Source organism: Cydia pomonella, chromosome 7, assembly GCF_033807575.1.
Source record: "Cydia pomonella isolate Wapato2018A chromosome 7, ilCydPomo1, whole genome shotgun sequence".
NCBI classification, from domain to species: Eukaryota; Metazoa; Arthropoda; class Insecta; order Lepidoptera; family Tortricidae; genus Cydia; species Cydia pomonella.
The window spans coordinates 24,324,612-24,462,311 of record NC_084709.1 but is presented as its reverse complement, the minus strand read 5'-3'; the positions used below and the strand labels follow the sequence as shown (position 1 = coordinate 24,462,311).

General features: G+C 37.3%; 3 protein-coding genes across 3 annotated transcripts; all 3 read right to left on the bottom strand.

Moving 5' to 3' along the window:
- Positions 1 to 17,004: 17,004 nt before the first annotated feature.
- LOC133519534 (pickpocket protein 28-like) lies at positions 17,005 to 59,821 on the bottom strand. Its single transcript, XM_061853540.1, has 11 exons — positions 59,741 to 59,821; positions 58,527 to 58,630; positions 39,458 to 39,556; positions 36,211 to 36,292; positions 35,745 to 35,808; positions 34,847 to 34,977; positions 33,243 to 33,351; positions 33,130 to 33,188; positions 19,309 to 19,580; positions 18,311 to 18,417; positions 17,005 to 17,722 (listed from the first exon to the last, which is right to left on the bottom strand). The coding sequence occupies exons 1-11, from the start codon at positions 59,819 to 59,821 to the stop codon at positions 17,559 to 17,561; spliced, it is 1,272 nt and encodes a 423-aa protein (XP_061709524.1). The 3' UTR covers positions 17,005 to 17,558.
- A 5,732-nt stretch (positions 59,822 to 65,553) lies between these two features.
- On the bottom strand, positions 65,554 to 96,219 carry LOC133519533 (uncharacterized). Its single transcript, XM_061853539.1, has 7 exons — positions 94,924 to 96,219; positions 82,984 to 83,145; positions 80,851 to 80,944; positions 69,361 to 69,432; positions 67,643 to 67,751; positions 66,936 to 67,036; positions 65,554 to 65,839 (listed from the first exon to the last, which is right to left on the bottom strand). Exons 1-7 carry the CDS (start codon positions 95,002 to 95,004, stop codon positions 65,640 to 65,642), a joined length of 819 nt encoding a protein of 272 aa, XP_061709523.1. The 5' UTR covers positions 95,005 to 96,219; the 3' UTR covers positions 65,554 to 65,639.
- A 16,274-nt stretch (positions 96,220 to 112,493) lies between these two features.
- Positions 112,494 to 114,366, bottom strand: LOC133520202 (piggyBac transposable element-derived protein 3-like). The gene has a single exon (XM_061854573.1). The coding sequence runs from the start codon at positions 114,352 to 114,354 to the stop codon at positions 112,828 to 112,830; it is 1,527 nt and encodes a 508-aa protein (XP_061710557.1). The 5' UTR covers positions 114,355 to 114,366; the 3' UTR covers positions 112,494 to 112,827.
- Between the last annotated feature and the right edge of the window lie 23,334 nt (positions 114,367 to 137,700).

Here is a 137,700-nt window from a genome sequence, read left to right as displayed (position 1 = left end):
TTCTGTGGGGAGAAAGCACCGATGTACATCAACTGTTCGTTATGCAGAAAAAATGCATTCGTATCCTAACCAATACGTGCGTGCCAAACAGCTGTCGCTCATATTTCAAACAACTGAAAATACTAACACTACCCTCCATTTATATAATGGAGGCGGCACTATTTGTAAAAAGTCACCTTCAGTTGTTTGAGATAAAAAAACTGTTAAGACCAATTCGCAAACGTGTCGGTCCCCAACTATTATTGCCACCCTCCAAACTAGCTATGGTAAGAAACGGCCCTTACTGTCGATGTGTGCGCATTATGAATAAAGTGCTTGGTTTCCTAAATCTAGAAATTAGTGATAGGTTATTTAAGAAACGGTTAAAGGAAATATTAATAGAAAAATGTTATTATTCAATGGATGAATTTTTTGATGATAATAGTCTGGAGTGTGAAAATGATTGTTTATGAATTTTATGATATTATTGATTAATTATTGTTATTTTTTTTATTTTCGTATGACTGATGATTAACAATGATTTTGTAAATATGCTTCTGCGTGAATTATTTATATTTTAATACTTATAAACTTGCTTTGACATTTAATTATTTATTTCTAGAAATTAATGTAAATTATAATTTTAAGTCCTAAATTGTACACCCTAGCAGGGTATCATGTACCTACTTGACTATATTTAAGACCAAAATGTACAAATGAACATGATTCAATGGAATAAATGATATGATATGATATGATATGAGTACTTTCTCAGGATTGTGAGAGACAGGACGGCTAAAGAATGCAATGCGCTCCCGCCATCTGTATTCCCTGATAAATATGACATCGGTCTCTTTAAAGCAAGAGTGAGTAGGCTACTACTTAACCGGTGAACTCAAACTTAGGCCCTGTCTTCACTTTCCATCAGGTGTGACTAGCGCCAATCGCCGATCAGTTTATAATAAAAAAAAAGTGTCAGGGTTTTTAACAACCTCATCTATAACTACCAGAAGCTAGCTAGTTTGGAGTTCGGCAGAATAACAACAACAATCGACAATCTCACAAATGTACTAGTTGAGTTTTTTAGTACAGTAGTACAACGAGAGAAACTGAGCTCAATAATGTAACGGAATGGTTACATCATCTCAGTTTCTATTGTAGTATGATTTGTTATCTCCCTTACTCCCGTGGCGTTGCAAGCGCAAAACGGTCTCGCTCATATTAACCGAGACCGTTCGGTCGTCTTCGTACGCCCTCGGCGTTAGTTCGGTCGGATTTAATGGTCCTGTGTTCGAATCCCTGTAAGGGCATGTATTAGTGTGATGAGCACAGATATTAGTTGCTGAGTTATGGATATTTTCTATGTATTTAAGTATTATATATTATATATTCTTGGCTTACCGACTTGGTCACTTTGTGTAAGAAGTTGTTAGTAAGTTATTATTTATTATCACTCGGATCGCTTTGCTGTCAGTGTCACTCCTCGCTGCCATTCCGGTTCCCGTCTAGTGTACTAAAATGTACTAAGAGTAGAATCATTAGGGATAGGGAATAGCTCGGTCTAGTACAGCGGATAGAAATTGTATCTTTTTCATTTTAGTACATGTACTACTCAAACCTAGAGGGTTTGCTGTAGTTACAGTATATAATGACGGGTATAGGCTAAACGTTTTGGTATAATGGGCACTTTTTTACTATATTGCCTCTTCTTGGCAAAAGCATAAAATTTAAAGAATAAAAATAAACTTGGAGACGTAAAAGAGACCTATAAATATTAGAGAGTTATTTTTCTAGAGAAATCGCCGTCCAGGAAATGTCCGGATATTTACGGCTTTTTGTTAGGATATTTTATATTCTATTATGGCAACCCTAAGTAAGTAGGTCACCATCAGTCATAACATGTTTATAAATTTAAAACTAATATGTATGAACGCTTTTACTTAACAAATATTAGCATCAGCCTGCGAGAGCGTTTGCTCCTAAGCTGCTTTATACTCCCGCACTAACATCAATTTCGCTCCTAATATGTTGCGATAAAAAAAACATTATTCATCTTATTATGTATGTATGTTAACATAAAACAGACAAAACAAAAAAAAATATGTACAAAGGCGAACTTATCCCTAATTAAAATGATTTTTAAAAGAAGAAAAAGTAGAAGAAGGAAATGATAATTACATTTTTATATAATTATATAACTATACAAGGTACGTAGTGAAAAGTAAATATTATTAAAGGCTCTCTATTGTTTCTCATACACGTTTAAGTCATAATGTATTGTTTGTCCGCATTTTCGTTAGTCATAATTTGGTTTTTCTCAGAAAGGCGCTTTTCAAGATTGCCATAAAACAAACATAACCTACCCAATCTATAGGGTAATCTTACGAAAATCCTGAAAGTTAACGGTTTCAGAATTATGACATTTATGACTAAATTTTTTATTTTTTATTTTATTTAAATACACAATAAGAAATACACAGAATAATTCTTTTTACATATTTTTTCGCCAAACTGCTTGACAGTTTGTTGGCGAACGGTAGCACTCAACATTCTTCCTTAATCTACTGTGTAAGGTACTAACAGCGACACACTTACCCGACCAGTCCTTGGGCCTTATCTAATCGCAACAAGGTTCAAAACTAATGATAATCTGTTAATCATTACATTATGACTTTCAATAATTATGTCAAATAAAGGGATCCGATTATTAACAAACATGTTATGGTTATTTTAATAACATTTCCAGATCTAGAGTAGAGCCCAACTGGGGAAGTACCTCCACCTTACAGAAAACCGCAGCCAAATAACACTAGACCCTACTCATAGTGTTATGTTCCTGCCGGTGAGTAAGGTTGCCAGAGCTCAATGAGGGGAGGGGGGGGGGGGGGGGTTGGCTCCTCTGGAGTTGCAGGTGTACATAGGCTACGGAGACTGCTTACCATCAGGCGAGCCGTATGCTTGTTTGCCACCGACGTAGTATAAAAAACACAACTTCCGTGAGATCAAGACATAGTTAAATATATGAAACGGGTCGCTCACTATTTTAAGTCAAAAATTGCTCAACATGTTTCACTCCATCCTGAAAAGGATCATAGGGAGCACGCGTTGGCAGACTGACGTAGACTGCGGGCTGCAGCTCTCAGCGGGCGACGGCAGCGGCGACAGGGAAGGCGAGACAATACCCTCATTTTCAGCTTAATTGTCAAATTTCAAATTAAAAAAAAAATATTCTGCAAGTAGGCCTCAAGGGCTCTTTTACAAGCCAATACAACATTTATAGTAACAGCATATAGTGACATGAAAAATACATAACAACATTTATAAATACAACAGCCATTTGTCAAATGATTTGGTTGCCCAACAACACTCAGATTTAGAGTCAGATATTTAAAAAAAATATATTTATAGGTACCTGATTGTTTTTTGTGTGGTTGGTTTAGCCACTCTGCACGTGAACGGATATTTTGGTGAAAATATTTGGGTCCGTTTCTTCATGCTTCTAACAGGAGCAAGCGATCATATAGGTGCCTGGTCTGTTCAAAAGCTCCCTATCCTTGGGCGAACGCAACACCCGCTCTAGTTTCTCTAAGGAAAATCCTATATGTTATACCCGTTTCGATGATACCTACAATCGGATTGCCGCGTTTTAATCGATGCTTTTGAATCTTACTTATATTTCCCATCACTAAATTACACTCGTGACGTCAAAGTATCTTCGCAAAATGTGACACGATCGATTCCCTCACAAATCGATGAGCTGTTTTCTTCTATCTCGATATAGTTCTGGATATAAGGATTTACATGCAAAGAGCGGCTAAAATGCTATATGTAACTTTTATAAAACCTTTTTCATGTGCAAATAAATTATATCTTCACGATTATATTTAGCTAAAATTTATATTTACTAATGTATAAGAAAACGCTCTAAAATGTCATCTTTACTCGAATATTGTGGCAATTTTCCATTATTGGAGGTACGTGACAAACACGTATACTGCTCTTGCTATAATCAAGATATACCAACGAAGGTAAGCAATATTAAAAGACATTTCGAGACAACCAAACATGTCGGAAACGTAGAAAAAAAAGGGCAAAGTGAATTTAATATGAACCTTACAAATTTTATGATAGCAGCAAACATACGACGTTGGGTCGGCAACGCGCATGTAACTCCTCTGGAGTTGCAGATGTACATAGGCTACGGAGACTGCTTACCATCAGGCGAGCCGTATGCTTGTTTGCCACCGACGTAGTATAAAAAACACAACTTCCGTGAGATTAAGACATAGTTAAATATATGAAACGGGTCGCTCACTATTTTAAGTCAAAAATTGCTCAACATGTTTCACTCCATCCTGAAAAGGATCACAGGGAGCACGCGTTGGCAGACTGACGTAGACTGCGGGCTGCAGCTCTCAGCGGGCGACGGCAGCGGCGACAGGGGAGGCGAGACAATACCCTCATTTTCAGCTTAATTGTCAAATTTCAAATTAAAAAAAAAATATTCTGCAAGTAGGCCTCAAGGGCTCTTTTACAAGCCAATACAACATTTATAGTGACATGAAAAATACATAACAACATTTATAAATACAATTTAACAGCCTAATATTTTAAATATTAATAAATATAGCAATGGGTTTAATTAGTATTTTAAAGAAAGGGTAATTAAATAATTAACTATAATCTAATGTGAGCTATTAAATGCTATTATTAGATAGCTGCTTAATTGCTTTTAATAGAATATTGATTTTTGTAATTATCAGTCATTATTAATTACCGAGTAAAATGTAATAATTTTTGTAATTATCAGTTATTAATGTTAAGCATACTATCGATAATCTGTGAAAGTTGCGACACTCATCACTACAAGCAGGTAGTAAAAGGGGCGTGGCCGGCCGAATGATTTATGACCCCATCGGAACGTTCGTTTGGCCGCTACTTTAGTAACCGTAGAGGAACCACACAAGAAATCGCAAATAATTTTTTCATTTTTTTATTTTGAATCTTATTTCAATTGCCATATGAATTGTAATTCAATAACCGGTTAAAGTGACCGGACCATTTTTATGCAAGTTGTAGCACGTGCGGTTTTACTTGCGGTGCGGTAATACAACATTTATAGTAACAGCATATAGTGACATGAAAAATACATAACAACATTTATAAATACAACAGCCATTTGTCAAATGATTTGGTTGCCCAACAACACTCAGATTTAGAGTCAGATATTTAAAAAAAATATATTTATAGGTACCTGATTGTTTTTTGTGTGGTTGGTTTAGCCACTCTGCACGTGAACGGATATTTTGGTGAAAATATTTGGGTCCGTCTCTTCGTGCTTCTAACAGGAGCAAGCGATCATATAGATGCCTGGTCTGTTCAAAAGCTCCCTATCCTTGGGCGAACGCAACACCCGCTCTAGTTTCTCTAAGGAAAATCCTATATGTTATACCCGTTTCGATGATACCTACAATCGGATTGCCGCGTTTTAATCGATGCTTTTGAATCTTACTTATATTTCCCATCACTAAATTACACTCGTGACGTCAAAGTATCTTCGCAAAATGTGACACGATCGATACCCTCACAAATCGATGAGCTGTTTCCTTCTATCTCGATATAGTTCTGGATATAAGGATTTGCATGCAAAGAACGGCATATAAAACTGTATGTAACTTTTATAAAACCTTTTTCATATGCAAATAAATTATTACGAATTATAAGATCAGAATATGCCTGTAAATCCTACGAGAAAAATAAACAGTAAAATAGAATTCCAGAAACCTCTTCTCACAGGAATTAAGAACATATTTTATACAGCCTTTACTTTATCAGCCTAGCTTAGGATTTTTTCAGGTACAAAAAAAAGGACCAAAAGATTTCTAACAAAAAATAAGTCCATTGATTGCTCGCGTCGTGATTTATGTTGGGAATTATTTTATGTATTCCCTTGTCTGGCAAAATAAAGCGACGGAATGTATATATATATATATATATATAAGATGATTTCACTTTTGTTGGTATGAATTGGAACAAAGAATAACTTCATGTGTTGCTCTGTAAACAAAGATTTATTTTTAATACTACAAGGTTTTATTTGAATCTACATTGTACTCGTATGTAATTATTATTAGCAATACCGACCTGTAAACAAAGAAACGACATTTAAAGTTTATTCTTGCTTTAGGCACTCTTTTATCAATAAAATATAACGGCGATTATTCAAAGCGGCACTGCAATCTACATAACCTAGCTTCCCAATTTTGACGTATGATATGACACTGACAAGTCAAAGCAAAGTATGGCCACATTTAAAAAAGTAAACGATATCGTTTATTTTTTTACATATATATATATCTCATCGTTTGATATTTAACACAGTATATTATCAGTGAAAGTTTTAGTCCTGTGTCGAAAGATGGCAGTAAATGTAGTCGACTACAAAATTTATTGAAACAATACGCCTCCAGACTCAATTTTCGTTGTAGATTCAACAGGTTGTCCCATTAGTTAAGTGTTTCTACTTGTATTTCCTTGGCCTAAGATAACCCGAAAAATACTTGGGAAGTTAGGAGCCCTCATTTTGAAAATTCATTACGAAACTTCGGAGTTTCGTTAACATAACAATAAGCTAAAAGTTTGTGGCAGCCATTGTGCTCAATCCTATCAATCATCAGTTATTGACATCCGTCAATATAATACTTGTGGTTATCGAAGAAACTTAAGAGCGGAGTATACCACATACTCGTAAACAAAAAGGGAAAATGTAAAGGTTGTTTGTAAGGGGAAATCTAAAGTTTGTCTGGAAGAGATCGCTTTTTAGCGATAAGACCGCCTATTGATACCTGGTTCTATTTTCCTTTAAAATTTATTTATAGTTTTACATATGCAAAATGTATAATAGTTGGTGCAATAAAGAATATTTACTTACTTACTTAAAATGTTTTTCCATTACTCCATTCAATTAAATGATTTTTAGTAAGTTGACACAATGAAAACTAGGTTTATACTTTATAGGCTTTTCTTTTTTCCCAAAACTTGCAAAAGAATAAAAAATAAAATAATATTTAAAAAAACGAGACCTATAAAAGCCTCGACTATATTATGCTGAGATGACGATCGACATCAAAATCAAAGTGTTTTGTCAAGATTTAGTGGAAATGGAATTTCATAGAAAAAGTACCTTTATTTTGTTAGCATCGCTAAGCTATTCTTCCCTCTTAAGGCCCCGTAAGTTCGTGTTCTGTCACTCTCACTGAGCGTAATAAGATAATGAGAAGAGATGGATGTGCGTGCTCGGGAGCGCGGATATCTTGTTATTGTTCTTTTTAGGGTTCCGTAGCCAAATGGCAAAAAACGGAACCCTTATAGATTCGTCATGTCCGTCTGTCTGTCCGATTCTGTCACAGCCACTTTTTTCCGAAACTATAAAAGCTATAATGTTCAAACTTGGTAAGTAGATGTATTCTATGAACCGCATTATGATGTTTACACAAAAATAGAAAAAAAACAATAAATTTTGGGGGTTCCCCATACTTAGAACTGAAACTCAAAAAATCTTTTTTCATCAAATCCATACGTGTGGGGTATCTATGGATAGGTCTTTAAAAATGATATTGAGGTTTCTAATATCATTTTTTTCTAAACTGAATAGTTTGCGCGAGAGACACTTCCAAAGTGGTAAAAAGTGTGCCCCCCCCCCCCGTAACTTCTAAAATAACAGAATGAAAAATCTAAAAAAATATATGATATACATTCCCATGCAAACTTCCACCGAAAATTGGTTTGAACGAGATCTAGTAAGTAGTTTTTTTTTAATACGTCATAAATGGTACGGAACCCTTCATGGGCGAGTCCGACTCGCACTTGGCCGCTTTCTCGTACCTACGTTTAAATCAATAAAAAAGTAACCAATAAGTTCCGCCAAACATGATATTGCAAATTTTTAGAAGCAGTTTTCGTGGTTATAGCTTTTGTGCAAAATTTATTACAAATTTTTAAATAGCAGTTTAGATCTACTATGTTCGTGATTTTTTTCTATCGAGTCAAAACTCAGGATTCTAATCGATTGAGTCCCTTATGAAAGGCCTCAGGATCGCAAATAAAATGTATGGCAGCCGTTTTGTGATCCAAAACAGAGCTACGCCTTTTTAGGGTTCCGTACCCAAAGGGTCAAACGGAACCCTATTACTGAGACTCCGCTGTCCGTCCGTCCGTCCGTCTGTCACCAGGCTGTAGTTGTGATAGTTAGCCAGTTGAAATTTCTACAGATATGTATTTATGTTGCCGCTATAACAACAAATACTAAAAACAGAATCAAATAAATATTTCTTTCCAATCTCGAGGTTCTCATCCAATCAGCGAAGTTAAACAACGTCGGGCGGGGTCAGTACTTGGGTGGGTGACCGTTTTTATAGATAATGGTACGAAACGCTTCCTGTGCGAGTTCGACTCGCAATTGGCCGGTTTTTTAGTACTCCGTTTTCTGAACCTACTGCAACTTAAGCGGCTTCATTTTAGACTACGACTCGTGCAGTCTAACAAAAATATATCTAAGGACGCGCCTAAAATACCTAATAATGGTGTTATAAAGTAAGGCGCTTCAGTGGTCTCACGAATTCGAGCTAATCGTGCAGTCTAACGGAACTAGATGCGACCAGTCGCGCGCGTGATGCAAACTCATCAACCAATCGCGTTGTGATGTTAGACTGCACGATTGCCTCGAATTCGTGTGCGTGACACCGCTGTTCTGACCCCATTCTTATTGCCTGTAAAGGGGCCCTCTGATTAACAGTCCGCTGGAGGGTATCGCCCTGTCAGTTGCTCTGAACTGTCAACTTTTTGTTCTAACTGACAGTCCGATACCGTCCAGCGGACTGTTCATCAGTGGGCCCCTTAAGAAGGCTTGTCCTAATACATACATACATTATGTCAATGGTATAATTTGATTTGTTCCCAAAGTTCTATAGAGAGTATTAATTATCTATCTCGCTATATCGTAATTCCGCAAGGGATTTGTAATAGGTAAGCACGTACTGCTCGCCCTTAGAGTTGGTCAAAGTTACTTAGATTTTCTTAGATTGCATTTATTTGGGCCGGTGTCGCCGTGACGGAGTAGCCAGGGTAACGCTGCCTGTAGACGTCAGTTCGAATTCGGCCTCGGCCATTGGAGGGCTTGAAGTGAAACTTCTTATGCGACTTCCAATAAGGTTGCGTTAAACGTTTAACGCTATAATCGGTAACATAAAGTAGTAAGAGTTTGTGATGAGGAAATTCGTCGATTAGCTCAGCCGGTTCCATGGTATAATGGTCAGCACTCTGGACTCTGAATCCAGCGATCTGAGTTCAAATCTCGGTCGAACCTGACTTTTTGTATTTTTTCATTTTTATATTTTCTATTATGCGCGTGGTATTCTTGCTATGCAGCGAAGTAAACAGTGTGAGCGTCGTGAAATTTGCTGAAATACGTACTTGTTGTTCTATTTTAATTTATAATATTGAATCTCTTAACGATATGGATATTTTTGTTCATAGTTTGTCCGTGTTCAAGAACAAAGTTCGGCAAATTTTGTTTTCTAGAAATTGACCAATTTGGTTCCAGTCATATTTTTCATAGTTTTGTTTGTTTTTGTTGCTTTACTGGCAAACTTAGAAGAAATAATACTTATCATGAGGGTTCTTAATAAAAATAATACTGTAAAAATTTCCTGGAAAGGCCGCTTTTCCATGAAAACACGGCTACGCTCTTTTAAGATTCCAATTTTAGAACCTTTCGCTTGCTCGTGTACCTATGAATATTAGTATGAGAAATTAAACAACAAATTTGCCTCCTTGAAAAACAAGAGTACCTATTTTTTATTGCAAGTGTGCAATGTGTATTATAGTACGAGTGAGCAAGCGATTCTTTTATGCGCCGTATTAGGCAAATAAAAGACTCGGGACAAGTACAGACTTAGTGCATTTCATTAATTTCAGTGATTGTACACTTTTATTTGTGTTTGTCATTCATTCACCGTTACTCCTTTTTTATGGTAGAGGATGCAAACGAGCAGATGGATTACCTGATGGTAAGCGATTACCGCCGCCCATGGACACCTGCAACACCAGAGGGGTTGTAAGTGCGTTGCCGGCCTTTAAGATGGGAGTACGCTCTTTTCTTGAAGGTTTGAAGGTCGTATCGGTCCGGAAAGACCGCAGGCGACAGTTCATTCCACAGTTTAGCAGTGCGAGGCAGAAAGTTCCTGGAAAAACGCACAGTTGAGGACTGCCAACCATCTAAGTGGTGAGGATGGAAATGTTGTCGCGTAGGGCGATGGCGAAAAGAAGCGGCAGGGATTAATCCGAACAATTCCTCGGAGCACTCCCCGTTGTACATGCGATAGAAAATGCAGAGCGAGGCCACATCTCTACGCAGCGCCAAGGAGTCAAGCCGATCCGAAATACACTGGCAGCCGACAATTCGAGTCGCTCTTCGTTGGATGCGGTCCAGAGGGAGAAGCTGGTACTGGGGTGCCCCTGCCCATAGATGAGAACAGTGTTCCATGTTTTACTCATTTCCTCAAAGGTTAACTGGAAGAGATCCCATACAGGGATAAGTTCGCCTTTGTTGTATTTAATTTACTCTGCAACTGTGTTTTTCGTGTTTTTATTTCTATGTACAATAAAGTATATACATACATACACACATAATGACATTTGCACACGTACAATAAACGACATTTGTAAAGAAGACTAGCCCTGATTGACTAGCATATCATTATTTCTCGGAATATCAATAGTATATATCCATGCCGCGCCGTGATCGGCAACGGCGACCCTAGCTAATTACGAGCGTGAGTTCTATGGCTTGCAAAGCCGAACTTACTATTAAAAACTCTATCGCAGGTGGGGAAGTAAAGTTAGCCAAATATATTATAGGTATAATTATAGGAGGGTTTCGGCCGGGACTTACGTATCTGACGTTTCGCGTTAGGGTCAATGAGACGAGCATTTTCAAAGTTCTTTACGCTCGTTTTGACACGACAATGCTGTTCATGGCCGCAGAGAAGCATACTCCTCCCATTTGTCAGGTGGTATACCGCAGGAAGAAAGGCGGCGCTTAAGCACGTCCTTGTAACGTATGTGCTGCCCACCTTGCTTCCGTAACCTAACATAACAGAACAGAAGTAACACCGTAACAGAAGTGTCTTCTTTCAAGTATCTTGGGAGCCAGAACAGAAAGGATAACAGACTAGCCTCTGAGATCCCTTCAAGGATTGCCGAGCTGCGTTCACTTTCGGTCGGCACATCGTGTCTGGGGATCGCATGATCTAAAGCTGCATATGAAGTTGTCGGTGTACAAAGCCATGGTTCTTCCGATTCTTTTATATGCTTCAGAAACATGGTGTTTGTACAAAGGCGATATTCGCTCGCTAGGCACGTTTTACTTGCGCTGTTTACATTCCATTTTGCGTATAAGATGGCAAGATCCCGTCCCTAACACTGAAGTTCTTCGTCGTTGCAAGATGCCAGTCATGGAGGCGCTCTTGATGAAGGGTCAGCTACGGTGGTGTGGGCATGTTTGGCGTATGAGTGATTGCAGACTACCGAAAGCCGTTTTCTATATCAATAGTAGATTGTTTATCAAAGGATGAAAGGCACTCATTTTAGTTGAGGGAGTTTGGCGCTCGCGCAGCGAGAGCGCCGATATTCCGACACTGAAATGGTGTCTTTCACCACAGACTACATATATGTTTCCCTCCAGTTAAATACACTATTGCATGCATTTAGGATAGGTACGTAGATAGCAAAATAAGTTTGTGTTTTAAAAAACATGACTAAGTATTAACTTTTATAGTGTTTCTTGAGGGCACTTTCAATTAACAATTTAGGTAAAAGTATCATTATTTATGAAATGAGGAGTTAAATTTCAGAATGAAAATTGTACAACAAATCCATTTAAAATCAAATTTTAATTGCTTATATTTCGTAAATTAAAAAAAAAAACGTACGAGGAAAGTAGAATGCCCCAGAGCAGAAACGTATCACTTTCTGCACACTTCAATATAAAGATAGTTTATTATTCGAGTAGGCATATTACAATGCGCTTATGAACGTCAAATAAAGCTAAACCGTCTCTAACCCTACACTTGTGACCCGAGAAGATTTTAAATCCCCATCAATTGGAGGAGGGTACCTCAATATGGACTAGCAAGACTGCGGGGCAAATCTTTTCAAAAAACAACAATGACCTACTTTCATAGCATGAGAAAAGATGTTATATATCCGGTTTATGAACGAATGACTGCAGGTAAATAAAATAATTGTAACACAAGATGAGCATTGGCTTACGGTTCATCGAATAGCCAGATTGAGGTGGCAGTGGGCGGGCCACGTTTCGCGAAGAACTAATCGATCTCGTACCATAATTAATTAATGGCAACGTCGAAATGTCAAAGGCAGAATATAAGCAATATCAACATTTTTCTACAATTTAAAGCTTCATTAATTAAATAAAGTGTGCAAAGTCTGAGAAAAAATGTGCGTCGTAATTGACAGCTGATTAAAGGCCACCCCACACTACAGTCTTTTGAGCGTCGGCGTCTAGTCAGCGCTATGGAAAATGGCGTCGCTGCGCAGTTGCACCAACGTTGCGTTGAGAAGCAGCCATAGTATAGAGTTGACGAAACGCCGACGCTTGGGAGACGCTAAAGTTCGTTTTTTAACATTAGAAAAGAGGTAAACAATCTTGACATGTCTTTTTTATTGAAAAACACTTTTTTTAAAGTCAGTAACTATTATTAATGAAAGCAAAATAATGATCGTATATGATTTATAATTGTTACAAATTTGCTGTCATTTATATTTTCGGTGGAAGTTTGCATGGTAATGTACATTACATGTTTTTTTTTAGTTTTATCATTCTGTTATTTTAGAAGTTACGGGGGGGGGGGGGGACACATTTTACCACTTTGGAATTGTCTCTCGCGCAAACTATTCAGTTTAGAAAAAATGATATTATAAACCTCAATATCATTTTTGAAGACCTATCCATAGATACCCCAGTCTCGTACCTTACTTGGGCAACTCAGGACGCTTCGTTGCCTAAACACGCTACTCGACTGAAAAGCTCTCTATCATATTACGATTGCATACAATACTATTAAATATAAGCGTCGTTCTAGAACTGTGGAATAAAAAGCGCTATATATTGTGGTCACTGAGTTGACAAACAGAGTTACAACGTACAGGCAGGGATCGGAAACCGGTATTTTTTGTATGGGAACGAAACCGGTATTTTTTGTATGGGAACGAAACCGGTATTTTTTCGTTCTTTGTTAATTATTTCATTTCTAATTGGACAATCTAATAATACAAAGTCGTTATCTAAAAACACAACCGAGTCTTATATTTGGAGTATAAAATAAACCGAAATATATGTTTATTTCAAAGTTTTTCCAAAAAACCGGTTCCGATCCCTGCGTACAGGGCTTGCCTTTAAAGGTGACGTCAAATTGGAAGCCCGATTTTTAGGGTTCCATAGTCAACTAGGAACCCTTATAGTTTCGCCATGTCCATCTGTCCGTCCGTAGCTTTGCTTCGTGATCGTTAGTGTTAGAAAGGTGCAATTTGGCATGGATGCATATTTTAAGCATGGCGACTGAACTGTAAAGTAAAAATGAAAAAGGTTGAATCTTAGCGGTACCAAGACTCTCGGCGAGAGGTTGTGTGTACGAGTGTGCATAGCCGGCGTAAGGTATATCAAAATTAATCCAAATCGGTTCAGCGGTTTAAGCGTGAAGAGGGAACAGACAAACACACATACAGAGTTACTTTTGGATTTTTTAATATTAGCAAGGATAGTTCGCTCTCAATTTAATATTCTGAGGCCCCGATACGAACTTCAAGATACGTGAAAAATTTCTTAAAGATACGATATGGGTTGGATATGATGGTATCAAAAGTGGCGTTTTTGTTTGAGTGTAGTATCTTCAATAAAAAAACTTGACTTTTTTTATACTGCGTCGAAGGTAAACAAGCATACGGCCCGCCTGATGGTAAGAAGTCTCCGTAGCCTATGGACGCCGGAAACTCCATGAGTTACATGCGCGTTGCTGACCCTAACACTCCACATCCTCGTTGAGCTCTGTAAGGTGGAGGTAATTCCCCAGTTGGGCTCTGCTGCTCTAGATCTGGAATGACATCCGCTGTGCTGTGCTCTACCACACAAAGCGAGATGATATGGTGACTTTTTGTATATTCCGTACATTTCTCACTTCATAACTCAAATTTTAAATTGTGTATCATGAAGTGAAGTTCAGTATCTCTCAAAAATTAAACTTAATTTACATTCAGTACACAAAAAGATTAACATTACGGCGAGAGGTACAGCAAAGTAGGCACTTGTTAAACATTAAACCCGCGCTCACTTTGCTAATAAACATTTAATAATGCAAATGGATCTTTTGAATTTCACCCTTTCATGCTACCTTTTCTCTGTATCTAAATACGAGTATCATTATGATATCCCTTCGTGTGCCGAAATCCCGCAGCGGGAGGAAAATAAAATGGCCACGTCTGCCGGCCTCCATTTTTTAAAATTTGCCGCGTCTGTCATGGGCTGGGCGGGTCTACACGCCATCGTTCAATTAAACACGGAATTATGAACTTTCTATAAGCCTAAAAGTTAGTAGTATTTGGTCAAACATGGATTTCGTCCAACAGCATTTTGTCCAACGAGTATTACATCAACACGTATTTCGTCCAACAGCAGTTCGAGCAACGTGTATTAATTACCGACCGACCTGTCAAGAAAGGGACCCGTCTGAAAATCAGCACTATATATCTAGCAAAAAAGCTGAGACTGCTGTGGTGTTATTCCACAAAATCACATAGGTAAAGAGTTGTAGTATTTTTTTTGTTTTTTTTTGTATATTTTTTTTTGTGAAATGAAATATATTTTGTTTTATCTCACGTTCTATGTTATTTTATTTTTTGTCTGTAGTAGTTGTGGCAATAAACATTTTTTGTCTTTATCTTTTAACACGTATTTTGTCCAACATGAATTTAGTCCAAGACACTTAGCTACCACACGTAAGCACTAAATTTAGGAGTCAAATGTACAGCAAATTGAACTCAAGAGGCATTAGCAACTTATATTGTGACATCAAAATGATATCTACATTATGTCACGGCCCGATTCGGACTTTAAGACACGTCAAATATTAGGTCTAGATACGATTTGGATCGGATATGTCAGTGTTAAAAGTGACGTTTTTGTTTGAAGAAATGTCACATTTAGCACTAACATATCCGATCCATCTCATATCTAGTATCTAGAGTATCTAGACCTTATATTTGACATTTTATTATTATAAAATTCGAATCAGGCTGAAACTCGCCCGTGCGTCTCGCTCCCGCCAATGCATGTATGCACAAGTACGGGCGAAATGCACGCGCTACTGACGTCATTTAGATATATTATCATTTTGATGTCGAAATGTAAGTTTTGAATTGGCCTTTCAGTTTGACCCGAGTTAACTGCAAACGACTTTTTAACGCTTTTCTTGCCCTTGCAGGCCAATTCGAGTTTTAGTTATTATATATCATTCCAATATGATACTGATGTGATACTGATCTGTTAGTGTTAAAAGTAACGTTTTAGAAGGTTGTCATAATGCGCAATTCAGCAGGTCCTCTAAAGAACGATCTCATATTAATTTTAATGCATAAGATTTGAGGACCGGTCTGGCCTAGTGAGCAGTGACCCTGAATATGAACCGATGGTCCTGGGTTCGAATCCCGGTAAGGTCATTTATTTGTGTGATGAGCACAGATATTTGTTCCTGAGTCATGCATGTTTTCTATGTATTTAAGTATTTGTAAATTATATACCTATAGCGTTGTCCGAGTACCTACAACACAAGGCTTACCGTGGGACTAAGTCAAATTGTGTAACAATGACCCTATAATATTTATTTATTTCAATTGGAATAAAATCAGACCCATATGTTTAGGAGGGATTTAAATTTTCTCGGATCACAGGTTGTAGCTGGCGCTAATTTATTTGATGATCATTAGCCCATCATGAGGATCATAAACTATCTTTATCTTTATCACATTATATTGTTGCAATTGGCCTGTCGGACGGGGTATCGCAAACCTCCTGTTTTTCTGCATTTATTTTTCATTGGTCGTAAAAATTGCATTCTACTTTAATGCTTCCTTTACTGCCTTGCAGTAAATAAACAGCTCATTTACAAGCATCATCCTGCAAGTGTCTAACAAGTTATTCCAAAGCCTTAAGATCCATTTTCGTTTGACATTAACGTATAGTTAATTTGTTTAAAGGGCGCGAATTGAAAGCAAAGTTAAATGCGCGTGTTTTATGGTCTAGTTAGATACTATAATTGATTTATGGCGTGTAAAGTGGTAGGTGTTTGCCTCGGGGACGATAACCCATTCGGATGAGTTTGTGAACCGAAAATTAAAGGCAGGGACAATCTGTAAACATGGGCCCATTTCTCGAACGATATTAGTCTAATATTATTAGTGTGTTGCCCTGGGGCTCATTTCTAAAACGGAATTAGACTAATAGTATTAGTCCACGAACTGTCAATTCGTTTAGCGTGAGCCAATTCATGCCTGATGTTTTCATGTTATTTTAATGTAATGTATCTATTTAGTTATTATAGTGGAGTCTTAATAATACGGTCCCGTTTTTGGGTACCAAACCTTAACAAGTTTTCAAAATGTATCCCCTTAATCACTTCAGAATGCGTTGAAAGTTTGAATCAATGCAAAGCCGCTACTGAGATTATAAAATTAGTATTGTAATAAATATTTTTCACTTACTAAAGATGTAAAATGTTCAAGATAAGATTCCACGCGGACGAAGTCGCGGGCAACAGCTAGTGTAAAATAAATAGCAAGATTGGTTTAACGCATCATGTTTATTTTTACTGAACTAAGGCATTTCGACCAGAAATGTGAGAGGATGTGTAGCGAGGGATGTGTTTGTTAAAAAAAATAGAATCACTTCATTTGTATTCCTCGCTCAGCGTGCAGAGATTCTATAGGTTCTAAAAATATCCCTCGCTACGCATCTTCGCACATCTTTGGTGGAAATGGAAACGCAGCCTACGCAACTACAAAAAAGTGGCTGTGACGTAATCGGACAGACAGACGGACATTACGAATCTATAGGGACCGTGCGCGTTGGAGGGTCTGCCATCTTGTGGCCTGAATCGGAACCATAAACATGTACATTTACATGTCACGTGCTTTCTTGTGCATAGTAGGTTCTGCCATCTTGTGGGCTACATCGAAACAATAAACATCACATTTACGCCTCGCGCCAAAAATCTGACGGCTCCTGTGCTGCCTCCTACAGTTCATGCACTCTCCCTATAAGGGTTCCGTTTTTTGCCATTTGGCTACGGAACCCTAAAAACACATATTTACATTTCAACTATATTTTTTTCTTTCTTTGTAGCGGTAATTTTGATAAAACGGGAAAACCTAATGAAAAGTATCCAATTATTAAAAGAAAGGACACAGCAGAAAGCAAAACTTGCATTGCCATAGTGAGTTTAAACACTTTATGTGCTGCGTTTGGGGAAAACTTTGGTCATGTTGCGTAGCTTTCCCCTTTCTCTGATAAGAGATATTCTTTCATAGATGTTAATAACTAATATATAAACGAATTCTGCTGCAGTAACTAATGATACTCCAAAACTCAAGCCGAGTACGCCTCCATAAGTAGCTGAAAAAATAAATGTTTTTTTTAACACCAATACATTATATATATTATTAGCCAAAACGAGACCATATGCTCGCACTGTCAAACTTAATATTAAGTTAGGGCGTGTATATAAGATCTGATAACTTTTTGATAGTGCGAGCATATGGTCTCGTTTTGGCTAACATAAATAAATAAATATTATAGGACATTATTACACAAATTGACTAAGTCCCACAGTAAGCTCAATACAGCTTGTGTTATAGGTATTTAGACAACGACATATACATTTTTTATAAATACTTAAATACATATGGGGATAAATCATGACTCAGGAAATCCATGCTCATCACACAAATAATGCCTGACACATGATTTGAACCCGGGACCATCGGCTTCTGCAGGGTTACCCACTAGGCCAGACTTTTCATGAAAATATTTTTGGTATCGGGATACCAGCCCGCCGCTCGACAAACAAAGCCACCGAGGTTCATCATCATCATCATCATATCAGCCTTTTATCGCCCACTGCTGAGCATAGGCCTCTCTTCTAGTACGCCACTTGCCCCGGTCCCGAGCTAATCGCATCCAGAAGTGACCCGAGGTTCTTACCGATGAAGTAGTTGACGTCCATCAGCAACGACAGCTTGTAGCAGCTGCACGAGGACTTGCCAAAATATACTTTGATTGCCGCGAGGTGGGCTACGTTCACAGCTTTCCTGTAATTATCGTTTGTTTTTTTAACAAATTCACTACCAGGAATACGCTATGCTCTGTATCTTTAGACATTTAAATAAAAGCAAATAAAATCACCCTAAAATGGCTCCTTAAGCCATTTGAGGGTAGATGAAAACATTACATGATCAAATAACGTAGGTAAAAGTAAGGTCGTTAAGTGACAGATCCAGGCTGTTTTGTATTTGGTTGGTTAACCAATAAATGTTATAACTACCCGGAAATGGACAAATTGTATACTTTTATTTAATGACGTACGCCTAGTACGTATAATGACGTACACCTAGTACGTATAATGACGTACGCCTAGTACGTATAATGACGTACGCCGCCGCATTACTACCGCGATGTACCCATTCATTCCTTAATCAAAGAAATCGACAGATACATGTCTCTACAGTAACGCAGCTGCACGTGACATCCGACGTGACTTATGACTAAGGTTCAGAATATGGAAGGTGGAGGTAAAGAAGGAATCTCAATATATGAATATGAATATACCAAAAAGTGTCATCAAAAAACTTTAAATAGGTGGCGCTACAATACCTAGAATACTTGAAAAAAAAATCAAATCATAGACAGCGCACTTGACTCCGTCAATAACGCCAAGGTTCTTAGCTACTCTAGCGCTACTCTGGAAAGATTTGGAACTATTATTTATAGCTGACAACTGGACACTTTTGCATCAGTTCTGCCTATGGAGATTGCATTCCTTACCTCTGCCTTCCATAGTTGAGAAGACGCGCTGTTCGAAACAGACAGACAGCTGGTTTTATTTAAAATTTAGTGCATAAATTCACATAAAAGTTCGAATCTGGCCGTGGGTCGGTTTTAGTAGGATTATAATATAAGAAAAAGAAAAAAATAATACTCACGTGTCGAGTTTAGGGTAGTCCGAAGCATGGAACGGAACGGTATTTTTACTTATAGAGTAGCGCTTATCGCGGCACTCAACATAGCAAGGCGGGTCGCAGGGTAGTCTTTTACCATGTACTGTAAATACATACCAATTAAGAGGACAGTTGTATGATCGCTTCTCCATACAAATGTAGTCCCTATTTTCCTCCCTGGATATTGTCATGGAAAATATTTTTATAAAATGAGATATTTGTTTACTATAGCAATCTGTCAGATTTATATAATATATATTGTCATTTCTTTATTAATTTCATTTTTCTTTTCTCTTTGTAATTCGATATGTTTTCTGAAAGAGCTACGTATTTGTATGATTTGATAGGACATATATGTATATATATATATATTTATCAAATTCTATAAAAAAAGTAGCTACTGTATGTAATTGCATGATTTGTACAGTAATCTAAATTGTATTTTTTTTTCTTATTTAATGCATGTTAATTATAAGATATAATGTTTTGAAAAAATGTGTCCCGCCGAGTTCCTTGCCGGTCCATATTGGGACACCCTCCTCCAATTGAGGGGGGATTTAAATCTTCTCGGGTCAGAGGTGTAGGGTTAGGGTCTCCCCAAACCAGTCGACGCGGAGTCGGCTATCGCCGAGTGTTTTACACCACACTATTCGCATTTAGCCGATCGACCGTCTCCGCGGCTGGACACCTGCGTTTAGCAGTCTCATCCTCCTTGCGGCCGTAGAGACGCCCGATCGCCTGCGACTTGCTATCGCAACAGTTGTAAAGCGACGGTCGGCTCTCCCGTGCTCCGTCCTGCCGTCGAGACGTCAAACAGCACACGTACAGCCGTTGAGTCCGACGAACAGATGTAGGACAGCGGGTGATCGGCAATCGTAAATCTCATTTTTGGAGACTGGTTGTTAGTAACAACCTGAGTTTGAAATTGAACAGACCTGTAAGATTATTTTCCTTGGTAATTGTTACATATTATATAATAACCTGTGATGATGGATATTTTACGTAGACGGGCATGGAAAAAAAGGCTTACCAGCATTTTTACCGTCATCGGCTCTGTTCGGCCGTCGTCAGCTATGTTCGGCCGTCGAAGACGCTGAACGGCTTCCGCCAGCTCTGACCGGTCCATATCGTAGGTACTCAGCCGTGATCGGAGCCGTTCAACTCTTTCCGGCACCGTACGGCGGTATAAGGAGATTTATGAATGCGAACGTGTGCGGCAGGCTGCAAACAGCGTCGTACGAATGCGAACAGCTTTACGGCAAAACGCCGTTTTCCCGTCGAAAGACGTCGTTTCGCGTGGGCCGAGCCGATTTACGACTTATTCGCTCTTATTGCGTTGACATAAAGCTTTTTCCGTACGCGATTTGCCGAAACGGCGTCGACTAGTTTGGGGAGACCCTTAGAGCCGGTGTAGCTTTATTTGACATTTATAAGCGCATTGTAATATGCCTACTTGAATAATAAACTATCTTGAACTTTATGCCCTTTCGTTTGACTTTTATCCATTTTTAGGGTTCCGTAGCCAAATGGCAAAAAACGGAACCCTTATAGATTCGTCATGTCCGTCTGTCCGATTCTGTCACAGCCACTTTTTTCCGAAACTATAAGAGCTGTACTGTTCAAACTTAGTAAGTGGATGTATTCTACGAACCGCATTAAGATTTTCACACAAAAATAGAAAAAAAAAACAATAAATTTTGGGGGTTCCCCATACTTAGAACTGAAACTCAAAAAATCTTTTTTCATCAAACCCGTACGTGTGGGGTATCTATCCCAAGTGGCATTCGGGGTTCTATATGAGATGTCTAGTCGTTCACATGTACTCCACAAGCTGTGTAAGTCAGCTGTATAAGAGCTGTATAGCTTGCTATAATGCTCTTATAGAACCAGTTTGGGCACAAATTAGACAGCCTTAAGTTCACTATGGCTGTACATTAGCAGTATAATAGCATTATAATAGCAGTTTAAGTAGTAACATCGGACTTAAGGCTGACTAATGGCACTATATGGGACGCAGTGTGAACCATACAACGTACATGAGTGTAATAAAGAGTAACAAGTGGCTAAATACACAGCTATCACAGTTATAAAATCCGACAAAAGTACTCCAGTGCTACCTAAAATTCACGTGGGTCCATTATATATTTCTTTATTTTATTTATTCCTCATTAGTTTGGTTTTTTGTGTGCCATCAGAAACACCGGCGGATATCCTTTGGATAAATTTTATGATAACACGCGGTAAGTACCTGTTTTAAATTCTTAATAATGTTAAATGCTATGGGAATGCAAGTTTATCGTGAAATGTATACATATTTACAGCTAAAATATTCACGCGCCTCTGTAAAAACGCGATATTCATTTTAAAATATTTAAAACTGGCTGAGAGGAAATCAACAATTTTCAGTTTTTGACATTATATTGGCATTATAATTATACTACGGTAATTAATTATAGCATGAAACCAAAACTCAATCGCTCTATCTGCGTATTTTGTGATAAATCTGCATGATAATTTTGGAGATTTATTTGGTAAATATTTTAGGTTACGCAGAACAAAATGGTGGAAATGAAATACGGCTATATGAACTGATATAACTCCAATTTAATGCGGTGAGCGTATAATAGGTTCACATGTGTTCTGTTAGAATGCTGTTACCTATATAAAGTCCCACATTTGTACCACTACAGAGCCTAGCTGTATAACAGTCTCAAACAAGTAAACATAACAGCTTTTGGCTTTATAAATGACCATGTGTGTTCTATTAAAATGCTAGCTCTACAACATCGTACAAGTAGGCTGTTAAACAGCGGTTGCCGTATCTCTACCCTCCTATAATGCTCTTAGTCAGACGGCTGACTAAAGGATAGTTGTTAGAGTATTATAACACCAACAGTCGTATAAAAGTATAACTCTACCCTCCTATAAGTCCCTTAGACAGGTATAGGTGTTATTAATCGCAATAATGCAGCTTATACATCACGAGTGAACTGTAATAATGCTTCAAGTACACCTGGGAACTAAATGTGTACTCTTAAATGGAGTAAAATGCTACTTGGGATGGATAGGTCTTCAAAAATGAAATTGAGGTTTCTAATATAATTTTTTTCTAAAATGAATAGTTTGCGCGAGAGACACTTCCAAAGTGGTAAAATGTGTGGGGGTACCCGTAACTTCTAAAATAACAGAATGAAAAATCTAAAAAAAAAAATATGATATACATTGCCATGTATTGTAAACTTCCACCAAAAATTGGTTTGAACGAGATCTAGTAAGTAGTTTTTTTTTTAATACGTCATGAAATGAAAAAAAATTTTTTTTTTCATCAAACCCATACGTGTGGGGTATATCTATGGATAGGTCTTCAAAAATGATATTGAGGTTTCTAATATCATTTTTTTCTAAACTGAATAGTTTGCGCGAGAGAACCTTCCAAAGTGAAAAAAAGTGTCCCCCCCCCCCTGTAACTTCTAAAATAACACAATGAAAAATCCACCGAAAATTGGTTTGAACGAGATCTAGTAAGTATTTTTATTATTCCGTTCCCTCTTCTTACCGGTAAGGTTACAAAACGAATTAATTAGTTTTCGTTTCATCAATTAACCGGCTTTTGAAAGATCGAAATAACATATCAACATCAACATTTATTCAGCAAATAGGCCACAAGGGCACTTTTATACGTCAACATGGAATTTACATACAAGCAAAAACAGCACATCAACAATTATAAAATACAATTTATTGAAAATATTAATCTTATACCTTTAAACCAGCAATTTTATTCTTGTATATATATATATATTTCAGGGATTTTGGAAACGGCTTTAACGATTTCGCTGAAATTTGGTATATGGGGGTTTTTGGGGGTAAACAATCGATCTAGATTAGTCTTATGTTTGGGAAAACGCGTGTTTTCGAGTTTTCATGCGTTTTACTTTCGACGCCGAATATGGTCGCTAATTTCGTGTTGCAGGCCACTCTGTCCGTCTGGTCCAGCGGGTTAAGACGCGGGCGGCAAGAAACAACCAGTGTTACGGGTTCGAATCCCGCCCGGTGCCTAACTTTTGTTTTTTTTTTTTATATATGTTCAAGCTTATATATAATATTTTAATTTTTATTGTTTTGGACAAGTTTAATTTAGTAAAAAAATGTAGTTAAGATTATCACCTATACACCACCATATTACAATAAATAGTTATAACCGAGCAAAGCTCGGTCGCACAGGTACTGCAAAATAAAGTATTATTGTTTAAAGAAAAAGTAAGTAAAACATTTATCGGTTTTAGAACGATATTAACAGATATTTCAATGCCAGTTCCGAGCCATTACTCAGGAGGTACTGCATGGGGGCTCACCCGCGATAAGCTTCTCCACCACATGCTTCACATGCGCTTAAGAACGCCTATTTACGCCTATTACTTTTTTTAAATACTTTGTAACTACCTGTGAGTTCCTGTAATTGGCTTTCTGTTTTAATCTTGTTGTCCTATTGTTAGTTTAAAGTTTTTGGTTCTCATTAACATAAACAAATACTGACTGATAAAATTAAGATATGATTTTCACGGTAAAACGTAAGTTTGGGGGGCCAATCTGAACGTACAATTCACATCAGAACGATATCTAAATGATGTATGATTTTCCCTACGTTGTCCCGGCATTTTTGCCACGGCTCATGGGAGCCTGGGATCCGCTTGGCAACTAATCCCTAGAATTGGCGTAGGCTCTAGTTTTTACGAAAGCGACTACCATCTGATCCTCCAACTCAGACGGTAAACTAGGCCTTATCGGGATTATTCCGGTTTCCTCACCATGTGTTCCTTCACCGAAAAGCGACTGGTAAATATCAAATGATATTTTCGTACCTAAGTTCCGAAAAAGTCATTGGTACGACCCGGGGTTTGAACCCGCGAATACCGGATTGAAATTTGCATGTTCTTACCGTTAGGCCACCAGCGTTTCTTGATATCTAAATTATTTCGGGCGAATGATTATCATTTTGATGTCAAATGTAAGCTTAAATTATAGTCTCTGAATTGGCCTCTGGGTTTTGTATGCAACCTCCATCTTAAACAAATTAGAATCATACCTGTCAAATTATACGTGCACGGTAAATCTTCTAACTCACAGAACCGCCTGGACACATCTGAAATAAGTAAAAAAATACATCATTAGAAAAATCCATATAAATATGACCAAAAAGCGCTTAATCGCTTTTTAATTGTACAATAGTAAAACTAATCCCAATAAGGCCTAGTTTACCCTTTGGGTTGGTCAGATGGCAGTCGCTTTCGTAAAAACTAGTGCCTACGCCAATTCTGGGGATTAGTTGTCAAGCGGACCCCAGGCTCCCATGATTGAGCAGTGGCAAAAATACCAGGACAACGCGAGGAAGAAGAGTAAAACTGAACTATTTTCAAACTGCATTTCTGTGAATTTTGCATTTCAAAACAAACAATATATTTGACTTAAAACAAGGTGATTTTTTTTTTTTTTAAATAAATAAATAAATATTATAGGACATTATTACACAAATTGACTAAGTCCCACAGTAAGCTCAATAAGGCTTGTGTTGAGGGTACTTAGACAACGATATATATAATATATAAATATTTATAAATACTTAAATACATAGAAAACACCCATGACTCAGGAACAAATATCCATGCTCATCACACGAATAAATGCCCTTACCAGGATTTGAACCCGGGACCATCGGCTTCGTAGGCAGGGTACTACCCACTCGGCCAAACAATTCCAGCTATAATCTTAAATGCATCGTAATTATCTATATGGGGGGCGTAGTTTAGCTCGCTCGTAAGGATTGAGGCGTTTTTTGAAACGACTTTCACTTCATTTCGCATGCAGAGCATCAGCGTGAGCGATCTTGAAGGTCGTATAAAAATAAGATCAAAACTGAATCAAGTTATTCAAGTGAATCGGTCTCCCGGAGCAGGCTGGAGGGAATTAAAGCCCCGAGTTTGCAATATTTTTACCCCCGCAGTTACTCACAATGTTTTTCATGACACTTGCGAATAAAAAAATAAATTTTAAGTAAAATAATTCTCAAATCAATGACATTTCAAACATTCGACACAAACAATAAAAATAAATTATAAAAGAAAGTATTTTAGAACTAAAAATAAGTTATACCTACTTGTTTCGTATGAATTAGTGACACAATTTAAAAATGAATGAAAAGTGAATTGTAAGTATTCTTATGAGAAAAATAAATTTCTTTAAACCGAAAAACATTGTGTGTAACTCCGGGGGTAAGAATATTACAAACTTGAGTCTTTAATGCAACCTTGTTTGCAAAATTTTGTATTTTATTAAACATTGGTGGAAAGTTTGCCAATAAAATGCTTTCATCAAATAGATGTAGGTACTCGGAACTGGAAATGTTAGCCATTTTTTAGTTAAAATAAGGTAAAAGCTGATCCCTGCTCAAAAAAAAAAATATATAGGTATATTTTTTTTAATACAACGTCGGTGGCAAACAAGCATACGGTCCGCCTGATGGTAAGCAGTCACCGCAGCCTATGGACGCCTGCAACTCCAGAGGTGTTACATGCGCGTTGCCGACCCTTTAAAAACCTGTACACTCCTTTTTTGAAGAACCCCATACTGTAGACCCTCGGGAAAACCTCGGAAGGGAGCTCATTCCACAGCCGGAGCGTCCGTGGGAGGAAGTTCCTGTTCAACCGCACAGTACGCGACCATTTAGGTATATATACATATTTACTTCTCTGTCTAGGTGCTAAGAGAGTGGTACTTATTTAAAATACGATTTAATGGTAACACAACTAACACGTTGTCTCGTCTGTTACAAAAATCTATATAATTATTAAATGTCTATCTTGTTTTGCTCTTCAGGGAATAAGGTTTCAATATAAAATCAAATTTTTCTTGTGCATAATGAGAAATATCCGAGTTCTAGGAACACTAAATCTAATAAACACGAATTCTTCACGCTCCGCAGTAAAATGTGAAGCATTTTATGAAACATAAATTCACAATACTGAGCTGTCCCAGAAGTAATGAGACAATTTTTTTTTCAATATTATGTTATATAAGGTAAACGTTAAAAGTTATAATTTTGGTTGAAAATTGTAAGATTTTTTAAATACAATAATGTAATATAATATTTTTTTACAATAGACATTTACAATCATAATCCGTTGTCGACGAAGCTAAATGTCAGTCGGGGCATTCCCCAAGATACTGGACGCAATTACCCGCTAAATAGGCTAAGGCCTTTGGATGAAAAATGTCCCTGCTCGGAGGTCGCCAGACACACCAAAAAATTTCTCGGAAATTTCCTATGCTGGAGTTATGTTTCATAAATAAATAATCATAATAAATATTCTGCCTTTGAACTATTCATAGGGCCCAATATATAGGAAGCTGAATTGGATATTTGTAACCGTAACAGGATTTGTGTTCCCTAGACGTCGGTAAGACGGGATTTAAGTTTAACCCTTATTTAGTTTTAAATTTAGTAATCACCATTCATAGACTGTTACTTATGAAAGAAATATAGATTGATATATTTCTTTTATAAACAACAAACGACAGTCTATGATGAATAAATATTATCTTATACCTTTAAACGAGCAATATATATATACATATATATATATATATATATATATATATATATATATATATATATATATATATATATATATATAGTTCTGTGATCTCGGAAACGGCTCTAACGATTTCGCTGAAATTTGGTATATGGGGTTTTTTGGGGGTATACAATCTATCTAGATTAGTCTTATGTTTGGGAAAACGCGTGTTTTCGAGTTTTCATGCGTTTTTAATTAGACGCAGAATATGGTCGCTAATTTCGTGTTGCCGGCCACTGTCCGTCTGGTCCAGCGGGTTAAGACGCGGACTGCTAAACGAGTGTTACGGGTTCGAATCTCGCCCGGCGACTTCGACGGCTTTTTTTTATATGTTCAAGTTTATATATAATTTTTTTTAATTTTTATTGTTTTTTAGAGAAGTTTAAATTAGTAAAAAATTTAGTTAAGATTATTACCTATACACCACCATATTACAATAAATAGTTATAACCGAGCATTTGCTCGGTCGCCCAGGTACTAAGGATATTATATTATGAAGCCGATGGTCCCGGTTTCTAATTCTGGTAAGCTCATTTATTTGTGTGATGGGCACGGAAATTTGTTCCTGAGTCATGAAAGTTTTTTTTTAATATTTATTTAAGTATTTACATATTATATATATCGTTGTCTGAGTACCTACAAGCCTTGGCCTTACTGTGGGACTTGGTCAATTTGTGTAATAATGTTCTCATAATATATATATTTAATTATTGTGATTATTGTATTTTATAATACATATTTATTTAATTATTGTATACGTCGCAGCCTGGTTAAGTCAGCCAGCTAATTAGTTGCCTAGACCGATTTTGAACATTTTACAACTTGGCGCAATAAAAGGTCTTTGAAAATGACTGGTTCACTCAGCCAAGTCATTTAAATGTAACCTAAAAAAATATATATGTATATATATAAAATGTCTAGTGGTCAGGACGTGAGCCGCGTAAGCTGAAGACGCGGGTTCGATTCCCGCCTCGACCACCGATGAACTTGGTAATTTTTTCTTTAGTGTATGATATCTATTTCAGTTTATAATCTAACATTTCAACGAAATGTACAGGGAATTAAATTGCGTGACTGTACGTACCTCTGTTGTCGATGCCTATAGAAATAGATCAAATGCGTCAGGTATATTCGTTCAATTAGCTGCAGATCTGTTCGTGGCAGCGTAATGGAGCCGTCCAGTTTACATAGCCAACTGAATATCGAATTCTGGATTATTCCTGAATAAACTGATGTTGGCGAAGGCTAATCGTACAATACATACTTTGATCCACCAATATGGTAAATACTGATGGATAACATTCTGTTCACATAATACAATTGCAACGAGCAATATTTATCACGTCAGTACTGTAACGTGTTTCGTAGAGTTCAGTCGTGTAATAGATATTGCACGTCTAGCCTTCGCCACAGAGAACTGTAGCGATTTTTATTTTCTAATATTTTCGGAATTGTTGATAATAGCCTGTGAAATATCTGCTGCTTAGAAAACGAACTAAACTAATTTATTTTGGAGCGTGGCGTGTATAACCTATCGTATGATGATGATGATGATGATACTCCTGACCGATTTCGGCCATAGAGACTGTGTGTTCTGGAGAAGACATTATGTTGTCTAATTATGTAGTTACTTTGAAACTTTTCAATATCTATGTATGTATGTATATAGACTCTGAATCACGCATGTGTAGGTCTCTAATTACAGATCAAAGCCTAATTCCAATATTCTAAATGGAAATCTGAGATATTGCAGGCTCATATCGACTGAACATGCTCAGGTTATTTATTTATTTTATTTTATCTTAAGTGCAAATAACAAAACATACTGTACAATAGGCGAACTTAATGCCGTAAGGCATTCTCTACCTGTCAACATTTAGGCAAAGCAGATAAGTTGTAGCCGGTGCAAAAACTTGAGGTATAGATGATACAATTAGGTACAGTACGAACACAATGCAATCAGAAGAAATACACAAACATAAACATACATATACATACTTATATAAATAATATTAATACAAATATGTACACTTACATATACATACATATATATGAAATCAGATGCACTTACAAAGCAGAAACACTAAGATTTTCCAGTACTGCCAGCAAAGTGCTCACTTAAGGATTTCTTAAAAGGTCCTGTCCCGTCAGTAGACCTGCTCGGAATACATCACCGAGGTCCCGGTATACGCAAAATCCTTGTGAATAGACTCAAGCAATGATATATCATGTTCAAAAAGCCATAGTTCCTGTAAAGCGACCACATCAGCTACTTCACTCAACTCTTTCACTCCATTAATAGACCTCTTAAGCGATTTACAGTTAAAGCTAATAAGTTTACTCAAGCGATTATTCATTATATAACTTTAGCTTGCTTAAGCTACATCCTCACCATTATCGTTCGGAAAACTACTCTGCCGGTGTCTTATCGAAATAAACCGCCTAAAATACCTTTTGGCCATAACTTTTCATCTAGGTACATAAGTATTTATCTTATTGCTGGATACAAACAATAATAATAATAAAATTCTTTATTGCACACTACATAAAAAACAGATACAGAAATCGATAAAATATACACATCGGTGGGTAACAACAGGCGGACTTATCGCTAAACAGCGATCTCTTCCAGACAACCTTCAGATAGTGAGATGGCGAACGAAGCGAAGTTAACGGGTGGTGCAATAATTTTAATTTTATATTTTTTGTTTTAATGTTAAGTTGACGATCTTTTAGTGAAAGCCTTTGTTTTATCCTTTTGTGTAAAATACTGTGTCTTTTTCTTTAAGAAATAAATAAATCTAATCTAATCTAATCTAATCTACACATATAAAGTTAAGATAGACTACATTTATTACTATATATAAAAAAAATATATACATATATAAACAATTTGTAAGAATGATAATCCTTTTGCCTCCGCATCTTCACTTTAACTAAATAAACCCGTTCACTCGTTTTTTGATAAACATAATCTCTGATATCCTTCTTCAAAACCTCTTTGTGTACATTATAGATGAATATCGAAACTTTTTCGTCTGCCGTTTTAAATCTAGTATTCGCACTAGACTCGGCGTTACCTTTGCATCCTATATTATACATTTAGTTTCCGACTAACAGCGAGTAAGGGATAATATATCAAGGGTCTGCCTGAAAACCAGCGTTGTAGTAAATACACTGCAACACTATGCTGAGGCAAGCTCCTTTTTAACACTCATTAATATTTCTCCCTTATATATACAACTCAATTTCTTAGTTTAAAAACTAAATTTAAGGCTTATTTGTATTAAATGTCACTGTCTGTTAACTCTGCCATTTCATGTGACGTTGAATAAAAAATTTCTATGTCTATGTCTATGTCTATATACTTTTTCTTTGTGCCAATTCCCATCCCTCATCGGCAGCCGGTTTTTTCTAGGGTTCCGTTTGCTAATAAATCCGCAAAAGTTGGTTTCATTATTTCTTTTACCGGTTATTCATTTGCTGATCAATCTGTTGACTTCTACCGCTTGTATATTTTCTTGTACATTTTCTGCACTTACTTACTTAACTATTACTTACTTATTATTACTTACTTACTTAACTTAAGTTATTAAGTCAAAATTGTTACTAACATCCACTAGATCATTGATTTGCAATAAATTATTTTTATTTTATTTTATTTAAGCTGGCAGGATTTTGATAGCACAAACTGACGTGAACGTGTTAAGTAAACCTCATAATTTCATAGAAGTTTGACGTTTAAAATAACATTTGCGCAGTCTATGGCGCCATTTATTTATTACCTAAGACGATTTAGGGAGGAGGGGGTCAAACATATCTTTTTTTCACACAAGGGTGTGAGAGGGAGTTTTCATAGTTCTTACGTAAGATCACAAAGATTTTGCGAAGCTATATTTATATACTTTTGACCGTGGGGACCGTATACATCTCCAAACTTAATGTATCAACCGTGGAGACTACACGTCTCTGTTCTGCTAGCTTAACAGTCTAGACGCGATTTATTTAGTATAAATTTCATCTTAACACTTGGAGAGACTTTGCACTTCCAAATCTTATTAGTATTAGTACTTTAACACTGGGGACCTTTAAATCTCCAGATTTAATGTATTTTTAACCGTAGACTATACATCTTTGTTGTTTTATAGTAATTACTTATTTTAAGATTATTATAATGTAATGCTTACCCAGGTATTGGCTGTTGTATTTATAAATGTTGTTATGTATTTTTCATGTCACTCTATGATGTTACTAGAAATGTTGTATTGACTTGTAAAAAAGCCCTCCTCGAGGCCTAAATTTCAATTTTGACGCATAGTCTAACAAGCTTCTTTTCATGCTAAGTACACATATGCACTTTGCCTTAAAATATTTTAAAATATTTTATATCAAACTATATAATTACAGCATGTAAAAGTAGAATTTCAAAGTGTTTGATATTTATATAATTTTTAATTTCTTATAATTACGAATAAGATGTCAAAGAGCCGAGCAAGATACGGAAACTGGTTCTGTCGGCTTTTTAAATAAAACATAGATATACATATACTTATATAGGTATACCAAAACTATTATTACCAATATTAATATTAGAATGTGGGCAAAACCTTGTTCAAAAATTACTTAAAAACGTCGAAATTTACAAATGAAACAAACTTCTTAATGAAATACAGTTCTTGCATACCATTTTCATGTAGTAAGTTTCAAATTACAAATAGGTAGTTATATTTGTCTTTGAAAATGTGAATAATATTATTGTTGAAAGTTTTACTGCAGTAAATGGGCAAAGTTAGCCTGACTTAGCTCCATCTAGAAACATTCTCAGTACCTCGAGTATATAACTTCACTGCACAAACTTGTTTTTTTATGTCTTATGAAGTTACGTATTTAATGGAAACAGATATTTAGCCTGTGTTCGTGAATAATTAGGTATAGTAGTATTTTTTTTATCGTTTGACTGATAATTCAAAAGAAAAATTGCTGCAAATTCTGGCCCAAGAAGTCAGTCGTTGAAAAAAAAAATAATAAAAAAAAACAAAATTTTATTCTGCAAGTAGGCCTCAAGGGCTCTTTTACAAGTCAATACAACATTTATAGTAACATCATATAGTGACATGAAAAATACATAACAACATTTATAAATACAACAGCCAATACCTGGGTAAACATTACATTATAATAAATTACTATACTATTAAAATAAATAATTACTACAATACAATAGAGATGTAAAACTTTGAATCGTTCAGTTTTAGCACTGCAGGGTTATGCCGTAGTGCAGTTGGGCCAAATTTTATTATGTTGCCGATTTATGTTGTCGGATTTCGATAAAATTGAATAAGTTTGAAGAGCTCACTCTGGGCAGAATAAACACAAAATCCCAAAAAATTTTTTTGTTATTTTCCGTTAAATTATGACATAAATTCCTATACGTTTAAGTAGGTAACTCAGGGGATTTTTTATATTATACAGAATAGGGAACTGTCTTTTTACCAAATTTTATCTAAATCTGGCAAAAAAACGACCAGAAGATAAATTAAAGAAAACATTCAGACGTACTCTTAATGTAAACAACAGTTTGGAGTGCTATACAATGATGTCAGATTTGATTATATTTATTTGCGTATTTATTTTTGCGGTTTCAGTGGGTAGTAAAGTAGCCACATTTGATGGTAGTTGGGTGATATTATTCTTTGTCCCGTTAGCCAGGCGACGATTATAGCATAGTTTGTTAGAAAAAATGTTTTAATGTTTTATAATAATGCAAAGTTGATTAACCCAACTATGAAATTGTCAATCAGTTTATATAAATTACGGAGTTACTCATCAACGTATTTCTGGCCTGAATTAGCTACGAATCGTTTGTATTCATCTGCCATTTTGACTTATGTATTTGTAAGAACGGAATAAAAAAAAGGACGGGATAGAGAGACTAAACCAGGCCCGTAAAGTTTAATGAGTAAGGGGGCCAGTCTACAAATCCAAAATGGATCTAGTGAGATATCAGTTCGCTAGAATAGGAATATAGTTAGCTGGTAACCTCGCGGGTACTCGTATGGCGCGGAGCCACATATGAAGTTTGGCCACGCACTCTGTGACGCAGGTCTCATCTAGCACAGCATCAGCTCATGTGTTGGAGATAGAAGAGGAACTTAAGTGGTAACCTCGCAGGTACTTGTAGGGCGTGCAGCCACATATGAAGTTTGGCCACGCACTCTGTGACGCAGGTCTCGTCTAGCACAGCATCAGCTCATGTGTTAGAGATAGAAGAGGAACTTAAGTGGTAACCTCGCGGGTACTTGTAGGGCGTGCAGCCACATTCGGCGATGAAGTTGGCCATCACGCACTCAGTGACGCAGGTCTCGTAGCTGTATCGGTCCGTATGTTCCAGCGCCACCTGGGTTCAATACAAAATAGTTGAAGCGCCGTGAGTTGAGGAAGGGCCTAGTTAAGATGACAATTGTTGGTCTAAAACTTAAATTGAAACTTAGGTTCCTTTTCTCGGGAGTTTTATTAACCGAATTTCACTTGCCAACCAACTTTTAGCAGAAGATTTACTTTAGCAACCAACATTAGGCAAACTTTCATTATGACAACGGTATACTTGGTAGAATTATTGTTAAGTAGATTATTATAATGACAGAACATTTGGAAATGAACTACAACCTTACTGCGCCAGAATCAACTTTTTTGCATCGAACGATGTTAGACTACAAAAATAAACTTTTTATGGTTCGTATTAGACTTAAAATCATTGTGCTACCTAAAACATTGCATTTAAAAAAGTATCTTTTTAAGTAGTTGTCCAAATATACAGTTGCTAAGTGTTAGGTTGGAAAATAATAGATTATGGTGAGTTGCTATTTGATCATAAGGTGAAATGAAATTATGTGAAAAATTGCTTGAGAAATGACTTTCGGCAAAATGGAATTAAAGCAATATTGTATTTACAATAACCATATACATAATGGATAATCCATAGAGGATTAATTATTATAACTAGCTTAAATCAAAAATAGGCCCTTGAGGCATTGTACCAAGGATGCTGGCGGCATTTCCTCGTTGTATCGCAATACTGATACGATGTGCGAGGAAGCCGCCAGCTCTTCGGTCACCAGTTACGTCAACCAGACGTTTCGCGATTTCTGCAAAAAACTTGTGCGCACTGGGACCCCATGGACCTAGAGTTACAACGCCAAATGGTACAAAATGGTACTCTCTACTGAGGCTCTTATATTTATTACGTTTCCTGAGTCCGTTGGAGGTGGGACGGTGTCTACGCAGGTAGCATCCCACACTACCATCCGTCCCAGGCTGCAAGGAACCAAGGACACCCCATCAGGTCTCTTGCCATCATCCCTGATAATGGCAGTCGGCTCAAGAAGAGCAGGCACATTGATGGTGGCAAGAGACCGACGGATTAAATATGTCATTAAGCGACGCATGTTAAAAACGACCTGCACTTTTTTGACAAAATAATATTTCGGCAAATTAATTTTCGGCAATCTGTCATCCCGATAATTTTTTCTTTTCGTTTGGCGTTTGTCTAGGCTAGCCCCCCAGGTGCTTCTCTTTGCTGAGCACTGAGCGGACCGTCCGTACTAGGGATCGCAGATTTTATTGTTAAGGATGACTCACTCTAGACCGGAAGGTGCGTCATTTTCTATGACGGCTGATCAGTCACCACATAGTGCTTCCCATAGAAAACGAAGCGCTAGAAGCTCCGGCCCAGCCCAGCCCAGTCTAGCGTGAGTAATCCTTTATTAAACTTTTATTATTAGACAGAAACACAATATGACAAGGCATTTTGGGATTGCCGTTTTGGAAATTTGGACAGATAAAGATGATGGCAGTATGAACTTCAAGTGCTGCTATGAAAGCAGTTAAGCTACCTCATCATGGAACCAGCAGGCGCGGTGCGCAGGCGATACGCGTCGTACACCAGCCTCGCTCTGGTACACTTTTGGCTCCACCTTTATGTCCACGGATGTGCCTGGAGCGGGAGGATTTGCTTTTAGGGTAGCTTATACTCAAACATTTATTCAGCAAATACACACAAGGGCACTTTTACATATCAAAGTGTTTTACAAAAAATAAAAATAAATTACGAAAAAATATAAAATTAAATATTAGATAATTACTTAATACTCAATATTTTATTGCAAATTCAAAAAGTAGTTATACAGGTGGTAAACTTAAAGATACTTAAGAGACAAACAGACAATAACTAAAAAAAAAACATAAATTATTTAGAAATCTGCTGAACGAACGGGTAACTAACTCTTATTACCTACATAACTTTGTATTCATAAATCAAGGCGTCGATGTACAACTATTGATGAAAATAATTATTATCGTAAAAGACGCTTTTATGCGGCAGAAGGAGAAGGATGTATGGATGTTTGCACCATGAGTTGCTTGTTGAAGCTCAGTGGTATAAATACATTTCTACCATTTCATTTAGTTAACACTGTACCGCAGGTGTTAGTGGGATATGACATTACCAAACTAAAATGTAGTCGGGCGGAACGTGTTTGTACGGAGAGTGATGGCAGGTAGGCCAAACTGAACGAAATGGTGACCGCTTTCAGACGAAAGGGAGTATCTGACGTCCGTTGTTGGCTCGTTGGGTGGACGGCATTAAAAAAATTGCGGGTCACTTCTGGATGAGATTAGCTCAGGACCGGGATAAGTGGTGTACCCGAAGAGAGGCATATGCTCAGCAGTGGGTGATAAAAGGCTGGTAGGATAATGATGATGTGTGGTGGCCGAGATATCCTTAATATTTACCTATAATCACAAACGTATCCCGTGCAGACGTTTCCGGGTAGTCATTTGGATCATTTACAATAATCTGAAAAAGGAGAAATAACCATTTGTTAATTCATTCACAATAAAATACCTTAAAAAATAATTTTCTTTTGATCTAGGAGTAGGGAAGCTTGATGATTTTTTTATCAAAAATTTGTTTGTTTCCTCGAATAGAACTAACAAAAGAGTTTAATTAAAATATTGCCTTCGGTTACCGAGATAGCCATAATTGAGTCGGAGACAGATGGAAACGATTATGAAAACACCTATTCCCATCTATGCCCGGCGGGACTAATGTAATTATATTGGAGTAAATTATTTCTTAAATTTGCAGATACGTCTGCGAGCGATATTCAAATTTTATATTAAAGGAGAAAATGGAAAAAAGTTACGCTTCCGGTAAGACTTTTTTTTTCTTAAAATGTTAGAAACGAAGGATACGTACCAGCGCACCGTAGTTGATGGCACGGGACCAGCTGGGATAATCGTCGGGTTCGACGTTGAACACGACGGTAAGACCCGATGACCTGGAACAATCAGGTATCGCTGCTGTCACATCTAGCTACGGCGGGTAGGTGTGACAGAGAGCACACTAAGTATTCGCGTGCTGCAGCGTTTGATTCAACTTCAACTATAGTATAGTTTCGACATGCTATTCACTATAGTGTTGTTGCCCGAGCGTTTCCGGTATACTTATTGGATGACAGCGCCATCTTTGAGGCAAGAACTGTAAAACGAAGCCTCGACAGAGAACCTGCTGGACGTGGCGAAATTTGAGAAATGCAACCTATATACATCTGGACATACGAAAGCATTTTTGCCCAAACTGAAACGCTTCGGTCAATCATATCTGATGGCTACATTGGCTACTATATAACATGCTGCATTAAAGTATGAATATATTACAATTTTTTATACATAGGTATGGAACGATTTCCATTCGGTGAAATATTGCGTTTATATATATATCAAAATCAAAAAATCAAAAATCAAAATAGTTTATTAATACAGTGAAACTTATAATAAAACAAGGTTAAGTAAACTTATTCTAGTTAAACACTGCTAAATGTTGTTTCAAATTATAGAATTCACTATCAGCTAAAAATAACAAATTGCATGCTACATTACAGTTAACTACAAAGTATACGACAATTGTTTCTCTTGTATTTTTAACAATAAAAAATAATATTAAAATTAAAAATTAGTGCTAATCAATTACAAGGAACCAAGGCAAGGAATTTGGAGGTACTATGAGTACGTATTTGAGGAAGAGTACGTGTATGTTATGTGTTTGTGTGTGTGTGTGTGTGTGTGTGTGTGTGAGTGAGTGTGTCTATTAGTATGTTAATATTTTTTCTGTTTCAACATAATTTAGAGTGCTTAACCATATTTTGACTTTATATTGAGCCTCTCTTACCGAGCAAGTTTTAATGTCGCAATTTTTGTGGACTATCTTGTATACTGCTAAATGATTGTGTATACCAAATCTTTTAGCAAAGTGTGACTTAAGTGCAGAAAAGCTATTAAAGAATATTTGTACACAACCTTGAAGAGACGGTTTACGGTATTGTGCTATTTTCAGCGTAAATTGGACTGCTATTATATTTGCTTAGCTGTAAAAACATGGCGGACCGTCAAATTTTCCGGAAACCTTTTATGCCTACATTTTTTTTCGATCAAATGAGGTCCTAATAGGGATTTTTCCTGTACTCGTTGATTTTCTTTTATTTCGCGAGAACAAGAGATTTCCGGGTCCGGTAGATACTGTTTTTGTATAGGAAACCAGTGCCGGGAATATAGTAGGTGCAGAATTACCACAAACGCAAACCGGTAGTAGTCTAGTTTTAGCCACTGTCAAATTTCTGTTGCGATAAGTAAGTAGTGTGTGGCATTCACAAATTGCGGGCATCTTTCTCTGTCACTCTAATGACACCTTAATTGGAATAAAAGAGAAAGATGCCCGCAGCTTACTTTTATTTTTATCTTTGTTATTATTTTTGATGACCGGTCTGGCCTCGTTGGTAGTGACCCTGCCTATGAAGCCGATGGTCCAGGGTTCAAATCCTGGTAAGGGCATTTATTCGTGTGATGTGCATGGATATTTGTTCCTGAGTCATGGCTGTTTTTCAAATATATCGACGAAGCTCTTGGACATTTTTGACTTCAAAAAAAATTATGTATTTGACTGACACTAATCTTGACACATATCACTGAATGTTATCATAAACATGCCCCGCCAACAGCTGACACTTACCCAATATACAGTTCATTGCTATTAAAAAAAGTCAAGATTGGTTATCGAAAGTTTTGATTAGCTAAAGTAAGATTCTATATGTCAAATCTGAGCGGCATTGCAATTATGGAGGGGAGAGGTAAGGAGAACAATCTCTTATGGGAGAACTGTTCTAAAGTGTCCAGCTAGCAGGTGTAAATATTAGTTCGAAATCTCTGGTGGCGCAAGGGTCCCGTAAGGGTGGCGTAAGGACATGACATGAACTTACACGTTATTTACGGAGTGTGCGCCGTCAGTCAAAAATTTGTTCACAATGTATTGTGGGGGTGGTGGTGTGGTGTGGGGGTGTGTGAAAAGTGTCCATCAAAAAGCCTTAAGTAGGTGGCTACTTAAGGCTTTTTGATGGACACTTTTCACACACATAGATTGTTCTTCTTGCCTCTACCCTCTATAATTGCAATATTTGATGTTGTTACATACATATCCAAACTTAATGTATTAACTCTGGAGATTATACGTCTCTGTTATATTGTATAATATACTTGACTTGTTGGATACATTCTCGTCCTAATTACGTATTCTGTAGCATAATTAGTTTATGAGACTGTTAGCAGTCTAGACGCGTTTATTTATTTAGTATAAGTAAAAATCATTTTGACACTTGAAAAGACTTTACACCTCCAAATCTTATTAGTATTGGTACTTTGACATTGGGGACCTTTAACATCTCCAGATTTAATGTATTTTTAACCATAGAGACTAATACACATCTCTGTTGTATTGTAGTAATTAATTATTTTAAGATTATTATAATGTAATGTTTACATGCATATATATATTGGTTGCATTGGCTGCTGTTTTTATAAATGTTGTTATGTATTTTTCATGTCACTAAATGATGTTACTATAAATATTGTATTGACTTGTAAAAGAGCCCTTGAGGCCTATTTACATTTTTTTAATTTAGTTAACATGAAGCGCTGGTGGCCTAGCGGTAAGAGCGTGCGACTTGCAATCCGGAGGTCGCGGGTTCAAACCCCGGCTCGTACGAGTACCAATGAGTTTTTCGGAACTTATGTACGAAATATCATTTGATATTTACCAGCTTTTCTTGCTTGCTTGCTTTTCGGTGAAGGAAAACGTCGTGAGGAAACCGGATTAATCCCAACAAGGCCTAGTTTACCCTCTGGATTGGAAGGTCAGATGGCAGTCGCTTTCGTAAACACTAGTGCCTACGCCAAATTTTGGGATTAGTTATCAAGCGGACCCCAGGCTCCTATGAGCCGTGACAAAATGCCAGGACATCGCGAGGAAGGAATTTTGTTAACATGGGCGTTGCACCGTTGAGTGGCTCGCGGACCTCGTGGTCAGATTCTCCGTCACCGTCGCAGTACTCTAGCGTGTTCGTGTGGCAGGAGAGAACTGTAAACAAACTACATGTGAAACAGGGGCCAGGTACCTGCCAGACTCTGACGTAGCAATGATGGTGCCCGAAACGTGGTCAGATTCTTCGTCGCCGTCGTAGTACTCCAGCGTGTCATCGTGCGGCAGGAGAGAACTGTGAACAGATTATAGATTGAACCTCCTTGGATTTCACGGGCCTATAAATCCCGGTCTTGATAGGCTTGCGTGGGGATAAAGATCCAACACGTAGAGAGCACCCTTGGAGAGCTTTAATGTCATGTAGAACGCCTGCTGGAACCCGTTTCACAGGCCCAACAATAGACACCCTTGAACAGGTCGCAGCAGGCATTGGGACTATTGTAGTAAAAGTGAACAGTATAACGGTCTATGGATTGAAGTTTGGGAGGACAATGAGACTGGGATATTGCAAAGAGGTCCGGACACCAGCCATAACAATGTTTTCACTAGTTATTGAGGCAGGCGGTGACTCGCCGCCACTAGATGGGCCCCTGAACATGCCGTCGTGAAGACGACCAGGAGCAACACCGGTGTGAGCGGCTCAGGGGTGTTGAGAGGTGTACGTCGCTTTCTACTCAGTGGCTGATAACAGCCACTGTGCCAACTGGCGTCTTATGCAAGTTTTCATTTCACCCCAGGAGCATTTAGCTCTAACGACTTCTCTATGGACGGCCAATGAAGGCAAGCCAGAGCTGAAAGTCCTGCGGGTCCCGTTGGAGTCCACTCCGACCGACGCTGACACGCCGGAGACGGAGACCCTGACCGACTCTCGGGAGTACTCGGGTCCGTGGGGTCGTTACTTCCCAACAGCTCGCCACAAGCTGCCCTACGGATAGATTGAACCTTATTGTTAAAGCCATCGATCAGTTGATCGATGGTCAGTTCAGGCACCGTGAGTTTAGGTCGCATCTCGCTGAGCACTGTGTGGACGGCAATGATCTCCGCAGGGATATTATCATTGTTATTGTATTGTCACTTTTAGTTAGTTTTTGTAAAGTAAATTAATTGATGAGTTCGATTAAAAATAAAATTACGCTTTAAAAAAAACTATTTTCATGTTTATAAATCTTTTGTGCAAAAATAACCTTGGAAGCTTGTACTTTGCATCTAGTAGATAAGTCTATTAACCTATGACTTTTAGGCAGTAAGCATCCCGATAAAAATAAAATAAAATAAAAATAAATATTTACAAAAAATAACGGTGCCTATGTATGTGTTTTTTTTCTATCGAGCGAAATTTGTTTAATCAGCAGTGGCAGCATGGTTCCATTTTTATCGCTTGTCACTATGCCCGTCACTTTCGCATTTACCTACTTGTTAGAACGTGACAGGTACGGTGACAAATGATAAAGAGCCGACCATATTAGCCCTGCAGGTTTCGAATCGATAAATTTACTAAAGAAAGGTCTCAAGATTGCTATTCATATTATTGTGGCACTCGTTATCTGATGTACAAAAAAGCTACGAATTTTCAAAAACTGAACTGTCTAAACCCACTGCACCTTAAGAATGCTGTCAGTAACTTAGGTACAAAAGGACTTTGACGTAGAAGGATTGCAGCGGTGGCAGCATGGTTCCATTTTTATCACCTGTCACTATGCCCGTCACTTTCGCGCTTACATACTTGTTAGAACGTGACAGGCACGGTGAATTGGTGAAAAATGATAACGAGCCGACCGTCTTAGCCCTACAGTGTAGCACGAGTACGTGTCCGACCGAACATTAGCCTTTGGTTTCGGTAGGTTTCGGCATAAAAATCAGCTTTCGAACTCGAAAAACTCGATTCGCAGATAATCGATTACTTCGTTTTCGATTCCCATTCCTAAAGCACGCTTACAGAAAATGGAATTAAACGTCACAAATCGGGCCCGCCTTGTCAAAGGCAAATTATGTCAAAGTGGAAACGCGTGTACCTATAATATAATTTAATGAAATGAAGGCGTGTCCTTGAGCGAAAAATGTGTCCCAGATTATACAGTATGCAAATCCAATACGGGTAATAAATCAAATTAGACATAGAATTTACCTGTGTTAACATGAATTCAGAAGTTCATTAAAGTTAAATTTAATTATAACCCCGTAATTAATATTTGAAAATTAACCGAGCAACAATGTACTGCAAATATTGCGAGACATAACATGACATAATGTCATCGTTGAAAGTTACTTTCACGTTACTTTAAAAAGCTCGTATGTCGTAACTTTTGTGTTGATTTATATTGTGGGCCGAGTTATTTTGAATTGTTAATATTTTAATTGTATTTCTAAGCAAAAGTTATTTCATTTCATTTTGTTTATTTATAAATATAACATATTTACACGTCAAACAGTTCAGTTAATAGATTTACATTATATACCTATCACTTTATCTTAAGATAATTACATTTAATTTAGAAGAAATACACTTAGGTTAAGTTATTTTTAAAATAAGCCCACCAAAAAAGTAGGAGGTTGTCAATAATAAATACCTATACACCTAAGTACATTTAGTTTTATTATTATTATAGGTAGTAGCGGTGGTGGCCGAGTGGATATGACGTCCGACTTTCAATCCGGAGGTCGTGGGTTCAAATCCTGGCTCGTACCAATGAGTTTTTCGGAACTTATGTACAAAATATCATTTGATATTTACCACTAGCTTTTCGGTGAAGGAAAACATCGTGAGGAAACCTGCATACATCTGCGAAGAAATTCAAAGGTGTATGTCAAGTCCCCAATCCGCATTGGGCTAGCGTGGGGACTATAGCCCGAGCCCACTCGCGCATGAGAGGAGGCCTGTGCCCAGCAGTGGGACGTATATAGGCTGAATTATTATTATTATTATTATAGGTATTTGATATGTTAGGGTCAACGGGTTGGTCACTTGCATAAACTCTGAGACAGTGTAACACGCCAGGTCCATTAACATCAGTCTTCAGTTTTTTACAGAATATTGCGTTGTTTTTAGTCTCTTTTATGTTTAGGGGGACATGGTTATATGCTCGTTCCTACAACACAGCGCTGCGCGGGCCTTCGCCAGCCGTCCGTTCGGGGCTATCAGCAACGGTTGCCTACATAAGATTATCTCAATATACTTCTTAGGTCCTTTTTTTAAAAGAGGGGAAATGCGTTATGCATACCACCCAGGCGCGGGGACAGGCCTGGGATGGTTATATGGGATACTTTTTAGGTCCTATGCCAACCACCGGTCAAAGGTTTGCCCGTATTGAATTTACACACTGTATACATTTTGCAAAGCCTTCACTATTAGAAACTAAAACAGCGTATGAAGGTTATGATTAATTATTTTCAAGAAAAACAAGACCAACGGGATGTGAGTTTTGATACGAAATAACTGATATCAGTACCCCTAGCGTAAATTTGATCGACATCATAACGTGACGAACGCGTTTGCGTTAAGTCTCATTTTGTATAGGATTTTGAATTTCCAAAACGTCCCGCTTGGCGCGCTCTTTCTAAATCCAATACAAAATGAGACTAAACGCAAACGCGTACGTCACGTTTCGAAATCGAATTTATTTACACTAGGGGTACAGATTTCATAGAATTCCTACACCGTAACAATTTCGATACTTGATATAAATATATAAAACAAAGTGACTATTTCGGAAAATACGACAGATTTTGTTTTTGTACTAAGTCAAAGTCAGTATATTCTTTATTCAAATAGGCCCAGCAACAAGCAAGTTGGAGTTGGTAAAGTGATACCTGCAAAGGGAGTAAGGTTAAAATACGGGTACGTTTGGTTGGGAGGTACAGTCAGCATCAAAAGTAGCGGATGAATCAACGTGCCAAAAGTATCTGATATTCCGGATAACTTTTCCTAATATAGATAAATATCTAAAATTCGCGCTCAAAAGTATTTCTTTTACAGTCTTAGTTGTTCCATATTAAAGACATCACTTTTTGTTAAGCTGTTACAGAATGGTAGATACTTATGAAACGTTATTTGATCCGCTACTTTTGATGCTGACTGTACGTGTAAACACTAATCAATATGTAAACAGGCCCTATGTAGACCAGTTACACTTACTCCACAGCCATTCCTTACTTTCATGGGCCCATTTCTCGAATGGTATTAGACTAATAATATTAGTCTACGAACTGTCAAGTCGTATGGGTTTCCATGGCAACATAGTAATACACTATACACTATAACTATACAGATGGTCCGACCAAGTTAAGAAGGTCATCTCAGGCAAACTCCATCAAGCGGCGAGGGCTACTGGAGATCGAGACCGATGGAGACAAATCACAGGAGCTGGAAAACCACTTGGTTCAACCCTATTGTGACCACTTGGTCACAATAGGGTTGTTTCCAATTTTTTGAAACTTTTGTATTACGTTAAATTCAACTTTTACCTATAAAACGGCTTTAAATATGTCAAATTAACAAAATATATTTTGACAGATGCTTTCGCGCCCAAAACGCTCTTTGAAAATTGTGTGACGTCACAGTTTACGGTTTGACACAACTATGTACATACAGAATAAAATTTGATACTCAAGCCGTAGCCATTTAGTTGGTTGGCAAGCTGGCTACGGCTTGAGTATTAAATTTTGTACTGAGAATAGACAACGGAGGGGCCTCGGTTGATCGCCTAAGAACTGTCAACAGTGTCAAACCGAGAGTTGTGACGTCATCAGAATCTTCAATGCGTTTCGACTTGGGTCACGTGACGTGTGTTAAAAGATATTTTAAATTCAATATTTACAAAAATGTGCTCATTAGAGGTCCACTAAAGGTAGTTTAACATGTTTTTATTATCCATAAGAATTTATCGAGATTCTGTCCTAATGTTTGAAGATGGAAACAACCCTATCCTCAGTAATGAGAGACCGACAAAGAAGAAGACCGTTCGAGAAATGGGCCCCTGTCAAGTCGTATGGGTTTCCATGGCAACGTACTAATAATATTAGACTAATATCGTTCCAGAAATGGGCCCGTAGCCAAAGTCTAGTATAGGTAAAAAACTTAAGTAAGTCACCTGTTGTATGTAGTTGTGACGTGTTCGAATAGACATTTGTTTTGTTTGTGTGTGTCTTTTAAACATGTATATATATATATATAGTCCTCCTCATCGTTTTCGATGACGGCGACCCCAAATAAACACATTATGGACGTTGTGTAGCGTGAGCCCTAATGTGGCTGGCCAGGCCGAACTTGCTCTTAAATACTCTATTGCACGCGTGACAATAAAGTTGGCCAGCTGCGTTGAACGTGTACACGTAGGAGGGCTTAGGTCTCTCTTTCCGTAACTGGCGTTTTATTTCTAGGCTAAATTTATTTAAACATGTATTGTCTATTCGAACACGTCACAACTACATACAACAGGTGACTTACTTAAGTTTTTTACCTATATACTTATTGAATATTTACTTACAGTTCCGATACGTCGTTCAATGCAGCGTAGTTAAAGGCGCAACAGTGGCCCTCCCCTGTTTTAATCAGAGTGAATATATCCATACACTTCTTCACCTTTCTATTAAATTCGCAGTACAGCAAGAGGTTTTCGCATTTTTGGAGAACCTTAAAATAAGTGAATTATTTAAAACAGTTGAAAGAACTTTGGTTTTGAGTTCAGTCAATATACAATAAAAATTAAAACAATATTGCAACAAGCTATTTCTTCATCTAATTTGAAATTCGAATTTCTTCAGCAGAGTAAAAAAGTAAACGAAGCATAATAAGTTACAGAGCAAAATGAATAAAGTTTGATGTTGGTTTTTCCAGTTGGGGTGACAAAATTAGATTGAAATGGAATGCACGATAACAATGATTGCTACATTTTAATAAAAAGATACGATACGGTCAAGGAATTTGATTTCAGTACCATTTTTTCCTTTGTGACAGCTGCCCAGCCTCTTTGCGCTGCTAAAACAAAGACGCTTACGTTGGCTGGGGCATGTGCATCGAATGCAACCTTCTCGTTTGCCGCGACGTGTTTTGCTTGGCGCCATTGCTGATGCCAAGAGAAGCGTCGGTCGGCCAATGCTACGACATAAGGATTGCGCCAAGCGAGACATGCACGCCTTTAACATCCCGGTTCACAAATGGGAAGAGCTTGCCGAGGACAGAGTCAAGTGGCGCAAACTGATATTCGACGGACGTAAAATTCACGACGACGCTTGGTTTAAGACACTCGCAAGTAAGCCGGCCAAGCGTCATCAGCCTGACACCTGTTCGGCAGAGGCAAACTACAACTGCCAGGCTTGCGGGCGTGTTTGCCGCTCCCGTATTGGCTTACACAGCCATGAAAAACGTTGTCGCCCTGCCTGACACTGCTTGTATAGTCTGTAATAGACTCGAAGGCCAATGATGATGATGATGATGAGTGACAATAGTACCTATGAGGTCCCTAGCGACTTTCTCATCGATTGATAAGTATTTAAAATAAGTTTTTGGCAAAAATTTAATTTTTGGTACAAACTTTTATCGCCGACTGTACTTTTCTTTACACAGACAACTAATCCTCATCGAGCCAATTCTAAAAACCCCAAACACAATTAGGTGGCGTTGTTTTATCACAGGGTTCCTATGTCCACCTCTTGTCTCCATCATCAGATCAGCTCAATGGTACCGTAATATTGCATTGTCACCCGACTTACATATAAATAAATAAAATAAATAAATAAATAAATATTATAGGACATTATTACACAAATTGACTAAGTCCCACAGTAAGCTCAATAAGGCTTGTGTTGAGGGTACTTAGACAACGATATATATAATATATAAGTATTTATTAATACTTAAATACATAGAAAACACCCATGACTCAGGAACAAATATCCATGCTCATCACACAAATAAATGCCCTTACCAGGATTTGAACCCGCCCAAGTAGCATTTAAGTGTCGGTAAAATCAATATACCAGCCAATTTAGAACTTAGGGTGGTTTAAGGGACTTATAAGAGTGTCAGAGAAAACTAACCTGAGCTCAAGCTGTATAAAATCATTATAAAGGAATCTGCGTACGCAAGGGGTGTTATATCAGAAAATAAAAAATCTACTATAAAACTTTAAGTGTTGTGTGACACTTCGACCTAATTCTATCGTTAAAGCTGTATACAGGCTGTATTGTAGTATCAATTGGCACTTGTTGCTGTAAAAAAGTATCTGTAAACTCCGTTATAAAACTTTAAGTGTTGTGTGACGCTACAAGCTTATTCTATCATTTAAGCTGTATAGAGGCTGTAGTGTAGGATCACCTGGCACTTGTTGCTGTATAAAAGTATTTGTCAACTCCGATTTAAAACTAATTCTTATGGCGTAATTTTACACTATTATAAGTATAATGGTGTTATAACTTCTGTCTGTAAGGTTATTATAGAACTAAAAGAATAAATGACAGCTGTAGTACAGTTTAACGGATTATAATACGGATCTCTAACGGGAATTATAACTTATGTACAGAAAGCCGAAATACAGTCAAATGTATAAAAATATTCTATTACAAAGCTGATTTAAATCCAAAAGCTGTAGAAGTGACTCCATTAATTACATAGTACAGCTACTAAGATTATGATGCTCTCCAACTATCCTATAGGCTGTTTAAATACTGTCGCCATTTTACTATGAATAAAAACATATTTGAAAATATAATTAAAGATAAACTTGCAAATATTTAACAAAAACTTGTCATATTATGATAACCAGCTAAAATAAATTGACTTTAACCTTAGAATTAACATTAAAAGAAAAAAAAACCTTAACCTTAAAAACAAAAACTAAACTTATGTACCACTTTTAGATATTTTTGTTATGTTTTTCTTGATTATTAAGCAGGGGCGTGAATATTTTGCCAGAAAAGATACACATGTTCACAATAAATAATAATCGGCACTTACCAATAGTAATATAACTGCTCTCAAGATCCTGTATCTTAACTGCACTTTATTACTTTCCACTTATATTTGTCATTTGTCGCCATTACAAATATAACGAATGAACAGAAGACATTTTTAGACTTGAATATTTTTTATTCTATTGTAATTCTTCTTAAAAACCTATTTAAAACTGATATTCTTAAATCATATTTATAAGAGATAATCTGTAGTGCTAAGGTTTCCATTTACACCGAATTACAGCTATTATACAGCTTATCTATTGCTTGTACAGCTACTGTACAGCTACTGTACAGCTCTAATAACGCGAAAAGCTGTATAATTGGGGCCCTTTTTTAACTTATAAGGGCTGTATAAGCGCTTATACAGCTGTAGTACAGCCTAAATGTACAGCTTATAGTATTCAAATAAACTGATATACAGCTCTTATACAGCTAGCAATGCTACTTGGGCGGGACCATCAGCTACATATATATGCAAATTTTCAGCTCAATCGGAAACCGGAAAGTGGATCAAATTTAACTTGCAAGATTTGTGTGTGAAACTAAATAAAAGCTTGTAAAATAGGTACTTTACTGAGAACCCAAAAGGCTGCTTTAAACGAATCCGTACTGCAAATTAGAACACACGTGGGGAATGTAAACCGGTTTTTATTTGTATGAAATTTCGGTTAATCGGTTATTGACCAGTTTTTTGATACAATTAAAAACCGGTTTAAATTCCCTAAATACCCGTAACCTATGGTAAACCACAGAATACAATATTACATAAAAAACGTGCTTTAACTGGCAAATTTCGATTTTATATGACAAAAATGACCAACCTATAGGTGATTTTAAACTTCATTTCAAAATGACAGGGTTCAATTTTTTAATTTCTGATAATAATAAAAGATAATAATAAGGGTTAAAAGAAAACCAAATAGTTTAGGTAAACAATAATAGACCGAGCGACAAAATATTTATGCATAATATAATTTATAAATTACCTACTTTGAACGTTTATGAAGTGTCATGCTAATCTTTCGAATGGGATTGAATGTTGACCTAAGGACCCGGTTTTAGGGGGCAAAACTGTATCAATGTTACTAATTAATTAGTATTATGAAAACAAGCAATTCCTAATAATATTACTTTGTTTTAGCAATAATATATCTGTATATTATTTTGTAACCAACGTACACCTGTTATTGGCCTAATATTATGTAAAAATCCTCTAAAAAAATCTACGGCTGTTGTTGTTTTTAATACCAATAAAATAACTAACTAACTAACTAACTGCTTTGGCTCAGCGATCCAAAAAGAATCTTGGCCTCCGAAACGAGAGAACGCCACCTGTCCCGATCCAGCGCGGTTTCCTGCCATGAATTCGCATTCAGCCGACGCAGGTCCGCCTCCACGATATCACACCAGCGGTATAAAGTAAAAAATAAACGTTATTAAGAGGAAATACCAGTTGAGCCCCTTCTCAGAATTCACAACTTTATGTAAATATCTCCGTCGCGCTGACGGAGGGGCCCCTAAAATTACTGAGAAAAAGGCATTAAGGACAACTGCAGCTTAGGCAAAAAATCCTGCGTAAAAATCTCAGAAATCAAGGTTCCGTGTTGACATTTTCCTCCTCCTGGGTTCCTAGGGGACTATGGGCTAATGATCTAGAGTTAGAGTTCGAATCTCGCCCGAGACAGTGAATATTTGGAAACATTCACTGTTTCGACAGAACCAATCTACCCATGTATAAGTTTTTAGGGTACATAATAGATAATAAATTAACACACAAAGATCACATACAGAAACTGTATAGCAAACTCTCTTCGTCTAATTTTGCGTTATGTAAACTCAAACCCCTAATAGACTCAGGAACTTTAAAGATGGTCTACTATGCGTATATTCAATCCCTACTAAAATATGAAATAACTATATGGGGCAATGCATCGGATATTCAGAAAGTACCAGTACCTACTATAGAAGCGTTTTGTGAGGGTAATGTGCAAATGTCTTTTTGGAAAACTAGCCATAATGACAGCAATCTCGTTATTTATCTATAATTCTTTGCTAGAAATTAACAAACAAGCAGACTTTCTTCAAAAATTATCTGATATACACAATTATAACAGGGCGTTTACTTTAAGATCAAGATGTTTAATAAACTGTCATTAGAAATAACTAACCTCTCAACAAATAGCTTTAATAATAAAACATCTAATTATTTTAGTTAACTGAATATTTAAACTGTGATATTGATATAAAAAACTTTGCATAATGTTAAGTAATTAAATTGAGTTAAATTGAAATGAGATTATTTAATAATTGAATTGCCAAATTATTGACGATCATAATATAATTTACATTGTAACTTATTGTTATGTTTATTTAATTAAATAAACTAAACTAATTTAACTTCTAAATCTAATAAAATAAGTTTTAAGGCCCAATTTCGGTGTACCTACTTTAGTTAAACATGTTTAGACAGGTACATATATTCAGAGTTCTCATTCGAAGTATACGTTTGCTTTAATTAATTTGAGTTGAAGGCACATGAAAGTCAGACTCGGAAAACAATTACCAGACTATTTTTGTTCTGACTAGAAACTGTTATAAGACTGAGTGTATTTTCCTTTAACGGACATACTGTTAGGAAGTATCAGAGATTACGGAAAATAGAATCCTGTCATTTTGAAACACACACACACACACACACACACACACGCACGCACGCACGCACGCACGCACGCACGCACGCACATACACGCACACACACACACACACACACACACACACACACACACACACACACACACACACACACACGTATTTTAATATAATACCTCGTTTTCTAGTATTCATGCAATGCTCACCTCTTCCATAATGGTGTCCATGGTGTAGTAATATCCCTTTAAGATGTTCATTATCTCCGTGGCGTTGTTCGCATAGGGCGTTATGTTGTGTTTCAGTTTCGGTAAGTCTTCGAGAAACTTATTAATCTCTTTTTTCGTTCGGTTGTGTCTCTTTCTAAAAATAAATAAATATTACGAATTTCAAATTGGCTTGGTAGTTCCACATAAGCTCAAAGGCTTAGGTCGTCAAGGGCTTGTGTCGTGGACTTGTGGATACTAGACGTGGTTAGAGAGAGTGGATCAGATACACTTAAGTAACGGAATTAAAAATTGCCTACTCCAGAGCACACAGTCGCTGTGGCCGAAATCGGTCTAGAGAGCATAATCATCACTAGACGAGGATATGCATAATGGGATCGTGCATGGTGGGGGTTTTCCTTACGTAAAACGATCCCAGCGCATAAAGTGGTAAAAATCAGAATTAATTGCGGATAGCGTCTTTAACATTTCGTAGAAGTTACTCCTGAAATATTCATTTAAATTGTAAGGGACCATTTTTATCTGTATGAAATGCTTAATATAACTAACGTATTTTAGTTGATAATTATTAATACTGTATCCGTGTAAAAGGCTTTGCAAATGCCACATACAATGTGATCTTTTTCTAGAAGTTAAGATTGGGTATAGTAAGTTATCCTTAAAAGGTAGACATTCAACATCACGGATTTTTTGTAGACCCATGAAAGAAAGACAATCCCACCACACATTGTGTTGTTATCGCTCAAACGGATTAGGCAGCGTTTTCGATTAAAGCTCCTAGCCAGCGTGATTTTTTCCGATTACATCGTTATATTTCAAACAATTTACACAAAACCTTGACAAGTTATATACTTAAATCTTCCTCAAGAATTACTCTATTGATAGATGAAAGTTGTATGAAAATCTGTTCAGTAGTTTTTAGTTTTGGAGTAGTTTTATAAGATTTAGTGCATTGACGTTTTCCCCTAGACTTGCGGACGCTAGGTTGCGTGAAAGTCGTGCACATAGCGAATATATAAGCACACACACACATATATACACATATGTTATATACAGAAAAATCCATTATTCAGGAAGAAAATGTATGTGATAAACACATAAATGAATGCCCTTACCAGGATTCAGAATTCGAACCTGGAACCTCCTGCTTCATCGGCAGACTAAGCTCGCAGGCCAATTCGAACGGCATTAGAATGATATTTTAACCATTTTATTTAATTATTACTTGTCCGTACATGTATTGGCGTGGGATAACTAATAAAATAACATGATTCAATTCAGTGTACGTCCAGTCAAGGTATTAAATATTGATACGGACAAAGTGACAAAAATATGTACACACTACCTTAATATATAGCGAAGTCTGGCAACGACGGGCTACACGTGTCGTGGGGCAATTTTTCCTCGTCTATCTGTAGCTGTATTTATGAATATTAAGATTGAAAGGATTTGAAACAAGATAAAATATAATATTGTTCAGTAGGCTTTCAATATTTACTGTCATAAGAAAGGCCAAGCACCTGGTCAAAGGTCCGTTAAAGTTGCAGTACCTCCTCACCATAGTGGTTATATCTCGTCTTCCTTTACTGTTCAAGCTATGCGTCTCTGGAATGCACTTCCCCTGACAATTAGACAAGCCCCAAGCAAGTTTGTTTTCAAACGTATGCTTCACAAGCACCTGCTGAGTGCAGCACAAGTAAGTTAGTCCTCCTCCGCGCATATGCATAGTTCTTATAATATTTATGTATATTAATATAATATGTTATATTTATGTATATCTAGTCTACAACAAGTCCGTCAACAAGTCCCTTAAGTCGATCCTTCGCGTTTTCTGGCCAAAAACCATTCGAAATGAAGACCTATGGAGTATATGCCGGCAAACTTGATGAAGAAATTGCGACACGGAAATGGAGATGGATAGGACATACTATTCGAAGAGGGGAAACGAATAATGCTACCATAGCTTTCGCGTGGAAACCGCCGGACGGAAGCCGTGGCTCCGGGCGTCCTGTACACTCTTGGCAACAACGGTCCGTCCTAAGAGAGTTACGAGCGGTCGGGTTGAGCTGGAGCGAGGCCAGAAGACGAGCTGAAGATAGGAAGGCGTGGCGCGAGCTTGTGAAGGCCTTTTGCACCTCTGGGGTGCTTTAGGACAACAACAACAACAGTCTATATATGTAGTCTAAATAATGTTATTAATGTCCAAAATTGTAAATAGTTTTTCAAAATTACTTTTATAGTTGTCATTTCTTCTGAATTATTTTTCTCACTGAACCCATCATTCGAGAATTTCTATTTTGCCCTATGGTTGACTGGTAGAGAATGACTTAAGGCATTAAGTCCGCCATTGGTACTTATTTTTATTGTGCAATAAAGTTTAAATAAAAAAAATAAAAAAGGCCTGGCTTTTCAAAAATTGCATATGCTGTATAATTTGGGACCGGTACCGCCGTGGCCGGGAGGCCCAGAGGTCAAGGGCGTTAGCCACATAAGCTGAACACCTCGGCCTCGCCCTTTCCGGCCTCGGCCACTTGAAGGAAGGCTTCGTCATTTTTTCCTTAGTATATGAAATCTATTTCAGCTTACAAGAAATAAGATATTTTATTTACCTACTTCAAGGCGATATGCCTGAACATTATGAATAGTACTGCTAATAATGCTAATAGTACAATGCTATAAAAGCCAGGAAATAGGGACTGTTAATTCTTATCCAGGCAGAATATAAACAGTTTTTTTAATAATAACCTAAAAGTTACATGAACAGCGAGCTACAAAAGTACGTACCCACTTTGTGAAAGGAAATCTCTCATGGTCACTTTACGGGAGTAAATACGCATTTTGTACGAAAACCTTACACGTGATTCTGTAGTCAAGACAAAGTTTCGGTGCGTTGGTGGAAAACCAACACAGTATAAACTTATTCAATTACTACTACCAAATATCGAACTTATTCCGTTTAGCCAAAGGCGATCCCCTTGGGAATGGCTAGTTAAAAAGTTTGGTACCTACCTGCTTGGATGGATTGAAATACTTGAAATATCGATTCGAACCGTATGAGCATAAATTAACAACGTATATATTGGCTACGTGCGAAGTGCATGGTGGGGGTAAGTAAAGTGATCGCAGCGCATGCTGTGGTAAAAATTGGCATAAACAAAGGTTAACGTTTTTAACGTTTCGTACAATTTATTTATGGCTCGAACAAGAACTTTACGATTACTCGTCAGATATTCATTTAAATTGGATGGTGTAAGTGGGTGACCAGATCTGATTTCTGGTTTTAATAACTAAATAATAAATATTATGACATTATGACACAAATTGACTAAGTCCCACAGTAAGCTCAATAAGGCTTGTGTTGAGGGTACTTAGACAACGATATATATAATATATAAATATTTATAAATACTTAAATACATAGAAAACACCCATGACTCAGGAACAAATATCCATGCTCATCACACGAATAAATGCCCTTACCAGGATTTGAACCCGGGACCATCGGCTTCATAGGCAGGGTCACTACCCACTAGGCCAGACCGGTCGCCAAAAGGTTTTACCGGACAACTGCATTGAAAATACGGGATTCGAGGTTAAAATATGGGACACACAGTTCTTATTAAAAATTAACATTCATTTTTTAGGATTCCGTAGCCAAATGGCAAAAAACGGAACCCTTATAGATTCGTCATGTCCGTCTATCTGTCCGATTATGTCACAGCCACTTTTTTCCGAAACTATAAGAGCTATACTGTTCAAACTTGGTAAGTAGATGTATTCTATGAACCGCATTAAGATTTTTACACAAAATCAGAAAAAAAAAACAATAAATTTTGGGGGTTCCGTTTTTTGCCATTTGGCTACGGGTTAAGTGGATGTATTCTATGAACCGCATTAAGATTTTCACACAAAAATAGAAAAAAAACAATAAATTTTGGGGGCTCCCCATACTTAGAACTGAAACTCAAAAAATCTTTTTTCATCAAACCCATACGTGTGGGGTATCTATAGATAGGTCTTTAAAAATGATATTGAGGTTTCTAATATCATTTTTTTCTAAACTGCATAGTTTGCGCGAGAGACACTTCCAAAGTGGAAAAATGTGTCCCCCCCCCCCCCCGCGTAACTTCTAAAATAACAGAATTAAAAATCTAAAAAAAATATATGATATACATTGCCATGCAAACTTCCACCGAAAATTGGTTTGAACGAGATCTAGTAAGTAGTTTTTTTTAATACGTCGTAAATTTAAAAAAAAATTTTTTTTCATCAAACCCATACGTGTGAGGTATCTATGGATAGGACTTCAAAAATGATATTTAGGTTTCTAATATAATTTTTTTCTAAACTGAATAGTTTGCGCGAGAGACCCTTCCAAAGTGAAAAAATGTGTCCCCCGCCTCCCCCTGTAACTTCTAAAAACCAGAATGAAAAATCTAAAAAAAATATATGACATACATTACCATGCAAACTTCCACCGAAAATTGGTTTGAACGAGATCTAGTAAGTAGTTTTTTTTTTATCCGACATATAATTTAAAAAAAAAAATTTTTTTCATCAAACCCGTACGTGTGGGGTATCTATAGGGATAGGTCTTCAAGAATGATATTTAGGTTTCTAATATCATTTATTTCTAAACTGAATAGTCTGCGCGAGAGACACTTCCAAAGTGAAAAAATGTGTCCCCCCTCCCCTGTAACTTCTAAAATATCAGAATGAAAAATCAAAAAAAAAAAATATGATATACATTACCATGCAAACTTCCACCGAAAATTGGTTTGAACGAGATCTAGTAAGTAGTTTTTTTTTAATACGTCATAAATGGTACGGAACCCTTCATGGGCGAGTTCGACTCGCACTTGGCCGCTTTTTTATTACTAAAATTTGCATGGTCAATTAAATAACCTAAACAGTTGCTAAATTTCTTAATGAAAAACTTTAAAAAACAATATTAAATATTATAAAACACTACATTTTTCCTATTATCTGGAAAAGAGAATGTGAAATAATCTAAATAGGTATTTTTATCACTAAATGCCGGTGAATCATAAAATTACGGGACATTATTACTGTCCCGTATTGGTTTCGCCAAAATACGGGACAGTGAAAAAATCGTGCCTGAAATACGAGACAACCCGTAAAATACGGTACATCTGGTCACCCTAGGTGTAAGAGACCATTGTAATCTGTATGAAATGCTTAGGGCCTGTTTCACAATGTCCAAGTAAAGTATTGGATAGCTAATTGACATAACATAAATTAACTGCCAGATAAAATTTCCTACAAAACTTAGCACTTTATCTACCAGTTAAGCTTATTTGAAGATTGCGAAACGTCAATGATGACTTTATTTGATGTACAATGAAACTTAACCTATAATACACCTTATTCTCGAACAATTTTTCACCAAAATGGATGCCGTTCAGCATATGCCGATGACTAAGATCCTTAGCCATGGCGCTGGTTTTCAGAGCAACCAGAGAGAAAAAATAACTAAACTAAGCTAGAATGTGGGAGAAGTTTATTGTCTTCCTACTTAATGTGATTGTAAATATTTTATAATGTTAATTTTATTGTAAGTTCTGAATTATGTATTCTTATTAATGTACCTTCTTATAATCATAAAATCGTTGACATTCATTAATTCGTCTTCTTCTTCTTCCTCGCGTTGTCCCGCCACGGCTCATGGGAGCCTGGGGTCCGCTTGACAACTAATCCCAAGATTTGGCGTAGGCCATAGTTTTTACGAAAGCGACTGCCATCTGCCCAACTGCTGCCAACCCAGAGGGTAAACTAGGCCTTTTTGGGATTAGTCCGGTTTCCTCACGATGTTTTCCTTCACCGAAAAGCGACTGGTAAATATCGAATGATATTTCGTACATAAGTTCCGGAAATCTCATTGGTACGAGCCGGGGTTTGAACCAGCGACCTCCGGATTGCAAGTCGCACGCTCTTACCGCTAAGCCACCAGCGCTTCAACATTCATTCATTCGTGTACCTAATGAAATAATTTATTAAACATAATTTTAATTTCAATTTATGTTCTTCCAATATGTTAAGATTGGGCAACAAAAAATACGTGTCTGTTATATTAGACTACCTACTCTAAATATAGATCACACAAAATAAAAGAAATCGGAGCAAGACAGTTGGGTAGCTTTCCTTGTAAACCGATCTTGTCCTATAATATTTATTTATTATATCAATCGAATAACATTGTTTAATTCTGTGAGTTTGTGTTGATTCATGAGCAATAATTTATTTTGTTTACCAACAGTTTCCTTATTCGAACCTGTTTTCTGTTATCCAAATTCCTACTTTTTTGTGAATGTATTTATTTTAAGAAAATGTGTATATTACTTATTTTGGCCTCTTTATAATTAAAAAAGAAGTGCTATTTTCGGCCGAATGATAGATGAAAGATCCTTTAAGACAGTGATTAGTCGTGGGTTTTTGTTTGATGAAATACTAAATGGAGGATACAATTTCAGATAAAATTGTTAGCCCTTCTGAGCTAAGAAATTTGTTATAATAATACAGTTTTTTTATGCTGGCGTAATTGGTTTTTGAATGCATCATAGAATGTTAATGATATGTGCGTAGATGCAAGAAATTGTTCTAACAAAGAACTAACAGTTTCCAGTGTAGTGTTAAATACAGTGTTCAATGTGGGATAAGTTTGGATTCCCAGGACATGGTTTTTGGACACGCTTGCAAGCGTCAGGTTCTGGACACGCTTGCAAGCGTCAGGTTCTGGACACGCTTGCAAGCGTCAGGTTCTGGACACGCTTGCAAGCGTCAGGATCTGGAAACTCGTGAAAGCGCCAGGATGGTAACACGTGCTCTCCGAACACGCGACGTCGGAGCTTAGATCATCACTCTAAATTTGGTCTCCGTGGACTTGTAGAATAGCTTATTATAGTAATACCAAGAATTATAGTATTATAATGAAAATGTTATAAAAAAATCTACTCGTCGACTTTAATGGTTCGAGTTTCGACCAATCACGTGTCGCCGTGGTCGAGAAAAAAGACATTAACGCGTTACTATTTAATGATATGAAGTGTGTTGATGATTTTTTTACTTTATTTAAATTTTCTGAGATTTAAATTAATTATTTAGGTTGTACAGTCAGCATCAATAGTAGCTGATGAAACAACGCACCAAAAGTATCTGATATTCCGGATAACTTTTCCAAATATAGATAAATCTTTAAAATTTACATTCAAAGTATATCTTTTACCGTCTTAATTGTTCTGCATATAGAACCACCATATTTTGTTAAGCTGTTTCAGAATGGTAGATACTTTTGAAACCTTGTTTGATCCGCTACTTTTGATGCTGACTGTACATATAGTAGAAAAAGTATTGGGCAGGTAAAAACGGAAATTCATTAAGGGGGAAAAAGGAGTGGGAATTGCAACTATTCAGCAGCCGTGACGTCACTGCAATCAGTGTTGCCACTCTCAAATATATAATTAATATGCTTCGAATAACGGTAAGAAGCTTAATGCTTTAGTTGACTCGTAGAAAATGTGTTCGTATACCGGTTGTTTCCCGTAACACGAGCAAATAATTAAACCATATATTGTACTCCTAAAACGATATAGCTTTTGATTAACAAGTTTCAAAAATTATGAAATATCTTTTTCATACAAATTCAATATTGTTTTCAATGTACGCTGACGATCAGTGTGTACGTTGCTTGTCACGCTACAAACGTAACAAAATTCGCAATACATTTGCGTCTTAGAGTTAACTTCAATGTGTAATAAAAATATAAGTTATTTTTAAAAGTTGCTGAACAAATGTTGGTGAGTTGGAGGAGTACAGCCTACAATTTAATTTATTGCTTCTGTTCCAGGAAACACGCGATATAATAGTGATATAATCAAGCTTGTACCTTATTTAGGCCCCTTCTATCGCGAATGTATAAAATTGGCTCTATAACGTGTAAATGCAGAACAAAAACTGCAGTTTAGCATCAGATCTTTCTCAAGGTGACGCATCGCTAAACAATAAAATAGCTTGCTTGCTTCCCAAAACCCGCGCTCATCCCGATTCTTTGCGCGTAGTGAATTTGCTTCGGGGCTAGCTTAGTCGCTGTATGTGTTTTTGATACACAAAAAACACAAATCTAGAATGGCTTATAGAAGTTGTAGATAATTTGTAGAGTGCAAAAGAGACGTTATCACGTATATGAATATTTCATGAGTGCGAAAGAGGAAGACTACAAATGGAACATCATGATCATTTGAGCTTCACAGTGGCCGTTAGCGCCCGCTTAAATGTACCAAAATGTAAGGTTGGCGGGCTGGCAAATACGAAAAGCTGAATTCGGGACGTTGAATACGAAGTTGTTTACGAAGTAGCCATACTCACAAAAGGTTAGCGATATTGGCGGTCTCTCTCACGGAGACCATGTTCATGTTGCAGATGCTGATACAGGGAAAAGGCACCTGGTTCACCTGGCAGGTCGAGTCTACCTAGAAAACGATCAAGGTCATTGTTACCAGTTCTCCTAGACTCTACTCCTCCTCACTCCTTTTTTTATTATTATTGAGTTGTTGCGGGCCTTTGAGTGCCACGTCGACCAAGACGTGATCTATTATGACAGCCCTTTAAAGTTCATTACTAATGCCCGTGGAATCCAGGAAGTTCCAGATTATTTGGGCCGTAATGTCCTATACCTCATAGGGTTGCAATGCATGCCGCCTAAGTAGGTACTTCTTTTAGACATTAGTGGTCCACAGGAACTGAAAATGTCCTCACTCCTTACCAAACCCTCCTTACTCAATACTATAAACCCTCCTAACTCCTTATCTAATTTTGCTAAAAATAAGGGTTAAGTTTGGGTTGGCGAAAATACGTACCCTAAATTCAAAACTAGTGCATATCGGTTTTTGCTCAATGTTTTTAAGCAGTAAAGTATTATTTTTCGAGCTGCTGAGGTAAAAGTATTCCATCATGTAAGTATCCAGGGACGAATATGAGGATAACGTTTATATGAAGAAGCGATCATCCACAATCCCCTACGTAAAAAGTTGCATTTATAATACCAATTGTTTTATAAGATTCTATCGTATCGTTGTCAGAAGTTGATTATATTATGATACCTTTTTATATTACGATAGTGGCAATGGCAAACTAGTATACGTCCCGCCTGATGTTAAGCAGTCCGTAGCCTATGGACGCCTGGATCTCCAGAGGTGTTACGCTTTGCCGACCCTTTAAAAAGCTTGTACACTCCTTTTTTGAAGAATCCTATATTCTAGATCCTCGGCAAAACCTCGGCAGGAAGCTGATTTCACAGCCGGAGCGTCCGCGGGAGGAAATTCCTCTTAAACCGCTCAGAGCGCGACAATTTAGGTTCTAGGGTATGAGGAAGAACACCCTGCCGACGGCAAACGGTGCGGTGATAGAAAGTGGCCGTTGGCATCATGTCAAACAATTCTTCAGAGGACAGCCCATTGTACAAGCGGTAGAACACACACAAGGAGGCAGTCTCTCGTCTCTCCTTAGATTTAAAGGATCAATACCGCTTCGAGATCGTCGACGACCTTCTACCCAATTATAGTATAACGTACAAATCTTACCTTAGTATATATTTGGTCACTACGTAACTTTTCTTGAATGATCACTATGAAAACTACAGTTCCAACAAGAGTTGTGGCCATCGCCATCCACCACAGTGCTCTGCTTCTTCCTGATTTCAGTTGGAATTGATTTGTACCATGAATTGTAGTGACATTTTCTAAAAATGTGCTTTTAGAATTTTCTTTAAAGACTTTTTGCGACTTTTCTTGTTCTGTACGCCATTTAAGACCCATGTTGCTTAGCCTGGTAAATTAAGTAAACAATAAATTATTTGTCCAAAATTTCAGTTTTGATACAAGCTTTGCACTGTTTTATCACAAAATTCCTATGTCCTCCTGTCTCCATCATCAGATCAGCTCGATATCAGAACATCGGAAAACGGAAAGTGGGTCAAACATAACTTGCAAAATTTGACCCGTACAGATATAGTTTCATACATTGCAAGTTAAATAAAAGCTTGTAATATAAAATTGAAAATTCTAAATAAGAGATTCAACAACGCTTGTCACGCTTAATCGTAGTGAAGTATCCAACAAATAAATCAATGTTTTTACTTCAGTAAAATAATTTAAAACTACATTGGTCACTTTTTAATGAATCTAGTCTCTATAATTCAAAAAGTTAATGATAGTTTGACTTTTAAAAAGTTTCAAAGAAATTAAAACTGCATTAAGTAAAAAACTTATGAATTTTGTTGAAACAAAAAGTAGAAAGCTTCCTTATAAATATTGGGTATTAGAAGGTTCTGTAGATTTGATAGTCCGAGATCTGTTGTCATTTGATTTATACAGAATATTTACTATTACATTCCTCTCATGCGCGAGAGGGCTTGAGCTATAAGTCCCCACGCTAGACCGCACGCGTGTGAGAGGAGGCCTGTGCCCAGCAGTGGGACGTATATAGGCTGAATTACTATTATTATTATCCCCTTTATTTACCTCATTTCTTAGGCTAGGCTTTTTACAAAATACGTATATAAAAATAAAATATAAAAACACTTACAAAACAATACAAAAGATATAAACACATTATAAAAAACCTAACCTAGGGTGCCGCCAGCAGCGGGGCAGGGCCAAGCTGCCGGTGGTCAGGGCCGCAGAGAGAAAACCGCCGGACTAACCGCGCCGTGTCCAAGATCACCGCCTTATTATTATTATTATTTACTTTATTTGTTTCTGTTTATTATCGTCGTGCAATCTTTTATATAAGGTTAAGATAAATGAGAAAGTATTTGTTTGCACCACCCGAACCGGCAGTCGAAAAGCCGCTCCTATATTTACATACGAAGTCACGTTCTCATTTTAAATTGGCATGAACATATACGTAACATTTTTATGGCTGGTACCAGTTTTATTCCTAAAAGATGTTAAAAAGTAAACGCCCGTATAATGGAACAGGCACCAGTAATGGGATGGTATATCCTGTAAAATAAGTATTTATCATCAGTTTCTAAACACTGGTAACGTTTTACCTTAAATTTTTATTTATGGCTCTTGCCATAGAGCTACTTAAATTTGATATTTCACTGATTTTCCTTTGTTTTACGATTAATGGTGCCATACATCCCATGAACTGGAGCAAAAAACATTTTTATTTGTTAATAATAGGTACCTATGGAAACCTATTGCAGTATCTTTCATTAAATACATAGGTACAAAATATTAAGGACAAATAGTTCATTCAAGTTTTAAAGAAGTAGAAATTTTGCAGATGTCGGTGAAATATCAAAAATACTCCTAACTTCTCTTAAATGTCCCATGATTGGTGCCGTTAACCTAACAGACCTAGCTCTTTTTTTTTCATTACAGTTTCGAGCAACGAAAACTAAAGCCAGACATAGATATATATTACGTAAATGTTTATGTCGAATTTCGTGTTATTTCAGAATGTAGTATTAAAATGACAGCGTCTAGGCGGCGGTTATGTTCGTATAACTCTTATAATAAACTGTTGCCCTGTAATAATAAATCGGCCAAGAGCATGTCGGGCCATGCTCAGAGTAGGGTTCCGTAGTTACTCTTCCGTTACAATAAGCTAAACTGGAGCTTAAAGTTTAGTAGATTATTAACCAAGGGATGAACTGTGGATGAACTGTACGTCTTTTTACTATGAAGGGGAAACTTTTTGCGATAGCTCAAAAACAGCTAAACTGATCATGTCCGCTATACTTTTCATTTGTTTAATGTCTTTCTTAAGCTCTACTTCCACGATTATATTCATGTTTTTTGACGTATGGTTCAAAAGTTAGGGGGGGGGGGACATTTTTTTTCTTTCGGAGCGATTATCTCCGAATTTATTCACTTTATCAAAAAATGTTTGTTGTAGACCCCTATTATTTTTGAAAGACCTTTCAAACGATATCCCACACTGTAGGGTTGAAGCAAAAAAAAAAATCACCCCCTCTTTACGCGTAGGGGCGGTACCCTAAAAAAAAATAGATTTTATTCTACGACTTTGTCGGCTTTATTGATTTATAATTATATCCATGCCAAATTTCAGCTTTCTAGCACTAACGACCACGGAGCAAAGCCTCGGACAGACAGACAGACGGACATGGCGAAACTATAAGGGTTCCTAGTTGACTACGGAACCCTAAAAAGGATTTGCGAAAATAATCCAGACATTTGAAAGCTTAGAAAAGAGGCTGTATTAGGGCTCTATAAATACGCCATTCATTTCTTCCCAAAGGTCGCTATACAAAACAGATTGCCAGTTAAGTGGAGGCATTCGATCCTTTCACAACCCATTGATTTAGTTCCAATCTAATCAAGGGTATGTGTAGTTAAGAAATCTTTGTTTTATTTCAGTAATAAGGTTAAGAGGATGACCGCTTTTCCATACAAATATAGTCCCCATTTTCCTCTCCGGACATTAACATTATATTATTACCTAACTTTTCAATATGTGGCGTAGAATAAATATTTTTTTTTTCTACACGTCGACTTTAATGCTTGAATTAAGATTTCGTATACAAAACTATAATTGAATGGGCTCCCAGCTCAACTATAAGATTCATTTCAATACGCTGTAGCATGTAGTCAACAATAAAAAAAATATACCAACACGTGCCGTCGCGGTCCCATAGAAAAGACTAACCGGGCGCGGGGTCCCATGGAGTCACGCGTTTATATATTTTATACTACATTTTTTGTCTACTGAGATACTTACCAATTTTCATTAATTATTTACATAATATTCTATTTATTGACAATAACAATATACATAATGGATATATACAGATGATTACTATAACTAGCTTATATCTAAAATAGGCCCTTGAGGCATTGTACCAAGGATGCTGGCGGCATTTCCTCGTTTATTATTATTTCATTTCATTTTATTATTTACATTTCATTGTAAAAAAAGTATTATTTTAGATGACTCGTAGAAAAAGTATTGTATGTAATAGTGATATAATCATGCTTTTCAATCTCGTACCTTACTTAGGCAGCTCAGCAAGCTTCGTTGCCTAAACACGGTACTTGACTTAATTTATATTATATCACTATTGTATCACGACACCAACTATTATAATATGATTGTATAAAATACTATTAAGATCAAGCAGGAACATCTGCGAACGATGCTGTTAAGCATAGAACTAAATTATAAGTGGATTTATTGTCTTGGGTGGGACTTGAAACCACGACCACTGGGCGATCGATTTTGGAAACTGCAAGAGGAGGAAATAATCTATGCCGCTATGCTTTGATTTTTTGGATATTTATTGTCATATTTGTCAACTACGCCATTTTTTGCATCCAATTCAATTGAGCCTTCTTTGCGATTTTCGAGGCGCTGTAAATTTCTTCAAAATACAATAATCCAAAAAAGCAAAACATAGTGGCACAGATATTGATGATATTGATCTTATTTGAAAAACTCATTGCTCTAGGATAAAAATCCAGGGAGGAAACAGTCGAGAGCGTTTGTATGAAAAATCGCAACTAAAAACTAGGAATTCCTCTTAACTGACAGTACACTAAACTGTATTAATACGAGATAAAAGGTACATGTAGTTTTTATTATATATATTTAGGCAAAAAATAAAACGAACAAGAAATTTTCTTTCATTTTATTTCAGCATTTATTGTAATTTTATTTTACAAATAATGTTAATGATATGGTTCTTCATAATTTTTGATATTATTTAAGTTTCGATTATCCTATGAACGAATTTCAACTTGGCTGGGCCTATATCTATACGGTGTGTAAATCCAATACGGGCGAATAATTATCAAAGAGCCTACCGCGAAGCACGTTCGACGTGTTGCCTCTCTGTCGCACTTGTAAATTTGTACGTAAGTGTGACAGGGAGGCAACACGTCGAACGTGGTCTGCGGTAGGCCCTTAGGTAAGTATAGAACTTATATTTTAAGTTACACTTAATTATAACCCCGTAATCAATATTTGAAAAAGCGCTGGTGGACTAGCGGTAAGAACGTGCGACTTGCAAGCCGGAGGTGGCGGGTTCAAACCCCGGCTTGTACCAATGAGTTTTTCGTAACTTATGTACGAAATATCATTTGATATTTACCAGTCGCTTTTCGGTGAAGGAAAACATCGTGAGGAAACCGGACTAATCCCAACAAGGCCTAGTTTACCCTTTGGGTTGGAAGGTCCGATGGCAGTTGCTTTCATAAAGACTAGTGCCTAGGCCAAATCTTGGGATTAGTTGTCAAGCGGTCCCCAGGCTCATGAGCCGTGGCAAAATCCCGTTACAACGCGAGGAAGAAGAAGAATCAATACTTAAAAATGAGCAGCAATGTACTGCAAACATTACGAAACAACATGACGTGACATTACGGGATGTGTGCTTTTTATCGTAACTCCCAAGAAGCGTTAACAGTTACTTTGAAAAGCTCAAATCTCGTAACTTGTGTTGCTTTACAATGCTGAATAATTTTGTATTTTTAGGTCCTATACTAACCACAGTTTGAATATGAGCCCGTTTTGAATTTACACACTGTATAATAGTATATATATATTTTACAGTACATATGGTGCTACTTTACCGCACTAGTGCGAAAATTAGCATATTACGTTACTGTGTCGAACATTTAAAGATTTTAAAGGGCCATATGTACTGTAAAACGTTGTACGATACATGTGCGAATAAGTAATTCGCAACTCGTGTCGATTTAAAACACTCCCTTCGGTCGTGTTTTAATTTATCGTCACTTGTTTCGAATTTCCTATTTTTCGCACTTGTATAGTAATGTACTATTTTAATACAGTTGCTCAAAAAGTGCTATTTTACGTAGCTGTTTAGCGTGCGGAAAGTTGGATTTCGCGAACTAGTGCTTTTTACTTTTCCACGTGTTCCAATTCATGACTACTTACTTATTCATGAGTGTTAATAATGTTAGTTTCCTTTAAAAATCGTAATCAACATAAAACCTACTGTTAATGTAAAAATGATAAATTTAAGCATATTTCATATATTATTACTTACCTCTTCATCATTATAACACGTTTATTTTTTAATATTGAATATTGAAAAACCGTTCTTAATAAGTTGTCTAAATGGAACGGAATAGCTGCCGAAACGCCTGTCAAAGCAGAGGCGTTTTTCTCACCGCAAGAATGTTTTAAGTTTCCAAAGGCAACATTCGATATTGTTTTCATACAATTTAAATATACAATACACAACTAATCGTAAATAACGATACTTAGGTAATAATAGTATAATATTTTATATTTACAATTGTTTCCGTCTTATAGAACATGCATAAAAAAGTACTTGTTGTTTTCCTTATTTTTCGCAACTGTATTAAAAAACGTCTATCGATACACGTGCGAAAATGAAAATGTCATTACTTCACGAGTACCGACATATCTTGCCACGAGCCGAAGGCGAGTAGGCGAGCGATAACGCAACGAAATTGGAGAAGGAAATTATTTCACAAACTTGTATCTCTTCTCACTTTTATCATTCTTGTTAGAAACGTTTTGTTCGATGACGAATATCTTTGTTTGTGGTTTCTTTTCTTTGAAAGTGTAGGTAGTGATGAGAAGGTCCATTAGAAACCATACAATTTCTATGACGCTAATGATTGAACCGCCCAGGCAGAGGCCGAATATGCCGCCGAGATTAGCTGGAAATAAAGAAAATATAAGTTATTGGTCTAATGTATTTCTTATTAAGTTTTTATTATTAGATGTCGGAAAAGTTGTTGTATTTTATCTTATGAAGTTATGAGTTCTCGTTTCACCGCATGTGTTCTCAAAAACAATAAATTCAATGTTGAATAAGTTTTTGGTAAAAATTTCATTTTTGGTACAAGCTTTTATTACTGACTGTAATTTTCTTTCCACAGGCAACTAATACTCATCGAGACAATTCTAAAAACCCCAAACACAATTAGGTTACGTTATTTTATCACAGAGTTCCTATGGCCACCTCCTGTCTCCATCATCAGATCATCTCGATGGTACCAAAATATTGCATTGTCACCCGACTTACATATGTATGCAAATTTTCAGCTTCATCGGAAACCGGAAAGTGGGTCAAATTTAACTTGCAAGATTTGATTACAAACAGACAACGGTCAGGTGAAAGTAAATAAAAGCTTGTAAAAAATATTATCCATTAGGTTAAATTTTTGGTCAAGTTAAGTTTGTGAGAAGGTAGGAAATGGATACAATTGGCAAAGAATGGTAATTTTACTAATGTTATTTATTAATTTTTCCATCGCTATTAATTAATACCTTGAATGGCATGGCGTTAGCCGGACCAGTAATATACGATCACGCGCCATATTGCGGAATTTCATTAAAACTAACTTTTTCATACTAAACTGAACTGTCACCCTATACATGAGAATAACAGCGCCCTCTTGACAATGATCATATATTTCTAAAAAATTTTAGTCGGGCTTTAGATTATCTGACATTGTCATTTCTGTCATACCCGTAGATGGCGCTAGTAGCTGTCGCAAATGGATGCGTTCAGTTTTACGAGGCCGTGCCGTACAGTTGCAATCGTGGCCCACAAATGGACTCGCCGGAAGATCAGCGCTGTCCTTCAGGTCACCATTATGCTGAGGCGAGCCCATTTCGTGGTAAACAATTTCAATATGTTTGTCTTTTTTTGTAATATATATACTTCTGTATGTCATATAAGTTTTACCACGAAAATAAATGATTTGTGATTTGTGTTATGGATACTGGAATTAAATTCCTTGACCGTACCTAGCATCTGGTCCCAAGTGTAGATAACCTCTCTCCTGTACTTCATGCAGGTGCTGGCTGCGTACGCGATCGCCACTTCTGTGTAGGTATCATTCTGGCCACTGTTGAACCGAAAGTATATCTTGTACATAATCGTATATCTATAATGTACAGTCAGATGCAGAGGTGACCCCCCCCCCCTGCATAGACTGATTGTACGCAGGGGGGTCACCTTTCTCTGCAGCTGTACATATCATTATCAGCCATTTATTCAGTCAAAGTTGTTAGTTTGTTAAGATGAAGAAACCCACACGTATTTTAATGTCTTTCGTTATGAAGCAGTCACTAAAAAGACTACTTTATCACACATGCCCGTAAAAGGTGTTATTAATATACTCGTATGTACCTGATGCGGTCCGTAAATACAAAATTTCGACCTAAGGCTGTAATGTATGTACGAAATTAGGCAGATGTTTTATTTAGTTCCATGTTGTGTTATACTTTTGTATGATATAGTTTATCACGAATAAATGCGCTGATTTCTGATTTCTGGTTTCCTTTTCTTCCTCACAAGTGTGATGAAAAGCATTTTGTGTGTCACAAGCGATACAGGAAATACGGACTGGTGTTAATTAAGCTCTCGCCTTCGGCTTCGGACTTCAATTAACACTCGTTCGTAGATTCATGTTTACCGCCCTCGATACATAATGCACTATAATATTACGTACGTCCTTATCCTTCTTATGGACTCCGCCTTCGGGTCGTACTCCACGTAGTCACACCTCTGGTAGCAATCGTGTATGCCGATGAGTGATTGCATTTCCCCGGAAGCCTTTTCTGAAATAAGCTTACGTTCTTAATTTTTATATTAAAGGAAAAAAAAACACTGTCTGCGGCAAGACTCGAACTTGCGAAGTTTAAGAAAAGCTGTCTTCGCTTCACCTTTAGGAACATTGCTCTTAACTAGTGTCCCACCGAAAATTCGGTTTCGGTTTCGGCCGTAGTTTCGGTTTCGGCCAAAAAATTTCTTACTATGAAACTGAACTATGGGACAAAGAATAATAGTAGGGGAACAAGTGTGACAACTATATTAATATACTGATTTATGTATACAGAAAGTTATTTATAGTCTAAATAGGCCATAAAAGTCTTAAACCCAATTGATAAACGTGTTATGTACACAAAAAAGTTAAACTCTCCGTGGATGAAGTTGCTAAGTGCGCAACTTAGCATGTTCTTCCAATTTTACTCCGTTGACATGGAAGAACGTGTCGTTTGTATTTGAATCAAGTTTCGAAGGAATGGCATTTTGGATTCTTAAGTCAAAACAAGAGGATAAAAAAATATTCATGCACTGAATTGATTTTAAATTAAATTAAATTAAATTATCATTTATTTCAGATCTTTACAATCCATAGATTTTGTTAGTTTATCTAAGCTACGTACCTAATAACTAGTGTTAAATAGTATTTATAAATTACAACTAAACTAAACTAAAAAGTAACAAAACAACGTACAGGTCGCCCAGTCACAACTACCAGGTGCCTCCATATTCGACAGTCGCATCTATCGGATAATACTTTCAGAAAGCTGTTGGGACTGCTCCTCGCTCGTTGCATTAAAGATGCTGAGCGCTTACGCAAGATGGCATGGAACCCGTCTGTGCGCGCCTATGCAAACATCGTCGAGGCGCTACAGAACCGTGACAGCCCCATCAGCATTCTGAAAGCATTATTATACTGAACTCTGAGAGCGTTTGCGGAACGCTGGGTGTACCTAATCCACAGGCTGCTCGTGTAGAATGTCTGACTGTAGGCTTTAAAAAGCGTTATTTTAAGTTTACTTCATGTGTGAATTTTGAACGTAAATGAAGGTGTTATGTAACTTTTTTCAGAAAAATAATAGTAAAATGTATACTTTTACACTAATGATATCAATGATGTTTCATATCAATGTATATCTTGCATTTTCACAAAAAAAATCGTCATGTCGATGGTTAAACATTTTTTATAGCCGATTAGTCTTTAACTGCGATTTACTCTAAATTACGTTTTTGTAAATTCAATTAATATGGAATTCTCAATTTAAATTAATATGGAATTAAAAAAAAAAATAGAGATGCTAATCAGTGCTAAATCCTACCAAAGGTAAAGTACGTTTCTCACCAAACGGGCCGCATCGGAGCGCATTTCCAATTTGTACAGCCGCAAGCCGGTCGTCTCCTCGCGGACGTGGACAGCTCCGGACGGATTCCATTGCGTCTGCTATACATAATGTATAGGCACATTGAAAATGCGGTCCGACCATTCGGTCCGCTCGTTCGGTGGGAATCATACCTAAGTAAGTAGTCTTATTTTCTAGTATGTACTTACTAGAAATTATTTTCTATTATTATATTATTTTCTAGTATGTACATTACTGTAATTTAATTGTATAGGCCACTTACCATACTGCGAATTGATACACAAGTGCTGCTCCCATGTGCAATTTGGAAAATTTTCCACGTATAAATCTTCAGCTAGAAACATAATAGTACATTGTGCAACGAGGGGGGTAAGTGAAATTTGGACACGAGGGTGGTAATTCCCGACAGCCGCAGGCTGGAGGGAATTAAAGACCCGGGTTTACAATATTCTTACCCCCGGAGTTACACACAATGTTTTTCATCACACTTGCGAAGTTACTATATTTTAAGTTAAATAATTCTTAAATACGGTGAAACATCAAACATTCGTCCGCCATTTTGTAATATCTTAGCAGCAGGTGAGGCATCGAAGGCACAGACCTATTAGGCATTCCGCCACGATTGAAAATTATGTAAAAATATTTTAATCGGCTGTTATATGAATCAAATTAAATAATTTTAAACAAAAATATTAAATTATTAAACGTCAGTATTTTAAAAGTAAAACTCATGCTACTTGGTTTGTATGAATAAGTGACATAATTAAAGAAAAAAGCTATCACTCTATATCATAGCTTTTTCACAATCCATAACCGCGGGAACAAAATAGGCTTTTGTCCTTCAGCACACCTGCATGAAATAAGATCTTTTTCGAGCAAGTGTGATGAAAATTTTATTAGAAGCTAACGCATAATTTCATTTTCGATATAATATCGTGTCATCCACGACAGCGCCTGCCTTGACTCTTATTTGTCATGTTATTAAAGGTTAGATTTGAAAAGTTTGCGCGTCATCGTGGATGACACGAACTAAGCTATCCATCTCCTTAAATGTCATCGTCCATTATGTCAATTTTCTTACTTTCGTTATAAATCGAGAGCGCGGAGACCTGATTAAAACGTTTAAGATTCTGACAGGACACTACGATATAGACCAGTTTCAAGACCTGTACAAGCGCAATAGTAACACCCGTCTGTGAGGCCACCAATATAAGTTAATATCTGAACTGTCTAAAACAACCCCCGCAGACATTTTCTCAGCAACAGAGTGGTCAAAGCATGGAACAAACTACCAGAAGATGTGGTCTCAACACTGAATGTCAATCAGTTTAAGAACAGACTAGATAAATACTTAAACAGCGCAAAGAATACATATTAAGTGAAGATCACTCAGATACAGGCAACTATCAGTTTTTCCAACTGCCTGCCTGATTAATAAATAATAATAATAATAAGCTTGTGGCGAGCTGAATGGGAAGTGACGTCCCTTGGGTCCCATACCCCCGAGAGTCGGTCAGGCCCCTCTCTCTGGCTTGCCTTGATTGGCCGGCTGAGTGAACACTGAGCAGGGGCCGCAGGACTCTCACCTCTGGCTTGCCTTTACCGGCCGTCCAAAGTGGGGTGTCAGAGCTATATGCTCGCAGGGTGGAAGTGAAATTTGCATAAGTCGCGAGTTGGCACAGTGGCTGCTTACAGCCACTGGGTAGAAGTAGAAAGCGGCGCACACCTCTCCACACCCTGAGCCGCTCACGCAATGTTGTCCCCTTGTCGCTCCGTGCGAACGGCCGTTTTCGGGGACCCATATTGTGAGTTGGCAAGTCACCACCTGCCCATTTTGTCGTGTTTTTAAAAACATATGATCAGGGGTAGTCCCGGCTACCAGTCCACTTGCAACTCAACCCAATAGCCCGGTTTATTTTGGTACCCTTTTTTTACAATAGTCCTACACTAACCGGGGCTTGTCCTTGGGTGCACTGCTATAGTGTGAACGGGGATAATCGTCGGTTGGTGTCACGTTACATTTAGAGTAAATTGTCTTATTACAAGGGGCCTCTACGTGTTGGCTTCGGCCCCACGCACGCCTTTCAAATGTCCGGGACCCCATAGGTCCCGAGAATTTGTAAAAGACAGACATAATAATAATAAATAGTACTCATATCTTGACTAAAATATAACGTGTGTCTCCTTTTCCATTAGAGTAGCAATTTAGTAAGTAGGTAAAGATCGAATTAGTATTTTTGGAGTCAGGTATAAAAATAACACCCTGTATCAAATATTGATTGTATTACGAGTAAAGTACCTATAATGGTCCGGTTTGGACGACCGGTTTGGCCTAGTGGTTAGTGACCCTGCCTACGAAGCTGATGGTCCCGGGTTCAAATCCTGGTAAGGGCATTTATTCGTGTGATGAGCATGGATATTTGTTCCTGAGTCATGGGTGTTTTCTATGTATTTAAGTATTTATAAATATTTATAGATTATATATATCATTGTCTAAGTATCCTCAACACAAGCCTTAAGTTATTGAGCTTACTGTGGGACTTAGTCAATCTGTGTAATAATGTCCTATAATATTTATTATTTATTTATAGCGAATATGCCCTTTAACGGATCTCCACTATTTTTGTTACACCCTGTATATTTTTTAGGGTTCCATAGTAGTAGAATGTGTGAATAGGTACTCAGTTGAGTAGTTACTCAATAACCATTATTTGATCAAAGGAATATATGTATTTGGATGGATCATGTCCAGGATCGCGGATATCTTACCCTCGTGGCGCCCACGCGCCTTTTGATAAACCAAAATAAACATGGCGACTCCAGCCCAGAACTTTTTTCAAGTAACTTTCAATTACCGCTCATGCGCCTTTCAGAAGGTCATATTAATAAACTCTGTCTAGATTTTTGAAATTTCGCGGGTCAAAGAAATAATTTATTCCGATTTCTGAACGAAATATTAGGGAACAGTTTCCGGTATGCTACCATTACCTGTCACAATTGACAGATGTCATTTTTTTGATAAATGGACGGCGGTATGGCTGGCTCACGAACACGTGGTAAGTAAATCGCATTTTATTATGATAATCCGTGACTGTCGAGTATGTTTTTATGCAAAAAGTTGCTAATGAATGGGTAATTCTTAAATGGAGATAATTATTTCGCATTTTTATAGCTTAAATTCTTCGAAATCTTGGTTTGAAATAATATGTACTTTGTGAAGTCGGTTGGGTCGAAGCTAGTACTAAAAAAATCTTAATGTTTTTAGTTTGTGGCTTTATGTTATGCTGGTTTATGAAATATTACTAATATGAAAATGCTACTTTTTCACTAATAATTTAATACTCTTTACACTACTAAGTTTTCGTGTCTAGTCTGTGTAGATACACTTATCTAGCACTATTCTAACCCAGTATTGTTAGCCAGAGGTTCAGGATTGCATTGATCACCTATACGTAAGGTGTTTTAATCACAGGTTTGCGGGATGAAGAAATCCAAGCCTTTATGGCCGATGGTAACCTGGACAATTCGGAGTTTGAAGATGACGGAGAAGCGGATGCAGATTTTACAATAGATCATGGAGACAATGCAGACAATAGCTCGTCAGACACCAGTTCAGAAGATGAAATTCCTCTTTCCGAATTTAGGAGTACAAGGAACGGACCACGGACTCGCGGAGGGATATCTAGTCGCCTTGGTCGTGTACGTACTCGTGGAGTATCAACTCGAGGTAGGGGATGCGTAAACATTGAGTCAAATGAGGTTGATGGTAGCGTGATTTTTGGAACGTTACTCAATACACCGCGGACTCGCGGAGGGAGAGCTAGGGGCACTGGTCGTGGTCGTCCTCGTGGAAGAGCATCTCGAAGTAGGGGACGTGTAAATATCCAGCAAGCCGAGTATGATATCAGGGACAATCCTGAAAGACCAGAATGGGCTGAAGATGATTTATTTCCTACTGATATACAGTTTACCCAGCCTGCTTACCTATATTTTGAGCCTGAAAACTTCGCTGATAATTTTGATTATTTTCGACAGTATGTAGATCATGATTTAATTCAAACCATTGTTGCCAAATCTAATCAGACGCATTTAAAAACATTCGGGACAAATCTGTATCTCATCGAATCCGAGCTTTATGTCTATATGGGCATCACCATGGTTATGGCTAGTTTAAACTATCCCAGGATTAGGATGTACTGGGAAACCAAATACCGAATACCGTTAATCGCAGACAATATGCCTAGAAACAGATTTTTGCAATTAAGAAATTCGCTTAAGTTTGTATATGACGATGATGTTAGCCGAGAGGATCGCGCCAAGGACAAACTATGGAAAATTCGCCCTTTGCTTGAAAAAGTTGTGAATGGATGCCGCCAGCAAGAGAAACAGAAATGTTTATCTATAGATGAGATGATTGTACCCTTCACAGGGCAGTGCGGCATCAAACAGTACGTACCGGGCAAGCCTAACCCAACAGGCCTGAAAGCGTTTGTACTCGCAAACCCTAATGGGATCGTTTGTAATTTTGAAATTTATCAGGGACAAACGACATATCCTAAATATGACGATACTGATTTTGGACTTGGTATGAAAGCTGTCCTCGATTTGGCCGAAAACCTGGCTCCTGGTCATATACTTTATTTTGACCGGTACTTTACTACCGTAAAGCTTACAGAAGAACTTTTGTCGAAGAATCTGTTGTGCGCTGGCACAATTATGAAAAACAGGATTCCGTTAGATGCAAGAAATAAGCTAAAGGAAGACAAACAAATGAAAACGGAAGGAAGAGGAACAACGCAGGTATTGGTCAATAGAAAACGTGATTTGGCTTTGACGAAATGGTATGACAACAAAGGAGTAACCTTGTTATCAACGATTCACGCATCCGAACCCATGGACACGTGCAGAAGATGGTGTAAGGCTCAAAAAACCTACGTGGAAGTGCAAAGACCTATTGTCGTCAAAGCTTACAACGATAACATGGGCGGGGTAGATCTGGCTGACAGATTATTATCAGTCTGTCCCAATCGTTATAGAACGGCTAAATGGACACAGCGCGTTTTTAGCCATATGATTGATCTCGCTCTATCAAATTCTTGGCTGGTCTACAAATCACACAAAGTGGCCCAAGGAGTCCCTACCAGACAAATTCTTCAACTGCGTGATTTCAAATTGGATGTTGGCGAAAGTTTGATCGAAGGATATACAGTTACAGATATAGACACAGATGGATACTCCGAAGAAGATGAAAATCAAGATCAGACAAGAGGTAGAGGACGTCCCACGTTGGTCCAAGTCCCGTCTGAAAGAATGAGACGAAAGGGTGCCAGGCACCTACCGGAAATGGCAGATGCTCAAAAACGGTGCAGACGATGCCATAAGATGAAGACTAATGTCATGTGCACTAAGTGCAATATATATTTATGCTTTACAAGAAACAGAAATTGTTTCAAGGATTTTCACTCCTAAACTATAAACAGATAGCGAGATTGCAATGATAGAATGTAAGGAAAAGTTCTGATAGTTAAGAGTTAAATTTGAGACTGGTATTTTGATAATTATTTGTTTTAGATATTTTCTAATGTTACCTTTATTATAATTGTTTATTATGTACGGGTATTTTGATTCCAGACTTTTAATGATTAAAGGAGTTTGTTTAGAATATTAGGAATAATTTGTGATACCTAATAAGAATTTTAAGATTTTGTTATTATTATAAGAATTTAATGAGTAAACCAAACCTAAGCCTTGTAATATGAGACTGATTAAAGAATAACTGTAATAGAAGTAAGTCATTTAATTGAAAAATAACTGAAATAAACATATTAATCCTAAAAAAGTTATTAATTTTACATCACTTAATAATTCCTTCTAATCTAGTAATTGTGGCCCAGTGGCCTTTGTAAAGAACAAAAGGTAGACAAATAATTGAATTGCAAAACACATGCTAATATAATCATAATTATACCCCAAAAGTTTCACTTCAAACCGGTAACTCTAACACATAAAAATTTCAACTCGAAATCTTGGGCGGATAGGACTATAACTATTATGTCCTATAAGAAGGACGGTCGGGTCATAGTTAAAGAAGAGCCAAAAAAGCCTTGGGCGCCACGAGGATATTTATTAATTATAATTGTTTTCTAAGTTTTAACGAATAAAAATTAATCGATGAGTTCGATCAAAAATAAAATTGCGCATTTTAGAAGCAATTTATATATTTTAAGTTTTGTTGCAAAAATTTTAACACATTGCTAAGGTACGTTTTAGACCTATATTCGTGAATTTTCCTCGATAGCGAAAGTAAAAAAATAGGTGTCGAATCCATGAAGTTACTAATAAAGGCCTCAAGATTGCTAATTAAATTTTCAGCAACCGTATTGTGATGGAAAACAGCGCTCCGATTTTACAAAAAACTGGTTTCTGAACCTACTGTGCCTTGAGAGTCACACGAACCTAGCTACTGCCATACAATTTAAAATTTCACTCAAATTTTAAAAGGACGTTATGGCACAATTTAGTCGGGAATTGTGGGGGTATCATACTAGCGAAAGCGCATCAGAAACTTCAATAGTGGATGACCCTCGTCATTTTCAATGAAATACGACTCAACTCAGTCTTTACTGGGCAAGACTGATTACAAATCATAGCCACACGTTACACTTCTTACTTTAAGCAAGCCGGTGGGTTTGACCCAGGAACCGCCACCAAAGTCATCTTCTCCCGTTCCCGTCTGAAGAATGATTTAAAACAGCAAAACTTTAATTGTTTTGACAGCGCACTCTATGACGCCTTGGCGGAACTGCGTCGAACGCCACTCAGGTGTAACGTACTGACTGGACGTCTTTCGATACCCCCCGTCAGGGGGGTATGATGGGCCGCTTCCGCCTTCCGGCTGCGGCGGCTGTCGCGGGTCGCTCCCCACCGAGCGGTGGGGAGGTCAAATGGCCGTCATTTGGGGGACGGTGTGTGTGGCTGGTGTGGTGTAACGTAATACCCTAGCTTGGTCTATTTGTCCAATATGGTGTGATGAAAGGCCTCTTAAAGGCGATAGACGGCACGATTCATTCGTTCACCGACATATCTTTGTCTGCGGTGGCATCATGGTTGCATTTTTATCGCCTATCACTATGCCTGTCACTTTCGCACTTACATACTTTTTAAAATATGACAAGCATGGTAAAATGTGACAGGCGATAAGATACGACCGTGTTACCGCCGCTGGTATTTAGTATTAGAATTTAAACTGTCTAGAGTGATACTAACATTAAGCTAATTACACAGTTTAACTCGCGTAGTTTAGTCACTCGCTCGACATTAGTATTAGTTTCTAGAAATTGTAATAATAAGAGGCTTTTTCATCTGTATGAGATGTTTTTAGCAGCATCTTTCTGTTCGTGGCTGTATAGCCCTATTATGCGAGAGAGGATCCCACGTCCACACACGTGGCAGGTGTATGCTTCCCCAGGTGGGTGGGGGTTGGAGGCCTGCTCGTGGCGCCTCATGCGTTTCTCTTTTAAAGAGGCAAACCAGGCATTCGTCGTGCTTGGATACCAAGACGCCACATGGCTCGGTCTTCGGCCAGTTTTTGCGATTGGTCACATGAGATATTAAAAGCAACCATATCACGCTTGACGCAATTTTTCAGCATTGACCACCCGACCGGTCTTTTTGCGTCTGCAACCTACCCTAGCACAATTTGACGAGTCCGTTTCATTCGATACTACGTGCCCAGCCACCTCAGTCGTCTCTTCTTTAGTGTGATACTATGGAGCTGTGCCTCGCTTAGAACAGACTTATTTTTCACGCGATCCTTCCATGTTATGCCAAGAATTCTCCGCAAACATCGCATATGAAAGGAGTTCAGCCGGCGTTCTTTTTTTTTGCGTAAGTTGTCCAGGATTCCGCTCCGTACAGAAGAGTGCTTAGGACACACGCTTGGTAAACAAGCAGTTTCGTTTTTACAGTGAGAAATTGTTATCAGTACAAATAAATTAAGCGAGTAGAAATTTTATATGTAAAACTATAATATAAGAAACACAGTACAAGGTTTGCTTAATTCTGACCTAGGTTCACCTGTGTAAGATAGTCCCCAATTTCTTGGACCATGCTTTATTTGCATAAAAGATATATTATATACAGAAGTATTACTATAACTAGCTTAAATCTAAAATAGGCCCTTGCGGCATTATATCAAGGATGCAGGCCGCATTTCCTCGTTGTATCGCAATGCTGATACGTTGTACTAGGAAGCCGTCAGCTCGTCGGTCACCAGTTACATCAACCAGACGCTTCGCGATTTATGCAGAAAACTTGTTCGCGATGGGACCCCATGGACCTAGCAGTTTATTTATTTATAGTGTGCCTGGCAACGCGCCCTGTTTGCATAATAATTATCATTACCTTCGCTCAAACACCTTGTGTTGCCATTACTATGATTATTATTAATTTATTAGCATACGAGGACGTCTTGCACGGAGGCAACATAATGGCTTTCCCCGCATGTTTGTCTTGTGGTTTTGCCTCCAAGCCTGTTTCCCGCATGACTAATCAGGACTAATGACTAATGACAATAGATTAGGAAATATGCATAAACGTGTGACGCACTATCGCACTCACACAATGTAGGGCTCAGATAATTCTTATATCGCGTCAGGGTTATAACCGCGAAAATTGAATTTCGCCAATTGCGGGCATTTTTCTTTGTCACTTTAATTAAGTCTTAGTAAGAGTAAAAGAGAAAGATTCCCGCAATTTGCGAATTTCGGTTTTCGCGATAGGCCCCCAGTTGGCGTTACTCATACTGTGCTGCGAAAATGTTGCTTGCTTGTTGAATACCTATAAAAAGCATACAGCACGCACGAAATGTGACTGTGCGTAGAAAAACCTTTTGCAAGTAGGTATAGCCTATTGTAACGGACAGGCAATTACGAAACTCTGCACGAGCATGCTCTTAATAATCTTGAGCGTAGCAAGGACTCAAAAACACGAGATGTAAAATATCTTTGCTCTCGTATGACAAATACAACTTTTGACTTAAGTAGTGAGAAAATATTAAAGGTTAAAAAAATTCAACATCAAGTAAAGTTAACCACATTTATTTACATTCATGAATGAAAGGCATCATCATTATGACGAAAGCTTCTAGAAATATTCCTGTATTCATGGCCTTCAGTAAATTAAAAAGCTACTTTGTCTCACTCCCTGGAGTGACAAAAGTAGGCTTGTTATAGCTGCTGAGGTGAAAATATTTTATTTTATGTTATAACCAGTAAACGAGCAGATGAGCCGCCTGATGGGAAGCAGTCATCGCCGTCCATGGATATAAATAACATCAGAGGAGCCACCTATGCGTTGCCAGACTTTTAGAACCCGACATACCTGCTTGTTGAAGAACCCCATGTCATTTTTTTTTATACCACGATGGTGGCAAACAAGAATACGGTCCGCCTGATGGTAAGCAGTCGAACCCCATACTGTAGACCCTCGGGAAAACCTCGGAAGGGAGCTCATTCCACAGCCGGAGCGTCCGCGGCAGGAAATTCCTCTTGAACCGCACAGTACGCGACCATTTAGGTTCTAAGGTGTGAGGATGAACACCCTGCCGACGGCGTGCGGTGCGGTGATAGAAAGTGGCCGTTGGCATCATGTCAAACAATTCCTCAGAGCCCAGCCCATTGTACAAGCGGTAGAACACACACAAGGAGGCAAAGTCTCTCCTTAGACTTAAAAGTTCAATACCGCTTGTGAGTTTGGGATCGTCATCGATTCGCACAGCGCGCCTTTGGACTGAGAGTCATAGCGCAAGGGAAACACCTCAGAACGTAGCGCACTCCACAACTTGCACGTTGCATGTTCTGGGCATATACGAGCGAGATGTATGAAAATATTTGGATTTGTACTGTTCTGCCTTGCCTTTCATTTGTTTTTGCTTAAGTACTTGTTATCAAGGTCAAGGGGCGCCGTAAGGCCTTTAAGAGACTGCATATCGGCTGATCAACTTTTTTGTCACTGAGAAAGATAAAAAAAAAAACTTTTGACGTAGAACTATAATTATTTTTTTGGATGCGAATAAGGTACTATTTATATATTTTTACAAGCTTTTTTTAACTTGCCCTGTTAGTATGTATGGGACAAATCTTGGAAGTTAAATTTGACCCACTTCCCGGTTTCCGATGAAGCTGGAAATTTGCATACATATGTAAGTCGGGTGTTAATGCAATATTATGGTACCATCAAGCTGATCTGATGATGGAGACAGGAGGTAGCCATAGGAACTCTGTGATAAAACAACGCAACCTAATTGTGTTTAGGCTTTTTAAAATTGTCTCGATGGGTATTAGTTGCCAGTGGAAAAAAAGTACAGTCAGCGATAAAAGCTTGTACCAAAAATGACATTTTTGCCAAAAATTTATTACACCTTTAAGTAATCCAAGTCGAAAGGCATTATTATTATTAATTATTATTTTTTATTAATTTATTTTTTCATATCACATTTTATCATATCAAAGTGTACGTATTGCTCACCCGGTATTGTATAGTCCTAGCCCTAAGTATACGTGTTGCATGTTAGATTATAGGAAATTGTAATACTCGTAGTCATAGTCATAGTTTAACATTATTATTTAAGGCTGTTACTAACACTTATATGGGCTATGCCTGAATTAAATGATTATTTAATTTATTTAATTTAATTTAATTTAGTAATAACCGAATCCGGTACGCGATTGGGACATGCTCTGTTTGTATGGGAGTCTAAATTTCTCTCCTAGGTCACCAAGAAAAATCGGTAAATTGAAATAATTCTATTAGCTATTAAATTCTTGTTAGATTGACTTTCTGGTTGATTTAATATTATAACATACCTGATAAATTACAAAATGCATAGTTTTGAAAGATATGAGATTTTATTTAGTTGGGACGCAAGATGACGTAAAAAAGTTGATCGACCCATATGGATAAAATTTTCTCGAATAATCACGCCTATTTCCCGAAGGGATAGGCAGAGACCACGGATTTCCACTTGCTACGATCCTGACATACCTCTTTCGCTTCCTTCACTTTCATGACATTCCTCATACACGCTCGTCGGTTTAGGGTGCTCTTGACCTGGCCTTTCTTCAGGATTTCCCCGATTTGATCAGTGAAAGTCCACCGAGGTCTACCCGTTCCAGCTCCCTCTTCTACTTCTCCCTTATACACTCTCTTTGTTAACCTTCTTTCACTCATTCTTTCCACGTGTCCAAACCATCTCAACATACCTTTCTCAACTTTTGTCACTACATCTTCGTTCAGTCCACACTTTTCCCTTATCACACTGTTCCTAATTCTATCTTGTAATTTTACACCACACACACTTCTCAACGCTCTCATTTCCACTGCATTCACTTGACTCTGATGTTTCTTCTGCCATACCCAACTTTCGCTACCATACATAAGTGTAGCCACCAACACCCCTCTATGTACAGCCAACCGTGCTATATTAATATATTCCAGAAAATTCGATCTCAAACCGCCATTAATCGGGTAGCTGAGTGGTTGAGGCATCTGCCGCGAATGTAGAGGACGCTGATTCGATTTCAGCCCTGGGCACTGGAGCCTTTGACCACTTTTTATTTCTTTTTTTTTTTATGGAGGTTAGGCAGGCGTTTGACCACGATCACACCTGATGGTAAGTGATGATGCGGTCTACGGTGGAACACGCTTACCTATGAGATACGCCTATTAATATAATCTTCAGTTTATAAATTACCTGTATACATGAAAGGTAGACATCTACAGTAGTTCACAACTTTAATCATCAACAACATGGCGATGCAATTTTGATTTGCACTGATGCCGTGGTCCTGAAGAAAACAAAAAGGAATTCATAATTTAAGCAACGCATATATAAAATTACATTAAAACAATCGCAATATTCAATTTAAGAAACCTTACAATAAAATCATACATATTCAATCAAATAATAAATAATTACAATAAATAAAATATAAATAGGGACATTCTTACACAAATTGACTAAGTCCCACGGTAAGCCAAGAAGACTAGGCCTGTGTTGTAGGTACTCAGACAACGATATATATATAGGTAATATACAAATATTTAAATACATAGAAAATTACCATGACTCAGGAACACATATCTGTGCTCATCACATAAATAAATGCCCCTATCGGGATTCGAATCCAGGACCATCGGCTTCATAGGCAGGGTCACTACTCACTAGGCCAGACCGGTTATTGTGTATATTGTATTGTAGCCGTATAAGGTAGCGGACTGGACTTAAGCTGCGCGCGGCGCGGCGAGTAGCAAATCAAGGCCATTGATATGTCGCAGCTAATTGGTTCAATTAGCCAGCTATGATGCTTAGGATGATCATTGATGACCGGTTTGGCCTAGTGGATAGTGACCCTGCATACGAAGCTGATGGTCCCGGGTTCAAATCCTGGTAAGGGCATGTATTCGTGTGATGAGCATGGATATTTGTTCCTGAGTCATGGGTGTTTTCTATGTATTTAAGTATTTATAAATATTTGTATATTATATATATCGTTGTCTAAGTACCCTCAACACAAGCCTTATTGAGCTTACTGTGGGACTTAGTCAATTTGTGGAATAATGTCCTATAATATTTATTTTTTATTTTATTAAACACCGGCATCTAATCAAGACAACCTGTAAAATCATTGAGCGCAACGTTTAACAGCTGGTTGAACGTTGTATCGTCATTTAGTGAAATTACCGTTGATGATGTAATTGTTTGGTTAGGTTATTTTATTTTTTATTTATTATATTTTTATTTTATTTCATTTCTAAAGGTTTATTTTGAATCACTTGGCTCAATGAATCACTCATTTCAAAGGGCTGACTTTTAATACACCAACTTCTTTAACGTTGAGTGATTCTAGTTGAAGTAACTATCGCCCTAGGAATCAAACTGAATACCAGCGTTTAGTGAACGACTTAGGTGTCTAATTAACTAGCTAATTTAACCAAATGTCTGCGACAGATACGTTGCGCTCAATCAAATATATATACCTACGGCCTTGATTTGCCGCTCGCCGCGCCGTTTGCCGCTTGCGTCCAGTACGCGCCCTTATGGTGTCGCTCATCGCACGAATAACGAAGGGATGACGCCTAGTAACACCAATAACGGACAAGGCTTTAAGATGAAATACCAGCTGAGCCCCTTCCCAGATTTGACAACTTTAGGTAAATACCTCCGTCGCGCTGATGGGGTAGCTCCTAAAATTGGGGCGATTAGGTCAACTGCAGCTTAGGCGAAGAATCTTGCGAAAAATCTCAGAAATCGAGGTTTCGTTCTTGACATTTTACTCCACCAAACCTTAACCAATCGTAACGAAATTTTGGAAACGAAATAAAGAAGAAATTATCTGTGTCTGACCGTTTTCATTCTTGCGTTTATTGTTACGGATTTTGTATGCTAGGCGTCTGTTTACGGCGCATTTATTTGGCAGTTTTTAGCGTTTTTTTTAAATAAACTTAGTTCTTATAAAAATAAGGATCTCAAAAAAAAAAAAAAAACATACCGATGTTAAAATTTTACTCATATACAAAGAATATTCATCCAGGGCCAAAATCCGGACTGGAAAATGTTGAGAACGTTTGTATGGAAAATTACCACTGATGTTTTCTCTTATAGTTCGTGTCATCCACGATGACGCGCAGATTTTCAAATCTAACGTTTATTAACACGACCATACAAGTCAAGACCCGCGTCATCCTGAATGACACGATCTACATATAAATGAGTAATGAAAACCAATACTTTTGGTGTATTCCTACTTTTATCACACCGCGGCGCGATATAAAGATGAGCGCTATAATTTGTCGCTATCGACGTGACAAGCTATTTTCAACTTACGCTGTTTAATGAACATTTCCTCTTTCTCAGAGAAAGAGCCTTGACGTCTGCCGATGCGTCAATGACAAATAAATCAATGTCAATATCATAATATTTGGACTCCGACATAGATATGAAGTTGGTCATCTTGGAAACTTTGTTGTCTGCGTCGAAAACGTACATCTGAAAAGTTATTACGATAATTATTGTCCAATTACCATGGAATTTTAAAACACAGATTTTATACAACACAGAATTATCTGTGATAATTCGTAGAAATGTATAATATAGCCGACATTCTTATCGAGAAATAAATATCCATATTTTTTATATATATTTCTATTTGAAAATTCGTTCCGGGCAATTTCCTGGCTTTTATTTACTTATTCGTATGGGGCCCCGCATCTTACGGAGGATCTTTTTCTCGGCAACTAGCAGCGTGTTTCCTTCCTTGAGTGTTAGTGTCCATGCTTTGCATCCTCTGTAAGATACTGGGCCCCAAGCTGGACAGTCCTTAAGAACCACGAGATTGAAGACCTAGTGGCTGAATCTCAGGAACCACTTGTAAATTCGTCCGTGTGTCATGGAGGCACCACGTCGAACGTAGTTCGCGGAAGGCCCTCAGAACTATCACATTATGATCGGAGTTGTACATCATCTGTATCAGCAGCGAAATTTGAAGCCCAGTTTTTTCTAGACAGTAGAGTTGTACTGTCTTAAATTAAATATATATTAATAACTCTTTAGAGTTGCGTGGGCAAACTTTTAAGTTTAGACACATTCGGATTGTAACAGCAGCAACATTACTGTTGCGGTAATGCTGTGGCGCTGACGAGGGCGCAGTGCGAGTAACTGGCAATTTCTTTGATAAAATAAGTGTGCCGGATCCAGAGCAGAGCCCAACCGGGGAACTACCTCCACCTTACAGAAAACCGCAGACAATTACCTATTTATTTATTTTTATATTTCAAACACGTGCAAGATTTTTTCTTGGACTTAACAACTCTTATACAGTCAAATACTCTTTAAGGGAAGTCCCCTAACGCCGAACGGCATCCAGTGCCGGACACACGTACTATCTTGTCAACAGACAACACAAGAAATTCAAGGATAACTGAAAAGGCGCGGGTGACGTACCGATGCCTCGAAACTGGACGCGCATTGCCTGTAATGCGCGCAGCAACTGCGGGAGCGTTTGTTTGGTATTTTTGTAAGGAATGCACTTCATCAATGCATCCCATGAGATTCGGTTGAGTGTAATGACCTAATTTTTGTGTTCAACTAGATGTGTTTATTTTTATAATATACTTAATATTCACTTCGATTTCTTAGTCTATAAAAGTTCGCAACAGGGATCGGAACCGGTTTTTTGGAAAAACTTTGAAATAATCATATATTTCGGTTTATTTTATACTCCAAATATAGGACTCGGTTGTGTTTTTAGATAACAACTTCGTATTATTAGATTGCCCAATTAGAAATGAAATAATTAACAAAGAACGAAAAAATACCGGTTTCGTTCCCATACAAAAAATACCGGTTTCCGATCCCTGGTTCGCAATGTAATCCGTCCGGTACTAGGTGCCTCTTATAAAGACTCCATAAAAGTTTACTTTTAATTTGTGTTACCTATTTTATTTTGATTATAAAGTTTTGATGCCTAAAGTAATTCATGGTTGACTGGTAGAGAATGCCTTCTGGCAATAAGTCCGCCATTTGTACTCTTCAAGTATTGTGCAATAAAGTTTAAATAAATAAATAAACATTTATTTTTTCAAATACTTTTTTATTTTCTTCAGTAAGCATCAAGTGTCCACCCCCTACTGTTACAAAAAACCTGTTTCCTAATCAGTACCCCTAGTGTAAATTTAATCGACATCATAACGTGACGAACGCGTTTGCGTTAAGTCTCATTTTGTATAGGATTTTGAGTTTCAAAAACGTCCCGCTTGGCGCGCTCTTTCTAAATCACATACAAAATGAGACTAAACGCAAACGCGTACGTCACGTTTCGAAATCGAATTTATTTACACTAGGGGTACAGATTAAGCCGGGATACCCTTACCCCTTTGTCTCGCCCTGTCCTCTTAGTTCTAAGCCCCTAGGATTTAATCAGATTTTATCAGGCATTGCCGAGTTTTCCGATTACAATCTGCTCTTTCAACGTTAGAATTAGTTTTATGTTTATGGTTCATGTCTTTTTACATTGTTTCTTCTTAAATAAAATTGCATGCTTGTATCAATTTAGATATAACTATTACATTGATATACAATGGTGTTTCTAATGCAAAATTTATTCTTTCCTCCCTCTTGTTTGTCCAAAAATAATTAGAAAGTTGCATTTTATCCAAAAGAATGGCAAAGTGGTTTTATGCAAATTTTGAGTTCATTTCTTATGTTGGCTGGTAGAATTGACTCTTAAAGGATAATTAATATAAAATAAATAACGTTCATTTGGTTTTGATTTGATTTGAATTTGTTTGATGTCTTACAGTTAGTATTTTCCTCACGTTGGTGTGGTAAAAAAATCTTGTTTTACTCGCTGACAAAATTTGTTTAAGAAACCCTTGCAAAGTTCAAGATGCCACTTTTCGAATCACTCGCTATGCTCATGGTTCCATTTTAGAATCCTTCGCTTGTTCGGGTATCAATATTAGCCTGAGCGGAACAACTTATTGTAACATTGAATCAACCATTACTTCCATTGAATTTACGATGAATCAACCGTATCGTTCAAAATTCTAAATCTTTCACAAATAAATAAGAAAATATTTAAAAAGTTTCAGCAATTGCCCGTCAATTATTGTGCCCCAATTAATTAAATTAAGTCAGACAATGTCCACAAAAAGGCCAGTAATAACGTTAGTGAAAGACAAATTCATTACTGTTTGGTTAATTAACCACTGTCTTCCAATTTGCCAAGCGCACCACGAAATGTACCAACACTGCACAGTATAAAAATAATCAGTAAGGGCGTCCGATATGTGGTGCTGTGCACGGAGCGGGCACACGCACGCGGGTGCCATTGTTGGTAAAATCCATCGCACGCGGCCCGTAAGCGTAAGTGACGCGTAAGCGTATCGTAATACGCGCATAGAACGAGATCGCTATGAGCACGTACAACTACAAACAAGTCCGCACACGAAGCGTCATCGTAGCGTAGCGTATGAAATTCATGTCGTCATTATGAGCGGCGTAGCGTAATACTGTTGAAACCGTATATTTTAATATTATGAATTTCTTCAGCACTTATCAGTTTGACTTAATTCGCCAATAGATGGCATAAGTAGTAGCGATTTTGGTTTATTATGGTTGTTTTTGTTGGCAATTAACACTAAAATATTTGTAAAATTATTTAGAATAACATATATTATGTAATATTTTGGATTTAAAGTCACAACTTAGCGATTTGTTGTTTAAGAAAATTAATTACCAAATTAATCAAAAGATGGCACTTTGTTCCCAACGCGCATTTCCTAGAACGCGATGGTGAGATTTTTTCGGGTTTATATATAAGGTCCAAGGAACAATAGGTCGTCAGTTCAAAATAAAATCAAGCAGTGAGTGTTATATACAGTGTGTAGTAGAAGTGTAATTAGTAAATAAATTGGTGGTTTTATACAGTGTATGTTATTTTTGGACCTTGTTCAAATACAGGCGTAAAAAATAAAACTTCTGACATAATCAAACAATAAAAAATCTTCATTTGGCCTTAATACTTATGTCGATTTGTATTCTGTAGGGCTAAGATGGTCGGCTCTTTATCATTTGTCACCATGCCTGTCACGTTCTAACAAGTATGTAAGTGCGAAAGTGACGGGCATAGTGACAAGTGATAAAAATGGAACCATGATACCGCCGCTGAAGTTACTAGTATATTGTGTAAATGTCACCGGCTAGGCGAAGCAAAATTAAGTTAAAACAAAGGCTGTATTTATCTTGATTACAAAAATAAGAGCGCGCATTTCTTATTTATTTTGGATCGGTTTTGAATTGAAGGTTTGTCCAATTTTGCTCTTTGACATTTTACGTTTGATGTACAGACTTGTATATTATATTGATAGATTTTTTTGTGAAATTGACGCTGCACTAGTACTCGACATGGGCACTTTATGTCGAAGTGACAAGGATTAAGTTCGAATACAGAAAAATCTTCATTGTTCAAATTTAACCTATATTTCCATGAAATAAAGTGCCCATGTCGGTGACTAGTGCAGCGTCGAGCACTAGTACTTCTACCATAATAGTACTTATAGGTATATCAAAATCGACGTATATTAATGGTCAGTTTTAATCATGTTTGTTTCTAAATTCAAATATTAAGATCGACCGCTCTTAAAAAGAAATCAAAACATTACAAATGAATTTATAACAAAAGTGTAAGTATTATTCTCACTTGACTGAATTTTTCAACTGAATAAACTGGACAAACTCCATTTTCGGGGGCCCCATTCAAATTAACAACTTGTTACGAACTTGATCTGTTGAGCGTTTCTTTTTTTTATTTTATGTTTTTATGACACCTCTTTTTTCCCATTTTTGTGTTATTTCTAGTCAGGATCACGAACACTGTTCATCATTATTCCCTTGAGCTGCAAAGCAATATTTTGAATGTTTGCAGCTCTGAGGCGGCAAGTTTTCATTATTGATATTGAAAATGGTTTTGTCGGAGAGCGTCCATTTCGAGGTATCTTGCCGCACGAAGGGTTAAAAAATCGGCCAAGTGCGAGTCGGACTCGCACAGGAAGGGTTCCGTACCATTATCTATAAAAACGGTCAGCCATCCAAGTACTAAGCCCGCTCGACTTTGCTTAACTGCGGTGATTGGATGAGAACCTCGAGATAGGAAAGAAATATTTATTTTATTCTGTTTTTAGTATTTGTTGTTATAGCGGCATCAGAAATACATAATCTGTAAAAATTTGAACTGGCTAACTGTCACAGTTCATGAGATACAGCCTGGTGACAGACGGACGGTCGGATGGACGGACGGACGGACGGACGGACAGACAGCGGAGTCTCAGTAATAGGGTCCCGTTTGACCCTTTGGGTACGGAACCCTAAAAAGTGTTGAAAAATTACCATACATTTTCAAACCTTTCCTTTTCGTTACTGCCATATTTATTTATTATTTTAAACTTTATTGCACATAAAAAAGAGTACAACAGGCGGGCTTAATGCCAATAGGCATTCTCTACCAGTCAACCATAAGGCAAAACAGAGAAAATCCATACACAGAAAATGGTAACAGAATAGGAAAAAAAACTCTGGGCCATTTTTTAAATCCCATTAGGATCGAAAGAGCTCTTGATTCTGAGTAGAAAAAACACAGAAATTATGAAAAAATACAAAATTAATAAAAGTGGCATTTTTTTTAGGAAACGCTGATATTTAAATACAACTTTAAATGTCGCTCACGCTGATTCCTCCACGCCAATCAACAAGACCATCGTCAAGGTAAAATCAAAACCACTTCAAAATTATAACAAATTGTTAAATTAGAATCGACCTCCGGGGTTTTACATAGCAATCACAAAGTGCGATGACCCGTGAATGTTCTTTCTCACTTGTCTAATCCTCTTACAAATAATTTAATAATATACAAAAAATAATAAATAATATTTACCATAATAAAACGTCAACAACAGGAAATTATTTATTAAGTCGTATGGCATTCATTCAATTCTTGGTTGCTTTATAAATTTAGAAATACATATCACTAAATTCAAAATAAATATCATCAAATTTCTTTACCTAATGGGCTGCGTTTTCGTTTAGCTTAAGTAAGTCCAGAGAATCTCCTGTGTACTTTCTTTATGGGCACTCATGGACAATGTGTTACTGGACTGTACGGGTGCTCCACGGTCGCACTTCGTTGTATTTCGTAAGAACAGTAGTATTGTTGGTGGAGTCTGTACCCCTAGTGTTAATTTATTCCATAGCGAGATGTACGCGTTTGCGTAAGTCTCATTTTGTATGGGATTTTGAGTTTCCAAAACGTCCCGCTTGGCGCGCTGTTTTAAATCCCATACAAAATGAGAGTTAACGCAAACGCGTACGTCACGTCACGTTATCGAATAAATTTACACTAGGGGTTCTGAATCCGAACGTTACGTTTAAGCCGCGGATTTCAAGGGTCGAATCAAGGTCGTTAATACAATAATTATTTTTCGCTCGAAAAACCTTTATTTTTAAACCGATTTTTATGAGAACCGTTCTTGTCAAATTAACTGGCTTAGAACAGTAAAAACCGGTTTCTACTATGTCGGTGTCTATGTTTACGTGGCGCACCACCAGGCCCACCGGCCGTTGCGTCGCTCGTCGAATAAATTATTTTTTTAGGTTACAATAAAGTTATTAAAACTTTAGCGTTCTAATAAAAGTTCGGAGGAAAACCGAAATAACCGGTATTTTTAAAACCGGTTCCAAGCCTTGTGAACGGCCTTGATTTGTTGCTCTCCGCGCCACGCGCCGCTTGCGTCCTGTCCGCGGCCTTAAGCCCCATTTACACGGCGCGAGTACTTGCATGCATGCAATACATTGTTAGCACATGTTTAAAATTGATTAGAACTTCGACAAGTAAATCAGTGCGGTCAGTAAAATTAAAAGCTCTCCACTTTTGTTTGTTTTTATACTAGGTACGTCGGTGGCAAACGAGCATACGGCCCGTCTGGCAGTCTCCAAAGTCTATGGACGCCTGCAATTCCAGAGGTGTTACATGAGCGTTGCAAACCCCAACACCACGCACTTTCGTTGAGATCCGGCAACCTTACTCACTGGAACACAACCGGGTTATTTGGCTGCGGTTTTCTGTAAGGTGGAGGTACTTCGCCAGTTAGGCTCTACTCTGGATCTGGAATGACATCCGCTGCGCTGTGCCCTACCACATAAAGTGAGATGACATTCACAGTGCAAATACCTTTCTTTTGGACGTAGTTTAAAGATATAGATAGATAGGTAGAATACTCTTATTGGCTCACCTCAGTACAAAGATACAAGAAAATAAACAATTGATTAAATGAGCATACCCGGGTCCATTGGGATTGTGAAGTATTATTATTACGGTACGTTTATTTATTCAGACAACAAGATCCACAAATTTTTGTTACTATTATTAAAGCTAAAACCTTAAAAAAATATCCCATTTCCTATTAAGGCTAATACAAGACATTTTCGAGTTTCCTTATATCGAAAATCGAAAATGACATTCTTTGATTTCAGATTTCCTTTATCTGTGTAGTTATGTTGTGACCATTCCATCAGTCTGAATACGCCGCTCACTTAGAGCTACCACAAACTAGCGTCTTCTTAGAGTCGGCGTCTAGTCAGCGCTATGCAAAATAGCGTCGCTGCGCAGTTGCGCCAACGTTGCGTAGAGCAGCACCCGTAGAGTTGACTGTCAGACGCTGACGCTCGGGGGCGCTAGTGGGGCAGCCCTTAGCAACTTCTTGACTGTACTTACCAACACAGGTCCCGCTCTGACATTTCCGTTTGAAAACGATTTGATTCCATTCAAAGTTAGTTCTAGACCCTCTTCAACTGTGAAACCAGATTTCAATGTCGTATTAACGGGAGCATTTTGTCTGAAATAATTAAAAAAAATTAACAATATAACATTAGAGAAGCCAAACAAAAGCGCCGTGAAATTCATGGCGCTTACGCATTTAGGTCGCGAGATTCACGTTCCGCTTCCATAGTTTTTTGTTGGTCGACAATAACTCTTGGCGCAAAATACTGGTTCTCTGTGCTGATTCTATACGTAGTAATAAATAGACCTTCTTCTTCTTCTGCCATGACATGCCTTATACCTTTATTTGGGGTCCGCCCTTCTTGTTTTACAGCGCCAAGACATTCGGTCTTGGGTTGTCTGCTTGACCAGTTGAGCTCGTTCTAGATCATTTGCAGTCGGTTACCCTTTACCTTTCTTTTTATCCGGGATAGCTAGGGTCTTCTCTACATCGTTGTTTTAATAATAGATCAATGCGACATAATTAACTTTTTACGTTCTAAATGACAAATTGTAAACAATATCAGTTTTTTAAGTGTGACTGTGGAATGAACTGTCGATGTCGTCCGCGGCATTTTCTGACCGATACCAGTTTCATACTTTCGAGAAAAGAGCGTACTTCCATCTGCCAGGCAACGTACTTATAACCCCTCTGGTGTTGAGGGTGTTCATGGGCGGCATTAATTTCTCAACGTCGGGTGATTCGTCTGCTCAGTTGCCTCCTATATCATACAAAATAACAGAAAAAAAATGAATTTCCTGATCTGTGGAGTATGGTTCAATTACTATATATGAGAACTTTAAATAATTTAAAAAAAACATATTTACTATGCAGCATAATAATTAATGAAAGCATTAATTTGAGTAACTATGTACTCAAACATATTGTTAGTAGACTTATGTTCCTAATGTTAGTAGCTGCTTAACCATTCTATACCTATTTATAAAAAGACTTACAATATAATTATTATCACATACGGACAGTCAAATCTGTCCGCTATCAAACACAGGATAGGTTTGGGCTGGTGCGCAGCCGGCGCACCAGAGATGTGCATCGTTTGCGCATAGCCGCATAGATGCAGTCCATATGCGCTTCTGCGAACATCCCTGATGCGCTGCACATACGACGCAGCCCCACGAACGCGTTATTATATTGGATTTGGAGGGCCCCGTATACCCGCTGCGTATAGGTAGAACCTCCATTAGGCATTTGAATTATGTTGGTTATTTAAGAACAAAAATATTTGCATCTCGTAACTTTGAGACCCTTTGTACGCTCTGTGTCCGGGCATAGTTCAAAACGTTTAATAAAACTAAAGAAGAATGTTAAACGATTATTCGTAACAAACGCAATTTTCAAACTGTATTTGGGAACTGGGACAAAGTTTGAAGTGGGGCGACAGTCTTCTGTCAACCCTCGATCGGAACCCATCAATCGACGGGTGTTCTTAACGCATTCTGAGAACGGGCGAGTCAAGGACTACGGCCACAATGCTGTTCTAAATTACAACTCCAATTTGAAGTTACTCACTGGTCCAAACCAAAACAATTTTAAACCAAACAGCCTACATCACAAACACTGCATTATGAAGGCAGGGAGAACTACTAAACATAAGAAAACATTTTTGTACAAGCTGAAATTGATACGCTTAGCTCGAGCTTCTCACTCGCCTAGTAAATCAAACATATGAAATTCAAGTGGGTTCAGCGACCCGGGGATCGAACCCGGATCGTCGCTGTTACTACCTGTTGCTAAGCGGCTGTTAGCTACCTGCGCTACTATAGAATATACGTAAGTAGATGAAATTAGGCTACTTATTCTCGAGAAAGAATATTAAAAAAAGAGAGCGGCGCATTAGTTTTACCTCCTTTACCTGTGGAACGTCACATTTAATTCACCAGATATAAACTTATGTATTTTGTATGTTTTATTTTTGTTTTTTAGTTGATAATTTTTTGTCACGTCGTTATTATTTCACCGGATGGTATCACCGGGAGATCAGCGTTGGAAGTCGCCAGCAACAAGTCCATTTCATGGCATTTTCTACTTATTTTTCTCTTTTGTATGTGTGCTTACGAGTTTTAAAAATATTATTATGAGATCTCAATTGACTCATGCTTCCATAACAATAGAACAGCGAGAATAGCGTCAACTCATTTATATTCTAATTCAAATTCGAGGGCACGTCTTAACCGCTTTAGGGGCGACGATCATTCTTTTCTAACATTTATTGAATAAAACCTTCAACAAGATTTACATCAAATACTTATTGGTTTTACTTACTTTTAACAAAGTACTGAATTGCTAAAAAGAAAATTAACGTTATATGAAAAGAAGTTTTAATTTAATTTATTACGGATATAAAATTTGTATTTGTACCTAAGATCTCAATCACATTTAATAAGTAAAATGCTTCGCTTCGTTAGTAAAGTAAGGACGCTAAGCATAATGAAATTCGCACATTGACCTGTTTGTTTCTATTTCTTTCGCATGCGCATAGAGTCACACCAAGATATGTTGGCAGCGATTTTGACAGCTCAGACAGTGGAAGCGTTATTATAATAATAATAATAAAATGCTTTATTGCACACTACAAAAAAAATGGTACAAAGTATGTAAAGGTATAAATATGTAGGTAACAACAGGCGGACTTCTCGCTAAACAGCGATCTCTTCCAGACAACCTTCAGATAAAGAAATGGCGACCGTAATCAAGGTAACGGGTGGTGCAAAAATAATAATAAAATACTAAAATAAAATACATATACTACAAATATTTAATATATATATACTACATTTATTACTATATATAAACAATATAAAAATAACAAATAAATATATAAATAAATGACAAAGGAAAAGCCATACAAATAACAAAGAATTTCAAGAATAACAACTACATTTATGAAAGAGACAAGTAATGTTCTTTTAATCGGTTTTTATCGGTTATTATATACGTCATACTCCTATGAAATTTTGACGTTTACTTAACACTTGCGCAGGCTGGGCTATCAAAATCGTTGCCAACTTAGCTTGGTCTGACTGTAATTATATTTCTGTCAATGGCCTATCGGCATCATGGGTGGGACAGCATTGACAGCAATGTAACCGGCCAAATAGACCCCGGGGCAGGAGCATATATCGACAGTCTCCCGGCTGATCATTTGTCAGATGATAGTTTAGATGATGTTTTAAATAAAAAATAACAACGGGTTGCATTCCGGGAGTACTGGCAGAAATGAAAACTTGAATATTAACGTTGTGCATTTTTGATATTTTGAAATGGTTAGGGAATAATTTTGCACGAATTGCTTTAATTATCAGTATAAAATTACTATCATTTATGTGGTAAAATACAATATTCATTGCAAGCGCCGTGCGCCGCCTAAATGAAACAGCAGGCGGAGGCATACATTTTCGGCGCGCGGTAGAAAGAGAGGGAGATACTTCCTCTTCTACGCCGCGCCGGCGGTCTACTGGATTTAATGACGTAACAGTTTTTCGATCAGGTCACGTGACCTGTCGCGAGTTTAACATTTTTTCCACGTCACAAAAAGTGCACAGCGCCGCTAAAGAAGGATTCACTTTAAAAAATCCGTCAGCCAGTCGTATCGCGGATGAAAGGCCGTCAGCTATTCACATGAACATGTAAAAAATACGCGCCTTACTACTTTATGTTTGCAAAGAATGCGTAATGTGTAAAATGCGTAATCCGTTTATTTGATTTGTTTGAGACGCCTGATATAATACTACATGCAAAGTTTTATAATTTTGTTATGACTACCATAAAAAGGTAAAGCGCTTATTTTTTACATGTTCATGCGACCAGTTGACGTTCTTACCACCGCAATACAACTGGCAGACGTTTTTTCAAATTAATAATACCTGAACTGTCATTTGACAAAGTATCAAACGGGACCGATGACGAAATATTTTTTTGTACGGCTGCCATTCCTCAACCCACCAACAGAATAACAGCAGAGGGTTCCTCATACATAGCCGTTAACCACTATACAAGTTTTCCCCTCGGGAGGCGATTGGTCATGGAAATCTGTTCCTGGCTCGCGGCTTAAAAACCACTACGCCAGCGATACAGCAATATAACTGTCTGTGTGCGATAGAGATAGTAAAAGGTGAGTCAATGTACGTAATTCTTCGTCACTTGGTGTCCTTACTTTATTTTAGCGTGACTCAAGAATGATTTCAGGTTTCGGGTCGTTCATACTTTGTATCGTATATTAAAGCAAATCAATATAAAATATCATCATCTTTCTCGCGTTGATCCGGCTTATTGCCACGACTATGGGAGCTCGGGGTCCTCTAGACAACTTATCCCAAGAGTTGGCGTTGGAGGGACGCGAAGCGCGAGGCACAGGACAGGAGCGGATGGCGACGTCTCACGATGGCCCTCTGTACCAATGGAGTACCATAGGACCACAACAACAGGATATCTATAGGTCTGTGGATACTAACCTGAAGTGAGCCATGTCGAAGTGGCAACAATGTCCAACAACAGTGGCCACCTCACGGAACATCTCCGAGCAATTGTACAGCCTGGACCGCCAACTGCATTTCACCAAGGTAACGCTGCACGGCTTCCTCAACTGTCAACAAATTAGCAGGCCAATTCAAACGTGCAGCCCGGTCAAATTTCTTTTCATTGTCTTGTTTCTGACCAGGCTTTAGTCATATTGATATCACATCAGTTACCTTATCATTCACGCTGGCGTCTCGCTCACACTAATACGAGTACGGAGAAGTCAGAGCAAAATGAACGCGCGAATTAGACCTAACGGATATGATTCCAATATTATTCAAATATGAGTTTGATGTCAGGTCACTTTTACAGGATTTGATTAATTACGATTGATAAAATTCTAACAAACCCAAACATATATTGTTTTCCATACTTTAAGACAGCTTCTGAGTGATCATGACGTTACAATCACTTGCTGGTTTGTTACGAAGATTTCTCGACTAGAGTACCTACGATTGTCAGACTTTGACTACCATTTTGTATTGCTTTAATGCGATGAGTCCCATATCCACCGTGGGCTGGTAAAACCCGACAGATTTTAACCACGCATTCCTGAGGTCATAATAGGGAGCAAAAAAATTTTTTTTTCTATAAAAAAAAAAATGCTTTTTCTGCTCACCGCACGTTATTGCTTTTTAAATCTTGGCAAAACCAGATAACAGTACCTACAACGAATAAGTAAAGTTTTTTATTTACAGGTAAAAAATGCGAGTTTCCTTTAAACTGTCTGTCAGTATGTATGTCTAAACCAAGTCACAAATAGTGGCAGCGTCGCTGCCAAAAAGGCGTTTTTCACTAAGTTATTACAGAAATAAATTTTCACAAGCATTGTCAGTATCTGTAAAACAAGACCGATTACAGAAAACTTTGTATGACATTTTAGTCTCTAAATGCGGTGAAGAATTCACCTTTGAAATCTGTCGGGTTTTACCAGCCCACGGTGTAGACAATTTGATCCTCAAAATAATCTTAATCGACTGTCTTTGATACAAACATATGTCATCTAGCATTGCTTACCATTGCAAGTAAAGTTTCCAATGTTAACCCAAGATCGTACAAGAGAGTATGCATGCTTTTAATGTACGTCGGAGGGACGTAGGAAGTGTTCAATATATCCGAAAAACTGCTGTAGAACTCGTCAATCTCCTGTTCGTTGTAGCCATGCTTGGTTCTGAAATATATCATAATAATATTGTTTGGATTAATCTCTGCTGCTTCATTCCACCATCGCCCTACGCGACATTTCGATATTCATCACCAAGGCTCGAAAACCGGTTAAATTTCCAAACCATTATCGTGTACTTGGCGCAAAAACTTTTAATTTCGGCTTCGTTTGAAAAACCGTTATTTTGAAACCGGTTTTTAGGAAAGCATTTCCATTTGAATGAATCGGTAAATAACTTCTTATATTTTATATATAAGAAGTTATTTCAATGCTTAATTTTGCAGGTCAGTGGTCAATGAAAGAATTAGATCTCTCAGTTTACACAATAGTTAACCGAGCGTGCGAAACGTTAGCCCTTTCAGCTTGGGCATAAATACTTTCCGGCCCGATTCCAATAATGAGATACGATAACTATAAGTTCAGTAGGGCTAAGATGGTCGACCCTTTATCATTTGTCACCATACCTGTCACGTTCTAACAAGTATGTAAGTGCGAAAGTGACGGGCATAGTGACTAGCGATAAAAATGGAACCATGTTGCCACTGCTGGTTTAGATAAGTTATCATTTAGATATCGTTTGTATGTCGTATAATTGACAGTAGTAGCTCGATTCGGGCAACCAATGTCACTGACGTTAGAAATATCGTAGATAGATCTTATTGGGATCACAGCGGAATCGAAATAAACGTCAATTTTGACATGTCATGTAGTTATCGATCTTTTAAAGATCTTTCCAAGATCTTAAACGAGTCTTAATCGTTCTTCGAATCGGGCCGTTCGTATGTCCGTATTTTTTCGTCTACAGACCACAATTCTAAGCAAACCTCATGAAATTTTGTGAGATGGTTCAATAATTAAAAATATTGTTTTTTTTTGTGATTCAGTTTTTTTTCTTAAATAGCGGAGCCATACATTTTTAGGGGGTTCCGTGGCCAAATAGCAAAAAACGTCATGTCTGTCTGTCTGTTCGTCCTTATGTTACAGCCACTTTTTTCCGAAACTATAACTACTATACTATACTTGGTAAGTAGATTTTTTTTTGAATTTTGAATTTTATTCTGTGAACCGCATTAAGATTTTCACACAAAAATAGAAAAAAAACAATACAATTTGGGGGTTCCCCATACTTAGAACTGAAACTCAATTTTTTAGATAGGTCTTTCTTAGAACCTATCCGGTCTTCAAAATTCATATTGAGGTTTCTAAAATATTATTTTATTTCTAAACTGAATAGTTTGCGCGAGATACACCTCCAAAGTGGTAAAATATGTGTCCCCCCCCCCCCCCCGTAACTTCTAAAATAAGAAAATGATAAAACTAAAAAAAATATATGATGTACATTACCATGCAAACTTCCACCAAAAATTGGTTTGAACGAGATCTAGTAAGTAGTTTTTTTTTAATTCGTCATTAATGGTACGGAACCCTTCATGGGCGAGTCCGACTCGCACTTGGCCGCTTTTATAGTTTTAAATTGTGCTTGCGAGGTCTACAGATCACAGAGCCACTACTTAGTTACTGCCCGATTTGAACTTTAAGATGAATCAAACATTTGCTAAGATATGGATTACATATGCCAATCCATTTCGTATACTTAGAAATTTTTTAACGTATCTTAAAGATCGAATCGGCCCGTCAGTTTCCAAAGAACCATTCTGAATACGCTTAAGTTTAATACATAAAATTATATAATTATATTTAGGTACTTTATTTATACAGCTCACTGACTTAGTTACCAAGCGGACCCCAGGCTCCCATGAGCCGTGGCAATAAACCGGGATAAACATGATTCTAAGAATGCTTAAAACACGTTTAAGATTTTGGAAAGATCTTTAAAAGATCTACACCGTGTTTTTATTGAATTGCGTTAACTCCGGGGTTTCGGTAAGTACGTTTAAGGAAACTAAATGACATAGATAATTTTCAAAAAAAAAAAAATTTTTTTGTTTTTTTTTTACTATTTTTATTTTTATAAAAAGTAACTAAATGTTGCATATAGCGTTGTTGTAACACGGGCATTACATTTAACTCAACCAAACAATTGAAAACTGTGACATATCAATGTCATTTCTAACATCGATCGTCCGAGATAGTACGTACGTTTAGTAGCAAATGTATGAACTCGCACTAAACACTAACTAATAAGTAAACAGGTCCTAAAGCAAGTGTACACGCTCGTAAAGGCCTTATAATATAAAAATTTATGATTGATTATCTCCGAAATGGAGTTAGTTAGAATATCGGTATCTTTGAGAAAGTTACTTAATTTAAGCTCAGGAATGCACCCTCGAAATTAACGCAAATCAAAAAAAACACGGTGTATAACTAAACGACATGTCAAGATTGACGTTTATTTTGATCCCGCTGAGATCCCAATAAGATCTATCTACGATATTTCTAACGTCAAAGTGACATTGTTTGCCCGAATCGAGCTGCTTCAGTCAATTATACGACATACAAACGATATCTAAATAAAAACTTATCTACACCAGAACTTATGGTTATCGTATCTCATTATTCGAATCGGGCCGAAACGCTAGGAAGATGATGATTATACAGCTCACTGACCTGAAATATAAATCTTAATGTTGTATTCTAGGGGCGTATTTTCAAGAGATGAATACCCAAGTAGCAATCGTGAATAACTTTAACTACTTTAAATAGTCTGTTATATTTCTTAAATATGATTTTACAAAGATAGAATTAATTGAGTCCACATTTACTTAGTCTACTCGTAAATGGTTGAATAACACCGCTACAGTCGGTAACATTTCATATCTAAAACCGAGTTAAGAAAGGCCAAATCTAATTTGTGTAAAGTATACTCGTAAGTTTTAAACAAGTAACAAAAATTGAGAAAGGTAATGTTGAGATGGTTTGGACACGTGGAAAGAATGGGTGAAAGAAGGCTAACAAAGAGAGTGTACAAAGGAGTTGTAGAAGAGGGGTAGACCTCGGCGCACTTTCTCTGATGAAATCGGGGATTTCCTCGAGTATTTCCTATAGAAAGGCCAGGTCAAGAGCACCCTATGAATGAATGAATGAAATACTTTATTGCGATAAACATGGTATACATAAGATGGTAGGTACAATATTGTTGAATAGCAATACATGTTTAGCCACAAAATGGCATGCAAAATTAATTTTTACTCCTAAAATAAATATTAACGTGAAATATGACATGCTATAAGAATGGTACATGTCTAGACAAATGGCATGCAAATACTTTAACAGTCAGTTAAGGCCTAGACCGGTTGAGCGTGTATGAGGAATGTTATGAAAGTGAAGGAAGCGAAAGAGGTATGCGAGGATCGTAGCAAGTGGAAATCCGTGGTCTCTGCCTACCCCTCCGGGAAATAGGCGTGATTATATGTATATGTGTATATAAGTTTTCAACACAGATGCCTATAGATTCAAATTCCTGTAGGTAGTCAGATTATTTGAAGAATGAGTAATAAGTTGTTTGAATTAAGGAAATCGTCTTTAGAGTGACTTTTTAAAACCTACGCGACTACAAGGCTAAATTCAAAATTCATTTTTTTTGCAAGTAGGCCTCAAGGGCTCTTTTACAAGTCAATACAACATTTATAGTAACATCATATAGTGTAAATACAACCGCCAATACCTGGGTAAACATTACATTATAATAATCTTAAAATAAATAATTATACTGAATAAATAAATCGCGTCTGGTCTGGACTGTTAAGCGAGCAGTCTCATAAACTAATTTAGTCGAGTGGCGAGTATTTGTGACTTTGCATGCCTAAAGGGTTCTTATGCTCCATGTGCAGCATGGACCCATTAGGCATGCAAAGTCACAAATACTCGCCGCTTGACTAAATCACTAACTTAGTACGAACTAGCCTTTATTGAGATAACTTCATCTAGCACCGCGCATGTCCGATTACCAATTTTAGCAGTGCACCAACTTGGATAACTGCGAAATATTCGAATAGACGAAAACTTTTGGGAGTTTGAAGTTGTTAGAACGAAAACATGCTAAAAGTTCTACTGACAGTTCTTGAAACTTATCGAGCTTATCGCTAATTTCTGAAATTCTGCAAGGCAACGCGTAATTAATTAATAATTAATTATAAGTCTGTTCAAGTTGTGCGTGTTTATTATTATTAAGTAAAACGTGACTTAATCGCGTATCATTAAATTTTAAATTCCTTTGGGCGGGCCGGGGCACATTCGTATTGAGACAGTTTGGTTTTGAGCCGGAATCTGAGTGGGCCCGACTTTGAGGAGGTCAGATTCGTCATGCAACAAGAAATCCTTCATGCAACTAAAGCATATCAACGTAGATTAAGCCACCACCCAAATGACCTGGCAGCAAAACTCACAGACAAGGGATATGAAAAAAGGTTAAAAAGAAAAGACATCTTCCCTCATACATAGAAAGGGGAAAAAAAAAGAGTACAAGCCCTCACTGGAGGACTCGCTCGTCACGTTATTAAGCATTCAACCAATCTGCTTATACACTGACTGATCGCAGATATAACTAGAGAAAAAAAATTACCGCGATTTGACGTACAGTTTATCTTTTTAATTAGTTTTAAGTATAAAATGATAATGTTTTGTTGTTTTTAAAGTAACTATAGCAAAAGTTTCGTGTAAAGTCAGCGATAAAAATATTCCGGTGACGCCACCACATATCCGCGAGTTCCGCCAAGAGAGCAACGATGTCCCAACGTTTGCTGTAATTTGGGTTAGTGAATATACATTATAGAAAGTTTATAATATGAGCGTAGATAAAATAGTGTATGTAACTGTTTTGACGACCGGTCTGGCCTAGTGGGTAGTGACCCTGCCTACGAAGCCGATGGTCCCGGGTTCAAATCCTGGTAAGGGCATTTATTCGTGTGATGAGCATGGATATTTGTTCCTGAGTCATGGGTGTTTTCTATGTATTTAAGTATTTATAAACATTTATATATTATATATATCGTTGTCTAAGTACCCTCAACACAAGCCTTATTGAGCTTACTGTGGGACTTAGTCAATTTGTGTAATAATGTCCTATAATATTTATTTATTTATTTATTTATTATTTATTTAACTGTAACTAATTAGGCATTAAAACACTCGTGTGGTCCTTTTAAGAAACTCACTTCGTTCGTTTCTTAAACCTACCTCGGTTAACCAATAAAAGTTATAACTACCCGAAAATGTACAAATTTTTTATTTATTAAAGATACAGAGTATAGTTTAGTAATGATGTAACCTGTTGATGATCGGTCTGGCCTAGATGGTAGTGACCCTGCCTATGAAGTCGACGGTCCTGGGTTCGAACTTCGAATACCGGTAAGGGCATTTATTTGTGTATTGAACACAGATATTTATTCCTGAGTCATGGATGTTTTCTATGTATTTAAGTATTTTAAATTATATATATCTTTGTCTGAGAACCCACAAGCCTTCTTGGCTTACCGTAGGACTTAGTCAATTTGTGTAAGAATGTCCCTATAATATTTATTTATTTATTTAACCTACTTATTGCACCTTGGTGCATGTTCTAGACATTTCTCACTCGATAGTTAAGAGCGATTCCTAGGTGAGCAACTTTTCAAATCTCGAATGTTCGAAGCTATGTTTCTGTCGCGCTGCGGTGGGCCGGAGTGCGTGCGTGCGATAAGGACAACTGAAGCTCGGAATAAACTTCCCACACAAAAAACTCATAAATTGAGGTTTCGCTCCCGACTGTTTCTCCCTCCAAAACGCAACCAATCATTATGAAATTTTGGAAACTGCAAGAGGAAGAAATAATCCATGCCGCTATGTTTTTTGGATATTTGTTGTCATATTTGTATACTGCGCCTTTTTTGCAGCCAATTCAATTGAGCCGTTTATGTGATTTTCGTTCGAGGCGCTGTAAGATTCTTCACAATAAAATAATCCAAAAAAGCAAAACATAGCGGCACAGATATTGATGATATTGATCTTATTTGAGGTCCAAGGAAGAAACAGTCGGATATGGAAAAAATGCAACTAGGAATTCCTCGTAAGTTGAATGGCGAGCATGGCGCGCTCCATGCCTGGGTGCCTATCCAAGATGACAATCGCTACGATAACGAAACGTTTTGTGTCTCTCTATCACACTACGGAGCAATGATTGGCACGTTTACGTACCTACCCTGAAATGCTTTAGTAAGTGTAATCTACTTTCAATAAAAAATTCTGTCGGACCCTCTTCAAAAGAAAACTCTCGAACTTTTAACATTAAACTTACTTGTTTTCGGGAGTCTGTGGCTTACTGGAGTGCTACCTTTGATCAGCTATACGGGCACGTGAACAGAATATTGGTTCGCCCTATTGGCGACATACGACAAAAAAGGTGCGGCTTTTGAAATATTAGGCGAAAGGGGGTGAAATCGGATAGTGGGTATAATCAGAGAGCTCTATTTCACTATCGAACGTATACTATATTGAACGTGTACTTGTTCTGACAAGTTAGAATTTTAGAATGCACAGTCGGACGATAATAATCAGTTTTTCTCACCAGTTATCATTAATTGTGTGTCACCCAGAAATTCAATTGACGAGATTTGCTTTAGACGAGAAAATGTAGTTTATAATTCTCTTAGTTTAAGACTTGACGAGGTGTGGAGGTGGCCTCTTTAACATCATATTTTCAAAGAAATTTGATGTTTTGGTGACACTTCCCCATATTGTTATTGCATAGTCCGTGCAGATTAACTTGATCTGACTGGAATCTAAAAGTGAACAGTTATAAAGGATGTTTATTTAGTCGTCTGCAATAATTTACGGGGTAAATATATAGGTCATACTGAGCAACTTTAAATTTTACTATGGGACCAATCCCGAAATGGCGAAAAAAAAAATTACTCACTCACTCATAGAAAATGTTTTTTTTTAATACGTCGGTGGTAAACTAGCATACGGCCCGCCTGATGGTAAGCAGTCTCCGTAGCCTATGTACGCCTGCAACTCCAGAGGAGTTACATGCGCGTTGTCGACCCTAACCTATGAAACAGCCATTTTTATTCGCGATTTTGTGGTTAGTCCTATAGTAAAACACCTTGTATATGATTTAAAAAAACTGTAAACGTAAAAAGTATTTTCTTATAAACGCCCACTGATTTAATTTGCGCTAAGCGTAGGATTTAAGGATTCGCATCACTAAATTGTGATGCATTGAAATAAACCTTGTTAACCTCCCCAAAGTTATTTCTGGAAGCCGATTTAATTTATTCCAATTCTATTACTTGAGACTCGAGAGCAGCAAGCTCGATTCTCCATACAAATGTACCTAGTTAAGCTCTCATTTTAAAACTACTGGCTAGATTGCTCTGAAACTTTGTACTTAGAATACTACTACTACTACTGGCCTCAGCGTCTATTTCAGACGATCTATGGTGCAATGTCCAGAGACATTGCACCGCCTGGGACGGAGTTAAGGAAAACGCAGGGATGCCCAGCACCTGCGCCACCCTCTCGACCTCACTGGCCGGACCCACAGGAAAGGCAAGTCAATACGTGTGGAGCCAGGTTGGCTGCAGGAGTCTACCGCACATTTCAGGTTGGACCCTACTCACGCCTAACGGGGACTCCTTCCCGGGTTTGATTTTGGAGCTTTCCTTCTCCTAGATGTTGCAACCCAATGCTAAAAGGCTTATCTCCCCTGTGACGAAGCGTAAGATGACGGCTTCCTTCGTGAACTTAGTCGCCTCTTATGACACCCTCGTTCTTTTAGGGGTGGTGCTATTCTTAAGCCGGACACCACACGGACTTAGAATAGGATAAGGTATATATGCTTGTATTTTTGGAACTTTTGTGCCGGATACGTGTCGTCTCAGAGATTAACGTGAAGGCGTAGGTAGTCTTAGGATTTTGGACAAAGCTTGTTGCGGATTTTATCTCGTAAATTTTTGACGAAGCCGGTGGCGGAATATCACTTATGTAGATTGGACGTTTGTCGCGGATCCCGTTTAGCATCTACGCTTTTAGTGAAGCCTGTGCTTGCTATTACTTTATGTAGCTTCAGTTTTTTATACAAAACTTACTACTCAAAAGAAAATAGAGATACTTACTAAGTCTTTCGCGAAAAGAACGTTCGCGAAAAGCATAACGTGAAAACAGATATTTTGGTGCCGCTTGCAAAATTTAAATGTCAGGTAAGATCGTTAACAATTTTTCCTGACCTTCATAAAAATAATGTGCCCGCGGATAATTAATATTGGTCTTTTAAGAATTAATTTTGTTAAGTCCTAAAGAGCTTACACGTTTGAACTTGAAATAAAAAAAAGTGGAAGTGGTAAAGCCTTTATTTTTATTGTAATAAGTAAAAGAGTAAATGCTGACTACTTTTCAATATTAATTTTAAAAATCCGTGGGCATTACATGTTTTGGTGGTCGGAAAATATATTCCCATCCTATCTTAAATTGTTCACAACCCATCCTATATTTTTAAATAATAGTAAAACAAGGCTTTGGTTGTTATTAAGGCTTATAAAATTTTAATAAACATGAAATGTAGTTTCATGTAATGATCACAATTCTTAGTGGCCCCTATTTTCTTTTGAGTAGTACAGTCAGCATCAAAAGTAGCGGATGAAACAAAGCGCCAAAAGTATCTGATATTCCGTATAACTTTTCCAAATGTAGATAATTTTCTTAAATTCGCGTTCAAAAATATATCTTTTACAGTCTTAGTTGTTCTATATTAAAGACATAACTTTTTGTTACGCTGTTACAGAATGGTAGATACTTATGAAGCGTTATTTGATCCGCTACTTTTGATGCTAACCGTACGAGTATACATAACTTTCTAAAGGTATCAATGCGCGCCAAAATTTGTACCTATCAATTTGCGCCAAAATTTGTACCTATCAATTCGCGGAAAAATTTGTACCTATCAATTCGCGACAAAATTTGTACCTGTTAATTCGCGCCAAAATATGGAACTAGGAAGTAAGCTACTTTCCTACGATACAGGCCTCGCTTAGGAATCAGACCAACTAAAGGAAAGGCACAAATCCTATTTTTTCACATTCTCTACCTGTGCAGTTCATTAATACATATACATAGATATAATTACGCCTTTTTCCCGGAGAAGTAGGCAGAGACCACGGATTTCCAGTTGATAAGACTCCTGACAAACCGTTTTAGCTTCCTCCACTTTCATAACATTTCCCACACACGTTTGCTGGTTTAGAGTGCTCTTGACCTGGCCTTTCTTCAGGATTTTCCCGATATGATCAGAGGAAGTCCGCCGACGTCTAGCCCCTCCAGCTCCTTCTTCTACTTCTGTCTTATACACTCTATAGAGCACACCCGACTTGAAGATCTTGACGCCAAACGCCAGCTCCGAAAAACTCAGCCCAAGCCCTCCTACCATTACACATACAACGCATCTGGGCAGCTCTACTGTGTTTCGTGTTGCCGGACTTTCAAAACAAAATTTGGATTCGCAAGCCACGTCCGCGCCCATGCACGTAATAGTTAAGACCCTTTTATTTGTCAGGATGTCGCCGTCGACGGATACGTCTGGGAGGACATCATCATCATTGTTAGCCAATGACCTTTTGCTCTTTGTTTATTTGTGTTCCTTAAAATGTGTGCGTATGATTAACCTGAGTTTGTGAAGATGAACAAATATGTTTTATGTTTATATTTAAATGCCCTTACCAGAATTCGAACCCGGGACTTCGTAGGCAGGGTCACTACCAACTGAGCTAGGAGGCCGTTCAAGGAAATTCTTTCTCTGTGGCGTTCTCAATCGGCAAGGATCGGCTGTCCCCTAGTTTTTTGTTTCACGTTTCTCGTTTTTTATTGTTTTAATTAAAAAGCCTAGCCACTTTTATGAAACGAAATAACCTAAAAACTCACTAAAAAAAAGCCTCTTTATTTCCTTAATTTCTCACACATGTAACATTTCATACCATATACCGGGTCGGGCCTGTAACACGAGCAAAAAATTAAACCGTAGAACAAATGTAGGTCAGTTTGAGAAGTACAGTCAACAGTTTAATTTTTGCTCGTGTTACAGGCCACACCCGGTATGTAGTTTGGTTAACAACATTATAATTTGAATTTAAATGTCGATGAAAATTGGTACGTAACTCTACTTTGTACTTAACTTTAGTCAGAAAGTATTTAATCTTATCAGACGCCGCAGGTATCGCTGGAGCGACATGATCTGCGCGAACTTCGAGTCAACAATTGGCGAGAAGTCGCACAGGACCGAGAAAAGTGGCGTGGTCTGTGTCGGAGGCCAAGTCTCATTTTGGGTCGCTGAGCCAACGGAGTAAGAAAGTATTTAAATTAAATCACGGCTAAACTCACGTATTTTTTGTGTTTCGACGCGCGGTGCATGTTTCGGAGAGCCTATATCTTTTTTTCAAGCACCAACAGTGCTGAACATCAGAACTTGTTTCGGTTTTGAATTGGTTTTGACACGACTTTGATGATCGTTTAGTGATTGGCGCGCTCTCACGTACGACTTTCACTTTAGTGATTGGCGCGCATCTTACGCACGACTTTCACTTTTGTGATTGGCGCGAATCTCATGCACGACTTTCACTTTAGTGATTGGCGCGAATCTCACGCACGACTTTCACTTTAGTGATTGGCGCGAATCTCATGCACGACTTTCACTTTAGTGCTTGGCGCGCAGCTCACGCACGACTTTCAGTTCACTTCGAAAGCACTAATCAGCGTGAGCGATCTTCAAGGTAGTTTGAAAATAAGATCAAAACCGTAAGAAGTTTTTAAATCTGGATCGAGCAGGACGCACGTCCAAACATGTGAGCACAGACCGACCACCAATTTTCAAATAAGTTTCATGTTAGGTACAACTCACTCTAAAATAATTTTAGTATTTTTATACTTACAATAAATTGGTCACATTTTCCGTTTTGGGTCCGTAGACCGGCTGTGGGTCGCATATCATCACAGCAGGAAAAGGAATCAGATCGCTCTGGTAGTAAGTGGACTCCACCTAGAAATATGAAAATAAACGTCAGAATATTTTCCAGGTCGGAATCGCTCGACATTTTTCACTCCGTACCGAGGAGTGTCGTCAGAAGCTTACGTTGACGAACTGGCGCAGATTGCAGATGTAGGCCGCAGCTCTCCGCTTCCAGTGACTCGGCGCGGGCGCCGTTGGCGGCAGAGGAGGCGAGAAACTACCCTCGTTTACGGTATTATTGTCAAATAATGGGTTGCACACAACACTCACTATATCATTCGCTAATGGTTCGTCCACACTGTCCAGCGACGACTACGTCGGTACTCCAGTAGGTAGTTTTCCAGCTCGGATTCACTGACCAACCACAACCGCGATTAAAATTCGAATGACGACTAATTTCAATAGCCTCCCGTACTTTTCGGCGAATCACAAATTTTACTTCTCCTCGGTACGGAGTGAAACATGTCGAGCGATTTCGACTTAACTGTACCCGAGGGACCCGTTTTAACATATTTAATATGTGTGTGTCTCACGGAAGTTTCGTTATCAAATTATTTTCTGGATAGATTACTATTGGAACCCCAAAATTAAATTCGAATATGCAAGACCGATTGAGATATCCGCTGCCATTTACTACGCGCATTGATATTGTTATTTCCGAAATATGTCCACTGTTAGATACACGCTCACATCATCAAGAATCACACCAAGACACAGCCGTAGAAATTTTATACGTCGAAAAAACATTCATTGATTCAAAAATATATAAAACCATTTAAGGTACCTTCGCCAAACAAGGCCCGTTTCTTTAGCTTGCCTACTTTCAAAATTTCATAGTTTTATAAAGTGTGAATGGGTTAAAACTTGCGTCCATGTTCACTAGTACCATAGACAAAACTGAAAGTTCATATAAACATTAGAAAAACAAAAATAAAGAATGGGATTCTTTGGCACTGGCACAGTCAGCATAGATAGTAGCGATGGAACAATGCGCCAAAAGTATCTGCCTCCCTGGATACCTATCCTTTCTAAATAGAGATACATCTCTACAGTTTGTGTTACAAAATATCTGTTACAGTCATATTGTAGTTGTTTCATATAAAGACTAATAGCTCTTTTTGTTGAGCTACTAGAGAAATAGTACCTAGTCTAATCCGCTACTTTTGATGCTGATTGTACTTTAATTTTACAATATGTATGGGAACTATCGGGTGTGCTATGCGACAGCAGAATGCCGGTGCGTGTGAAGGGGAAGGTGTACAAATCCGCAATCCGACCGGCTCTCACCTACGGCGCTGAATGTTGGCCTTTGAAGAAGGTCCATACCACAAAACGGCACACAACAGAAATGAAGATGTTGATGTGGGCAGGAGGTGTCACTCTACTTGATAGGGTTAGAAACGAGCACATCCGCGGCAGTTTTAAGATCCGGCCCATAGAAGATAAGCTTTCCGAATCTCGCTTAAAGTGGTATGGCCATGTCATGAGGAGGCCAGAAGATCACATGACTAGACAAGTCCTGAGCATCAACGTTGGCTCCAAAAGATCGGGCAGAGATAGACCCCTTACGACCTGCTTGTCCGTCATAAACAACTACCTTAAGAAAGCTCAAACAAATGTCTCGACGACCCAGAACAGATACGCCTGGCGAAGAATGACGAGGAGAGCCGACCCCAAATGACATGGGAAAAGGCTAGGCAAAGAAGAATATGTAAATAATTACCACAGTGACTGTAGGATCAGTGCTATAAGTATGCCAGAGCATCTGGCTGAGTATGACCATCAGTGCGAAGCCAGCGGCCATTATGGCGCCCCAGATGACGCACAAGGCCCGACCCCTCGGCAGGTAATACGCCCCGTGGAGCGTACAGTACGTACAGAACAGACGTAGCTTTTCTGAGAGAATCCGCTTGAGGGCCGGGTGCATTGTGAGCTGAAAAAAGACACAATTTTTAAGGGCCTGTACCTCAAAAGGAAACTTTTGAAGAACATTTTGCACTACAGAAGTGCAAAAGATTCAAATTTCAATTAGTAATGAATGAGCAGTAAGCGGCGCGCAGCTATCGTGAGCGATACTCACGCACTGTTAGCGTTTGAAAATTGAGGTTCTCCGAAACATGTAGTGCGACTAAAAATACGTGAGCTGAATGTTAGAATGACTCACGTCAGTTTAAATCAGACAAAATATGTTGAAACCAATTTCAGTGGGTATCAAAACATAAAACACTAAGCCATACTTCTGTTTACTCGTATACCGTAAAAATGAATAGAAAAATCCTCATTGAATTTGAACTCGAACAACCAGAAAAGAATAAAACTATTAAAAAGAAATCTAACTCCTATCAACAAAGCAAACTTTTAATGAAAAGCTTCCATAAATACTTAAAATATTTAGCGATGGAATGGGCGTTAATGAAAAAACTTTTTCATAAAATACACGCGAAGCTCATAACAATGGTAGGAAAGTAAGTTTTTATTAATACAAGTTAGTAATAGAATTAATGCATTTTTCTAATGCGGGCCAAATAATATACCGTTAAGTAATTACATTACTATTGACAAAATGAAATGCCCCTCCCCTTTTCATCCCCTCTATCAAGTGGGTATTAATATTTCCCATATTTCTTTATGGAGCTGAGACGTGGACTTTGTGGGAAAGCGAGAAAAAAAAGATAGATGCTGGAGAAGAATAGGGAGTCCTCTGGTAGCATAACAACTTTAGCTCGCTATATATAAACTTAGCATAAACATTAATGTAACATATGTATATCTATGCCTGGCACTAAAAATTGGTGTTAGGTACCTACAAAAAAATGAGCGAGTACATATAATAAACACCCCTATAATGGGACTGGCACCAGTAATGGGATGGTATAAACAAAATTTGTTATACCATCTCATTACTGGTGCCAGTCCCATCATAGGTTAATCCTGTAAAACAAGTATTTACCATCAGTTCATCAACGCTGGTATCAAAAATACTCCAAATATCTTTAATGTCCCATAATTGGTGCCGTTAACATAGAAGTGTTGTATGTAAAACTTACTCGCTTCAATTTATTTGTATTTCAATTTCTAGCTACGTAACTACCAGAAGTACTACTAGTAGATACCAAGAACCCCTAGTGTCAATTTATTCGATAGCGTGACGTGACGTACGCCTTTGCGTTACGAGTAAGTCTCATTTTGTATAGGATTTAGAAAACGCGCGCTAAGCGGGACGTTTTGAAAACTCAATATCCCATACAAAATGAGACTTAACGCAAACATGTACGTCGCGTTTCGCTATCGAATAAATTTACACTAGGGGTACTGACATAGATATATGACACTTAAAGTGCTTAGTCTAATATTATGAGTACTACTTCAGATACTGATTAATTATTCCCAAGTATTAAGCTATTTTTGAAATACCGTTTACTGGTAATTATATTAACAAGGATTTACCTTTAGCATTATTACTCAATTTATTATTCTAATGAGATCTGGTTCATGCCAGTCATTATTTGCATAGGTTTAAAAGTTTGTTACCAATTCGGCTGAAAATTCCTGTTAACTCTGGTTACGGTTCTAAAGTCAACACGAAGTAGAACCCACCTGCCCAATTCGAACTCAAAAATATGGCAAAAATTTCCTAAACATTCGATATGGATTGGATATGTCAGTGGCAAAAGTGACGAAGTGAATTCATAATGGTATTCTTCTGGGTCCATATTGGGTTGCATAAAAGTTTAATTTAATTTAATTTTAATTAATTAATTTAAGAAACTGTTAACTGGTGACCGAAGAGATGGCGGCTTCCTTGCACAACGTATCAGTATTGCGATACATCGAGGAAATCTGGCCAGCATCCTTGGTTCACTGCCACAAGGGCCTAGATTTAGCTTGTTAAAGTAATCCTCTGTACATATCCATTATATATATTTTTATTGTAAATAAATGAAAACATTATAAATAACTTTTTTTTTTAATATGAGTTCTTTATTTAACATAATTTAGTACAATGTAATTACTTAATCTAGTGTACATTTCCATCCTAGACAGTAATAACAATAAATACAGTTTAGTGAGCTATAGGCGCTCATTATAAACTTTTTAACAACTTAGTGTTTATAACATTGCCATGGGTAAAATCATACTTACACTAAAGCTTAGAACAGCAGCATAACTATTATTACGTTCGCTCAGATATAGCTTACGTTTGTTGCATACATTATAAATAACTAAGTATAACTATATAGAACATGTTTTAGGAAGGCAAAACAAGTACCTATTCAAGCAAGGGGTGACTTGGCAAATTCTTAGAAAAAGGGTTAAAGGTTGCCCCCGTACCACCTGGAGGCGCACAGTTGAAAAGGAGGCTGCATCAGCTGGCCTCAGCTGGGCGGAGCTGGAGGAGGCCGCGTTGGACCGTAAACAATGGCAATCCCTTCTTAGAGCCCTATGTCCCTGATGAGGAACTATAGGATACCATCATCACCAGACGACCGGTCTGGCCTAGTGGGTAGTGACCCTGCCTACGAAGCCGATGGTCCCGGGTTCAAATCCTGGTAAGGGCATTTATTCGTGTGGTGAGCATGGATATTTGTTCCTGAGTCATGGGTGTTTTCTATGTATTTAAGTATTTATAAATATTTATATATTATATATCGTTGTCTAATTACTCTCAACACCAGCCTTATTGAGCTTACTGTGGGACTTAGTCAATTTGTGTAATAATGTCCTATAATATTTATTTATTTATTTATCATCATCGAATAACTAAGCACCATCATTAATTAATATTAGTACACCTATTGTTATTTCACCCACACGTTTTACAACAAATATAATATTTAATATTCTGTTTATCTACAACTGAAACAGTCTTAATGAGCTCTACAAAAACCTTAACTGTTAATATTCCTTTTGTTTTCTCATTATATTACAGAAAACAGTTTTAAATAATTTATCGTTTCGTTTGCTCTGGCAAGACCACTTGAATTAAAAAAGTTACAAGTCTTTCTAAAATCCATTGGACATAAGCGTTTTTAGACCTTGAAAGACAAGCTTTGAGTTCAACGAGTAGTAAATTAGAAGAGACCCGAGCGCCGGAAAGTGAAGAGTAATAAATAATAAAGACTACTCACTTATGGGCCACTCAAAAAGACTGGCTAAAAAAGAATGGCTACTAAGACTGGCTCAAAAAGAGGGGCACGGAAGCGAGCTAGGTATGCTGTATGTTCGGGGTTTTTCTGCTAGATCGAATGAGAAATGAGGAGATCGGGAAGAATAATTAAGTTTATATCGACCGGGATATTAACCGTGATGCCGCATGTAAGTCTGACGAAATATCGGGAGCTCAAAAACAATACAAACTTATTCTTCCTCGATGGTTCAAAGATTAACCCTTAATTTCGCAGGACAAAAAAATGTTAAATTTATATTTTCTATTGATTTATATTTCTTATTTATGCCATAAAGATGGCAAAAAAAATAATTAAAAAAATATTCATTGAAGGCTTTCATGGAAATCGTATGTACAGTATAATTGACAAAAACCAATGCTCTTCAAACTAATCTCAAATAAAAGTGTCAATTATACTTAACAAGTTGCATAGTAGGACAAAAAACGAAATCAAAAACCATGTCTATTTTTACATATTTAATCAAAATAACACGACAGAGTGAGAAAGTCATGCATGAAAAACGTTTTCAAATTAAAAATGACGTTTCAAAACTGTTCAGTTTTTATGAAAAGTGTAGAAACAGTTGCGCTTTCGTACTAAACACAATCGTACGTTGCATTTAATGCAGTGTACATCAGTTCTACCGTTTTTGCAGTAAGAACACCGGCCGTATGTGTCCAAAAAGTTTGGTAAATGGTCTAAGCCATCATATTTGACATCATCAACAGGAAGGATGCGGTTGGGTTTTCGAATTACATCCGTTACTGTTGGTACTAAACCTGATGCTCGCTTATCTGCTTTGAGTAACCCTTGATATATCTGCAGCCGGAATTGCTTCAAACCTAAGTACTTCTTTATTCCTTTTCTCTTACTGTCTCTTCTATACATCAACCATGCATTGTTGACACATATGTCAATAATCTGTGAAAATATTGACAGGTACCACCTTCTTGTTTTCATTTCAGTGCGGTAGAGAGCGACTAGCATGTCTGCTAAATCTACGCCGCCCATATGGGCGTTGTAATGCTCCACAATGTTTGGATACTGCACATTTATTTTCTGTTTTTTAATTTTGCAGTATCTCTTCACGGTCGACAAAGGGTAAGCATCAGAATAACTGCTTGCCAAAACAACGCATTTGTTGTCGTTCCATTTTACGACTGCGACTTTGTTTTCGTTGCAGGTTGTCTGGCAAAACGCACCTCTGCCTTGAGCCTTTAACTCCTTGTCGGTCTTTAAGTGAGTTTGAGAGTCTCGCAGTCTATTAGACCGCATCGTACCAAGGCTGAAAATACCATACGTGTGCCTCAGATGGTATATTAACTCCAAAGAGGAAAAGAAGTTATCAAAATATACGACGCAAGGTTTATTTTTTATAGTTTTACAAAGTCGTAAAACTGCTTTGGCACCCCAACCTAAAGCTGCTTCTTCCTCAGTGAAACCGCAGTCTTCAAATTCATCTTGACCAGTATACAGAAAGAAATCATATATAAAGCCTGATGCACCAGCTCTAACAATGTTTTTAAATCCCCATTTTCTAGGTTTTCTTGGGTTATATTGTCTTTTTTTTCCGGCTTTCGTACCTTTGTAAGGTATTGTCATTTCGTCAATACTGAACCGCTTTTCTTCCTCGACAGCAAGACAATTTCGGCGTACTTTTTCTACCACAGAGCTAATTTTAAAGTAAGGATCATTGTTGGCATCGTCGTTGTCCACAAAATGGATACAACTCCTTAATAGCTGGTATCGCTTCAGGGTCATAATATCTGCGATCGGTGCATACCTTGTTTCGGTGCGCCAATAATCAAGGTAAGATGGCATGCTTACTATTCCCATCATAATCTTGATAGCTAAGAAACTTTTTAGTTCTTCGACCGTTAAATTGACTGATCGACCCCTTTTTTGCACAGAGTACAAGTTCGTCATGTTGCATATTTGTTCAAACATATCCTGCGAGAAAAAATCAAAGAAATAACTTAGAGCAGTTTTGTTGCCTTCAGGAAGTGGACTTTGGAAATTATCATCGCCTAACTCTGCACGATATTCAAACTGTTTTTTAGTCCATTTAAAGTTAATGTTCATTTTTTTTTTCTTGGCTACACGTTTCGGGGCTGTAGTCTGCCTTTTTGTACGGTTAGATCGCGTATTGGGTGTAACATTAGACTCACGCCGTGGCGTACGAGTAGTGGGTCGAGACTGGCGGCGGGATCTTTGAGGAATAGAAATCAGAGGGCTAACTGGCTCGACTTGGTCCAGTATAAATGAGGTAGTCACTGATGGTGGATTTTGAATTGATGACACGGAAGGAAGGCTTAATAATGACGGTGGCTGAACATAGTTTACACTTCCCGTATCGGATGGTGGATTCTGTGAAACTTGCGGAAGGGCACCTGTTGTATTAGTGTCTCCGTCACCGTCAAGTTCTTCAAATGGTGAACTAATGTTCAATCTCTCTAACGACGAATTGATTGACGGAGCACTTGACGAAGATGGCGATACATATCTTTCCGCAATGGCTTTTTTTTCTTGACTTTCGTCATCAGAGTCAGATGACCCGCTTACTTCAGACTCTGCATTTTTACTAGGCACTAACGCTAATATTCGTTTAGACCGCAAGCCCTAAAAAGAAAACAAAAAAGCATGCTATTCAAACCACCCCGATGTAAATGATACAAAAAAATATTATAAAATAATACCTATGGAAAAAACAGCATAATTGAAAGTTAGTACGTGCTAGTAGTAGTGAAACAATGACATTCTCACACATCAATCGCAGCAAATTATTATGGCAACCCAACAAATACACCCAAAATATTGTTACCAAAGCATAGCTTTTTGTCAAAAATACTTGACTAATCAAACATGATTTAACTCTCACACCATAAACTTTTGTCAAAAATACTGTACTAGTTCTTCAAACACCAACATCCCATACATAATGTTTTGTCCAAAATACTGTACTAGTTCTTCAAACACCAACATGCCATACATAATGTTTTGTCCAAAATACTGTACACGTGTGTTTACGCACTTGTTACGCTAAGAATATGTAACATGCCGAGTAGTTATTTATTGTATAAAGTTAGTTAGGATATCACAACATGAAATAATGCATAAGCTTGTTAATTTTTGCGTTAAAATATGAATAAACACAATAAATACCTGGATACAACGCAGCGTCGACCGCTTGCTCGCCATTTTGGTTCACAACTGACAGTTGTCAGTGTTGCTAGTGCAGTAAATATTTTTTCCCTAATTTGTAATTATGCAAATAATAACATAAGATTTAAAATATGTCAAGTTTACTAAAAAAAAAATTACCTAAATTTTTTCAAAAAGAGTGTACAGTATTTTGGTCTGTGCCAAATTAAGGGTTAACTGGAAGAGATCCCTGAAAGGGATAAGTTTGGCTTTGTACAAATGATGTGTTCTTTCCTGTTTTATGTTTCCTTTTGTACAATAAAGTCTTTTACTACTACTACTAAAACTTATTGCAAGGGTTCTCTAGCATCCTAGAGTTACATGTTTTCAACTCAACGTACAAAACTTTCCTATTTTTAATTTGAATCTTCTTGTATAGTTATTAAGTTGGGGTGAATTTAGTTTGATTAATTGCCCATAATTGTCCGTAAGTATTATTTCAGAGTTATACCATTGTATGTTTGTACTTATGACCAGTCCGTGTTATTAAATCATCTCTGTAAGAAGAATGGAATTTGTAAACAATAAGGAATTGCTTTGTCACAGAAACCAAAGTTTAATAGAAATGATTTTAACATCCAGGCCAGCCACCAATTCTGGTGGAAAGCAAATTGAAAGTCATCCCGATGAAATATGGGTAAAATAATAAAAGGCTTGCAGAAAATGTAGAATCATAAGATGAATTTTTGAAGGCCAAATCTTTCACAAAGTACAAATAAAAGTATTTACAAATGAAAAAACATGTTTTTACGTTACTTTCCTACTAGGAGGGATCAAAGTTGCACTTTTCTGTTCACTCACTGTGTCACTTTTTTGTGCTTTTCTGTTTTCTGCACTATTAGTTACAGAATTACTATTAGGTACTTAGGGTAACGGCGGCTATTAACGCGGGTATCAAAATCGACGTCTAACACCGCGGTGTTTACAAATACGCATTTTGCAAGCAAACAGATCTATTCTCTAAGAAATAAAGCATACACAAAACAAGCTCATTCATTGGTCTATCGTGCCCATTAGTGTGCATTTGTGTGAGTGTAACAAAAAACTCGCGATTCGTCAGTTTGTGCGACGGCGGCGCAAGAACCGGTTGTTCCATACAGACGCGTGACACCACAGGTAAGTGCACTCCAATCTTACTTAGTGTTTTACGTAATAGTTATGGCAAATAAACTAGTGCAATGCCTTTTAAGAGGTTGTGTATTAGTTTCTACACGATTTTGAATTACTTTTAACTTAGTTTTTGACCGGAAAATACGTTTAAAATTGAAAATAAAATACAGCGGTGATAGGCGCCAATTACTTCTGTGGTAAGTAATTCCGTGGTATGCCACGGTAATAGAAAAAGTGGTAGTTTTGTTATTTACTCTTTAGTTTTGGTACAAATTATCAATTTTATAATTTCTTTTATTTACTCCAATCTTGATCTATTCACGCTATTAAAGAGCTATTTCCGTGGTATGGAAAGTATTCAACTAACCCTTAATTTCTAACAAAAACTTCAGCACCGATTTCCTTGTTTCTATGGGAACCCTTAATCTTTCAACTTTTTTTTATTTTGAGTTAAAACCTAAAATTTACTTGCCAGTTATGTGATTTTGTCTTTACAAGAAGCTTGTAATATACGTGTTTGATTTGATTTGAAAAAACATCTGTGTTTTATTCTTTTTATGGGTCGGAATTAGGTTTAATTAAACTCCAAATTAAGCCTATTACCGATGGTATGATCATATTACCCTCGGTAATAGAATGTATAGAAATCTATTACCGACCCAGAGAAATATCGAATGGGTCGGTAATAGGCTCTTAAAGAGTTATCTATTACCGAGTGACTATTTGGTATTGTATTGAAATATCGCATCTAGGGTACCGCAAGTACAGATTTCGTTGATAAAATTTTGACTTCAGTTATCATTATCAGATTTAAATTCTTCTGTTTTCTGATTCAGTCATTACTCTGACAGACAAGGAAGGGTACCCAACTGCCGGACAATTCCGATTAGATTTTTTTTTATATAATTTTATTTATACAGTAGTCCAAAATCTCAGACATGATTTTTTTTAGCTATAAGAATCAGCAATAAGAAAAGTACTGTGATTTGTTAGTTATAAACGGGTAAATTATAACACATAATATGTGAGAGACTTTATTTAACTTAATTACCTTATCAAAAATATTAGAATTAAAAAATTTCATGTTTTTATATATAATCGAAATTTTATTAGGTGGACGTTTACCATTTCACTGTGGTAAACTTTCACTCAGGTGGTAAACGTCCAGCTTATAAAATTTCGACTATAATTTACGCTGTGCCTTATGAGAAAATGTTACTTACTTGTTTTTTTTGTGCAGCTAATTATGTCAGTGAGACAAACTCTTATCAATCTTTATAGCATTTAAAAATTACTTTATTTAATAACAGGCAGGCCTATTTGTCATATACGTCCTTAGTAAAACTTTACTAACAATAATTTTTGTTGTTTTACATGTAAAACATTCAACTTATAACTTGTTATACAGGTACTCGTGGGTACTTGGTAAGTTAACTATTTAATAGTATTTGATTGTGCCAAAGTGTAATTATAATCTCTTCGAATATATCTCTTATTTTTAAACATACTCCTATAGTTTTATTTTTTATGTTTGTGTCATTATTAAACTTAATGACACAAAAATAATATACAGAACCCACGTCGTTATTATTGTTTTAACCCTCGGTATTAGGTTTCGAATTTTGAGTTTGGTTTCTGTTAACGAGTGCAGAAAAATCATGCCAATTGTACCCTCGGTAATGAAAGCTCAATTCGCGATAATAGAATCACAGCCTGTCCCTTGCCACGGTAATAGAAGATTTGGTCATTTGGGCTTCAAAAAATATTTTAATACATATAATAACCCAAAATGAATCCAAAAACGTGTGAAACGGAAAGTTCATTAAATGCTCTGATGAAAAAAACATATTCCTGGCTATTAGACAGCATTGATACCCTTAATTTTTGGATCTCTTTTGAAAAGTTCCTTAACTACCACGGTAATAGGTGCCTTTACCCTAGTTTAAATAATATAAAAAAACATGTGTGATGTGCAGAGGCCGAGGTATTAGAAGTAATAGAAACCAAAAAAACTAGTTTTAAATGGAATCTCTTGGATGCCCTGTAGGCGAATCTATATCCTCCACATCCTGCCCATTCCTACATATTATATTCATGCTATTTTTAAAATAAGTAAGTTTAAATATATGTATACTACTGTAAAACAATACAACTAAGTAGAATTAATGAGACTGATGCTTCAGTTCACAGTCAAATTAAATGTAGCTTTGTAGAGCTTCTTTAATTTATAATAAAATAGAAAATCTATCTTAATTGGCTAGTTGACAGTTTTTTGTAAATGATGTCAAACGATCTTGATTTTTATGAGGATCAAATGTCTATATAGGACTCATGGCATTTAAGCAACACAAAGGTCAGAAATGAGAGTTAAAGTCTGACGCTCGCACTCGACGATTGAAACGCCTCTAACAAAATGATAATGTGATGTGACGTCACATCACATAAGTCTGTCCTAAATGTATCGAAGATGAAGGAAATTGCCATTTTGACCCTGAAATATTGCGTTTATGTGTATAGTTGTCAGACAATTTTTTTTTTATACTTTGGAGCTTTGTAATTTTTTATAATCTCAATTTATTTTATTAAATTCCAATTTTTTATAATGGATGGCTCATTTTCTATCCATTAAACTAAATTTTGTTATATATATATCGACATGTGTCAAGTACCCAATTATAATAAGTAAAAGAATAATTATATAAATATTTTTTGAAGGATTCTGTACTATTCGGCCAATTCCATTGCGATATCTAGTGAGTCGAAATATGTCACTACCTTTCTTTTAAACTGTTTAAGTTTATCATTAAATATGTCAACTCCGACGAGGACGGATATTAAACATAAAAGGAGGAATATTTTTTTCAATAAGCGATTATAATTACAAATTATTACTTACGCGAGCGTAGATAGTTATGCTGCGCCGTACCGCGTAAATACTTAAAATATAGTTATGCCACATTTAATGATAACATATCGGTGTTGTTGTACAAGGTGATGCATTTTCATTGGTTTTTCAGTTTTTGTACTGGCCGGATCAAAATCCGGATTACATATTTCAAATGTAACCTACATGCGCCATCTATGTTACGATCAAGGAACTATTTTGTTTGTCGCCGCGCATTCAAGCCCTGAAAGGCAATGTCCTTCACAAACGAGGTATTTTCTCCATTTGACAACAGAGGGTACTATACTGAAGTGTTGGGATAATATTTAGGATGAAATTACATAGATGGCGTGAAAGTAATACACTGAAACTTTGTGAAAATACAGATGGGCACGTTGCGGAAATGCTAAAAAAGTTGTAAATAATCTGGAAATTTCATAGGAATATCAGGAAACTTTCATTTATACTGAAATATGAGTTTCCGAATTTTTTTTATGTTGAAATTACGCAATTTTGGCAACTTCCCAACACCACATCAAGTGAAATGCATTATATGTTTAATCGAAATATCAGGCCAATTCGAGTTAGTTATTCGATCTGTTTCCAATATGATACTAATATGTTATTGTCAAAAGTGACATTTCTTCAACCAAAAACGTCACATTTGACACTGACAGATGAGTGCCATATTGGATAATGGATTGAGATCGAATAACTAAAATTAGAAGGCCTGTTTTTAACTTGGTAATTTGATTCAGTTCTATCTTGTACCTTTAAACAAGCAAATCTTATATGTATATTTATATATTTCGGGGATCTCAGAAAAGGCTCTAACGATTTCGATAAAATTGGGGGCAAAAAATCGATCTAGCTAGGTATTATCCTTGGGAAAACGCGCATTTTGGAGTTTTTAAATGTTTTCCGAGCAATGCTCGGTTTTCCAGATATTTGCAATAAAACTGAATCAAATACTCATAATCTTACATATTTTTGAACTAGCTGAAGCTACATTATATTATTATTATAATCCGTCTTAAACTTAAGTTGCCATATATTGCGTATCTTATACCTTTAAACGAGCAATTCTTGTATATATATATTTCTGTGATCTGGGAAACGGCTCTAACGATTTCGCCGAAATTTGGTATATGGGGGTTTTTGGGGGTATACAATCGATCTAGATTAGTCTTCTGTTTGGGAAAACGCGTGTATTCGAGTTTTCATGTGTTTTTCTTTCGACGCAGAATATAGTCGCTAATTTCGTGTTACCGGTCACTGTCCGTCTGGTCCAGCGGGTTAAGACGCGAACGGCTAGAAACGAGTGTTACGGGTTCGAATCTCGCCCGGTTATTAACTTTTGTTTTTTTTTATATGTTCAAGTTTATATATAATTTTTTAATTTTTATTGTTTTAGACAAGTTTAATTTAGTAAAAAATGTAGTTAAGATTATCACCTATACACCACCATATTACAATAAATAGTTGTAACCGAGCTAAGCTCGGTCGCCCAGGTACTGTTATTTATATACGTATATTTTGTATATTTATATATGTTATATAATTTTATTTTATTTACATGTACCTAAATATTTGATCATGATGTATATGATATAACTATTGTGTAAATGTATGTGGTAATAGAGTTAGACCAAGACAAGTCTGCAATGATTTTTATATCACACACAGTGCAAGTGTTATTTTAAACGTCAAACTTCATTTAAATTATGACGTATTTATAACACTTGCACTGCGTGTGCTATCAAAATCGTTTCAGACTTATCTTGGTCTAACTGAGCTTGCTGGTAGCCTAGCGGTAAGAGTGCGATTTGTAATCCGGAGATCGCGGGTTCAAACCCCGGTTAGTACCAATGAGTTTTTAGGAACGTACGAAATATCATTTGATATTTACCAGTCGCTTTTCGGTGAAGGAAAACATCGTGAGGAAACCGAACTAATCCCAACCTAGTTTACAATCTGGGTTGGAAGGTCAGATGGCAGTCGCTTTCGTAAAAAGTAACGCCTACACCAAATCTTGGGATTAGTTGTCAAGCGGACCCCAGGCTCCCATGAGCCGTGGCAAAATGCCGGGACAACGCGAGGAAGAGGAAGGAGGACTTATCTTGGTGTAAGTTTAGGAAGGAGCGAAAAACTAAATAGATTTCAAAGGGTTTAAGGAAAGCACACGCTGAGAAATGGCGTCAGTAGAAGCTGAATTTGTCTTCGTTTGTGTTTGTGTACCGTACATACTCGTATGAGCTTAACCAGTTGAAGTGAGCTTACTTAGCATAGCTCTAAGTAAGCTAGAAGTTTTAAATTATTATTAAGTATACATGAACGACTTATATATAGATGCTCCGAGGAAATGTTCGGATTAATCCATGTCGCTACTTTCCGCCATCGCTCTTCTTCTTCCTCGCGTTGTCCCGGCATTTTGGCAGCCTGGGGTCCGCCTGAGAACTAATCCCAAGATTTGGCGTAGGCACTAGTTTTTACGAAAGCGACTACCATCTGACCTTCCAACCCAGAGCCATCGCTCTACGAGACAATATTTCCATCTTCACCACTTAGATGGTTGGCAGTGCTCAACTGTGCGTTTCTCCAGAAACTTCCTGCCTCGCTCAGCTAAGCTGTGGAATAATCGATACGAACTTCAAACCTTCAAGAAAAGAGCTCAGTCCCATTTTAAAAGGCGACAATGCACATTCCTATGGCATTGCTGGTGTCTATGGGCGACCATCTGGTGATTTGTCTGCTTGTTCGTCTTCTATGTCATACAAAAAAAAATCGGACAAATTCAAGCTGGACTCGCCCACCGAGGGTTCCGTACTTATTAGTATTTGTTGTTATAGCGGCGCAACAGGAATTTACATCTGTGAAAATTTCAACTGTCTAACTATCACGGTTCATGAGATGCATGAGGGACAGTCAGGACGAACGGACAGCAGAGTCTTAGTAATAGGGTCCAGTTTTACCTTTTGGGTACGGAATCCTAAAAAAAGAACCTCAATTTCAGAATTCTGACGATATTTTGCTTGTAGGGCGGCTGGGTTATTTACCGTTGGAAGGTAAACTTAGACTAATATATTCTGTATTGTAAAAGTTTGAAACCTTCACACCTTCATACCTTCTTTGGTAGGCACATAACTGGCAACGGTTATGTATTTGAATTCAGAACCAACACCCTGCTAGATGATTTAATATCTGCAGGCGGGCATTCCGAAGGTGGAAACCATTAAGAGTAGTCGTTGTTTGTGATATTTCTGATTGATGAAAAAAATATATAGAATCAGAAATCTACATACGTCTGCGTTTATTCTTCACCACAATCTAGGCGACACACACTTGTACAGTATTAACTAGTGCCGTAATACTACATTCTTAATCTACGCCGTAGAAGATTCTTCGGTAATGCAGGCATAATCTTGCGCGTGCGCTAATGAATATCAAGCTATCGTCACGCGATAATAATATTCTTGTGACCGGTTTTTTTTTTATAGAACCAGCTTATATAACTCTGAAACACGTCACGGGTTTGAAATATAGTTCCCAGGACAACATTATGCGGATTAGGGAAGTACACCCAACTAGCAAAAATATGTCATATAAATGTTGTACAAACGTTTTTCATAAAACTAGATGGTATGCAATTTAAGGCATACAAACGTTTAAATGACGCGATTTTGGCGCAGTTTTTATGGCTAAATAGTCGTTGAGTGGTCACTCAATCGTCATAAGCAAGCACATTTAGTCCTACAGCTGTCATAAAAAATATATTAAACGACTTTTTAGTCGGAAAAGTATCGTAAGTTCTCGATTTGTAAATGCAATTGCTTGTAGAGTGATCATAATGCAGACGTTTCTACGACTAATGAGTCGGTGAAATGCAATAGCGAAGCAGTTTCAATCATAATAGAATTACCTGTTTGTGTGTACTGTGCATGGATGATTGCCGGTCAAACAAGTCGTGAAAAATATTATACTTTTTACCATTTTAAGTACTTAAGTATAACCGACTCGACATCTATTACTGCAACTAAAATGGGTAATGGGTAAATCAGATACGCATGCGAACATAATATTTTCGACGAATTTACTAGGTTTTCTAAGAAAATTTTAATGCCCCCTTTAAATATTGTTTATTTATTATATTTAATTAAATTAATTAATTTAATTTTTATCTATGAGTAGTTATATGACTCATTTATAATTAAAAGCACTAGCTTACGACTTAAAACTCTTAAGCCAACACGATACGGCCGCCATCACCCTAATTCAGGGTTCCCTGGTGAACTTGGTGAACCTAATAGGTGAAACAAACAGTTTTGAAGTTAAGTCTGTGCTAGTAAGTAAAGAAGCACAACTCTGACGAACTTTGCATCTATAAGTACCGCTCCTTTTGAACTGCTTCCACTTTTTCCAATGTAATTTTAACATTTTGCGTATCAACACTGTATTAAGAACTGAAAATTTATGAAACAAATAAGCCGTAATCCCTATCTTTTAGCTATAAGACGGTCGTGTTTATGACTGTTGTATGGCACTTTAGCAATTTAACAGCTGTAAAAAGCTGATGTTATGATTAGTTGTACAGTAATCACTCATAAAGCTTTTCTATGACCAAAGTGCTGTAAGATGTCATATTGAGGTTGTAAAACCGGGAAAAGGTCTTGGTTAAAACTTTTGTACGACAGTGATTAAATTGCTTTATTACTATGTTATACAAACGTCTGTACAACTGCGATTTAAGAACAATTTGCATTTAAACTAAAGTGCGGTATAAATGACATTTATACAACATCACGTTTTAAAACTTGCTTATTTACGACGCACCTACGATGAATTAGTCGTAAAAGGTTCAGATGTTATTACCAATTTGCTAGTTGGGCACTGAACTTTAATTTCTAATTTACTCCCTTATTGAACTCAATTCAATTCAATATGTTTACGTATTTCAGGCTAAAATGCCCATACATAATACAAAAAAAGACAATACAAGAAAATCAAAAAATTAAAATACATGTATATTACGCCTCCCAAATATCCAGAACACTATTGTCTCGATATGGGAAAAACTTATATTGTGGTAAACTAATAGAAAACTCCTGCCCACCATGACCTACGGTGCCGAGACATGGACGCTCACCAAGGAGGCTGTGCATAAAATTTGTGTAGCACAGAGAGCCATGGAGCGCGCCATGCTCGGTATCAAGCTTCAAGATCGAGTAAGGAATGTCGAGATCCGTCGTCGCACCAAGGTGCTAGACGTGGGTTGCGTCATTAGCAACCTAAAATGGAGTTGGGCGGCACATGTTGCTAGGCAGAGTGATGGCAGGTGGACTAAAATGTTAATGGAATGGTGGCCGCTTTCGGATGAAAGAAGCCCCTGGCGTCCGTTGGCTCGTTGGGTGGACGACATTCGGAAAATTGCGGGACACTTCTGGATGCGATTAGCTCAGGATCGGGACAAGTGGCGTACTGGAAGAGAGGCCTATGCTCAGCAGTGGGCGATAAAAGGCTGATATGATGATGATGATGATGAATAGAATAAAGTAAATATACTAGTTTCTTCTGAAGTTTTCGTCACTTCTAGTACGCATATATCTCAGGCCGTGCAACCTGGGTAAACTACTTTACCCCAGATCTTGATAAGCTCGCGTCTACGCGGCAGGTTGCTGTATATGCAGGAGATAGCAATAATTGTAGAGAATACAGACTTCTTATCGAGATACATTTTCGTATGTAGGTAGTTAAACTAAAATATATCTCGTGTTGCTTGTTTTCTGAAAATTTACTGAACAATACCGATTTGTAATTGAAAAAACTGATGTTAAGGTTCTCTTACTGTTCAACATTGTAGTTAATTCCGGTCTGGCCTAGTCGGTAGTGAATAGTGACCCTGCCTGTGAAGCCAATGGTCCTGGGTTCGAATCCCAGTAAGGGCAATAATTAGTGTATTGAACAACAAGAGATGCCAGTTACTATAAAAAGCTATCTCGTAACTTGTGTCTTGTGTGTTGGTTTACATTTTGGGACGAATTATTTTGTATGATTAATATTAGTATTAATAGTAGTAACACATTTTATTGTACAAAAAGAAACATAAAACAGGAAATAACATACTTAATTTGTACAAAAGCGAACTTATCCCTTTCAGGGATCTCTTCCAGTTAACCTTTGAGCAATTGAGGAAGAATTGAGAGAGGGAGAAATATTTTTATTGTATTTCTAATCAAAAGTTATCTCAATATACTTCTTAGGTCCCATGCTCACCAAAGTTTACAACTGTTTGCCCGTTAGTATTTATTTTGTACACAGTATGTACCATTGCCTGAGTACCCACTATACAAGCCTTCTTGATCTTACTGTGGGGCTTAGTCAATTTGTCTATGACTTCCCTATATATTTTTATTTACTTTTCAACGTAGTAATTCATCAAAAATGTACAATCCAGAAAGAAAGCAGTAGCGGCAGTACAGTCGGCAAATAAATCACGATCCAAAGGATCACGTCGCGCGGGGACTGTTGTTCGGAATTAAATTTTCAGCAGCCCGTCTTTGTGTGCGAGCGGACATGTAGTGTTCGACATGCTTATTTTGCAGTGGTTTTGTATGTGTGTGTTAAAAAGTGATGGACTTTATTTCGTTGATTTTCGTTGACTCTATAGTATTTCTTTTATTTTTTTATTGGCATTTCATTTCTGTAGTTGCCGTTACACGATTGGTCAACTTTTATACGACCTTTTTGACGACCGGTTTGGCCTAGTGGGTAGTGACCCTGCCTACGAAGCTGATGGTCCTGGGTTCAAATCCTGGTAAGGGCATTTATTCGTGTGATGAGCATGGATATTTGTTCCTGAGTCATGGGTGTTTTCTATGTATTTAAGTATTTATAAATTTTTATATATTATATATATCATTGTCTAAGTACCCTCAACACAAGCCTTATTGAGCTTACTGTGGGACTTAGTCAATTTGTGTAATAATGTCCTATGCCCGGTCGTCAATATAATATTAAACTTTACACACCCCCCCTTTTTCATTTCAGCTGTGCCAGACTTTGCTACTTATATAAAGTCTACGTCACTTATGACGTTTTGCCGAACCGCCTCGAAGCCGCCGACCCTCAAAAATCCTATTCGGCAAATATTTACTTACCTTTAAGTTCGACCGCAGGTTTCGATCCCAGCCCAGTAGTAAGCACAGCCAAGCTTAGGGAAAACCAAGCAACACTAATATAAAAATATATATTAGAAAACGAAAACAATTACACATTTTAACTCAGTACTAATCTTATGTATTTTTAGATGGATTGTATAGTTTTTTACAAGATATTCTCAGAAAGAAACAGAAAAGCTGTTTTTTATTTATTAAAACGGTACATGGCATTACAAAAAAAAATGTTATCGCTAAACTATAACCAGCTTTTTGGCACATGAAGTATCTTTTGTATTATTCTGTATTTTGAGATAAACCCGTTACTATTCTTTTTTCCCAGAACAGCTGAAAAGTTGATAAATTTACGAGTAGTACAGTCAGCATCAAAAGTAGCGGATCAAATAACGTTTCATATGTGTAGATACATATGAAACGTTAGATACATTCTGTAACAGCTTAACAAAAAGTGATGTCTTTAATATAGAACAACTAAGACTGTAAAAGATATTCTTTTGAGCGCGAATTTTAGAAATTTATCTATATTTGGAAAAGTTATCCGGAATATCAGATACTTTTGGCGCGTTGTTTCATCCGCTACTTTTGATGCTGACTGTACTCGTTTGCTTGACATACGCAGAAAAGCAAGATAGGAGGGCCAATACGACCTTCAAACCTTCAAGAAACGAGCATATTCTCATCTTAAATTTGTACCGCATTTGTAACACCTCTCGTATTGCAGGTGTCCATGGGCCCCGGTAATTGTTTACTATCAGTCGATTCATCTCGTTTGCCCCCTATAACAAAAACAAAGGATCTTTAAATTTATCTTACATTTTACAGAAAACCAGCGCCACGGATCGCCGCTGCATTATTTCTTTCTTTCTTTATCTAATATTACGTATATTGATGATGATGATTCAAACTTGGCCAATGTTTTACGTGAATGTTTTTACTGGGATTAGAAAATAACTCGAGCCTCAGCAATCCGCCGAGTAAGCTGTATTCGTAAATTACCTTCTTTACGGCCAGGCACGCACGTGGCTGAAATCGTGGGCCGTATTTTAGTGGCAGAGTTGGGAAAACATTAAAAATTGAAGTTTCGGTTAGGCGGTTTTTTATCTGTTAAGTTTTTTTTTTTTACTACGTCAGTGGCAAACAAACATATGGCCCACCTGATGATAAGCAGTCTCCGTAACCTATGGACGCCTGCAACTCCAGAGGTGTTGCTTAACAATTTGATGGTGATTGTACCGAGTCAGGTTCGAACCCATGACCAGGTTTGGAAACATTATAGGTATATGTCCTCGGCCGATTGTAAAATCAGGCAGATCGTAATATTCCTGTGTAATGTTTTGACGGTAGTTACACTAAATAATAGATAGGTAGGATAGGTTCGTTGGGTCGGTTGCTTCAGTTCCGCGGGACAAGTTAAAATTTTCATATCAGTTGAGTGGGAAAATATGCCTATGTTTACCCAGGTAGTGGCTGTTGTATTTATAAATATTAATTTATATTTTTCATGACACTATATGATGGCACTGTAAATGTTGCAATGATTTATGAAAGAGCCCTTGAAGCCTACCTGGAGAACCATTATTTGAATTTTGAATTTTAAATTTCTTGTTTTATCGCTCACTAATACTCGATTAAAAGCCGAAAGAACATCGGTGCTAAATAATTTCACATCGTATAAGAAAAGAAGCAAAATAAATCATCGAGTTAGAAAAGCATGCGTGTGGCTAAAAAAATAGCTGTATTTTTTAGAGGCTTTAGAAAATATTGAAAATGGAAGTTTCGAGAGGGCTAGTTTGGAAAGCGAATAGTTCGAAAAAGAAACGACTTAGACCTGAAGTTGAGGCTTTGTTGGAGTTCTATTGTATAATAACGTGCTTTACTCGTAGGAAATATATACAAGCTGGGCTCTTTTTAACACAAGGATACCGACAGTCCTTTTGAGATAAAAAGCGACTTCGCGGTCTAAGAATGCTGACAAGCAATTTGTTAACTAAAATAGATGTCACATACTAAAGAAAACTTGACCAAGTCCTCTAGTGAGCGAGGTCGGAATCGAACCGACGTATCCAGCTTACGCGGCTAACCCTTTTGGCTATAGCTATAACCGCGAAAATCTAATGTCGTCAATTGCGGGCATTTTTCTCTGTCACTCTAATTACGTCTTAGTGAGAGTAAAAGAGAAAGATCCCCGCAATCTCTAGGCCACTCGACTAGCCAGCCACCCATGGCCGACTTGACCCTAGTCGCAGAAGGTTAAATATTTAAAACGGGTCACTAGGGTAATTTAAGTCAATTATATCAGTTACATGTTTGGATACATCACGAAAATCTGGAAATTTTGCACAAAACAAAATGGACAAAATGGATTGAACAATGGATCACATTTTACCCGTTTTGTTCAATTCAAGTTGACATAATCTTACTAATATTGTCTTCGGTTACTGCGTTTCATGAAATAAAACTATCAAGTGTAATTAATTAAAAATACCTACATTCTGACTTTACTGTTTCGAACCATTAATACATTCGTGGTCAATGAGGGCCTGAAAAGATAGTTCATTGTGCAACGAGGGGGGTAAGTGAAATTTAGAAGTCTTTAGAAGCACGACAGCTGTAGGCTGGAGTGCATTAAAGACATGAGTCTGCAATATTCTTACCCCCGGAGTTACGCACAATGTTTTTCATCAAACTGTTACATCAAAAATATTAAGCGAAATAATTCTTAAATACGGTAATATTTTAAAAATTCTTTGTCATTCATTCATTCTTTGACAGGTACGGCGAAGGCACAGACTTATCTGGCTTTCAGGCACGATTTAAAATTCTGTAAAAATATTTAAAACGGCTTTTAAATTAATCAAAAAAATTAAATATAAACGTCAGTGACTTATGACTCTCATGAGTTAGTATACTTTTCAAAAACACATTTTTTATACCTTTATATTATACTTGGTTCATGAATAAATTAGTGAAATAGCTATAACTCCCGAGGGAGTTATAGCTTTTTTCACAATCTATTACTCCCACGGGAACAATACATGTCTTTGTTCATCAGTATACCTGCAAGAAATAAGATATTTTTCGAAAAAGTGTGATGATTTTCCTCTGTCAAAATTATGTTAATTATACGTGATATTCAGTTAACATTGTTTTACTTCATAAGTGTTATTAAAAGACAATAACAAAACCGTGTTTAGATTGAAATATGTGTAGTACAGGGAACAGCGAACTAGTGTTTTTACAATAATTTCGCAATTGTCCACGTACTCGCTGTACAATTTCGAACAAAGTTATAAATTGCAGCGGAGCGACGCGAAATGATTGTAAATAGCTGGCGAATGGCTTAAAACACGAGTTTTGTATTGAGCAACCATAGTGCGCCTGTTATTGGCAGTTAGGGCGGAAACATACCGGCTTACATCTTGCCAAAGACGCTTAACCCTTTTCCAGGCCACACCAATCAACAAGGTTTTCCCAAAAAATTTAAATATGTTCTATATGTTCCATTGTCTTCAAATGAATCATCAAAGCTGGATTAGCTTTGATGATTCATTTGAAGACAAGTCATATTTCCCGAAAGTAAAATATAATTTGAACCTTAAATCGAAATGCTTAAGTTGAAATTCTATTGGCGCCTATGTGGTCCATAAATCGTACTATGCCTGTGAAAAGGGTGAGGGGTTCCTCAAAGGTTAACTGGAAGAGATCCCATACAGGGATAAGTTCGCCTTTGTTGTATTTAATTTACTCTGTAACTGTGTTTTTCGTGTTTTTATTTCTATGTACAATAAAGTATATACATACATATACATACATACATAAAAGGGTTTCAAGTCGGCTCTTGAGCTCAAAGTACTATCCCAATCAAAAGAAACTACACAACCGTTTCTATTTCCGCACACAGTTTCTTATCTACATAAACTTCATGCTTTCTACCAGATGAGATTATACTTTTGAAAAATTAGGGAAATAAGTCGGACTGTTTATTTTTTGTTAAAAAAAGTTTATTCTTATTGTCACTATGGCAAAGTACGGAATAGCACAAAAATCTAATTCATTAGCTGAACATCAGTATGTCTGTATCTGATATTCAATACACAATTATATGACGACTAATTTCAATAGCCTCCCGTACTTTTAACTCAGTCACGTGTTAAATTTCGCTAGCACGGTTGTTATCGGAACCGTGTCTGTGTCTCACGGAAGTTTTGTTAGTACAATTGAGACTTAAGAATATTAAAATACATCGAAGTAAGTCGTTAGTGTTTGTTACAACAAACCGTTTCAGGTGAGTGGGAAACTATTTCCATTTTATTTAGTTTTAATTTAGTTGTATTTAATAGATAAGTTAATTTGTGTAATTTTTATTAATGTACTATATATATTGTACATTATTTTTATGCTTTGATTAAAGTTTGAAGTCACAATGTATTTATTAATTGGTCTCATGGATCGCGTCGTGAAAGACCGCAATCCCATGCCGTACGTCCCCTCATCTATTCCCAGTTAGTTGCCATTCGCGCCACGGGCGGCTCGTAAAACGTGCGCCACTGTCGCAGGTGCCCTGACATGCCCCACGGTATACAAGTAGGTACATATTGCAATACGCTCATTAAGGCGCAGGGTAGGGCAAGGCATCCTCCATACAAACCTTGTGCAAGTTTTATTCGTTAGTTTTGGCACTATAGTATTTAATTTCATTTTTTGCTTGTATATATTGGATATACACAGAACTTGATGTAGAATTTTTTTCTTTATTGAAACAAAATAAAAATACTAAAATAATAATAATACATCAAGCCCTAGCTAACAGAAAAATAAGCATATTTACCAAAAATAATAACTGTAGCGCAACCATAAACGAAGAAAAACGCGCACAAAGTTTGTATGGAAAGAGCTTGCCCTACCCTTCGCCTTTTAACTAAATATGACAAACTCTAATACTTAAAGTAGATATAGATTGGGGACTTCACACTTGAATTACGGCCCGATTCGAAGAATGAGATACGATAACGATAAGTTCTGCGGCGGCATCATGGTTCAATTTTTATCACTTGTCACTATGCCCGTCACTTTCGCGCTTACATACTTGTTAGAACGTGACAGGCATGGTGACAAATGATAAAGAGCCAACCATCTTAGCCCTACTGCTGGTTTAGATAAGTTTAGATATCGTTTGTATGTCGTACAATTAATAGATGCAGCTCGATTCAGGTAACCAATGTCACTTTGACGTTATAAATATCGTAGATTCATCTTATTGGGATCACAGCGGAATCGAAATAAACGTGAATTTTGACATGTCGTTTTGTTATCGATCTTTCCAAGATCTTAAACCTGTCTTAATCATTCTTTGAATCGGGCCGTTATACTCAAATGTATACAATTGTTTATTCGTTGTTTTCCTTTAACAAAATGACAATATTCAAATTATCCAAAAACTTATTTATACGAGTACTAGCCAGAGTAGCATCACGTACTGTAACGTGACATTACTGTCGACTGCATTATTTAAATAAATAAATAATAAATAAATAAATATTATAAGACATTATTACACAAATTGACTAAGTCCCACAGTAAGCTCAATAAGGCTGGTGTTGAGGGTACTTAGACAACGATATATATAATATATAAATATTTATAAATACTTAAATACATAGAAACACCCATGACTCAGGAACAAATATCCATGCTCATCACACAAATACATTACTTACCAGGATTTGAACCCGGGACCATCAGCTTCGTAGGCAGGGTCACTACCCACTAGGCCAAACCGGTCGTCAAACGGTATTACTGCAGGACACGTCAAAAATCTGAACTGAAACACCAATATTGACATTTGCGACTGCAATGCAGTCGGTAGTAATGTCGGCTCGCATTAGGGCAGTTCTTATATCCAACTCTTGTGTTAGAATTGGAAAATTTCATATTATTTCTGCTCAGAATCACAAGCTTTTTCCTCATTTTATTATTCATTTTGGTTTTCAATTCCATCTTCTACGACGTAACTAAACGGACAAACAAAAAATGTTAATGTTAATTTTGGATAAACTTTTTTCTCGTATTAGAATCGAAAAGCTAAAAAAAACCTTGATTGAAAATGCAAGTTGAGGTTACAACTTTACCACATTTACCGCTGAGCTTAAGTTCTAGAGCTACGTCGTAGCCGATAACATAGTTTTCCCGGTATGTAGCGAAAATGCTTCGTAGCGGCAAAACGACAACGTGTCGTGATTGGCGCTGAATGAGTTAACCCCATCTACTTAAAATAGCACAAATAGAAAGATTTTCATAAAATAATTTGATTTGTTTGTTTTAATGCCATGTCCAATAGTAATTTCTTAACCTTTATGTAATTTAGGTATTTTACACTTTTACAAATAATAAATGTGCGATTTCGAAACAGTGGACTGTAAATTTTGGGGGGATTCAATCGAAATTAAATATTACAAGAATGCAATTCTACAAAATAATGCTTTAATTGCCTTGAAATTCAGATTTTAGGCACTAACCTGGGTTTAGAGGGGTCGTCAGCTCCTCTTTCAGGCGGCGAGGGCCCCGGAGACCAGCTCGTGCACTTACCAGACGCACGCAGGTTACCTGCACGCCTGAATATACCGCAACTCCAGCGTCTCTCCGTCCGATCTCAAGGCACAAAACTTAATTTTCAACAAACAGTATATAGTTATATTATTGACCGAAGCGTTAGCAAACGTCTCTGTTTTAACTAGGCCATTTTTCTTTCGTATGTCTGGATGTTCTCTTTTACAGGTCGCAATTCTCAACCGATTCTCGTGAAATTTTGTAATTAGAATGCTGATTTTTTTTGTCGATTCATTTTGTGGTGATTTTTCTAAATGCAAAATTTGGTATAAAGGACTGGCGCTTAAGACCATTGTGAGTTGATTGTGATAATGACTCAACGAATTATGTATTTTTCACTTTCACTTTTCTAATTATGTATTTTATTCAACGAATTATGTATTTTTCACTTTTACTTTTCTAATTATGTATTTTATTCAACGAATTATGTATTTTTCACTTTTACTAAGCGTATCGCGAGGTCCACAGCACACAGAGCCACTACTTTATCTTCAATTTTCATTATTTTTAAAACCGCAAAGATTATAGACCCTCATATTTTAGCGCAAGTTTTGTTAACACCATGAAGATAATCGTGTGATTTTTCAGGACCTATTAAAAGCGGCTGTTTAACACGATAACCTTGTACGTGTCATAGATAAAATGGTGCAATTACTTAATAAATAATAATAATAAATAAATATGATCGATGTATGATGTATCCTAGATGTCGCTTTTTGTGGGGGCCCATCTTGTGGGGGCGAGTCACCGTCTGCCGGAAATAAAATTGAATACCGTTTTATTAGGTTGGGGTTTTTTATCCCATAGCCCAGTATTTAGTCCATCGCTTTCAATAGCCCAGTCCATTTTAGATTCCATGTCCTTACACCCTGGCGGGTGCTGCCTCTGCGTGCGTCCCATGACGCGGGCAAGGGCAACATCCGCTAGGTGTACCCCTTACATTTCATTAAAGTGTCAAAAGGGTCTCTACGTGTTGGCTTCGGCTCCGCGCACGCCTTCCAAAGGTCTGGAACACCATTGTTCCGTGATGGGAAAGACATACAAACCAATAAATATTATAGGACATTATTACACAAATTGACTAAGTCCCACAGTAAGCTCAATAAGGCTTGATGTGTTGTAGGTACCTAGACAACGATATATATAATATATAATTATAAATACTTAAATACATAGAAAACACCCATGACTCAGAAACAAATATCCGTGTTCATCACACAAATATATACTCTTACCAGGATTTGAACCCGGGACCATCAGCTTCATAGGCAGGGTCACTACCCACTAGGCCAGACCGGTCGTTCGTTACTTACTTGTTTTTATAGTGAGAATAAAATCTTTGTAATTCAGTTGTTATCTTCAGTACCCCTAGTGTAAATAAATTCGATTTTGAAACGTGACGTACGCGTTTGCGTTTAGTCTCATTTTGTATTAGATTTAGAGCGCGCCAAGCGGGACGTTTTGGAAACTCAAAATCCTATACAAAATGAGACTTAACGCAAACGCGTTCGTCACGTTATGATGTCGATAAAATTTACACTAGGGGTACTGATCTTTTGCCAGGTTTTCATCCTTACTAGTAGTAACCATGTCGGCAATAAATCAGAAGTGCACAAAGGGGGCCACGCAAGAATGATAGTCCGTTTCGTTCAAGACACCGATAGCTATTTTAGCTTACCTGCGAGCTGGCCGTCCCGGGTTTGAATGCCGGTAAGACTTAAGATAATATTTGTGTACAAAGAACGACAAATATTAGATACAATTGACAGAATCTAAATCTGTTACGTATGATGTCCATTAGTCGACAGCTTATGCAAGAGTTATGAATTCATAAACAAACATATTTCGATATAGGTACTTACATGCCTAAATATATATATATACATGAAAATGGCAACATCTGTCGCAGTAAGTTTATAATTATATTAAAACTTACTTATGAAAAATCAATCCGTTTTAAAGCAGCTCTAAGATATTGAAACCGTTAAACATGCCTACTTTGCTCCCCTCTGGGTAACTACCAAAGTTGTGCTCCAACAGTTTTTATTTATGAAAAGTATATCACAATTACGACATGGTAGTAGGCCGCAAACTGGACGAAAGCGGCGCGCGGCGCGACAAGCGGCAAGTCAGGCCTCGGCCAAATATATGAACGACCTTGATTTGCCGCTCGGCGCGCCGCGCACCACTTGCGTCCAGTCCACATTATATGACTATCATCTATGACCGAGCGATGACCCAGAAATGATATCTCTGGACGGATTAGGAGAGCCGATCCCAATTAGAAATGGGACAAGGCCGGAAGAAGAAGAAAAAGATATGACTATTTTAGATAAATTAACCTAGCCCCATTCTAGGTCCTAGACCTCAAAATATATAACAGATAAATATAGACTCAGAGACTCGGCAACAAATATCCGTGATGAACACACAAATAAATAAACGCCTTTGCCAGGATTTGAATCCGGGAACTCCTGCTTCACAGGCAAGGTCACTACTGACTTAGGCCGTAAATATCGTTAATATACATCAATATACCTACTCCAGTATAATAATATAAAAAATAATGTTAATTTCGATTTTTTTAACAAAGTATTGTATTCTAACACCTTAAATTGTAGTTGCCTGCTACTTATTATTACCCTTATGACATTTCCAACAAAATAATAATATAAGGAAATTCTAAGCATTTCCTTTAGATGAAACCCTAACATCCTTTAATACCAGGCTTTCCGAAGGCCAGGGCCTGTTTCTGTCAAAAGGGCTTGTTTTTAATACTTTAACCCCCGTTGTTTAGATCTCTCAGATCACTTGTCTAGATAGACCATGAAACTCATCTTTACCTAACACAGAACAAGGATGTTCCAGACATTTGGAAGGCGTGTGCGGAGCCGAATCCAACACGTAGAGTGTACACTGAGCAGATGCAGCCCTTGTAGCCAGACCAGCACGTTTGTATGGGAAAAAAATCATACTCTAACTAAAGGAAGTCGCACCATACTTATTACATTGTGTTAATGAAATACGCCAAGTTTTGTAACTTTATCTCAACTACAAGGGGGTGTTCAACCACTTTGAAATTTTTCAACGTTGTATGAAATCCAATAAAAATAAAAAAATATATATTTTTTATTTAATTAAACTTTATTGCAGAAAATATATACAACAATGTACAAATGGCAGATTTAATGGCATTCTCTACCAGTCAACCATAGGGCCAAACAGAGACACTTAATATTTTAGTTTTTTATTTGAAACTTAAGTATTTTATTTAACGGAAACATTAAGAAACAAATAAATACAAATATTGTATCAAAACTTATAAACTAAACTAAATTATAACCATCGAAATTAATAATAAATACATGACATTACAGCTCTTCAAGGGGCCTCTACGTGTTGGATCTATATCCCCACGCAAGCCTATCAAAAGACCGGGATTTATAGGCCCGTGAAATCCAAGGAGATACAATAATAATTAGAAAAAACCCAAAACCTAAACTAAAATAAAAATTCACCCCTCGGCAAGGTGCCGTAGATGCTGGCAGCATTACCCCGTTGGATTGTAATACTAATGCGCTGTGCGAGGAAGCTGCCAGCCCTACGGTCCCCAGTCACATCCACAAGCCTCTTTGAAAAAGCCCCAAAAAATTTCAGGGTACCGGGACCCGACGGGCCAAGTGTTTCTACACCAAAAGAGGTAAAATTATATTCTTGGACAATGGGGCTCTTTTTTTTCGCCGTACCCGGTGAAACGGAAGTGTCTTGAAGATGGGAATGGGGCAGTGTATCCACGCATGTAGCGTCCCACACCAACACCCGTCGTCGTCGTCGTCTTAAGGTCGTCGGACGGCGACCTGGACCTCTTCTTGGTTCTTCGATTTCCATGACGACCCTTGTCATATGCTCTTTATTTCGCCTCATGACATGACCGTACCATCGTAGGCGATTTTCCTGGAGTTTGTCAGTGATACACGCTACTTTGAAAGTTCCCCTTATGTGCTCGTTCCTGACTCTATCTTTGAGCGTTACACCGCCAGACCACCTTAGCATCTTCATTTCTGTGACATGGAGTTTTTGTTCGTCAGATTTTCGCGTGGCCCAGCATTCGGATCCATACATTAAAGCTGGTCTTACTGCTCTCTTATATATATTTCCTTTGACCTCTATAGGCATCTTTACGTCACACAGAACTCCTGTTAAAGATCTCCACTTTAACCAAGCAGTCGCTTTGCGGTTTTCGATATCTTTACTTATCTATGCCCCTACATTAGATTTTTTAATATACAGGGTGACCTTAGCCATTGGACAAACCCTGAAATCCCACGTATGGTTACTTCTCAGGAATGCTCTGACGTTAATATTGTTTTTATTAGAACAAAAGATAAAAAAAAATATTTTTTTCGAACAAAAGTTATTTGCAATAATCGAGAACAAAAAGAAACACACTGTGTT

Bases quoted from the DNA above. Each gene is read 5' to 3' on its own strand.
- LOC133519534 (XM_061853540.1), bottom strand. From the start codon at position 59,821: ATGGCCACAACTCTTGTTGGAACTGTAGTTTTCATAGTGATCATTCAA. The intron at 35,809-36,210 runs GTACGTATCCTT...CTCCTTTTTCAG, and splicing joins CCATCAACTACGGTGCGCTG to ATTATTGTAAATGATCCAAA. The intron at 33,189-33,242 runs GTTACCACTTAA...ATGCTGTGCTAG, and splicing joins GCCCTACAAGTACCCGCGAG to ACGAGACCTGCGTCACAGAG.
- LOC133519533 (XM_061853539.1), bottom strand. From the start codon at position 95,004: ATGTTCCGTGAGGTGGCCACTGTTGTTGGACATTGTTGCCACTTCGAC. The intron at 83,146-94,923 runs TAGATATCCTGT...ATAACTTTTCAG, and splicing joins GGTTAGTATCCACAGACCTA to ATGTACGTTTTCGACGCAGA. The intron at 67,037-67,642 runs GTACGTAATATT...TCGGTTCAACAG, and splicing joins TCCATAAGAAGGATAAGGAC to TGGCCAGAATGATACCTACA.
- LOC133520202 (XM_061854573.1), bottom strand. From the start codon at position 114,354: ATGAACATTAACTTTAAATGGACTAAAAAACAGTTTGAATATCGTGCA.